General features: G+C 49.3%; 2 protein-coding genes across 4 annotated transcripts; one reads left to right on the top strand and one right to left on the bottom strand.

Moving 5' to 3' along the window:
• The first annotated feature begins 22,618 nt into the window (after nucleotides 1-22,618).
• On the top strand, nucleotides 22,619-36,628 carry TACR2 (tachykinin receptor 2). The gene is made up of 5 exons (XM_037130604.2): nucleotides 22,619-23,039; nucleotides 27,906-28,100; nucleotides 30,095-30,248; nucleotides 31,497-31,693; nucleotides 35,061-36,628. Exons 1-5 carry the CDS (start codon nucleotides 22,657-22,659, stop codon nucleotides 35,275-35,277), a joined length of 1,146 nt encoding a protein of 381 aa, XP_036986499.1. The 5' UTR covers nucleotides 22,619-22,656; the 3' UTR covers nucleotides 35,278-36,628.
• Nucleotides 36,629-37,211: 583 nt separating this feature from the next.
• HK1 (hexokinase 1) lies at nucleotides 37,212-100,957 on the bottom strand. Of its 3 annotated transcripts, none has more exons than XM_037130578.2 (18): nucleotides 100,747-100,957; nucleotides 79,184-79,346; nucleotides 67,431-67,579; nucleotides 62,903-63,022; nucleotides 59,790-59,885; nucleotides 58,794-58,893; nucleotides 58,496-58,679; nucleotides 56,925-57,080; nucleotides 53,898-54,131; nucleotides 51,740-52,044; nucleotides 49,942-50,090; nucleotides 49,500-49,619; nucleotides 48,136-48,231; nucleotides 46,043-46,142; nucleotides 43,740-43,923; nucleotides 41,808-41,963; nucleotides 39,704-39,937; nucleotides 37,212-38,098 (listed from the first exon to the last, which is right to left on the bottom strand). In XM_037130578.2, exons 1-18 carry the CDS (start codon nucleotides 100,804-100,806, stop codon nucleotides 37,954-37,956), a joined length of 2,751 nt encoding a protein of 916 aa, XP_036986473.2. In that variant the 5' UTR covers nucleotides 100,807-100,957; the 3' UTR covers nucleotides 37,212-37,953. The 3 variants fall into 3 exon arrangements, with proteins under 3 accessions (XP_036986473.2, XP_036986472.2, XP_036986474.2); XM_037130577.2 differs by lacking the exon at nucleotides 100,747-100,957 and adding an exon at nucleotides 97,167-97,410; XM_037130579.2 differs by lacking the exon at nucleotides 100,747-100,957 and adding an exon at nucleotides 86,655-86,949.
• Between the last annotated feature and the right edge of the window lie 27,320 nt (nucleotides 100,958-128,277).

Genomic DNA, 128,277 nt, shown 5'->3' with positions numbered 1-128,277 from the left:
AAAGGGACTTACCTAAGAAAAAGAAGATAAAAAATATGAACAGTGAAAGGACAGCAAACTCACAGTTATCAACAACCACACCTAAAACAAAAGCAAACTAAGAGGACAGCTAGATCAGGAGCAAACCATAGAAATGAAGATCACATGGAGGGTTAGCAACAAGGGAATGGGAGTAAGAGAAGGGGGGAGAAGCTACAGAAAATAAGTAGCATAGACAGTAGATAGAAAATAGATAGGGGAGAGGGTAAGAATAGTGTGGGAAATATAGAATCTAAAGAACTTGAGACACATCATAAACTAAAGGGGGGGAATGGTGGGAGAGGGGTGAGCAGGGTGGAGGGGAATGAAAGGGGGGAAATAGAACAACTGTAATGGTATAATCAATAAAGTATTTTTTTAATTTTTAAAAAAGAAATTGAAGGCAAATAAATAAAATAATTTACTTCAAAAAAAGAAGAAGAAGAAGAAGAAATGGAGAAGCCAAAGAACTTTTATGTGTGACCCATTACCATGAACTAAGGCATGGGGTGGGGATCCTGGGGGAGGTGCAGGGCGGAGGGGGGTAAATGGAGAAAAATGGAACAACTGTAATAGCATAATCAATAAAATACACATTAAAAAAAAACAAAATTCAACCAAGTAAATTGGAAGATGTAATTGGCTTTAATAAGTGATTCAAGAACTGGAAGAGTGCTCGGAGGAGTTGTTCAGATGGAAGTTATGCAGAAGAGGCTGGGACTCAGAAGTTAAAAGGCTGCATTACTTCGGGCAAGCACGACTCATAGGGAAGGCAGGAGGTCTTATCAATCATCACCTCACTAGCCTGGATCTGGGATTCCACAGTGATTGAATTAAAATCCCACCCCTGGAAGAGGCTAAACCTCCAATTAGGTTAGTTACTAAATTTTAGCTTGGTGATGTGGCTTAGCAAATGTGACTCTTTTTTTAATAACAAGAGGTGGAATCTATTTCTCCACCTCTTGAATCTAGGCTGGCTCTCTGACTTGCTTTCACCAATAGAATGTGACCAAAGCGAGTGTGTTTGATTTCTAAGCCCAGGAATCAAGAGGGCTTACAGCTCCTGCTTTGTGCCTTCTCGGAATGCCACTGCCTTACAGCACATCTGAGCTAGTCTGCTGGAGAGACCACCGTGGTGGAGCCAAGGCCCGTGGCCGACAGCCACCAGCTACCAGACATCTAGGGGAAACCGTCTTAGACCGTCCAGCCCATCACCCCCACAGCTGACCGCATCCACGTGAATGAGTCCAGGCACAACTAGCTGAAGGGGCCCACCTGGAGAATCATGAACGGATGTCAGTGTTGTTTTAATGCTGGAAATGCTGAGGGACTTCTTCATGGTCTTAAACGTGAGAATGGAAATTGTGTATCTCTAGGAGGAAAGGGTGCTCAGCCTTTCTCAGCTATATACAACCATATGGCTCGATTTTCCCCAACACCAGCTACTGACATCTCAAAGAACTAGTGTCCTTTGGGAAATGCTGCCTCCTGGGACCCGTTCCTAGTTTCTCTGGAGTTGAAAGTGACCTCCTCAGAACTATATGCTGTGTTAGGAAGAAAATAAAAAGCAACAGAGATTATTTCTCTGTTTGACTTTACAAAATTATAGAACTGTCTCCGCTATGATTGTCAGATAACCAGATCTATCTGTGACCATACCTTGAGGGGCTCTGCAAGGGGTGAGGAATAACACTGGTGACTCTGGGGCCCAAGAGGATTCTGGACAAGAGCCCAGGAAAAGCCAAATGCTCATTTCTCAGAGTAGCCTGGGTCACTCCAGTGGTTTTTTTATCCCTAAAGAGCTGCCTCTAAAAGGCTTGCTCCTTCTGGCCCCTCTCCCCACTCCCCTTCACCACCCCGGGGAAGGCTAACTGCCCCAGGCCCCTCTCTTTGTACCCATAGTCTTTCTCTTACCCCTGGTTGCTGGACACCCCTCCTTCCAGCCCCCACCCCCTCCCCAGACTGTTTCTGGGGCTTTCAAAACCTGGGGGGACTTCCTGCCTCCTTCCAGGCAAACAGGACTGAATCACCTGCCCTGAGGGCCCACTCTGGTCTTAGGAGGCCCACTGTGCTCTGGCCCTCCCCACCCTCTTCTTGAGACATGATCCAGGACCAGCGTTGTAAATGTGTCCTCCCACGGAGGTCAGCCCAGGCCCCCCTTCCCACTGTCCCGTGCTGCAAGGCTGCGCCTGACCAGCTGTCTAGAGCAGATGCCCTTAGCAGCTGTGGGTGTGCGTGGCGGGGGCTGGGGAAGAGATGTGTCAATAACCTAATAGACCAGTCACAAGAACTATCGCCGAATAATGACACTGCCAGGCCGTAGAGCCCTGCACAGCCACTGAAAGTGATGTGGAAAGGCACCGAGCATCGTGGGAACTGACCCTCACACACTGAGGCTGTGTCTGTTTGGGGAGGGGGGTGGGGCCTAAGTCAGGTTCCTCTAGTTCTGAGACTCCAGCAAGGCTTTCTGGGCCTCCTTTCCCACTGATGGGTTGGGGGTCAGAGGAGCGGGGTCACATGAGAGTAAAACGTATGGAGAAACTGTTCTTGTCCTTCAAAAGGAGACATCTGCCGAGTCCTGGGGAGAGTGCTGGGGACAGGTCAGACCTAGTCCAGGCTGGGGTCCCAGGGCTGGGAGTGAGGTCAGGGGCTAACAGAGCCCAGTAGGGCGCTGTTTACTGTGCCCCATGAGCCCTTTTGGGAGGGGACAGGCCCTGAAAGCACACTGCCTTCGGGTGATAGATGAATGCATGTGTTAGAGGCAGCCTGGGGGGTTTTCAGTATTGGGGTGCTGGGAACCAAGCAAGGAGGAAACAGAAGCTCTATTTCATGATATGACCGGGCAGGGGAGGGGGAGTGGAGCAGGACCCCCAATGGTAAGTTCAGTATAATCACAGACTTTTGCCAAAGTGCACTGCCTCCCCACAGTTAGGGTGCGAGGTCTCACCTACATGAAAGGAGGGCTCTGGTTCGAGAAGAAGGTGGGATGAAATGAGAAACCAGCAGATGTCCAGCCTCTTCCTGCACAACTTGGTTTCCCAGCCTTGGTATCTCCACAGTCTTTGGGACCCTTTCGTTCCTCATCAAGTGACCAAATCCTGCGGCTACACATTCCTGAGGGTTGCATGGGGTGTGGCCCTTCAGCACAGCACCTGCGGCTCTCCCAGAGGCCCTGACTGGCTGCAAATGTGAGTCTCAGCTCCAGACACGTGGACACCCGCTGTGCCCTTTCCTCGCACTTGACTTTGGGGTAATTGGAGCAAATCCTCCTCACCGTGGTCCTGCCCTGGGACCCTGGCAACGGTGGCGCACAGGCCCCTTCCTTCCTGACCTCTCACCCTCAGGAGGAGAAACAGGTGCCTGGCAAGAGCTTCCTCCCTCGTATCCCTTCTTCCTAGGGTGATCAACCACCCTGGTTTGCCCACGGCTGAGGGTGGTTGTGGCACATGGTATGTCTAAGTTCTTTTTAATCCTCACCTAAGGATGTGTTTACTGATGTTTAGAGAGAGGAAGGGGAAGAGAGAGAGAGAAACATCAGTTGATTGCCTTGCTTCCTGTAGACACCTGGCCAGGGGTTGAACCTGCAACCTAGGCATGTGTCCTGACGCCCTGGCACATAGGAATCCACCACACGAGCTTTTGGTTTACAGGATGGTGCTCCAACCAACTGGACCACACCAGCCAGGGAGGTATGTCCCATTTTCAAACTGGAAGAGTTCCTAGAAACTATAACAGTTTGCCTGGAACCGAGGGGTTTCCTGGGATGCAGAACATTTGGTGCTGAAACCAGAAAGCCCTGGACAAAGCCAAGACAGGCTGGTCCCCCTGCTTCTTTCCAGCCTTCCGACCCTCTCACGGACGTCCAGAGGGGAGCAGCCGGTGGTGGGAGAGCCTCAGGCCAGTGCCCTCGGAGGAGAAGCAAGAGGGGTGGGAGGGGAAACTCGGGGTAGGACCAGTGTCCGCAGCTCCCTGAAGGCTGCTATGAGGGAGAAGGGGAAACTCACTCCGCGGGAACCCCTTGGGACAGAGGCGGGACCACCGGGACATGCCGAAGGAGGGCTGAGCTCCCTGAAGCAGCACTAGGTTGTGAAAAACATTTCATTCAGTCAGGATGGGGGCAGGGGGCCCATGCCAGCTCCACCACATGGAAGCCATCTCTGAATGAGGACACTGGGGACACTAGTTACCCTCTCAGGACACCCGTGCCACCTATGAAATGAGACCCTTCAAGGAAGCAAATGAAGTTATGGAACACTGTACCGAGAACACAGCAGGCACTAAATAGCCGTGAGGCAGATGTGCCAACAGCTGACACACTCCTGTCCAGTCCAACAGCAAATGAACCAGAACCACCGGCCATGGCGGGGGTGACACCTGGAAGACCCCAGAGCCACCCCTGCCTCACAGCCCAGGCTCTGCCTCTGTGCCTGCCATCCACCCCTCCAAGACACATGTCCTCCCGCTGGCTTTCTCCATGAAACTTTTTACAGCCTGTCCATGCTGGTTTAGGAGGTGTTTGCACACCCCATTAGGAATGAGAAAAGAGAGAGGTGGGAGGTTTTCCCCAGGCCACTGCGGGCACTAGGAGTAACCCAGGACCAGCAGAGGCGGTTCAAGGAGTGCCGGGCTGGGCGCATCGTTAGTCGTCGTGGGTCCAAGCCCCATGCGTGGATGCATTGCTCACAGTGTGTGTTTGCATTTCATGCCCTTTTCTACATGTGTAGTATATAGCACACAAACTTTTTATCAAAATAAAAGTGTTATTTTAATTTGTATTTCCCCGATGGTTAGTGAGGTCAAGTGTATTTTTACATATGGATTAGCCACTTGTAGTTCTACAAATTTTCTGTTCGCATCCTTTGCACATTTTCCAGTAAGTCAGAGATTAAGTGGGTGATGCCAAGGCTGACAGGCCGAGAAAATGCCATTCCCACCTCTTCTCGCCACAGGGGCAGGCTGGTCCCACAGAGCAATGACAGAGGAAGGGTCATGGAGCCAGCCACTAGCAGGGGTTGGCCTTGTTGGGGTTCAGCCAGGCATTCTGGGAAAGCATCTGGGAAGACTGGCTGATGGGGCGTTGGGCCAGGCCTGCGTGACTGATTGCCAGTGGCAGGGCACCCAGGCGTCACCTGCAGCTGTAGCTTCACCTGTCACTCAGGAGGAAAGGGCAGCTGCTTCCAGAAGGTGGGGTGCTGCTGGCGGAGGAGGGAAGCCTCGGGCTCCCGGCAATCCGAGGGTGCCAAGAATGGGGGCTGGGGAACATGGAAGTCGGGCCTGGACTTGATCCTATCGCTACTGAAGAAAGGATGGGAGGCTTTCAACACTCGGAAACTCCCAGGACCCATGGGTCTGTGCCAGAAAAAGCTTGCCAGCCACAGAGCCCTGCCACGTGCTGGTTGCCATGGGACCCCAGCAGCCCCTAAGGGTGGACTTCACAGTTTACAGTTTACAAAGCACTGTCGCTCACGTGTTAAAGCACTCAGTACTCCTGGATCTACCTGGATGAACCCCCCTTCTCCACGAGATCTTCAGCACCATGAGGCAAAGACTATCTTACCACCATGGTATCCGGCTGCCTGGTGGGGTGCTGAGCACCTGCAGCTGCTCCTTAAACATGGAAGCCCTTTGCCCATGAGGGCTGACTCTGCCTGCAGCCTGTTTCATACCTCAGACTCTGGTCCTTGTCTAGGCTTCTACCAGAAGTCCAGTGACCCCGACATTTGAAGAAAAACTTGTCGGATCACCAGGAGGATCAGTTGTGTTCCCACTAACTTTCTGGCGCCTTTCTACTTCCTGTATTTTCCCTCGGGCATCTCAGCTTCCTCTTTCCTGTTGGCTGAACAACCCAGCTCAGCTTCAGCACCTACTCTCTGGCTTGCAGATCCACACCCCTCTCTGCCCTGCTCAGAAAACACAAAAGGCCTTCCATCAGCAAAATACCGGTTTCTGTTACTAACGTGTTGGCTGACCTATTTTTTCTCTCCCATGGGTCATGCGAACAGCTCTGTGTGGGAATCAAGACAGAGAGACTTGTCCCTCGCACATGAGGTGACTTGGTCTCACGGTGTGCACCGAGAGTCACACCGCCCTTCAGGACCTGTGCAGGGACCAGAACCTGGGTCTGGTTCCCACCTCCTACTCTGCCTCCTCAAGCTTCCCTCTCACACACTGGAGCAATGCTTTCTCATGGTCCCCGGAGGCAGCCCTGAGTATTTCATAACAACTGCAGAGTAACCAGCCTAGCCCGGACTTCTGGGGGCCGAGGAGAGGGGCTGGCGAAAGGCCACTGTGAGTTGATGCTACTTTTTGGTTTCTGGTAATTTAAAGTCAGCTGGAGGTGAAGGGAGTCATGGTGAGTATATTTTTAGTAAAAAGAAGAAAAAAGAAAAATTTAAAAATCAAATCCTCCTCTAATTTTACTCTCCTCTGAAGCCAAATCAGTTGCCCCCAGAACAGCCTCTAATTCAGCATTGCTCAAACATTTTATAATATTACCCAGAAATGTATTTCACATGATAGCCCAGTATACACACAAAGCACACAGCTGAGCAAAGATTGCATGAAATGAAGGCAGCCTTACCACGTGATGCATGTTTATATTTTCCATACTATCCCTTGGTTTTAACACAAGTCACAACCCACGGTTTGACATCACTCACATTGTTCAGGGTACTGACAGAACGCCTCCAGAGAAGCCTCACTACACCTGTTTTAGCGAACAAGTCACACCCAGATTTATGACATTTGCTTGTACAATACCCAAGATACTACACTAAAGCAGAACTTTTGTGAACTTGATTCAAGTGAATCTGTAACAGGGAATAAAAGCTTTGTACTGCTCTGACTTAACCCTGCAGTGGAATTAGAATAAAAGGTACTAACACCCTCATAGAAGATTTGTGTATTAGAAGTGTCCTTAGAAGTATTGTGTAGACATCAGCAGTTGCAGCTCCTGCTTAACCAAGGAACGGCCCTGACCATGACAAACTGGGCCCCAGTGACTCACGTCAGAACCAGCAGAAACACTGTCTGTACATGTCCTGTCCCAGATGTCAGCAGTGAAACTGCAGATGGAGCTGATGGAACCACATGGTGACGCGTACAGGAGATAACACTGAAACAACCAACAGCAGAGCCGAGAAACTGCCCATCACAAGAAATTCCTTAGTCCCCCTCCTCCCACGGTTCCCCTATGCAAACCAGCCAGGACTCCTGAGATGCTAAAATGGGCTTTGAGATGAGAGTCCCCCGTCTTCCAGGTTACTAGCACCCGAATAGAATCACTTTCCCTTACATCAACACCTGCCTCTCAAGTACTGGCTTTTGAAGCGGTAGGCAGCCATCCTGCATTCAGTTGCAAATCATAAAATTTCCTTGACTGAGCATTGCACATCTCCTCCCCCCTCCCCCCGCCTGCTCACTCACTCGCTGTGTAACATAACCAGGAGGCCTAGAGAGAGTAACAGAGGCCACAGAAAACCCCTGTGTCTGCAGAGCAAGGACAGGTTTGGGATCCACTCCGGGGCTAGAGTGGAAGGACCAGTGATAGGAGAGAAGGCACATCTTTCTTTTGGGACCAGGTGGAAGGAAATTGCTTGTCCCCAGAAGTGACCCTACCAATGGAACCCTAACTCTTCTTAAGGATGGGTTGCCTGCAGACTCTGTGGTCCTTGAAAAGCCTACCCCACCTAGCTGACCGCCATGGGCCTGCACTGGTGGACCGACAGATCCCAGCTGGCCAGTGAGCATCTGGGGGCAGATGGTATAAATTAGTGAATTACTGAATTTCACTGAGAAAAGTGAAAAGGCTACAATTGTCTGGTACAAAGAGCAGGTTCCTTAAAAGAGAATCAGACAAACATTAGATTTTTCATTTTCAGCTCCTGAATGTGGAAGACAGGGAAACAATAGATTATTGAGAGGAAATAACCATAATGTAAGAATCTATATCCTGCTAAGATTATCATTCACTTGAAAGACAAAAGAAAAATATTTTTGAACATGCAAATTCTTAGAGAAAATACATGCACCTAGCCATGTACCCATCTACACAAGTAGAATCCCCCAGGAAGTGCACTAACCAAATGGAAATTTAAATCGGACGGAGATCTCATGATGGCGGGAAGACAGCACAGCAGTGAGCAACAGGCACAGCTAAATCTAGACAGGTCCCGACAGCACAGCTGGGTACGTGTTTTAAAAATGACACTTTAAGTGAGAACTTTTGGAATAGAAGATCTACACTTAAAAGTAGCTCAAGACGAAAAAAGCTAAATGATCTCAACAAAACCCAGGGATTTGGGTGGAGAGAATAGAATGGGAAGACAAAGCTTTGCAGTTTTATTTATCCTGTAAAAGAGAGGGTAGGTAAAATGTCTTATTAGAGACATCTAGTTATTTAATCTTCATGCATTAATAGAGTACTAAAGATTTAATTATGGTTAATAGAAATGCCACAGCAGGTATTCTAGAAATTTGACCAATAAGAAAAAAAGTAGAGTGAAATGAACCACACAGTACTAAATAACGCATAGGTGTAAAATACAACAGAAGGGACAGAGTAGTTCACTTACAACATCAAATGTGAATGGGTTCACACTCCTATCACAAAACAGATCGTCTGGACATCACAAAAGCCTGGCTCTGAGTTGTTAACATGAAACATACCAACAGAAGTGAAAAGAAAAGGTTTTAAATAAAGGAATGAGCTGGGACATAGCAGGCACCGGCGAACAAACAGAAATCCAGAGTCACGGCGTCAGTACCCACACGATGTAAAAGACCGGAGCAGACGGCGGACAAAGTCATACAGGCTGGGACTTCAACACCCGTGGGAAAACTGCGGACCCGCGCGCACCAAACAGCGCAACAGCGAAAGCATGTACGGTAAAAATTCTTAGATCTGCAGACAAAGTTCATAAAAAAGATACAGTTGGACACCTCAGTACACTGCTTTCAAAGCTGGGTAGGTCAAGCAAGCAAATAATCTGATAGAAAAGGATTGAGTAATATAATCAAGTTTAATTTAATAGACATGTTTAGTATTTTAAATATCAGAAATAAAGAATATGCATCCTTTTCACATGTCCCTGGAAAGTTTACCAAAATTAGTCATGTACATGCCAAGTGGAAACTTTAATAAAAAGTAGTGATTTCACAAGCAACATGTGCTGATACAGGCAAATAAAATTAGAAATCAACAAGCAAAAACTCAACCCCCCAAGTTTTTGTACGTCTTGAAAATTATGAAACACTCTTCTAAGATAACTCTTTGATCAATGAGAAAATTGCAATTAAAATAAAATTTTCTAGAAAAATAATGAACTAAAACATACATCGAAACCTAGGAGTTGTGGTAAAGCTATACTCAATGAAAACATTATGACTTTAAATTTTTCTAATTTGAAATGGGAGAAGGAGAGGGTTTGACTTCCTTCAGTTTAAGAAATTAGGAACAAAACCAGCCAAATATGTCACCTCATTCAAAAAAAGCAAGAGGCAATAACAAATTTACAAATCAAAAATAGCGATGTTATTATGTTAGTAACACATATGGACATAAATCCCAGAAAAACAGCTAAAAGAATTGAAATCAGTTGCATCCGGGGGACTAGAATTGGGTTCAGGAAGTATTTCAGGGGACCACTTTTTATAGTTATATGTCTCATGATGTTAGTTGGCATCTTATACTACATAAGTGTATTACTTTAATATAATTAAATTCAAAAAATTGTAAAGAGTGAAAGGAAAGTGAGTCTGGGCACTCTGGCCCATCCTAACACAGCGAAAAGGGCTGAATTTGAATTCTGCCTCTCCTGCTTATTCGTAAGAACTTTGGTGGTGAATTCGGCTCTTAGGTCTGAGTGTCTTCCTTTGTAAAACGGGGCACTGACTTGCACAACCACGGTAGGAGGAGGAATGAGAACGGACTCCGGCTCCGGCTCCAGCTCCGGCTCCCTGCACAGTCCAGGTGTTCCCTCCCACCGCCGCCCTGCACGGGCAGGACCCCCAGCACAGACACCCAACTCGGCCCATCTGCTCCTTGGTTTCACTTCCTGTGAAAAATGGTTTGGGCTTCGTTTTTCCATAAACCATGAGAATTTTGTGTATTTTTCCATAGATTCAAAGTCCCTGTACAGATATTAGCCACAGTTTGGGAATTTCAAGCAGAAAAGAGGATTAAAAAATGGTTTTGAAAGTATTAAAAACAGACATCTCTACATGTACATCCACATTTAAAGAGGAAATTTATTTCTTTATGCTTCGATCATGATAAACAGAAAAACTATAAAAATAGAAACCTGCGACAAAATTCAAAGTCAAGAATGAGTAGCTCAGTTGGTTAGAGCATCATCCCCATACACCAAGGTTGCAGGTTCGATCCCCAGTCAGGGCACATACAAGAATCAACCAATGAATGCACATCCATGTCTATGTATCTCTCTCTCACTCTCCCTGCTTTCCTCTTTCTCTCTAAAACCAATAACAATATAATAATAAAAATAACTTTTAAAAAAGAACAATAAAATATACCTCTTCTGTTGTAAAAATCAGTTGCATTCATGTTTCCACCGTCTTTTCTCTCAGTGGGAAAGGGGGGGAGGTGTAAGCAGGGAAGGTGGACATTTGAAAAAGCAAGAACAATATGGCGTGGTGAGTGTGGAGATGGGGAGGAGCACTTGCTTGGATCTGGGTATGTGACAGAGAGGCTTCCAGGAGGCAGGCAGTGAAGTTAAAGAGAGACCTGTCAGATGAGCTGAAAGTTGCAGGGGTGAGGGGGTGTGGAAGAGGGTCTCAGAACAAGGGGAGAGTAGCTCCCATACTTAGCAGGAACCTGGACCTGCCTGGGGTCTTTAGAAAGCATTAAGGCCTGCCCCCCACCCCCATACATCCCGACTTAATTGTTCTGGGCTGTGATGTGGCATCAGGCATTTTCAAAGCTCCCCAGGTGATGCTGAAGGGCAGCAAAGTTCGGAACTGCTGGCCTACACCAGGGCTTCCCCCAAAACAGGAGAGAGTGAAGACAAATGGAAAGGTTAAGATTCAAGCTAGAGAATGAACAGGAGTAGGTGACAGTCGGGAGGGAGTGAGGAAGAAAGAAGCTGGTGGTGACATGATGCCCAGGTTCCAGGCTTGGGTAATTGAGCAGAAGTGGTCCATTTCCTGAGATGCAGAACACAGCAGGAGAAAGGGGTGTGTGGGAGAAGACCTGCTGATTAGAGATAATGCATGCTTATTACAGGATGTTTTGTTCAATAAATACCGTAGTAGTCCTGGCTGTGGTCATGGTCATCGTGGTCATCGTGGTCACCGTGGTTGAGTTATCACCGTCATCAGACTGAGTGGCTGCTTAAAGCCCTAGCAGTCAAAAGGATTAAAGCAGTGAGGTCGCCCTCTAGTGTTGCCGCCTGTGTAGCACAGGCGCTCAGGCCCCAGAAAGCACAGCTGTGTAGGCTGCGCACATGCAGCAGGTGAACTGAGCCCAGGTAGGAGCAGGGGGCTGATAATGGGAGATTAGAGATGAGTAAGAAGACATGGTCTCCCTCTTTTTTTGAGGGGCATGGAGATTCGAGAGGTGGAGGCGAAAGTGGGGTGAAGGGAGCCGTGAAAGGGGAAGGGAGAAGTTGAGGGGCGTGAGGGGTATGCAGTTGGTCTCCTTTCTTAATGCTCAGGCCAGGGTCTCCCAGGTGGGCCCCTGGATGAGCCCAACTGTAAGCGTCTCCTCTGGATGAGCTGCTCACACCAGGGAGGAAACCTGAGCAAGAAAAGGGTGCTACTGAAGGCCTGAGCACCGGGAACAGCTCTGCTGGTACTGGCTGGGTGGCCTCTGCTAAGTGCCTTGTCTGGGCATCGGTGTCCTTACCAGAACTGGGCGTGTGTCACCCAGGGCTCAGACTGTGTCTGTGTTCATGACCACAGTGGGGGGCAAGTCTGACACTCTCTGCCCTCCAGAGAAGAGACAAGGGGCAGTGCTTGTGTTTTCTAGAAGGGCCTGCCAAGTGCCAGTGAAGAACAGACAGCAGTGCCCTGGGAGGCTTCCAGGAGGAGGTGGCATTCCACCTGGGTGGGCCCTACAGGGACGAATAAATTGTGTCTGTGGCAAAAGGGCTCACCCGTGGGACGTTCTGGAAAAGCTTGTCATCAGAGCAGCCATGCCCCGTCCTGAGGTGAAAAAGGGTGTGCGCGTGGAGTCAGACCAGGCTTAGACTGTTGGCTCCTCAGACTGTGTGACCTCGGACAAGTTACCTAACCTTTATGAGCTTGTATTCCCATCTGAGAAATTGGGATGTAATAAATTAACAACAGCAGCCATGGCTGGAGTGGCTCAGTGGATTGAGCAGGGGCCTGTGAACCAGAGTCACTGGTTCAATTCCCAGTCAGGGCACAGGCCTGGGTTGTGGGCCAGGCCCCCAGCTGGGGGTGTGTGAGAGGCAACCACACATTGATGTTTCTCTCCCTTTCTTTCTCCTTCCCTTCCCATCTCTCTAAAAATAAATAAGTAAAATCTTTAAATATATATATACATATATTTTTTAATTAACAGCAAACACATATTTAGCCCTATACGCCAGGTACTATTCTAAGCAGTTTGCCTGTATAACTAGTGTAATCCTCACAACAAGCCTATGAGGTAGTACAACCAGCCCCATATTTCAGACGAGGAAAGTGAGACACAAAGAGGCTGCATAACTTGTTCGATCCCCAGACACATGGTTGGCACTCAGTAGCCACCACTGTGGCCACAGTACGGGCAGGCACCCGACTGCATGGGAACAGCTGAGCCCACTGGCAGTGCACAGTCTCCTGGGTGGGCCACAGTTAAGGAGAGAATTTCAAGAGATAGAAAGTCATGCTCTCCAGCGAACGTCGAGCACAACCATCGTGATCACATCACAACACCCTGTGGTCCCTGGGACTTCCCATAAAGGGACTCTGTGGGCAAGAAGGGGCAAAAGCTCTCAGAACTGGCGTCTTGCCACCAGTTCCACAGGGCCAGAACACAGCTGGGTTTTCAAGAAAAAAGACGTTCCCTCTCCCACCTTCCCATGCAGCTAAGAACAGTCATGTGACCTCATCTGGCCAAGAAGATGTAAGGGACATCTGCTGGGGGGGGGGGGTCCTGGGAGAGACTGTCCTCCCAGACAAAAGAGACAGGCCTGGATGGAGAGGTTCCTTCCCCCCCTGCCCCCCCCGCCTGCTCCCTTCCTGGGATGGGATGCTGCCGGGTAAGAACATGATACTTGGAACTGTTACAGCCATGAGGTGAAAGGCCATGAGAAAACTCAAAATTCTCATAGAAATTTTGATATTGTTGAACTGTTCAGCATGGGATCACCTATCTCCAGACTTCCTGTTATGTGAGAAAAATAAGCACCTATTTGTTTAAGTCGCTCTTTCTTACAGCAAAGGAGCATCCCTAATATTACATCCAAATTGCTTCAGTGTGTTCATTCACTTATCCAGTCGTTCACTTATTTCATCAGCAAGTATCACCGAGCATACACTGCGAGCCAGGGATGGTGGAGGGAAGGGAGGCCATGGCCATCGTCGAGACAGGCCCGGTTCCCGGCCTTGGGATTTCTGAGCTTGGGAGGGAAAACACACCGAGCAGGTGTGACGGATCAGTGTGTTAACGAGGAGGAAAGTGCAGGAATGCTGAGTATAGAACAAAGGTAGTTAACCTGGGCAAGCATCCAAAAAGTTCTTGGAGGCTAGTGTATTAGTATTTAGCACTAAGTGCTATAATAGAGACACCTCGAAATACGGTGCCTCGACTTCCGCCAAGATGGAGGCATAGGTGGAGATGCCGTGCTTCCTCACACAACCAAGTTTAGAGACAACTAAATATTAGCAACAGAAAACACAGTCAGAACACAGAAAATTGATCTTTTCGGAAGTCTGATAACAACAAATTCTTCAGCCTGACCAGTAAGAGGGGTGAAACCAGCAGCTGGCGGAGCGGGGTAGCACAGGAAAACTCGGTCAGACTGACTCAGGCGCACGGAATCCAGGCGCAGGGTTGGACCTGGTGGGCAACTCAGCGAGCGACCTCGGGGAAACAGCAAGGGAGCAGGGCTGCGGGTTGACTGTGGTCTCGCATCCGTGCGTGGATAGACAAGCGAGGGAGTGGGCGATTGGACGGGAGCCAGCAGGCCCCAGTGGCAATCGGCAGGGAGGGTGCCGCCATTTCCCCGCTCTGACCCCGCCTCCACATACAGCGTCACAACCCAGCTACCTGGGAGTCCAAGGCTCCGCTCCTCCTACTAAACTGGAGCGAACAGACCAAAAATGGCTCAAGAAGATCTCAAAGCCCCAGAGCCTATAAATCTAAGCCATGAAGAAATAGCAAAACTCTCAGACGCACAGTTTAAAACACTGGTCATCAGGATCCTCACAGAACTGGTTGATTATAGCCACAAATTAGACAAACATATGAAGGCGAAACTAATTGAAATGAATGGAATTACACAGGAAATCAATAGCGATGAAAAGGAAACTGGGTCTCAAATCAAGGGAGTGGACCGGAAGAAAGCAAATAATGGCCAAACAGAAAAGAGTGAAGAAGCAAGAATTCAAAAAAATGAGGAAAGTCTTAGGAACCTCCAGGACATCTTTAAATGCTCCAACATCCGAATTATAGGGGTACCAGAAGGGGGAAAGGAACAGCCACCGGTGGAAAACTTATTTGAACAAATAATAAAGGAGAATTTCCCCAATCTGGCAAGGGAAATAGACTTCCAGGAAATCCAGGAAGCTCAGAGAGTCCCAAAGAAGTTGGACCCAAGAAGAAACACACCAAGGCACATCATCATTACATTAGCCAAGATTAAAATGAAGGAGAGAATCCTAGAAGCAGCAAGAGCTAAGGGGACAGTCACCTACAAAGGAGTCCCCATCAGACTGTCAGCAGATTTCTCAAAAGAGACCTTAACAGGCAAGAAGGGTCTGGAAAGAGGTATTCCAAGTCATGAAATCCAAATACCTACAACCAAGATTGCTCTATCCAGCAAAACTTTCATTTAGAATGAAAGGACAGATAAAGTGCTTCTCAGATAAGATCAAATTCAAGGAGTTCATCACCACCAAGCCCTTATTATATGAAATGTTAAAGGGACTTATCTAAGAAAAAGAAGTTAAAAAAACATGAACAGTGAAAGGACAGCAAACTCACAGTTATTAACAACCACACCTAAAACAAAAGCAAACTAAAAGGACAGCTAGATCAGGAGTGGAAATATAGAAATGAAGATCTCAAGGAGGGTTAGCAACAGGGGAGTGGGAGGAGGAGGGGGGGGAGAAGGTACAGAAAATAAGTAGCATAGACAGTAGATAGAAAATAGATGGGGGGCAAGAATAGTATGGGAAATACAGAATCTAAAGAACTTGAGACACATGGTCATAAACTAAAGGGGGGTAATGGTGGGGATGGGGGGTAGGGTGGAGGGGAATGAAGGGGGAATAGAACTGTAATGGCATAATCAATAAAAATAAATAAATAATTTTTAAAAATACGGTGCCTCAAATAAGAGAGAAGGTCTTTTTTGTTTTGTTTTTCCTTTTCATGTAGCAACCAGAGCTCTGCCATCCTTAATGTATGACTTCCCGCTCTGGATGAAAGATAGCAGCTCCCTGCAGTGGGAAGGGGGGAGTGAATGTGATGGGCAATCAGCTCCCTCATCAAGGATGAGAACTTGAAAATATACAAATTTCTGCCCACATCCCATTGGCCATATCTTAATTGTGTGACCACATCCAACTTGGAAGGTGCAGGAAGAGCCTTGGAAATGCAGTCTTGAGCTAGGCAGCCAGGTGGCAGCCAGGTGGCAGCCAGGTGGCAGCTAACACTCAGGGATGCTCTTTTGCTAAAAGAAGGAGAAAGTGGTCCTGAGGGACAGGTAGCAGTCACTCCTGGTAAAGTACTGGGCTACTTCCCTCTCAACCCTGAGACCAATGGAGAGTCATTGAAGGGTTTTAAGCAGGAAGTGCATGGTCACATTTGTGTTTTTAAAAGGTCCCTGTGTAAGCCCTGGCCTGGTGGCTCAGTTGGTTAAGGCATTGTCCCAAAACACCAAGGCTGCGGGTTCAATCTCCAGTCAGGGTACATACAAGAATCAACCAATGAATGCATAAATAAGTGGGACAACAAATCAATGTTCTCTCTCTATCTCTCTCTCTCTCTCCACTCCCTCCCTCTCTTTCTCTCTCTCTCTCAAATCAATATATTAAAACAATCGCTGGGGCAGAGCTGGAGGACGGGTGAGGGGCGCAGACACTATTGCAGGAAATCTGATGGTAACAGTGACCTAAACTTGGTGGAAATGGGCAAAAGAGATTACAGATCTAGGCACATTTTTTTGGCTGAGTGAAAAAAGTTTTTATAACGAGGTATAATAAGGAGTAGATGGGATTTCAATGCGAGTTGAAAGCACATAACGCCTTTATTCAAACCCATTTTCCATTGATCAGGGGGTCTTCAGAATCCCCCAGCTTCTATGTCATCTTAGTGGAACTAAACTTGAGTGACCCAAGATGACATTTGTGAGGGCCCATGAGCTCTAGAGCCAGGCCTGTGATGAGGTCAGGCTCTGCTTCCCTACTACGAAGTGGGTAGGCAGACACATATTTCGCAAATCATTTTAAGTGCCCCTCGCAGGGTCACAACCAATGATCAAAAGACCAAGTGGCCCAAAGAGCTGGTGTCTCTTCAAGGAGGTGGCACCTAAGGGTCCTTGAAGGACAAGCATGGTGACAAAGTCCCAGAAAGGACACTCAAGGCTCTCCTGCCACCCCACACTCTCCCTTTTCAGCCTCATCTCTGGAGCAAAAGATGGATATTTTGATCATTTTAACATGGAAACTTAGCTTCAGTTTTTTCTACCTTTCTTCACCACCCTTAAAGGACAGAGTACCTTTATAGATAGATAGATAGATAGATAGATAGATAGATAGATAGATAGATAGATAGATAGAGATAGAGATAGATTTTTTTTTTTTTTTACTTCCTAGGAAGGCCAGATGGTTACAGGTGTCTGAGACCGTGGGAAAGCAGAGTGGTTTTCTATAGCTGGTGTTCTGGCCTTATCAAAGACACCATGGAAAAGCATAAAGGACAGTGGGGTTTGGAGGAACACGCTGTGCTTTCTAGAAGCAGGACTTCCTGGAGGAGTTGGAGGTGCGGGGGAGAGGACTGACTGTGCGGCCGGCCGGAGAAGTGAGTATTCAGCCTTTCTCCCTGGCAGGGCCTGGGAGGAATGAGCATGATGGGGAGGGGAGCTCTAGAAAGATGGACCTCTGGGACCCAATCCCCAGCTAAGCCCCCAGTTCCCAGGTCCCGCACATGTCTCAGAAACAACAGTTGCCTGACCTCAAGGACCCTGCAAAAGCAAGAAGGAGAGGCACTGGCACAGTGACCTGTGTGGATTAATAACTAGTACAGGCCCCACCCCAGATGCCTTGCTGCTGGACAGCCCCGGTTGGATTTCCCTGCAGCTCAATAAGCCGGAGACCAGAAGTCGAGACTAAGTCAACTTTCGGAGAATAGGGAAATGGGAACTTTCTTGCAACCCTGGGTTTGTGAGCTGAGACTTATACTTGCTACCCCTCCTGTCCCATTCCTGCGGAGACCCTGGGGGCCCGCCAGCCCCGTCCAACCCTTCCGTTGGGATCATTCCCATGTCCCGCTCCCATTACTTCCAGGACTCATTCAAGGGGCAGTTGGCACTCACTCCTCAAAACCCCAAAGGCCTCTCCCACCCTCCTCTGAAACTTGAAGCTCACGGTGAATTATCTCTGCTACACTGGAACTTGGCCCCCGACTTGGCCAGGAGCTTCAGGACGGTAGAGATGCAACCTTTACTCCTAACTCTGCGCTGACCGTTGGAGAACCTGCCCAGTCAGCAGACCTGCTGCAGGGTCCAGGGCTTGACTGACCCTTTTCCAACCCCCTTTTCTCCCTCATGCACGCCACACAGCTTGCTGCCACATCCGCCAGTGCCACGGGCAGACACCAAGTTCCCTCTGTCTGCACCCAGGCTGCCTCTGGGATGACCCCCAGTTATCCAATCAGCAAGGAGGTGTTGGGGTGCCTCCTCCTAGGGCAAGCCTCACCTTCTTCCCCCTCTGCCAGCCATAAATGGGCAGATTTTGCTGGAGCCTGACATTGAGAAATGAACTTGTTTCATGTTAAGAGCTCTAAGCTCTGTGTACACCAGGACCACAGCAGATGTAAACACTGGCGGCCTCTCCTTTCCAGCTAGATAAACTTCAGGCTTTCAGGGCAAGACACTGCCCCAACACAAGCGCAGTGTTTAAAAACGGTGTCAGCTGCAGCCCTTGCTCTGGGCGGGGGCCAGGGCTCCCCCTCTGCTGAAGCCCCAGATTCTGGGCCACAGATGCTCAGGCCAGGGGGGAATCAGTCCTCTAGCTTATGGACAAAGGGGGCCTGTCCCTGGGAATAAGTCCTGGAATGCTATGGAGACCTGACTGTCTTCCCAAAGTCCCCCCATCCTAGGCAGACATGTGCCTTCCGTTTAAGCTTTAGGTCCTGTGAAAATAAGAATGCTACTCCCTTCACCCCTGATAGGATATTTTAAACTTTGCTCATCACTTGTTATTCATTTATACACCTGATATTTATTGAGTATCTACTACATGCCAATATGCCAGGTGTTATACTGCTCTGCCCACTCAGAGTTGCCTAAAATCCCATCATTAAGGCTATTCCCATCAGTTCAAGGCTTTCGTATCTATATGTGTTAGATGTAAGTAGATACATAGATATATAAGTTTTCCTATCCCTCATCTCTGAGTCATCGTTTAAATTTTATTCATTGTCAGTCAACCAACATTTATAGGGCACGTGTGATGCACGGGCACTCTCCTAGACACAGGACACAAGCAGGGCACAGCCCAGGCCCTGAGGAGCAGCTGCAGGGAGGGGGCTTTGATGGGTCTCAGGACAGGGGAGCCGAGCAGAGCAGTAAAGGCTGTGGAGGACAGAGGGGAGCGAGCAGGAGTGTGGCCCCACCTCACTGACAATGGGACCTGGGCAACCTCTCTGCTCTTGGGGGCTCCCTCTCCCCTCGTCCAAATGAGGAACTAAATTGGGGCCTCTGGATCCTTGAATTTCATGGACCAATAAAATATCAAAAACCTAACAGAGGGAACCATACGGGTCACCAACTTTTTACTCCATTGAGTTAGTAATTTTAGAGAGAAAAAAAAAAAAAACCAGTCTAACTACCTTCTGCCATCACCATTATTTCATGAAAGAAAGGTCATTTTAACCCAAAAAGCAGAAAGAGCTCAGAAGGAAGACTGAGCCTTCCGAACAGATTCATTTAGCTGAACAGAAAGCTCACTGTGCTGTCCTTGTCCTCACTTTGCCCAGTCCAAGTGAACTATCTGGCGACTAGATGACCCACAGAACTTTTCAGCGCTAAGGCCCGTGAGGCTATATGGGACTCACTAAGGCCACGAGCAAGTGGCCCAGGCCAGCAGCATCCTCTCTCAGACACTGCTGAAGAAGCACCCAGTCCTGAATGCTTCCTGGAGTCCTCTGTTCTCTCCATTTACCTCCCTCATCCCTGCCACTATCCCACCTTCTCCTCCCTGAAAAAGAACAGTTCCTCTCTCAACTCCAGTCTTCGGGCCTCCAGCTCGGGAGCCATGAAACCACAAACCAATGAGGAGCACAGGTGAGCTCACACCCCGTGCACGGAGAGGCTGCTGTTCAGCCGTGGTTGACACTGACCTGGGCTTCCCCGACTCTACGGCATGCCGGGAGTGCTGTAAGCAGACCGTGTTCGGCTCTCGTCTCATTCAGCCATTGTCTCAGCTGCAAAGAGCTGCCTTGTAGAAAACTATGCACCTCCTTGGGGCAGCTTACACCCAGTGATCACTGTAGAAGTGTAAAGACTGGCCACCTTTGCCCGACACAGTGCAACTCTAAAGGGCCATTCTAGTCCAAGCAACCCATGGGGTTTTCCAAGGCCTGCTGTCTTCCACATAGCAGCTCAACTTCCTCCTCCGCCCACTGCTGCTTCCTCCTCCCTTCCCCAGGTGTGGACCCCTAATAAACACCCTGCACTCTACGCTCTGAACCAAAGTCACTTCCTAGTTTCCCAACCTGTGTGTCATCAGCTCAGCTAATCCCAGCGAGAACCAATGGCCAGCCTTTCCCCCTCCACTTGCTAGTGGAGGGGACATCCCATACACAAACCTGAATGAGTGAACCACAGTCTTCATGTGCCCATAGGAGCTAAAGGAACTCAAATATTTTTTTTCTCTTTTCCCAAAAACTAGCCTTCAAGGCCATTGTAAAGTGACAGACTCAGCAGGTCAACCCTGAGCAGCGAGGCTGATCAATAACCCCTCAGTCTGCGGTGACTCCCACCCTCTCCTTCCTTGAAGCTACAAGCACATGTCTGGAAAGCTGCAAGAGCACGCGGCTTAAGGAGGGAATCAAAACTCAGGTTTAACAGCTCCAAAATAGAGCCCCCATGACCTAGGCAATGGCAGTGGCAGGACGAAGGGGGTTGGGAGGCTTGCCCAACTGTGGACTCTACGACTGGTGAGACTCTCTCCACTGTCCCAGCCCTGCACTGTGCTTGCACCTGAAGCTCAGCAAATTCCAGCTGCCTGGGAGCAGGAAGCAGAACAGCAAAAAGAGAAAGTTGTCTTGTGCTTACATCCTATTCCACACATTGTGCCTCTGAATCCCAGCCAGGAGAGCAAGAGACTGAAACAAGCCCCAAAGCTGAGTGGATGCTGCTGCTGCCACCAAAGAAGATCAAAGGCACAGGCCCTTCGGTGAAGTACAGACATCCAAACAGAGGCTGGTGGCTCGCTCCATAGAGGCAGCAGGCCCCCAACCCGTGACCTGGCCAGGCCCAGAGCCCGCTGTGTCCAGAGCAGACTCTGGGCAGGCAGGAGTCTCAAGAGCCCCACAGTACACACACCCACGGGAGGAGTAAGGGCCAAGGAAGCAGACCCTCCCCAAGGTGCAGGGCTGGATTCCCAGGAGACCAACCACATGCTTAGCACAGCAAGGCCACCAGTGCTGGTGAACGAGAGCCCTCCTCAGCTTTAATGAGGGACACACTTTGTCCGCCTTCAGGTTTCACACACACACACAGGTGTGCACAGCCACACATGTACAGTCACTCAGGAACAGTACTGCAGCTTCACTCAGTGGCCAACACACTACCACAGTCGAAGACCAAGAGCAGATTCCTGTGCTTTTGCCCCTGGGGAGCAGCTCCATCCTGGGAGCAGCTCCATCCAGCCTTCCCGGGGCTCCCAGAAGAGGCAGTGAGCCCTGTCCTTGTCTTGTGAGAGTGGTTCTCAAAGTGAGGTCCCAGAACCAGCACCGTCAGAATCATCTAGGAACTACTTAGAAGTGCTTGCAGTTCCGTCTTCTCTGCAGAGCCCCCAGCTCTCTGGGGGGCTCCTGTGGGCCAGCCCCTGTGCTAATAAATACACTTTACACTCATCATCTGAGTTAAAACTCACAAATATAACAAGTCTTCATTTATCATTGTGGATAACTTCTGCAACTTTAAGCAAAACAACCTATAATTAAACCAACTTTATACTAAGCTAATCGATATAAACAAAAGTTAAGCTCCTACAATATCTCATCAATGTTATAATGAAATGACATTGAATGAGACATTATTCAAGGACCTGCTGTATACCAAGGGACGTACACATTTTTTTCTTTTCAGCTAAGAAAGCAGAAGTTCAATGTCTGGTGTCAGGGAAACCGACTCACAGTCAGTCCAGCTCCCAAGCACAGGGTCCTAATCACTTTCTAGATACAACTCCTGGCCCAGGGCGAGTATAAACACCCCACCAAGGACTGCGCCCTCCACGCCAGCCCCCAACCCTGCCACCCCTATGTCCCCTCGGGTCTCCCTGCCTGGCAGCCGGTCTTAAATATTTCCTCAAGAAACAAGGCTGGGCCATCCAAGCAGGGGTGGGACGAGGGGCGGGAGCCAGAGCCCCAACTCATGAGCAGGCACCACCTCTGCCAAGGCTCTCACTGGCCGGCACAGGGGAGCAGCAGGAAAGGCAGCCGCTCTGAGAGCTGGCAGCCCGGCCACACCCCAGAGCCCGGAGAGAAAGCCGGCTGCGCAGCTGACCAGTGGGATCCAAAGGCTGCTGCCTGTGTGATTGTCTGGTCCCGAGCAGTTTCTGAGTCGTATTAGGAGGGACCTGGGTTTGAGTCCTGACTTGTCACCAACTTGCTGAGTGGCCTGGGCTGGTCATATCCCTCCTTGGAATCTGTCTTTCTATTTCTGCAGTGAAGGGGTTGACTCATAATTAATAAGGATATCTCCTGCTCTGAAACCAGGTCTTGGATTCCAGATTTCCAAGTGACATTGGAGAAGTCAGGCCGGGACATGGGAATCTGAAATGCCAATGGCTGTGGAACCCACTCTGTTCAGCCTGACTCATGTCTGTTTGAGATTTGCGAGTGACCACTGGTTTCCCTGACGTGCCTGGCTTTGCACCTCCTCCTCTCTGCTCTGTACTCTCCTGCCGCAGAGGAGTCCTCTCCTGTAGCATATCCAGGCAGAGCGCCTGGGTCCAGAAGGAGCTGAGGAGCCAGACCCTCGTCCCAGACCCAGAGGCATGGGAACCTGTGCTGATACCAACATCTCATCTGACCTTGAGAGCAACACCACAGGCATCACGTCCTTCTCCATGCCCGGCTGGCAGCTGGCACTGTGGGCTGCAGCCTACCTGATCCTTGTGCTGGTGGCCGTGATGGGCAATGCAACAGTCATCTGGATCATCCTGGCCCATCGGAGGATGCGCACAGTCACCAACTACTTCATTGTCAACCTGGCCGTGGCCGACCTCTGCATGGCCGCCTTCAACGCCGTCTTCAACTTCGTCTACGCCAGCCACAACATCTGGTACTTTGGCCGCACCTTCTGCTATTTCCAGAACCTCTTCCCGGTCACAGCCATGTTCGTCAGCATCTACTCCATGACCGCCATCGCCGCAGACAGGTAGGAGGCAGTGGGGGCTGGGAGAAGCAGGTGGGAGCTGGCTCACTTTGCTGGGGCTCAGACAGGGCTGGTGACTTGCCCAAAGTTTCACTGCAAGTTATATGTGGAACCTGGGGAATTGCCTCCCAGTCCGATCATGATGCAAAACTATGCATCTGGGAGGCAGAGGCTGATGGGACTGCAGCAGGTAAGCTTAAGGTTAGACACAGAAAGAACTTTACACCAGATGGTTGTTCAATGCGGTGGGGCAAGAGTGGCAGTATTTTGGGAACTTTTTGGCGTCCTTTCCTGTGGTTGATCTTTACTATGAGGTCTTTCTTTTACTACAAGGAAATTGCTTACGTGGTTTTTCTATTCCCAGACAGGTTACACGTGGGGAAAATTCAGTATTATGTGCAGCTACCATGTAACTGCATGGGGCCAGTCATTTTCCCTGGCTGCTCTCAGGGCTGCAGATGCGACTTCAGAGAGTGGGTCGGGGAGGGGTGGAGTGATGGGTAAGCAAGTAGGGGATTCTTTTTTAAAAGTTTTTTTTTTAATTCTCACGTGAGAACATTTTTCCATTGCTTTTGGGGAGAGAGAAAGGGAGAGGGGAGAAGGGAAACCTCGATATGAGAGAGAAGCATCGGTTGGTTGCCCCCTCACATGCACCCCAACCCGGGTGTGCGCCCTGGCCAGGGATCAAACCTGAGACCTCTCAGTTCGTGTGGGACAGGACGAAGCTCCGACCAACCGAGCCACAATAGCCAGGGCATGACTCTTTTAAAAGCTGGTTGGGGCAGGCAGGTCCAGTGTGAAAGTGGAAGGGGACTGTGTGGCCCTGAGGAAGCGTGGCTGAGACAGACAGCAAACAAAAAGAAACAGAGCGAAGACGCCAGGCATGTGTGGGAGGCGTGGCGGCAGCCGGGCCCCTGAGAGATGCAAACTCTGCGTCGGGATGGTTTGATGAGGCTCGGGGTCCCCCTCCCAACCCAACTACCCCAACAACCCCTCGCCTACAGCAGCTCACTTCTCTGCGCTTGGCTGTTTTATTAATAAAGTTTCCCTGAAGATTTCAGTTGAGAAATTTATTTCCACTAATTAAAAACAAAATAAAGCCATGCCGAGCAGCTCCGTTGGTGGAGCGTTGTCCCGCACACCAGAAGGTGTGAGCTTGACCCCAGTCAGGGCCGTACCAGGGCTGCGGATTTGACCCCAGTTGGGGCGCGTAGGAGGGGCAACAGATTGACGCTTCTCTCTCACATCAGTGTCTCTCTCTCTCTTTCTCTCTCCCTCTCTCTCACAAATGAATAAACATATCCACAGGTGAGGGTTAAAAATAATAATAATAATTTTTAAGTAATAAAAAAATGAAAACAGAAAGAAAGTGTAAAAGCCATTCATCCGGGCCAACCTTCTAATTCTGCACCCAGGGAAACTGAGGCTGGAGAGATGGTCAGGGTCCCCTGAAGTCAGCCAGTGTGAGACAAGGGTGGGGCCAGGTGCCCAGAACCCAGACCCACCACACTCTCCATCGCCACGAAGAACGCCTAACACCCATGATGGGTCTGCAAGATGGATTTTCTTTCCCTTCACTTAACAAGTGCTTGAGTGTGCCCTCTATTTCAAGTGCTTCGGAAGGCACACCAATGGGAAAAATTGTCCCAGAATCACAACCTCATGAAAACTACCTTCTTAAAGGGGTTGGGGTGTGGGAATGGACTGCAGCGGGCAGGGAGGGAACCAGGAGACCAGGTGGGAGGCTGCGGAGTAGTGATCCAGGTGAGAGAGGATGGTGGTAATAGTGCAGACTTGTCCACTTATTTCTTCATTCATTCGTATGTTCCATGCCTGCTATGTACAAATACCGTTCTGGGAATCGAGGGGGAAAAACAGTGGAGGATGCCTGCCCTGGTGAGAATTTAAATAATAACCACATACATAAACATATATTGTAGTTTGAAGTCACAAGAGCTATGGGAAAGTATTGGGAAGGGGAATGGGGTCCGAGGCACTCAGGTGTGTGTGTTGGGGGCAGGGGGAGGGCAGACTGTAGTGTTAGACCAGGTGTCAGAATTGGCCTTATTTTGCGTGTGGGATTTGAGCAGACAGGAAGGGGGGGAGAGAGTGAGCCCCCTGGGCTCTGGGGAAGGAATATTCTAGGCAGAAGGCGCAGCAGCAGCAAAGGCCTGTGGCAGGAGCACACCTGGGGTGTGTGAGGAGCATCACAAGGGAGTCCGCAGCCAGGCCGGGCAGAAATGCTGCCGGCACAGAGTCAGCTGCCCCCTGCATGCCGCAGACCTCAAGCCCTTGCTCAGGGCAAGGGCTAAATAAAATATGAGGCCACGTGCTTCTGTCCTGGCCTTGTCCCAAGGTTCAGATTAATCCCAGGGAGGAAGACACAGGGGTCATCCTGGACCAAAGCTGTTTCCAGTAAATTTAAAGGACATAAATATATAGGAATAATCACACTCTCAAGTCCTGAGCCCCAGCTACCTGCGGACACTTCTCAAGCACCTTATTCACTCTGCACAGCGACCCCAATGGCACAAATCACTATGGTCCCACTTCACAGAGGAGAGACACAAACAACCCGAAGAGCTTAGGTCATGTGCCTAAGAGCCTATTTCTGGGAAGCGGCAGAGTCAGGAGGCAGAGTCAGGAAGCAGATCCAGACCAGCCTGAATCCCAAGTCTCAGGCCTGCTTCCCTAGTGACAGAACAAGAAGAAAGCTCTCCTTCCCCACCCCACCTCCCAGAACAGGAAGGACACCTGAGCCCACAGGTTGTCGCTCTGGTCTCCCGCATCATCATCTAGGGGTCGTGGGGTGCTGAAGGACCTTAGCGGCAGGGCCTACTTCTCTCGTCCTGCTGGGGTGCTCCGCCCAGGGTCAGGCCGCAGTCCAGGGAGAAGGTCAGCGCCCCAGCGTGCGGGCGGAGGGTCAACAATCATGTAGTCCCGGCATGCACCACCCGCGACCACGAGCTGTGGACAGAATTCGGAAGGGGGCCACAGTCACAGATGCAGGCAGCACAGCACGGTGTGCGGGGACTCCAGCCGCGCCTGGCACTGTCACCAATAGATATCGCGGCAGCTTCTGTTGTGCAGAAAATGCAAAGTACCACCTCCTCTCCTCCCTACTTCAAAACTTCCACAGTGTCCAGACCTGCTGCTAAATCCTGTTGTTCAGTGGGTTGATAAAGAAGTGGATATATTACTCTGTTCCAAATTTGTTTTATATTTTCATGATGGTATTGCAGTGTAATTGGTTGTCTTTGTAATTCTGTGTACTACACCTGCAGCCGGGGACAGCAGGGCTGTTCCATGGCCAGAGTGAGCCAGGTGAGGGAAGCAGCGACACAAGAGGCTGGCGAGCGCACTGGCCCTCTGCAGAGGTCACTGAATGCCGCGTTTAAAGGTCGGGCCCTGCCTGTCTGCTAATGTAATCATAGCCATATGAGGTCCATCTGGGAAAAGTCCAGACATTCCTTTTTTTTTTTTTAAGATTTCATTTTATTTTTTTTAGAGGGGAAGGGAGGGAGAGAAACATGAATGTGTGTTTGCCTCTTGTGCACCCCCTACTGGGGACCTGGCCTGCAACCCAGGCATGTGCCCTGACTGGGAATCAAACCAGCAATACCTTGCTGTGCAGGCTGGCACTCAGTCCACTGAGCCACACCAGCCAGGTCAAATCCAGCCATTCTTAATATAAGTAGAACGGTTTGTGTGACACTGGTGTAGTCTGCCAGCCTCGGAGGGTGGACTGGAATGCACATGTGTGAACAATGACAACCTCACTGTACTAGTCAGTGGGGGTGGTAGACACCGTTAAGTGAGCATGTGTACAGCGTGGCCATAGCATTCAGAATGACTGAGCAAGTAGAGCAATGAATCTGCATCAAATTTTGCATGATGCCTGAACATTCCTCCATGGAAACTATTTGGGTGATTCAGAAGGCCACAGCTCTGGGCAACTGAGGACTGGCAGCTTCATCACAACATGCCTGCTCATGCTTCACATCTGATTCAGAGTTTTTTGGTGAAACATTAAACCACCCAGGTGACTCAGCCCCCCTGCAGCCCAGATTTGGTGCCCTGCGACTTCGGGCTCTTCCCAAAACTAAAATCACCTTTGAAAAGGAAGAGATTTCAGACCATCTATGAGATTGAAGAAAATACAATGTGGCAGCTGATGGAGACTGGGAGAACTGTGTGGGGTCCCAAGGTGCCTGTTTGAAGGGGACTGAGGTGTCATCATTCTAAGTATAATGTTTCTTGTATCTTGTACCTTTGTCAATAAATGTCCCAGTTTTTCATAGTGCATGGCTGGGTACTTTCTGAACAGACCTCAAATATGCCTAAGTTCTAATTAATTAAAATTAAAATTTCGGTTCCTCAGTCATATCGGTCACGTGTGGTTAGTGGCTGTTGAACAAGACAGTGCATATGTACCATATTTTGACCACTGCAGAAAGCTGGTGGGCAGCACTGCTTTGGGCTTTGTCCCGGGGACTGCTGGGCTCTGCTGAAGTTTCTGAACCGAAGAGAGGCTGGCCCAGGGTTGAAGGGCTTGTCAGGGCGGAGCTGCAGACAGATGTCAGAGGTGGACTTCCAGTGCAGCCATGCCGCTCTCTCATGCCCATCTGAGAGCAATTCCATACTCAGAGGACGGTGGTGTAGTGGGGGCCTCGTGGGGGTCAGGACACTTCACTAGGGTGCCGTGTGGCTGTGGGATGTCACCGGCCCAGCTGGCTCTCTGCAGGTCACCAGCAGCAGTGTGGGGCCTGGGGCTAGAGGGTGTGGGCCTGTAGTGGGGGAGAAAGTGGGGGGAAAGGAGGTCAGACAGGAAGGTGCCCACTGCTCATACCGCCCTTTCTTTCCTCACAGGTACATGGCCATCGTCCACCCCTTCCAGCCCCGGCTGTCAGCCCCTGGCACCAGAGCCGTCATTGCTGGCATCTGGCTGGTGGCCCTGGCCCTCGCCTTCCCACAGTGCTTCTACTCCGCCATCATCATGGACCAGGGAGCCACTAAGTGCGTAGTGGCCTGGCCTGAAGACAGTGGTGGCAAGATACTCCTTCTGTAAGGCTGGGAAGGGAGTGGGGGAAGCATGGTGTGTGTGCGCATGTACATACACCTGGCAATGCATGTGCATGTGCGTACAGGGCATGCACGTGTGTCCGTGAGTGTACTTGGGCTTGTGTAAGTACACATACATGCTAAAAGTGACATTACTCACTAAGTATCAGGCTTGCTCTAAGCACATTACATATATGAACTCATTTAATTCCCCTAACATTAAGAGGTACGTATTATTATTATTCCCATTTTTCAGATGAGGAAACTGAGATACTAAATAACTAAGTGATGTGCCCAGGACCACACACATATAGTAAGGGCAGAAACAAGGAGTTAAATACAGGCAGTGCCATTTCACAGCCCAATCTGCTCCCCACTCCGCACTGACATCAGGATGTGTGCATTCTTACATGAGGGCACAGAGGCTTGCACATGAGCGTACGATGACACCTGTGCAGGCACACCGCACCCACTCATTTCTGTGAGTGTGTGTGTAAGTGTGCAGGTATGTTTACGGACAGGTGTGCCCACAGGTTTGTGTTCGGGAATGTGTGTGCGGGTGTGTGTTTTGCACTGTGAATGCCCAGGCCGCAAGGTCAGGGTATTCAGGCAGAAAGACAGGGCAGGTGATGGAGTCTGGGATGTTCTGGGGAAGATGCCTGGTGCCTGCCTTGCGCTGAGGTGGGCACCAAGGGATCTGGGGTGGGCGTGAAGTGAAAGAACTCAGCATGGCCCGGCCACTGTGTGACCCTGGGTAAGCCCTTTCCCTTTCTGGGCTTCATTTGCCTAGTTCTCGTGGCATGGCTCCCTGATCCTGGAGCGTGGCACGGTTGGTTAGCAGAGGATAAAGGATGGGTTACAGCTGGGGAAGACAGCCCTGCTCATTCCTGCTGGCTAGAAGACCCTTCACAGTCACTTAGCCTCTCTGACTCTTTGGCTCCTTCTCTGTCAAATGGGGCTCATTATAAAAGAAACTTGCTCCAGGGTGGTTGTGAGCACATATGAGAAAATGTACGGAAAGCCCTTAGTACCATCCTGTCACAGACCCGGGAGCAGTTTAAATGTGGCAGTTTAAATATGGGACATGAAAACAAACTTGAAGGCGGCCGATTTAGTCCAACAAGGACCCAGCTGCCCCAAGCATGAGGATGTGCAGTGCTCTGAGATAGGGGCCCCCATAGCAACACAGTCCCCACTTCCCACCTCCTTTAACACCCCTCCCCCAAGGCCACCCCTGCCTGGCCCTGTGCCTTCAGTATTGGGGAAGGCGCCATTCCTTCGAGAAGCCTGTTCCTGGCAACTGTTGAGTTTTGAGGGCAGGCCCTGCCCGGGTCTCGCCCTTACCCCGTACCCCACCTTCTCAGAAGGACTCACTGCTCCAGAGCGGCGTTGTGTAGGGAAGGGATCGGGTTTCTGGCTCAGGGAGGGCCGGAGAGCCGAATGTTTCATAACTGGCCACTGGGAGGCAGCGTTTCTCCATCTTAACACAGGCCTCCTCTTCCTGAGCTGGGGACCAGTAAGAGCTTAGGGTACCAGCTCTCCGGGGATGATGGGTGGGCAATACATATACATGCACATGATCTGAAAGAAAATATTCCGAATTGTTAATAGTGCTGGGGGTGGATAAGAAATTTTACTTCCTCCTTTGTGCTTCGTGGCATTTAAATTTTTAACCCAATGTATTACTTGGTTAACTTTCGTTCCTTTCTATTTCTTTTCTTTTTTTCCTTTTTTGTACTTGTCTATCACTTAGACGGACGCAGGGCTAACACTGGTGTCTCTTTCGAAGCAGGGAAAGCCCTATTTGGGCACGTGCGCTAGCTAATGTTGCCTTTGTTTATTTATTTTCTTTAAATCAAACTAAGGTCTCGGGAGGCCACCCACGGTGGCTCGCCAGGGGTGACTCCAGGGTGGCTCAGGGGCACCCGCGAGGTCCAGGGGACTGAGGAAGTCACCCCCACGACCGCTGGTGCCAGGGCCCTTGGCTCTCCTTCCAGGTACCATCTCGCAGTGATCGCCCTCATCTACTTCCTGCCTCTTGTGGTGATGTTCGTTGCCTACAGCGTCATAGGCCTCACGCTCTGGAGACACACGGTCCCTGGGTACTATGCACATGGTGCCAACAGGCATTACCTGCAGGCCAAGAAGAAGGTGGGCTCCGGGTCGGAGGGGCGGGGAGCGGGCCCAGAAAGGGCAGGGCTGGGGGCTTGGCCCCGCCTCCGGTGACGTTTTTCTGGGCTCAAGGCCTGCCCTCAAGGGGGCGCTGCAGGGCACAGAATCCGCTAGTAACTTGCCCAGGTCCCAAGTCCTGGGCCAGGGCCTGAATCTGTTCCTCTGGAACAGGTCTACTCGCCCTAGGTCTTTGGTCAAATACAAAGTTAATGGCACTTCCCAGAATGTCATGAAAATCACGGAATCTTAAAGCCCCTCAGAATTTCAAATACCTCCAAAAACCTCAGAATGACAGTTTTTTAAATCTTAGACTTTTTGAGTAATCCAGCATTTGAGTGAATTTAAGAAGTCCCACAGAACTACAGGAGGCTCCTTGATAGAATCACAGGAGAACTCTCAAACGCCAGAACTGCAGAACTCAGAGATTATGGAGACTCTGTCGTCTGTCTTGAATTTCCAAAAGAAGTGCTAGTGTTCCCCCCACCACTCCCTCCTCCCTGCCACTCAGGGTCCCCAAGGATCCTGATACAGTGTTTGAAGCTTATCTTTGACTTGCCCGCTTACTGTTAGGCGAGCAGGAGAGGTAATGGGTTAATCATATGTATCAGATCCAAGTCTCAACTTCTCATCTACTATTCGGAATTTTTTAGGGAGGTAGTTGGACATAGGACACAGGACACCATTTCTCTGTCCCTCATGGAGAGCTGGTCTCCGTCCACCAGCCCCGGCTTGTTTCCCATCCCTCGTGGGTACTGTGCCGAGCTCAAGCGCACCTGCTGAAATCAGCCAGGACGAGGGAAATGTCAGCTGGGCCCTGGACAGAGGCTGGGGTCCCAGGGTGGAGCCTCGCTACCTGTGGATGGAAGGGCTGTGCAGATACAGACCCCGGGTGGGGTTGGGGCTGGAGACCCACAGCTGGCACAGGGACTCCCCAAAGGAGGGGTGAGGAGAGAATGCTCATCCACCAGGAATCCAGGATTCGTTTTAGAGGAAGTGACCACTGAGTTAGGCTTTGAGGACTGAGGACTTCAAAGGAATGACAGCAGAGGGACCAGGCTGAGCAAAAACCCCAGCAGGGAGGGCTCAGGAGCATCCAGGAGACTGAGGCCATAATGGTAGACAGGACCTGCTGGTTGAGGGCTTCCTAGACTGCCCCTGCCCCTGTCCCTGCCCCAAGGGGCTTGGGGCTTCCGGGCTGAAAAGTGACCTGAGCCTCTTCTGGACCAGTTTGTGAAGACCATGGTGCTGGTGGTGGTGACATTTGCCGTCTGCTGGCTGCCCTACCACCTCTACTTCATCCTGGGCAACTTCCAGGAGGACATCTACTGCCACAAGTTCATCCAGCAGGTCTACCTGGCACTCTTCTGGCTGGCCATGAGCTCCACCATGTATAATCCCATCATCTATTGCTGCCTCAACCACAGGTGAGCCCTCGTCCTGACCCCTCCTCAGCCCTCAGGGCCCCAATCTGGACCCTGGCCCCATCTGGACCTTCCTGTGCATCTTGAGTCCATACCTTTGTGCCTCCCACCCTCACAGGGGCCATCCTAACTGTGAGACCACAGCACAATCCTCCCACTGGTGTGAGCCCCCACCCCTCGTTGCTCTCACCATTTGTCTGCTCCTGTTCTGTCTTCTGGGGGCTACATCTGAAACAAGGAGAAGAGAGAAGGTAGGGACAGAGAGATGGAGGAGGGGGGAGAGTCAGAGAGAGGCAGAAGGACAGACAGGGAGGGAGGGAGCGAGGGAGGGAGGAAGGAGCCAGGTAAAAGATATGTCCTGGCATTTTTTAAAAGGTTTTATTCATTTATTTTTAGAGAAAGGGGCAGGGAGAGAAACATTGATGCATGAGAGAAACATTGATCAGTTGCCTTTTGCATGCACCCCACTGGGGACCGAACCCACGACCCAGGCAGGTACAGTAATCAGAATGGAACTGGCGACCTTCTGCTTTGTGGGACAACGCCCAACCACCTGCGCCACGCTGGTCAGGGCCATCCTGACATTTATGAGCTTCCTGCAATGAGGAATAACTAAGGGCTTTCCTTGGGCGAGAACAGTCCCAACCCTAGCAGTATGCAGCTCTCAGTCAGGGGAGACCCAGAGCCAGCCAATCTGTCCCCGGGAAGAACGCAGTGCCTCTCCTGCTGCCCTGAAGAGGCTTTCCAGGTGGCTGGGAAGTGAGTTTGTCAGAGACAGGGAGGATGCAGCCAGGATCTCACACCTCCCTCAGATGCCACTTGGTGCTCCCTGCTTTTGTACTTCTGGGGAAGCAGGGTCCCAGGGAGGGGCTGGCCTTTGTCCTGGAACACTCGGAGAAGTGGGAGGTGCTGGGCCAGGCCGAAACCCCAGGGTCCAGGAGCCCTACTTGCAGAGCAGGCCATGCAGCCTCAGCAAACCCTGAAGAAGGTGGGGCCAGGTCAAAGGAGCTGAGGGGGACACTGAGTCCTGGCCTTACCGAGAGAGTGATATGGGCGAGGCTGGCCTCGGGCCACTTTGTGCTTGCCTTTTACCACCTCCCTGCCCACATGTCAAGGCCACTCCTGCCATTGGGGTCTTTGTGTTCAAACTTCCTACCCACCTGGGCAAGACCGGAAGGAAATGAGAAAACTGTAATTTTTTTTGAGTGTTTAATGGGTGCCAGAACCCTCCATTGTCTCCTGCAATGTAAGTAGATAATAGAGGGGGGAGGTGTTGCTCCCATTTTACAGATGTTGAAACTGAGCCTCAAAAAGGAAGACTTTCCTGAACTCAGCACACAATGGAGCCAGCATTCCCTGTCTCTGCAAGGCCTGTAACCTTATCCTCACGTCACACATCTCTCCTGCGTGCCGCTTGTAGGAGTGAGAACTTGGAGACACGGACTGTCTCATGAGGGAGGGGCCCCCAGCCCTCAGTGTCTGTGTGTGGGCCGCTCTCCTGCTACGGATGTAATTCCTGGGAGATGAACAGCACTCCAGGGCTCTATTTCTCCAAGGGACTCTCCAAGTTCCTGAAATAAGTTCTGAATCATTCCGTATTTGATGACACTAGCTCTGAAGGGGGACAAGGGACCATGGGTGCCCCACACTGTCCTGGCACTTGCGAGACAGTAGTGAACAAAAACGACGCTCCTCTCCTCAGTGAGCTGGCTGCTAGTGAGTGGGGCGGAGAGACAATAAGCAAACATAATGAGTACATGACCCACGTAGTGTCTTAGGTGGTAAGTCCTACAGAAAAACAGAAAAAAAAAACAAGAGGGAGCTGGGTGAGGGAGCACAGGAAGGGCCGGGGAAGTAGTGGGCATGGGGCACAGCTTTACAGGATGGTCAGGGCAGGTCTCATTGAGGGGTCTTTGGAGCAAAGACTTGAGGACTGAGTGGGCTCTGTCTGGGGAAGAGGTCCGGGCAGAGCCACGGACAAGGCCCCTGGGTCAAGGGAAGGACTTGGGCTGGTGCTCTGACTCGGGGAGCACTGCGGGTCTCTGAGCCTGGGGAGGCACAAGCTCCAACTTCCCTTTGAAAAGAATCATCCCTGGCTCTCGTGGCTCAACGGGTTGAACGTGGGCCTGTGAACCAAAGGGTTGCCGGTTAGATTCCCAGTCAGGGCACATGCCTGGGTTGCAGGCCAGGTCCCCAGTAGGGGGGTGTGAAAGGCAACCACAAACTGATGTTTCTCTTCCTCTTTCTCTTTCCCTTCCCTTCTCTCTAAAAATAAGTAAGATCTTTTAAAAGAGAAGAATCAGTGCAGCAGCTGTTGGAACTGGACTACAGTGAGGCAGTGGTTAGGTTACTACAGTAATCCAGGCGAGAGACGGTAGGTTTAGACGAGGGTGAGAAGTGGTCAGAATGTGCTTATTGCTGAGGTAAAGCCAACAGAATTTGATGGAGGGGTGGTGGCACTCAAGAGGAAATCAAGGTTAACTCCCAAGTTCTTGGCCTGAAACTGGAAGGACAAGGCCGTCAGCTGTCAGGAACTGAGGTGAGGAGGATGGTGAGGGAGCAACACAGGCAGGATGATGGTTAGTTCGGGCTGGGACATGCTGACTGCAGGTGTGAGGGCCAGAGGCCACTCACTAAGCTCCCATAATAAAGGCATTTGTTGGCCACACTGCGGAGTCTCAGAGCTATGAGGCAAGGAACCAAAGGCAGGCCGGTCTCCTGGAACGTGGAACCCTGCAGCCCCAGAACACACGTCTCTCCCTCGCTCGCTGTCACACAGGGTCTTGTTTATTCCTCTTCCTCTCTGACAGGCCAGTATTCCTCACTTATTTCTGTTCTGCTGATTTCTTCCGCTTCCTGTCTGCTTCCTCTTGTCTCGGTGGTGTCGTGGGGAAGTTGTTTCTTTTTTAAGCAGATGCACCAAAACTTCACAGCTCCAAGTGTGTCTCTTCCTTCAAAGCAGTCCCTTTAGGACAGCAGCCTTATTGCACCCAACTGCCAGCGCCCTATTTTTTTAAGACTCCTATGAATATTCCTGTAGAAGCCAATTAACAAGTCGAACAAGAAAATCTATTGTTTCTATATAATTTATACTTGGCTTCTTTTTGTCCGTTATTAATAACAAATGGTGTAATTCAGCTCAATCGCCCACTTTAATCACTAGGCTTAGCTCCAGATTACTTCTGGCTGTTTCCAAATATTAAACTCACTAAAGACTGTGTCTCGACAGGGACCCTGAACAGTGGGAGGTGTTGGGAGTGAGGCAGTGACTTTCCTGGAGGGGAGAGGGGCTTCTGGAGGCAGGGCAGCCCCCAACAGCCCCTGTAACTGTCTTCCCGACCCGCTGCTCAAGCTGAACTCCCGCCCCCAGGTTTCGCTCTGGATTCCGGATTGCTTTCCGTTGCTGCCCCTGGGTCACGCCAACTGAGGAGGACAAGATCGAGCTGACTCACACTCCATCCCTGACCAGGAGGGTCAACAGGTGTCACACTAAAGAGACTTTATTCATGAACGGGGATGTGGCCTCATCTGAGGCCCCCAGTGGGCAGGCTGGGGGTCCCCAACACAGGGCGCCTACTGAATCCTGAAGCCTTGGGCCTGGCTGCAGGGTGAGGCTTAGCAAGCACCCTCTGAGAAGTCCCAGACCAGATCTGGAGACCAGATCCAAAAATCTGGCCCATGCCTCACCCTTCAACACATCGATGGAAGCACAAGAAGGGGCCGGGCACTCTACGGGGGTTGCTGACTTGGGGGATCCAGCCTGCCCTCAGACAGTGCCTCAGGGGACCCAGTGAGAGGAGGGAGACGCAGTGAGCTAATGCCGGTCCAAGCCAGAAGGTGCGGGCCCAGACGCCTTCCTGGGGCACACAACGCAACGAATGAGTTGGATCCAGTAGAAAAGAAAAACTGCAACTATGATGGTAAAAGGCAACTGACTTCCGGTGTTGGGTCACAGGGAATGGTGGGGACTGTGGCAAACCCGAGGACATAGGCATCCAAAGGGAACAACAGCTGATCAGCTCTAGACAAATGCTGCCGCGTGGTAAGGGGAATTCACTGCTGCCTCATCTTCTAAGTCTTTTCCAGAGAAGCCAGAAATCCCATCTGTGAGATTTCCGGGCTTGTCCCGTTGGCTCATTTTTATAAAGGTTGGGAGCACAGAACAAAACACACCTGTGGGCAGCAGCCAACAAGACACTGATTCACTATCGGGTTCAAGACACGAGGCTTCTCTGCCTCGGCATCTAAACACTCAGATCCAGCCCAGTATCGACGGTGAGAAGTCCAAGGGATTGGGGGAAAGGTCAAAGGAAGCCTCCACTGTGCGGGGCGAGTCCCTCAGACCCGCAGCTCTTCCTCTCCCAATGGCAAGATTTGCTGTGGGGATGACAAAGAGATGCCTAAACGCTCCCAGGCCAAACACAGGTTAAGTGCTTAACAAACAGCAGCCGCCGCGGTTTTCTTAACTCCCGTGCCGGCTATGTAACACGAGTGGCTCCTGCAAGGCAGCAACACCGCTCTCTCCCTCTCTCTTTCACAGCACGAAGGCGGCAGGCAGACACCACCCACTGTCCCGACCCAGAGGAAGCTCTGGGTCTGGCCCAAGGTCGCACCTCTCCCTGCTTGCCACCTGCCCCTCCGGGCCCCAGAAGAACCATGTAACACTGCGTGTACAGCAAGAGGGTTCAATGTTATCAGGTGTTCTCCACAAAAATCACTGTGCCACAGGCACCAGTGGTGCCAAATAAAGGGGCTCTGGTCTCACCAAACCAAGCAGCCAGTCCTGGGGAAGGCCGCCCAGAGCTGGGGCCATGGCTCAGGAGACTCACGTGGCACCTGTCACAGACAGGGCACCAGAATGCAGACTGTGGTGGGATCCGCCGATGGGCTGTGGGGAGAATCCGAAATGGTGGACAGGGATGCAAGGGTCAGGTGAGGGCCACTTTCCTTCAGAAGGGGGAAGGGGAGAGTGCAGCAGTCCTTTACCCCAGGCTGCTGCAAGACTCCATCTGTGTTAGGGCGGGGGGGGGGGGTGTCTACGTCATCCGTTGTCTTGGAGTTGGCAGAGAAGGCGGCGAAGGGCAGGCCCTGCCGGCGGATGGCAGGGGAGGCCAGAGCGGCACTCACCTCTCATCAAACTCCAACAGTCCCTGGAAGCCAGGTTGACTTTGTCTTTGCTCCAACTGCAAGTGACGAGGCCAGGCTATGGGAGGACGGAGGAGGATATCTCTTTACCTTAAAGGTGCTGGGGTGAGGGCTGCAGGAGCCTCTCCCCAGAACGGGACCCTGGGGCTGGAGAAGGGCAGGTGCTGGGAGACAAGGGGGGAGGCTGGTTCTGTGACACTCTTGGGGCCAGGACAGAAGTCCTCGGGAAGTCTGAAGGAAGGCTGGGGCAGGGGAACACAATCCTCATCTCAGTTCTCCCCCTGACCCAGGAGGCCACAAAAATCCCCAGGGTTTGGTTTTTGCCCTATCCCCAGATGCCCTCCCCCATCCCCAGCCATTAAGCATCACTCAGGTCTTTGAATTGGTACAAAGTTTACTAGGTCATACGACATGGCTCACAGAAGCGATGGGACATTCCAATGAGGGCACTATTTTGTTGATTGGTTCCTTTTAGGCGAATAGAGACAAGACACTCTGCCACAGGACTGCCCACATCCCCCCCACCCAAGATAGAATGCAAGACAGTCACAATGTGGCTATGACCAGGTCCACAGACACGCAATCCAGTGGCACAGACGTGCCCGGACGGGAACCTTCAGACGCCAGACAGCAGTGGGTGCTGGGACAGGAGGGAGCGGCGAGCGCCCCTGGGAGGAGCCCCGGCAGTGTCTGCTGGTGATAATAAATTTTACACAGGGGATTCGTCCCCCAGGACGGGCTACGGACACCCTAAAGCCTGTGAGACGGTGTGACTTTTCATCTCAGGCCAATAAATAACTGTTGGACGAATGCATAAATTAGAAATGGGCGCCACGAAACTTCACATGTGGGGGCCGCATGGCCGGGCTGGAATCGAATCATGCAGAGTGGCGGGACAGGTGAGGAGGGACCCCGAGGTGAGGGAGATTATCAGCAGCACACACTCTATCTTGTGGCCTACGCTATGAGCCATTAGCTGGCCTCCGTTTCCCTCCCCGCGGTGGCAGTGCCGGGCTCTGGTGCCGGGGTCTCCCAGCACGGCCCGCTGGGAGAACAGGGGTCGCCGCTTGGAGAGATACGTAAGTGCTGGAAGGGCAGCAGGCTGGGGGCCGGGCCCCTTAGCTGCTCATGTCCTCCCGCAGCCGCACACCCACTGCCGTGATGAGGGCAGCCCCCTTGCCACTACCGTCTTCGGACAGGAGGAAGGACACATTACACTTTGGTGACAGTTCCTTCACGGTTTGGTGCATGATTCTGGAGAAGCTGAAAAAGACAAGAGCGAAACAGGTAGGTAGGGGAAGAGGAGAAGAGACGCTAGACCCACCGGAAGACACTAAACGGCCCCAATAAAAAGGAGGCAGACAAGATGGGAGGGGCTGCCTGGAAGCAGCTGTGGCTTACTGAGAGGGGCAGGGGGAAAGTGGACTCACAGGCAGGCCTACTGTCACAGTCTTCGGCTCAGCATCCCAAAACAAACTGCCCCGTACAGTTTATAAGGCCCAGGGTGTAAATAACACACATTCCGACACACCTATTCTCAAAGACACACCTGGAAGCTCCTAGGGAGCCAAACCCAAAAAGGGTGCAAAGGCCTGGGCGCGGGCCGCTGAGATGGGCCGGTTCCGCAGACTGCACGGGCACAGACGCCATCCCCACAGCTGCAGCCCGCTGAGGCCCGGCCTATCACCATCTCTACCACCCTGCGCCTGAAGCCAGCAGCGGGCGGCCCCCAGTGAAAGGGAATCTCTGAATGAGAGGTGACTCGAGGTTCTTGCGTTTTGTGCTGAAAAGGAGACAGGACCAGGCTGAGAATGGTCAGGGCAATAGGGCTCTTAGACTTAACACGGACAGCCCTTTGCTGAACACCTAGCAGGTACCCTACACTTTTCAGGCATAATTTCTGGTCCTGCCAGTGGCTACTATCCCAGGAGGAAGATGAGACTTGTCAGAGGTCGAGCAATGGAACCCAGCTTCCAAAGGGGGGTGCCAGGATTAAGTCCAAGTGTGTACAGCTCCGAAGCCTAGCTCTAACCCACGCCTGTGCACTGCCCCAGGTAAGGAAGGGCACAACTATCGAGTGGGGAGATGAAAGTGAGAATGGACCAAGATGCATGGTCCAGCCCCCGGCCATGAGGTAAGGTAATGCCTGTGATGAGTTAGTTGGGTGACGTCGCATTCAAGTAGGGTGACGTCATGGCCTGGTTTATCTGGGATGGTGCCAGCGTAATTATAAATAGCACAGTCTTCACTGGCAAAAGCATCCCAGAGTTTAGACAATAAGTAATATGGTCACTATTCATAAGAGCCAAGATTTGGGACAATGCAGTGGATCAAAGAGCAGAAGGGCCACACACCCTCCCCCAGCCTGGAGGAGGGTTGGGCACTTGAACAACAGACGTATCCCCCACCCCCTCCCTGCTACGAGCCCAGGGCCGACTGCTCCTGCCTCCCAAGCACTGACAGCAGGTGCACAAGACCCCGAGTCGTCCTCTGCCTTGTTCTCTCCCTCTCCCCACTCACCGGACACAGGCTCCTGGCCAGGCTGCACCTACCAGGCCGACGTGGGTGAGCCCGCACCCATCCCCACCTCCTTTCCTGCTCCCCACTGGGGAGTCCCACCCGGACTCTGCCTGACCCTAGTGGGGCCCAGGGGGAGCAGGGCAAGGGACATGTCATGATGCTGGCCAAGTAAAGCCCCTTCTCCGCCTCTCTCAGGGAGACTTCAGAGCAGCTCACTGCCTCATCCCAGGTCAGCCCCGCCCCTTGAGGAATTGTCCTGACGGGAATCGCATCCTCCTGTCCCATCACCACCAAAGGAACTCTCCAGCCCAGGCAGCTCTGCCCACCCCAACTGGAAGCCCCACTCACTGGGGATGAAGCTTGTAGAGTGTTCCATCCACCCCCACGGTCACGTTGAGACGGTCCAGCCCTCTGTTTTCCCGGATCTTATCCACCACGGCGGCCATGCCCGCGCCACACAGCTGCGCGGCCCTCTTGGACACCACGCCACACACGGTCTTGACGAGGATACTGTCGTCGCAGGTGCTATTCAGGCCCAGCTGCTGGAGGATGGCCCGGACCTGGAGCAGCGCTAACCGGTCACTGCGGCGGACAAAAGCCAGGAGGCAGAATGAAGCGTGACCCACCAGAGCAGCCTGGGAGCCACCTCACTGCACTTACTCACGAATGGGCTCATGGGGATTTTTCCCTTCAAAGTAATTGATTTGTTATTTGTTAAACTGGTCCCCAAAGCATTACCTGTTAAATTGTAGGAAATCAAGCAAGTCTAAAAAAATAAATATTGGAAAATTAAAACTATCCCACGATCCCAACACTAGGGGAAATGCCATTAACATTTTAATATACTTCCTTCCGATCTGTTTTTTCTGAACATCACTAAACTATCTTTGTTCTTATGATACGCAAAACGGTCTTGTCCTTGACATGTGGTTTTCTGTATTGCTTTTTCCTACTTCACACATGGGAGCAACTTCCCGCCTGCTCACCTAACAGCAGGACTGAAAACCGAGTCCTCGGCATTCCACTCTGGCCATGCGCCGTCATTTGTTTAGCCAGTGTAGAGAAATTTAAGTTGTTTGTAACCTTCTGCTGTTACAAAGTAACATTCTGATAAAGTTTCCTACTTATAAATCTTTGTGTGCAACCTCAGTTTTTCCCTTAGGACACACTTCTGGGTCAAAATGATCTGGATACAGGTCGCCAAGTGCCTTTCAGAAAGGTGTTATCGTCTGTCCCTCTGCAGCAGAGTGTCTGACTGTCCTGGTCCCCGGCGGAAAGGGTCGCTTTTTACATTTGGCAATTTGGTAAGAATGGCATCACACTGTAGTTTAATCTGCACTCTTCTCTATTAGTGAGGAAGACCTTTCTTTTTCATTTGTTTATTGGCCATATGAACTAACTATTATATAAAGACTTTTACCCTCCTAGGATATTTTGTCTCATTCAGTTCAAAGAACTGTAGGTGACTGATGACAATGACAAAATGGTGATAAGAGCAGCCAGCCTTGCTTGGGGACATACCATGTAACAGGTGCTTTACATACATTATCATATTTCCCCTTCATACCAACCAACCAACCAAGCATAATTATTCCCACTTTAAAGATGAAGAAACTGAGCCCGGGAAAGACTGAGTAACTCGCTCAAAGCCCAGAGCCGGTGAGCAGAGTGGCCTTGGGACCGGACGGGACCGCGCTCCTGCCAGCTGGGCCGAGGTCTGTATCTTGTCACAGGCAGCAAATGTTTCCTTAGTTTGTTGTTTTCTGTATAAGTTTGATTAATGATTCTCTTAAACTTACAGATGCTATTAGCAAAACTCGTTAATTTTTTCTTCCTTTTTTAAAAGACTTTATTTATTTTAGAGAGAGGGGAAGGTAGAGAGAAAGAGAGGGAGAGAAACATCGATTGGTTGCCTCTAGCACGTACCCTGGTCAGGGACCAGGCCCACAACCCAGGCATGTGACCTGACTGGAATCGAACCGGCAACCTTTTGGTTTACCGGACGCCCAGCCAGCTGAGCTACGCCAGCCAGGACTCAATTTTTTTCTCTGATTTCCTATATGCCTCATTTTAACTTTCTGTCTCTGACCCTCTCATGGACGTGGGGTCCCTGTTCATACCATTCATATGTAATTAAATCTGATTACGTCTTGTTTGTCTTACATAGATTTAATTATTAGACAAGCTGGAAGAACCTAGGAGGGCAGAGGAAAGTTTCTCCACTATATTCATTATCCCGAAATGGAGTCAATGACCTATTTATGTATACAATTTCAAAGAAATCAATATAATGACAAACATAAAGGGCAAATAAAAGGAAAGTAATTTATAATAAAATTATAGGAGGAAGAAACCTCCTCACAAATGGCCACAATGTCCCCTCGGGTGCCTGGTGACCCCTGGCCCTGCAGACCTCTAATGGGCCCCTGCAGGGAAGCCCCTCTCCACTCACCTCTCAATCTGAGAGAGATACTTGGTCTGGAAGATGCCCCGAGTCTTCAGCGGCTCAGAGATCTGCCCCCGGAAGAGGAATCCCTTCTTGGTGAAGTCGATCAAGATGTTGCGAACAATTTCACCCAGGTACATGCCACTGATCATCTTCTCAAACCTGAAATAGGAGCAGGGGCCTGGGCGTTTATGTGAAGCCTTCAGTCCCACGGTTACCGCGGGCGTCTTCCTGCCCGTCAGGGGCACCCCCAGTCCGCACCCCCTGCCCTGTGCTCCCAGAGGAGGCAAGAGAGTGAGGCCAGAAGGGACTGAGGCATCCTCAGCCCCAGCCGGGATCAGAAATGAAGTCACGTGTGTCTCAGTGCTGCACCATTTCCCTCCTCCCCTAGCTTCGGGCCTTTGTCTGAAAAGCCCCACTCCGGCTCTCAGCTCCAACGTCACTTCTCCAGAGGCCCGTCTGCCCCTCCAAGACCAGGTCTGATCCACACATCTCCGGCCCCACAACGCCCCTTCTCCCTCCCGACGCGCACAGGTCCCCGCCTCTCATCACCCGGCAGCAAGAGCCTCAGGAAGAGGAAAGGTGCCGGTCTGGTTCAGCCTAGAGTCCCAGAGCCCAGCACCACAACGCGCTGGGCTCTCCGTCAAGTGCTCAATAAATATCTACAGAATAATCAAGTGACCGGCTGAGTCTGGGAGTGACAAGAAGACAGTAAGGGGAAATTTCCTACTAGATTTCTGGAAGGTTTTGCAAAATCCCAGAGTACTTGGTCAGGCACGAGGCGGCTTGATAAAGCAATGCAGACTGGAGGATTCACACAGCCACAGCACTCCCGAGGGTCCAGTCCTGGGGGGTTTATTTCCTGCCTTCTCCCAACTCAAGGACCCCAACAAATGACCAAGTATTTAAATGCTTCCATGACCCCTGCCCAGTCCCAGTGACCCCGAGCAGGGAAGAGTCCGCTCCAGACTGCAGCTGGTGCACAGAAAAAACAAGACACGGCACTACCACCACTGCTCCCGCCCGGCCTTCTCGGCCCTTCCAGGCCGCCTTCCCAGTGTGGTGCTGATGTGGCTTTCGGCCCCTGTCAGCAAGGCCTTCGTTCAGAGCTGCTGGTAGGCAACGGTAGCTAGACCTGGATAACACTTTTTGCTGTATTGATTTTATGACTGCCATCTATTTATGGTAATTTGGGGTTTCCTGGTTTTTTTTTCTCCCTCATTAAATTTAAGAATATAAGCTGATTTATGGAAAAAAAAAACGTCAGTAACAGCACTGGTGGTATTTGGAAAAGTCAAATATCTGGAGGGTGGCTGGGGAACAACTTATATCTGAGAGGTACCACCCAGCCCTACTTTCTGCTCCTGGGGACACCACTTAGACCTACTCATCCTGGTGCTGGCAGAGGATGGCCTGAATCCTGGGGGCTACAGATGGGAGGGTCCCTGAGACCCAAGCTGTAAAGCTCCAAACAGCCCCTAGTGACCCAGGTAGTCCACTACGGGAAGGATGAATGGAGCTGAGACTCCTGCCTCAACCCTGACTAGAGCCTCCCCATGCCCCTCCCCAAACCCGCGGGCCAGATATAATTTCCCTTGCCCTTTGATATCTGCAAGTCAAGTGTGTTCTACATCCACTAAACAAGACAAAAACTACTGACCAAGAGGTTTCTATTAGTCACCCCCACTTTGTCCCCAGAAGAGGCGGCTGAGGACGACATCAACGTGCAACCTGGGCCCTCTTGCACCATGTCAGGGGCCCATCCCTCATCCCTGCTCCCCGGGGGCCAAACGCCAAGGTCAGAAGGAAATCCGAGGAAGGGACCAGAGCCTCTGTGTAAACCCACTCCTACTACTAGAAACTTCTTCGACTGTTAGCAGGCAGAACACCCTCCCCACCCTGACCCACCACTGTGTGTCTCCTCCGATAGGCAGTTACCTCTGTTTCCCAGCGTTTAGAGAATATTCATCCACCAGCTTGTCATACTGTGTTCTGATATCATCCAGACACCCGTTGTCCCCAAAAGCTCCCCACTCCATGTTGATGCACATCCGCCCCTCATTCCCCTCCAGCATCTCCACGTTCTTCATCTCTTCCATGTAGCAGGCGTTGCTGCCCGTCCCTGGAACACGCGAGGGGGGGCAATCAGACCTGCGCCTGGGCCCACGGCCCGCGGTTCCCAACAGAGGGCGTTTCTGAGATGAACAAAGTAATAGCTTCGCTTTCCTAATGTTTTCCAGAAAAATCTCCGAATATACAAAGAGAGTCAGAGTCAAACCATCCAGAGAATTTTTACCTTATACTAAGACATCAATACCAAGTGCCTCATCTGTTCACCTGCCCAGGCAGGGTTATATTTGTTTTAACAGATGTTCTTACAATAAAGAAATGTATCTTCAATAGTGGACAGTTAGACAATATTCACACTGGAAGGATATTTCTCTCTCTTGCTCTTGCTCTGTCTTACTCTCTCTCACTCTCTTCACACACACAGGGCGCACACACACACACACACACACACACACATCACACCGGGGGGCTGTCTACTATCAGACCATGGGTGTTCCTGGTCTTTTCTTACCAAAGATGGTCATGGACTATGCCTGCTCAGCAAACTCTCCAAGTGTCCCAGAACGAAGCCCACAGTTAAGACCCTGGAGGACACTGTCCTACGCTTTCCAAGGGTGCCTTTCTAAAGTGATGATTCCGCACATTCTAGTACCACAGACCTCTTTGAAAATCTGATGATTCTCCAAGGACCACCTCCCTGGGTGCACCACACACTGTGACCACTGGGTCCCAGGGCTCGGGAGCCTCTGATTTCCAACCCTGAACTCCCCCAGAGCAGGGATGCTCCACCTGTGGCCCCCCAAGGACTGGGTGGGGCCACAAACTGCCTGCTGTTCTCATCCATGGGGAGTTCAGTATAGAAATCGAGAGGGAGAGGCCTAAAGCTTTCACAGCAGTTTTAATTGCCACAATATCCAAGCTTGTGGTCACTGTCCTCATCTCGGTGAATGGACTAGAAATTTTAAAACATACCAATTAACCAAGGAGTTCTGTAAAAAAAGAGTGTAAAACTGAGCAATGGAAGTCAAAACATGAAACCCACACTTTTTGCCCATGGAAGTGCTGAGCAGCAGAGACCAACTGACAGGAAGAAATACGTGGCTTTGAATACAGTGGGAGCAGTGGGGAGCCCCGCCCTTCCCCTTCCTCTGCCTCTATGCCCCGCCCCCTACTCCTCCGGTGCCAGAAACAGCTAATTGGGCTTCCCTGACCCTCCAGGGCGGAAGGTGAGGCCTGGCCTGGAAGCGGGGAATGTGCTGTGTCACTCTGGCTTTGCATTTCACACCCAGGCCCATTCATAAGGGAAGACCGGGAGGGGCTGGTGGAGAAACAAAGCTTTGCAAAAGAAAGAAGAGACAACAGATGAGCCCCAGAGCCAGGCCCCCAAAAACCTTTCACCGGGAGCTGCTCCCTAGTTCTTTGTATTTCCCTAGGAGCCAAGTATGGTTTAACAAATGACAAGGTCTTCCTGGCACTGGCAGGGCAGCCCACTGGGGGCTTTATCCCAGACACTCCCAGAAGGGACCAGGCAGCAGCACAGCACCCTTCCCTGTCCAGGCTGGGTCCTTTCCCCAGCATCCCTGACACCAGGAGCAGGTTCCATTAGACAAAGGGTTTCCTCAACAGCCCAAATCAATATGCTTCAGGGATTATGTGCTCACAAGGCCCAAGCCCCTAAAGCGCTCGGGCTATGAGGGAACGTCGGCAAAGCCAACAGATAACCCTTCCCAACCCGCTTCGGCAACTGGGACTGCTCACAGACAGTGGCTGTTAAAGGCAAAAGAGCCCCCAAAACCCTTCTCCAGATTCCCCACCGTCAGGACAGGAGAGCTCCTCCTCCTTCCCGGCGGCAGGCCTGGCAACACCCCCTGGGGCTTCTCCACACAAGCTCAAGGGTTGCCCCGCAGGCCAGGCCACCTCCAGGTGCTCCCACCCCCTCCACCGCATCCCTGAGCCGCCTGAGACCTCATTCCTGGAGAGCTGCCTTCCTGACAGTCTGGGGGTCACATTCAGCACTGGGGGCTGGGGGGGGGAGAACCTCCCGGAGGGCTCTGCAGCCTTACACAGATACGCTGTCTCACAGAGAGGGCTGAGCTGCAGGTTCGAGGCCCCACAAAATAGGAAAACCAGCCTTCCTTGCCCTGAGGAGAGAGACCTTCTAGGACACCCACCTACGATGAGTCCGACCTCACAGGTGGGCTCCTCATAGGCACAGGTCATCATGGTGCCCACTGTGTCGTTGACTATGGCCACCACGTCCAGATCGAATTCCTTTGGAAAAAAAGAGACAAGCTTTAGCTTCCGCGGAGGGAAGAGCACTGCCTGGCTTGAATTCCACAGGTTCACGGGGCTGCACCGCAGTCGGGGCTGCCGGTGCACCAGCTGAGTTTTCTTACCAGCCTACAAAAGGCAATTAAATGCTCCTTCACTGACGAAACACCTACTATTAATGATGTGTCTCGAGTCTGAGACCTAGAGAACGAAGTATTCTACTCATTTCACAGATGGTTTTGAGTTCTAAAGAGGCAGCCTAGAGGGAACTATTGAATGGACAAAAGACTTAGCCAGAAAGCTTTCTCTTGGGACTTTAAAGCATATAGCCTTTCAGAGGGCAAAATGAGAATGCCAAGTTTATTTCTACGAATCTGTCTTTCAGAAATAGCCACACAGGAACACAAAGGCACCTGTACAAGGATATGTACTACATGACTTGCAGGAACCAGAAAGAGAAACAACCCAAAAATAGATCCAAAGGAGTTACAGAAACCACGGTTCAGACGAACGCGGGGATCCTGTACAGCCAAGAAAAAGTATGAGGTTGGTCTGCATGTTGTGACACGAGACAATGCCCGTTTCATATTAAATGAGGAACACATCCTGGCTGGTCTGGCCCAGTGGACTGAGCGTCGGCCTGCAAACCAAAAAGTTTCAGGTTCAACTCCAGTCGGGGCATGTGCCTGGATTGTGGGCCAGGCCCCCAATTGGGGGCATATAAGAGGCAACTGATCAATGTGTCTCTCATGGATTAACTCTCTCCCTCTCTTTCTCCCTCCCTTCCCCTCTCTCTAAAAGTAAAAAAAAAACAACCTTTAAAAATGAAAATAAAAAACTAATGAAAGAAGCAAGTTGTAGAATAGCACACGTGGCAGGATTCCCATTTTTAAAAACATGTGTTGTTACATGTGAAAGGACGCTAACACTAAGTGTTGTGAAATGGGCCCTGACCGATGTGGCTCAGTTGGTTGGGTGTCATCCACAAAGTGGAAGGTCACTGGTTTGATTGACTCCTGGTAGGGCACATGCCTGGGTTGCAGGTTCAGTCCCCCATCAGGGTGTGTATGAGAGGCAACCAACCCATTGACATTTCTCTCCCTCTCTTTCTCCCTCCCTTCCCCTCTCTCTAAAAATAAATAAATAAAATCTTGTTTAAAAAAAGAGTTGTGAGGTGGGCAAAAGTAGATCATCGGGTTTCTTTTCAATGACACATTACCGTTGTCTAGCACACCCTTCCAGGTGCAGCCGACCCTCTCTCAAACCCATTCCTTTCAGTCTGCCTGCCTCTGTATTAGTCTGCTCTTTTAAACTGGAAATGTTTGAGCTAATGTATTTAAACTTCTCACTGATTTCTCTAATTAATTAATGAGTGAAACAGAATCTCGGGAATCTTTCGTTTTCTGTTTTGCCAGTGTTGTCCAGCCGAAGGCCAACAGAAACAGCAGCGGGGGAACAAGGCCAGACCCCTGACGGCTGCAGCCCTGGGGCAGCTCGGAGGGTGTCAGAGGGCTGAGCACGGGCTCTGAGCCTGGGCCGTCGTTCGGGGAGGGCTCAGAGGAGTGGGGCTCTGGTCTGGGGAGGACACCCTCCGCACACGGGGCCACCCTCCGAGTGCATGCTGAGCTCTGCCGTGATGAGGGAGCACCCTCATCCTTGTCCAGTTGCAGCGTGGTCAGGGAGTGGCCACGAGGACGTCTGTGTCCCACGGGAGGACACCATGGTCTGACAGGGGTGCCAGGCTGTGCCCGGCTGTCAGGAACTGCTTTTCCCTTTTCCAATCCATAGGAGAGTTATGATTTTACCTTTTTAAACAAACTATCCCTTAACAACTCGAAACTGTTCACCTCTGTTTTATTGCTGACCGTTGGGGAAACTTTCTACCCAGGTCACGTGCTCCTGGATTGTATAACGTCTCCATGATCAGCAGTACGATTTTTATAACCCCAAAAGCACAGTAAAGATTGTTACAAACATCTTTGTAATAAGTTACCTCTCTCCTCTTGACTGCTTCCCTTAGTAAGGTGACTACGTCGTGCCCCACACAGTCGGTTGCCTTAAACCCCTTCGTCCAGGTGATCAAGATTCCCTGCAACAGGAAAGGCATTAGGAGAGCCCTGGGTAATTACCCCTCAACACAGAATCCCATTCCCTGCTGCGAACTTACAGCGAGACGATGCTGGAAGAACTGAGCCACAAACTAATCAAGTACTAACAGTCCCACGTAGGCCCAACCCCTCTGCACTAGCCTCACAGCAGTCTGGTTTATAACCCCCATTTACAGGTGGAGAAACCAAGGCACAGAAGGTTAAACGTGCTGCCCCAGATATAACCACCTAGGTCCCCTGAAGGACAGGCTGCCAACAACCTAAGTGGAGAAATGCACTGTTTAGTTAACACGGCTGCTCCCTAAAGTAAAACTGAGGGTTGCCTGGGCTGCAGGTGCACGGGAGGGAGGTGTGTAGATGAACCGCAAGAAACAAGTTCATGTGGCTCTGACTGCTGACGCCTACAAGGCCTTCAGAGGAAAACAGTCCCAAGTGCTGCATTTACTGGCTTCCAGAGGCTGGCGGCTCTACCAGCTTCCCTGGTTCTGCCAATCATATAACTCAAACCCTGACCCAAGGCCAAGTGTGATGTAACATCACCTCCAGGGCCTCCTCCCTGGCCACACATCCACCTGTGACACACAGAGGCACTGTGACTCTTCCAGCAGGACAGGCTTGGTCTTGCCTCTGTGACTGCAAAATCAGTTCCCTGTGCACAGGATATGCTCCCACCCATTGACAGCCCTTAGAGCAATGCAGCACTGCTGGTGTAGGGCTGGGACCCCCCAGACTGAGGGCCCCTGAGGACAGAAACCACAACATTCAGCTCTACCCAGCTCTCAGTGTTCAGCAGGTGTTCAAGCCCTGATCTTGGACCCTGTTGCATCCCATTTATTAAACAAACATTTATTTATCAAGTATTTCTTCTGACAGAATTCTGTGCTAGGGCATGTGGGGTCAAAGGTCCTCACTTAAGAAATATACAACAGAGCAGAAAAGACACAATCACTAACAACTGTAAAAAGTACTATGATGGGCAACATTAGAGGAACAGGGAACCCAGAGGAAGCTGAGATTCTTTCTGTCTGGAGGACAAGGCTTCCCAGAAAAGATAAAAGCTTTAAATGATTAAAGATGGGTCTTAAGACGTACTGCGGGTGTCGCATAAAGCTTGGGTCAACCCACAGTGACCTCTGAGCCATACCCGCTAAGCCGGGGAGACAATGAGGCTGCAGGAGGCCTCCAGGGCCAGCCCACATCAGCAGGGACAGTCGGCAGTGACAGTCAGGCTGCCCAGCGTCTGACTCACCTCATCCAGGCTAGTCTGCTTGCAGGGAAATGAGAATGTGAAGCCCAGAGGCATCCGGGGGCCCTTGATTCCCATGTAGTCCAGGAAGTCGGAGATGCAGGAGACGATGTGGTCAAACAGCTTTAGGAGAGAAAAAGGGATTCCATGTGCACTCTTTGGTTTTGTACTTTCGGAGCACTAGTCCAAGTGCACACGTGTGCACACACATGCATGCACAGAGACATAAAACCTGACACATGCAGAGTGAGCCCCCCTGTCCAAGACCTTTGCAGCCCCTGAACATCATAAGCCCAGCTCGGCTGAAAGTACCTGGTGCTTTCCGGCCGCAAGGACACAACCGCACAGCTACGGGCATCACGTGGCAGGCTTCAGGGACCACGGCTGCCACTCGCCGTGTGTGACACATGCACACCACAGTGGTGTCAAAGCAAAACCATCTCACCTCTTCCCCAGTGCCCTGCATGATCTCAACGGGGATGGCATAGATCTTGTTGTGCATTTCCACCGTTCTCTTCTTCCCACTGCGGATTTTCACCAGCAGGACACGGAAATTTGTGCCTCCAAGATCCAGGGCCAAGAAGTCACCGTGTTCTGTCATAGTCAAGAACACAAAGAATGTCAAAAACAGCCCTAATTGGCGTGATTCAGTTGGCTGGGCATCGTCCTGCAAAGCGAAAGGTCACTGGTTTGATTCCTCACGCACACCCTGTGTCAGGGTGCAGGCCCTGGGTTGCGGGTTCGGTCTCAGCTGGGGTGTGTGCAAGAGGCCATTGATCGATGCTTCTGTCTCATATCGATGTTTCTCTCCCTCTCTTTCTTCCTACCTTCCCTTCTCTCTAAAATAAATAAATAAAATCTTAAAAAAAATAAAAAAAGAATGTCAAAAACAGCTAACTGCCTCACGACGGCCAGTGACCCTAAGACTACAGACTTTCAAGGAGGAAACCTTCATATTAAATAAAGGACAGAAGCCGTAAGTCTCTCCTCCAGCACACAGGTCACGCTTAGAGAAGGGTGGCCACTAACTCACTGACCACGACAACCTCGGAGCCACACTGGGACAAAAGGCCCCATGGATGAACCACTTGTCTCAACACACAGACTAACTTCACCAGGTTCACTGAAGGCCTGGCAACAGCAACCCGATTACAGGGAACCGCATACAGAAACTACCACCGCGTGTCAGTGTGCAGAGCGCTTGCAAGCATGGCCACAATCACTCCCCTCCCCAACCACATGCTTCTCAGCAACAAACAGCGGAGTCTATTTCTCCTCCCCTTGGATCTGGCCCGGACTATGACTTGCTTTGGCCAACAGTGCAGCAGAGGCAAAACTGAGCCGATCCCAGTGTAGGCCTCCCAGAGGCTTGAAACTCTTCCCTCTCCCTGTGGACCCTGCTGCTGCCACGTGAACAAGCTCAGTGGCCCGCCGGAGGATGAGACACATGCCAGGTACTCCTGCACCGCAGCTGATGCCAGCCAACTGCCGGACATGTGAGGGAAGGCCCTCGGCTGACCCACCAGTGACTACAGACACGTGAACGAGTCCAGCCTTTGCCTGGCGGATGAGCAATAATAAACTGCTGCCCACACACACTTATGAGCAACAATAAATGGTTGCTGTTTTAAGGCACTAAGTTTCAGGGTGGTTTATAATGCAGTAATATTAAATAACTTATACAAAGGGCACATTCCTACCACGAACATTCATTACTCCAAGGGCCCACCAGAAAAGCCCTTTAGAGCCCCCATGGTGATCAGCACCCATGATGCCCAGCAAGGTCAGCATTAAGGGCTGGACTCTATCCTCCATCTGCCTGGGTGTGAACTCCCTAGGCCACGGCCTGCCTCATGCACACCCTGCCAGGACTTAGGAGGGGCGCACGGGTGTTTATGCTTCTGCCCGTTTACCACGTTTGTAAGTGAACATCTCAATGCTGCAGGGTTTCCAGCTTTCATTCTTTTAAGAACACTTGGTAACTGCTAGCGGGGCTGTGGTTTCAGAGATGGTGCTGCCCAGGAGACCCGGCCAGGGGAAGTCAACTGCCACAAGGCACACACGGGCAAGTCAGTGGTAACGAGAGAAAAGCGAGTTGGAGTGAGTGTCTAGCTCTTCCCCAAATCATGCAGCCCCAGAGTAACCACATCACTGGGGCAGCCAGCCTCCCCGTGGCCCCGCTGTGACTTGGTCATTGGTAACGAGAGGCAGGAGGGTATACCGCCCCCAGCAGGGGCCCTCACCAGTCCCGTCTGGAGTGCTCCGGACGAAGGAGGGCAGCATCTTGACTACGGCCTTATCGTTCGTCTGCTTCTTCAGCCCCATGTCCATCTCGGTCCGCATCCTCCTCTTCACCTCCAGCAGCATTTCCTTGGTGAGGCGGAAGTGGGCCAGGGTCTCCTCTATCTGCCGGTGCTGCTCGGCCAGGCGGTAGGCCACCGCGGTCACCATGGCTGCCCCCTTGCCACTGCCACTCTCCGACAGGAGGAAACGCACGTCGCAGTCGGGCACCAAGCGCCTCACGGTCTTGTGGAAACGCCGGGAATACCTGGGGGGAGCAGCCACAACAGCTGGACTGAGCCGACCGCCAGCAACCTCCGGGGCTCCTTTCTTCCCTTTCCACACTCATTCCATTCTCTACACTCGCTTTTCTCATTGCATAAGCCACACACATCCACTCCAAGAAAGTCAACAGATGCAGGCAAGTAAAAAAGAAAAGTAAAATCGTCCAGTCACACATAAAAAAAGAGGATTCTCGTTATTACATGGGTATTGAACACAGAAATTCAGGGTCCAAAAAGGATTCTGTCCCCCAGCATGACAAGGAGATAATAATACAGCACATGCTCAGGAGCCCAGTGTCCGAAAGTCGGGTCCGGAGACACGGGGAGTGAGCTCCACCAGCTCCACACCAGGTGACCCTGGGCCCGCGACCCAGATTGGAGTCAACGAGGGTGATGGTGTCTGGCCGACGGTGACGTGTTGGGAACTAAATGGGTTCATTAAATGCTTAGATTGGCAACTGACACTGAAGAGAAAGGGCTTAATAAATAATAATCACTCTTGTGTTTTATTTTCACTCGGCCCTTTCCTCCTGCCCCCAAGTCCGGACACTGTTTAGTGGCCAGAAGAGGACGTGAGGACGGGACCCACTGAAACTGTCCGAGAGGCTGTGGGCTGTCATTAGTGTGGACGGCCGCCTGCCTAAGGAAACGAGGAGCCCGAACCCCAAAACAGTAACATTCCAGGGGGTGGGACTAACCATGACTTCTATTCTCCACGTCATTTTTTGAATTACCTCAAGTATCTATACCAAACATGTGTTGCTTCTGAAATAAACATTTAACCGAAGTTATTTCCTTTAAATGTGGTGTGGAGACAGCATTGCGGACATGGCTGGTGTCAGCAGTTGCTCAGCAGCACGGATGCACTTAATCCTGCCGAACTGCACACTCAGGAATGGTTAGGACAGTACATTTTATATTATGTGGTTTTATCACAATTTAAAAAACATTTTAAATGCAATCTCACACATGTCTTTCTTTCTAAAACTTTGCCAGGAAATACCCCCTCCAATATAGCTAGTTTCGTTGTCAAGAATTTACAAATACTTAAAAAATGCAAAGATATAAAACTACTTCCCTGACATGCAATAGTATCTAACTTGCTCAAAGCCTATCCCCTCAGTGACACAGAGCTATTTCAGTGTAAGCCAGCCTTCACAACTGTCCCCAGGCCTGGGTGTGAAGGTACAGTCTCTATCTGCAAGGCCACTTCCCACACACATTATAGATCTAGTGGGAAAATAGCCGAGATCCTTATAAAATCACATCATAGGCAGTTACCGTTAAAACTTAGTGTACAAAGACTTAGGATTCACCTTCAGCCTTTTAAAAGGGTAAAGCCATGTCCCTTAAGTGGCTGAACTAGGCTTGTGAACCTAAGGCGTCCAAGAAGGCAGCAGGGTGATGAGGCCCTTATCGCCAGTGGGGACTGCTTACAGCTCACACACTCTCTGGCTCTCAGATGCAAAGTGTCACCAAGTGGCCCATGTGTAAAAGTAACACCCGAGGGGACTTTCATAGGAGCTCCTAAATGTGGGCGCTGCACCTGCGACCCAAGCTATACTAGGGACAAAGGTCCCTGATGAAATGAGGACAAGAAAGAGAATTGAAGACGTCTCTAATGAGACTTAGGAGATGACAGTGCAGCGCAGACACCAGTGAGAGATGGCTGAGGGCAGGGTACTTCCCGAGGGGGCAGCTCTGACCCCGCTGCCCAGACTGGGTGTGGCCTTGTCTGCCAACAAAAACCTTCACAGGTACAAAAGCCTGACCCCTGGAGAAGCTCCTTAGCCCAGGTGGGGTACTGAGTGCCAATTATAGCGAAGGGCAGACTCACTGTGGGTGCGTCTTGTAAAGAGACCCGTCGACACCAACCGTGGTCCGCAGCCTGGGGACGCCCTTGTTATCCCTAAGGCGATTCAGGATGGCACCCAGCGTTGCAGCCACCAGGTTGGCAGAGCGGAATGAGACAATGGTGCACACGTGCTGGACCGAAACACAGTCGTCGTGAGAGGGTTCCACTCCCAGGCGGGTCAGAATTTCTTTGGCATTGTGGAGGCCTTCCTTATTCCTGTGGAGTCAGAGGCCAATACCTGTGAGTTAGGGACCTCATCAGGCAGTGAAGAGCACTGAGGTCTGAAGGTCCTGGAAAGGTGAACGCCATTCACCATGTGTGGATGGCAAGGTATGAAGGCAGTCAAATACCTGAAGAGTGTGAGAAGGGTTTTCCCCCATAAAGAAGTAACAGGTAGGAGAAGGAAAAACTGTACGACGCTGGGGTACGCCGTAACCAGGAGAGGCACATGGCCTTTGAACAGACCGACAAACAGCTGCTTGCGCCCCAGGGCTCAGGGTTCAGGCAGCCTGGGGGTCGCCTGCTCTTCCAGCCGGAGTTCCCCTGGACGCTACACATTCCTCCGTGGTGTGTTACAGTCAAGTTTTCATTTTCTGCACACGTGCTTTTTATATCTATTGTTGAATTCATTCCAAGGTACTTTATAGTTTTGTTACTATTATAGATGGTGTCTTTTAAAAATACATATAGTCTCTCTTTTTCTTTAACATACCACAGTAAAATAAGATGTTCACAATGGCCCTGGCTGGTATAGCTTAGTGGATTGAGCACGGGCTGGCGAACCAGAGGATCGTGGTTCAATTCCCAGTCAGGGCACATGTCTGGGTTGCAGGCCAGTTTCCAGCAGGGGACCCATGAGAGGCAACCATACATTGATATTTCTCTCCTTCTCTCCTTCCCTTCCCCCTCTATAGATAAATAAATAAAATTAAAAAAAAAAAAAAGATGTTCACAATAGGGAAAACTGCGTGAGGGATTGCGGGACCACTCTGTAGTATCCATGCAACTTTTCTGTAAATCTGAAAGTATTTTAAAATAAAAGGTTGATTTTAAACATATGTACATATTTGCATTATTGCCAATATATAGGAATTGAATTGACTTTTGTATCTTCTCTCCAGACATCTCCCTAACCTCCCCCGTTATCCTGTTCACTTGCCCAGACTGTTTCGGTGTTTCATACAGACCTTTTACCATCTGCAAGTGGTGGCGGTTTCACCTCCTCTTTTTTCAACTTTTATGCCTGTAATTTCTTTTCCTTCATTTCTTTATTACTTTTTTAAACACTAGCCAAGACTCCAGGGCAATGTCGAACAAAAATGGTGATACTCCCACTACTGATTTTAAAGAGAAAGCTTCTAACCTCTGCCCTGGTAGAACGTTTTTGGTAGGCATTTCAGAGATAGTCTTTGTTGCCAGACACATGATTTCTTGAGCTAGAGCTCAAATGGGTTTTTGTTTCTTGGTCACCAAAGAGCCAACACCTGACACAGGCCAAGAGGAAGGCAGGCATTTCCTGGCTTTGTCAATGACTTTGAAGATAAGCCATGCGCCTCCCGCTTCCCACGCCTTCCCTCCCAGCAGTTGACCAGGGGACCTGAGAAGATGGTTGGAAGCTCGGTTGCATCTCCCTGCTCCCTGTCTCTGCACCAATCCCTCCTGGAGGACAGTGGTCCTAGGACAAACACCAGCACATCATGTGACAGAAAGCAGGTCCACCCTGGCTGGCGTAGCTCAGTGGATTGAGCACGGGCCTGTGAAGCCAAGGGTCACCGGTTCAATTCCCAGTCAGGGCACATGCCTGGGTTGCAGGCCAGGTCCCCAGTAGGGGACACATGAGAGGCAACCACACATTTAAAACACACGTTTCTATCCCATTCTTTCTCCTTCCCTTCCTCTCTCTCTAAAGATAAATAAATAAAATATTTTTTTAAAAAAAGAAAGCAGGTGCAGATAAACTCCTTCCCACTTCCATCTGCCTTCTCACCACAAAGGGGGTTGACGAGCATCTTCTCCCAGGAGCTTAGGCTCTGAAGCCACTGGCTTCTCTGAACTTCCAGGACCATGTCAGGGGCCGTGGGAATGACCCCTTAGTGCAGAGATGAAAGGGCATTACTAGCATGAAGTTGGGCCTAACTTTGAAGCAGGTGGCCCCCATGGCTACATGGAGTCTCCCGAATCAGGAATCAAATCTGGCAGCACTCGGACGCCAGCCACGAGACAGGAGTCCTTTAGACTGGGAGTTGCCTGACTACGTCAAGAGGCCACGGGATCAAGTTCACCTTCCTCCCTCTCAGGGTGAAGGCCAGTCTCAGCAGGGAAGTCTGGGTTTCTTATGTTGAGGCCACCAGGTAGCAGTCAGGTTGCTGGCTGGACTCTGTCGTTTTGGGTTTATCTGTCCTGTCTCCTCTGTCAACCAGTATTTCTCAAACCTGAGCCAGAGAACGCTTCTTCTGGCCATTTACCAAAGTGAACAGGGTTTTCTTTAATATGCTAATGACACTGTAAATCTCCAAGGGAGGATAAATATGCAGTATTTCCTAACACTGTGGGCCACAAAACCCTTTCTTCAGGGAACACCTAATTATCTTGAGTCACTAGGGTTCCCTGGAGCCTGGTCCGATGAAGGTCCCGATGTCCCGAGGAGGAATTCCAAATCCAGACCCCAGGCTCGGTCAGCAACTTGTTTCACTACTAGAATGCTCTTTAATCTCACCCTGTTGTGGGGGAAAGAAGAGGAGGGGCAGAGTGAAGGACAAGAGGCTGCTTCTGTAACTAAGTCATCCATGAAGTATACGCTGCTAACTAGAACATTCTTTAATGAGTTCACTGAGGCACTTGCAGGGAGACCAGCCCAGGAAGGCACAGTGAAGAGAGGAGAGATGGACCCAGAAAGCCCTGGCGCTCTTGAGGGAGAACCCCATCATACCAGGATTTAAGCGGTAACAAGGGACCCATTGCTCTTCTGCCCCCAGAACCCCCCAGAGAGCCTCAAGAGGTGACACCTACTTTTCAATGGCTGACACATCGCTGGTGTTGAACTTCCCTCTGGTCAGCAGCTCTGGGGTGATCCGCCCTTCAAACAAAAGGCCCTCCTTGGCCATCTTGACGAGGATCAGTCGAACCAGCTCCCCCAGGTACATGCCACTGACCATCTTCTCAAACCTGCAAGAGTTTGAGGAGGGCTTGTCAGGTCCTTCCTATGTACCCACCGCTGGGCCAGCTCGTGGGCAGTGGGGACACTCACAGAAGGCGACACCCCTCACCAGCTCACAGCCCCACTAGCAGGCAAGACCAGGCACTTGTGTGATTAAACAAGGGGGTGGTGGGGGTCACCCAGAGCCCACACCTGTGCCCAGGGCGGGCAACAGGAGAACACCCCAGGGGCAGGCAGGGAAGGCTGCCTGCAGTTGGGGGAAATGTTAGGATTTAGAAATGAGCAGAATATGATAATCTCTTACAAAACTTTATGCAGCACCTTCTAAATGAATTTCATCCCCATCGCTCTCTCAGGGAGATCACCAAGGGCTGTGGGAAGGAGGTGGCCAGGAAGCGTTCCCTCAGTTTCCCAGGTCAGAGGGTAAATGTCTTCTCAGAGGGAATGCCGAGCAGATGACGGGGCTGAAATGCAGCCATTCCCTGTGCAGGTGACCCTGTCACAGGTCACCTCCCTGGCATTCATGTTCTCCCTCTCAAGCCAAAAGGACTAAGAAGATTTGCTTTGAGGAACCCAATTCTTCCCCCACTGACCTCACCCGCAACTCCAGGGGAGGGCTCTGAATAGCTTAAAGCCAATCAGCGCATCTCACTCCCCTGGCCGCATTCAGCCACAAGCCAGTCAGAGTGAATCTGCCCTCTGGCCTCCCTGGGAGGTGTGGTGTGAGGGGTGCACTCTGTAACAGCAGCAGTCACATTGAGCCCAGTGCTGCAGGGGACAGGCTGCCACAAGCTGGGGCTCAATGCCATCCGGAGCCAGACTCAGGCTAGAGTCCTGGCTGTGCAGAGGCCAAGAGAAAGCCCTGAGCAGGGCAGATCGAAGGGGCAGGTCCACATCCGGGCGGCGGGCCTGGCCTCCGAGGGAGCCCAGTTGGCACACCCAGAGCTGGCTGTGACACAGCAAAACAATCTGTTCCATTCAGAGCCAGACCCAGGAGCCAGGGATGCTACTGGGACCTGAGCACCCGGCCCTCCCTCATCCATCAACACGAGCACAGAGAAACACAGCTCTCATTGTTTCTGCTCCTGCAGGACCAGACAGGTCCATCCCAGCCACGGCTGTGCTAAGCATCCCTGGCAGGAGAGAGCCCTTCTGAGTCCGACCTGCCCAGATGCCACCCCAAGTACCTGCTGGAACAGCCTGTGTGCAACCCTGTGCCGGAATCTCAGAGCCTGCAGGGCCCAGACTACAGGCTCCACAGCTGTGTCTCTCTCCAAAGGACTGACAGCTAATGTGAATCTGATGGGCTTTTCCCCTCGTGATCACCTGGTCTCCTGCCCCTTTGATCGCCCACCCGAAATCTTAAGTTAAGTGTCCCCTGAGCCATACGCTTGACTAGTAAGGAAAGGTGGGTGGCACTCACAGCTGTTTTCCAGGGTTCAGAGACCCCCGGTCTATCTCGCGGTCAAACTCAGTGCGGATGTCTTCCAGGGCCCCGTCGTCCCCGAAGGCCCCCCACTCGGTGTTGATGCACATCCTCCCCTCGTCGCCCTCCACCAGGTCAATGTGCCTCAGCTCCTCCATGTAGCAGGCGTTGGTGCCAGTACCTTGGAGAGAGAGAGACGAGATCAAAGTTGTAACCACACCAAGTCACAGAAAGGAGGTGGTGCCTTTTGGAGACACCACCTGCAGGGAGGGACAAAGAAAAGGGTGGAAATTACCGATGATGATGCCAACTTCACACTGCTGATCGTCATAGCCACAGGTCATCATGGTCCCTACCGTGTCATTCACCACAGCCACAATGTTGGCATCGTAATCCTGGGGACAGATAACAGGACGTCACCTCCACTCGCACGTGGGAGCAGAGATCACAACTTTACAGATAGTGGTTTTCACGGCCACCGCTGCTCCTGCAGGTGGTGCTGCTTTCATCATGGCTGGCACTCAAATTAACTGGATCAAGTGGATTGAATGATGGAAACTGCAGAGTCCCCTTCATTATCTGGCATAAGATTCTTCTCAGAGTGGCCCTGGCCAGTGTGGCTCAGTCGGTTGGAGCATCGTCCCATAGACCAAAAGGTCACAGGTTCGATTCCTGGTCAGGGCACATACCCAGGCTGTGGGTTTGATCCATCGTCAGGGTGTATACAAGAGGGCAATCAATCAATGTTTCTCTCACATCAAAGTTCCTCTCTCTCCCTTCCTTCTCTCTAAAAATGCAATAAAAAAAAATGTCTCCGGGTGATGATTGAAAAAAATAATAAAAAGATTGTATTAGAGTGGATTTTATACACAGAGCCACAGCTCTCTGCAAATCCATGTGCAGACCACCCCGGTTCCCAGTTCCAGCTGTGGCAGGCGGCACCTGACCACCTGGTTCCCTTCACGTACGTCCAGCCTTTCTCCGTCCAGCCCTCCTCTGTCAGATGAGGGCCACCCCTGCACAAGGGCTTGGCTCATTTGGGCAGCACCTCAAAGGGCTGTTTCAACCACTCCCAACCTCCTGGACTGACTACTCTTACTGCCCGCTCAACTGCCCGCTCAACTGCCTGGGCCTTCGAGACCCCCCCACACGACGCCCTCCCACGTGATGCCTCAGGCCATGCACTACTGCTGCTCCCACCTCCAAAAGGGCCTCGGTGTGTTTTAGAACACAGCTCTCCCCCAACACACCCCTACCTCCCCGACACAGCCAAAGCCTAGAGAGAAGTTACCCCACGCTTTTTGATGGCTTTTTCAAGCAGCTTCACCACATCCGCTCCCTCTACTCCACTTGCTTTAAATCGCTTTGTCCAGGTGATCAGAATGCCCTGCAAAGGAGAGCAGATGGGTGGGGTTAGAAGGATGGGAGGCCTCTAGAAGCCCCAGTCCCTTGTGGAGGACAGTCCCAAAGCAGAGGCCCAGAGGGACCAAGTGGCTGGCTCCCATCACACTGGGTGACAGGGCCAGGCTGCCCTGTTTCCTGTTCATCCACCTACACGATGGATTTCTCTGGTGGCTGCCATGGGAAGAGCCTGCAGCGTACGGCAGAGCACGGCAAGTGCCCGGCCTCTCCGGACAGTCACCTGGTGTGCAAATCCAGGTGGATGTCACCTGCTCAGCCAGACTTCATAGAAAAAGTGACCAGAGGAAATCCAGTTATTACCTGACTACAGCTCCCCACTTTGAAAACAAACCTCACTTCCACAGCCCCAAGAAAAGAGAGCCAAACTGAGAGGAAATGCTAAGATAACTCTTGGCTAAGGAGCTTCGAAGAGGCAGGTCCCGGAGATTTAAGGAAAATACAGCCCATGTGCATATATGATTTATGTCTCTTTCCCAACTGTGGAACTTAACTCCCATTTGAAAGCAGCGACTCCACTATTTCTACAATATGACCCATTTCTGTTTGTACGTCTATGGAGAAACCTCATAGATAGGCCATGGTTATTCACTTGGGAATGTAAAAGGATAGAAATTTCACTTTTTGCATTAACTTTATATTATTTCAATAGTTTTACAAATTGCTTTTGTATTTTAGAAATATTAAAGATACTAGAGAAGAAAAGTAACTGCTATACTTGAATGTGTTTCTCTGAATGGAAAAAGTCACTGTAAGTAACACAGCAGATTGGGAAGAGCGGCTGTCAGGCCATCAGCTGGGGGTTGTGTGTGACCCGGGCACGGGGCACTCACTGTGGAAGCCACACAGCCTACAGGGTGTGTGGGAAGGGCAAGTACTTGGGAGAACTCGTGGTTCTTTGCTCAGCAGCAGCCTGCAGCTAAACTGGGCATTCCAAAAGCCCCTGAACACTGTTCTCTTCCCCTCAACTCCCACGCCCCCCAAAAAACGGATTCTGAGAACATAGTGTTGTAGAAAGAACACGGGGTTGGAAAGCAAGAGGCTGGGTCCCACTCCCACGATCCTGCCCATTTCCCTGTGCGCGGTTCCCCTAACTCCTCTGAGGGTCTCTCTGCTCATCTGTGGAGTAAGGAAGCTAGTCTAGACTTGGACAATCTTGAAGGTCCCAGGAAGCCTGTAGGAGTGGGCACAGGCCCCCTGAGTTGGTAATTAGAGTCTGTGACCCACTGATTTCCTGGCAGGTAGTATACAGCCCAGTCTAGGGAAACCCCCCAAGTAGGGGGTCAAGGCCTGTGGGGGGGCCCCGACCTTGGGCTCCTTCTCTGCCCACAGTACCCCCTGCCAGGCACATCTGCTGCACCCTGTGAGGATACTGTGACCCCAAGGATGTTCCCTCCCCACTCCCACAATGCCTTGTTCCCCACAAGACTGACTGCCTTCTGAGGAACGGCCAGACCGTCTGCTCAGGGTCTCTCCTAGGGCCTAGCCCAGCCCACACAGGGATGGCGCTCAGTCAACAGCTGCTAATGAATGAGCAACATCGAGCACAGAGGCTCCATCTCCACCTCTCCTGGTGGAAGTGGGTGTCTCACAGTATCTCTGCCCAGGGAGTGTGACTATCATGTCTCAGCTCTCAAAAGCCAAGTGACATGTAGTACCTACAACAGACTTCGTGAAAGGTTTGGGGAGACACCTTGAAGGCGAAAGTGATCTGAATACCTTGGAGGTATCATAATATCGATAGAAAGAGAGAGAAAAGAGGAGACGGCAACATCTCAGAGGCCTTTAGACATGTGGGGGGAGGCGGGGTCTACTGGGTGGGAGGTGGGGCCTGAGATTCCGGTCCTCTGTGCCTTTAATAAGCCCTGTGACCTTGTTGATGAGGGGTTGGGCTGGCTGAACCCCCAGACCCCTTCTTGCTCTGACACTGTGATTGCACAAATTATGTAGACCGGAGGGTCCCAGCAGCATGAGGCAGAGCCCAGGAGATGGCACTTACCCCACTGAAAAAAAGAGGTACAAGTCTACTGCCCAGAAGCTGCCCCAGAAGGGCACCTGTACCCAAATGTGACAGTTCTGCAGAACCGTGAACTGGTTACCCACACAGGCTCTGCTGCTTCTGGCATGGATGGCCTGGGGCAGGTTCCTACCTCCTCTGAGCCTCAACTTCCTCATCTGTAAAGTGGGGATCATAAGCACTTCGCTCAGGGCTGTTTGAAGGTTATGTGTGTAACTGTAAAGGGCACACCAGAACACCGGGTGAAACTCAACAGTGCTCACTGTCAGGGCTCCTGTTATGAAGAGTCTATTCACAGGCTGCTCTGTGTGTGTGTGGCGGGTGCGGCTGTTCTGTCTCTATGTAGAAAAGGAACGAGGTGGCAACTACTCGTTTTGTGTTCCCACAGTGCTCTGTAACGCTGCCACATGGGATGCCTGAGTCCTGCCTTGCTGAGCCGGTGAAGAAAAAGGTGAAGGAAAAAGCGGCAAACAAGGTGGGCGGGTGCACCAGCCACCTGCGGGCCCAGAACCGAGGCCCACTCTGGGGCTGGAACCCTGACCAGCGGAGGTTACAGAGACTATGGAGACGTGGCCCTGGCCCCGGAGGGCACTAACCAGGGCACTCTAGTGAGGAAGGCTTCCCAGCACACACACCACATCTCACAGCCCTGACCAAGGGCTTCCCGACCTCTCCCCACCACCAAGGCCACTTTATTCCCTCACCCGCTTGCGTTTAATACACGGCTCTCTCCACCTGATGGCCGCAAATAACACAATTCATTTCCAAAACTACATAAATAACTAAAGTAATTGAAAAAACAAATATAATATCACCACCTCACATTAATTTCAACAAAGTTTCTTAAAAAGAAAAAAGACACACAAGCCATCCCATAAACAACAGGGAAAAGCAGTCAAGAATAGGGGTTCATTAGCTTTTCCACTCTGGGGCGTCTATGGAGCCCGGAAATCCCAGAGTGTCCTTACCTCGTCTATCCTGGACTGTCGACAAGGGAAAGAAAACGTGAATCCCACAGGTAATTTCTTGTCCTTGATTTTCCTTTTCTCCATGAAGTCTCCCAGGCACTCAGCGACGTGATCAAAAAGCTGGAGGAAGCACGAGAGAACAGTCAGGAGGGGACAAGCACCTCGGGAAAAATGTGAATGACACGGCACCCCTGGCCCTGCTGGCAAAGCCGCACCGAGTACGAGCGGCAGAGGAAAGTCCTGATCACAAACTGCCCGGTGGGCGGCCACAGTGCAGGGACCCTTCCGACAGAGCAGCCTCTCAGCGGTCACTGATACGTATTATCGGGGTATTGAGGACATTTAAAAATATTAAGTGCAGTTAATAATTTAAAATATTTAAAAATTTTAAAATAATAGGAATCAACTCATCAGTCCATATCACGCCGTCCCCGTCAGCCGCCCAGGTGCAGTGCCGTCTGACCCCTTCTCAGAAGGCACCATCCCCTCTCCCTTCCCCCGCAGGTGTCCCTCTCTGTCTGCCTCTATCTGCAGATTCCAGAGGCTCCGCGAGCAGAGCCACAGGTGCCAGCCCCCTTGAGCGAGCTAGTGATCTCCAGGCTATTTGTATTTTCACTTTTTCCTGAAGTGTAAGGGACATACCAAAAAAAAGTACCCACATCCTAAGTGCAGAGTCTACTGGATCCTTCTCACAAGCTCCCCCACCTGCGTCACCAGCCCCCAGATCAGGAAACACAATGCAGTCGGCCCAGACACCCCACTCGAGTCCACTCCAGTCACAACCACTGCACCCGACCCCACACGGGCAGTCGCCAGCCTGCCTGACTTCTAACGCATTCAACCGGTTCTGCCCGTCTACTGCATGTACGTGGAACAACCTCATGTGCTCTTCGATGGATGTTCTCTCTCCCTCTACATCATGTGCACGGAGTCATCTACCCTGTTTTGTGTCTCTGCAGACTGTTTGTTCTCAACGCTGCATAGTATTCTATGGGGTGGATACACTGCAATTTATTTGGTGGACTGCGATTTAAGCCTACCTGCCCCACAACACATTGCCTGGGATATACACCCACCTCTTAGGTCCTACAAGAAGCCCCGAACACTGTTCCCCTAGCCTCTGAATGAATACTGTCTATGATGGGAGGTAATCTTTTTGGATCTGACACCTCTTCTCATCTCTAAAATGTACCCAGAACTGAATATACTATTTCACATGTGTTCTGACCAGAGGAGAGCTAAGCTGGACTAGGAACTTCCCTTCTCTTTAGCTCTATGCCTCTACAGTCTAGGTACTACACCCCAGCCCCATCATTTTCACACGGCTGTCATAACACTAGACCTCCCGTATGTGTGGAATTAATAGGACTATGGAGCTTCTTGAAGCCTAAAGAAGGTGCTATTGGCAAGCAAGGTCAAGCCACACAGTCACAGGAAGCAGACCCAGCCCTGCCCCCAGACAAGGCCATCTGCCTCAAGTCTTTCCTTGCAGGGGTATCCTTGACAGGGGGCCAGATGTGTATGGCCCAGCTCCGTCCCTGACCCAGCTCTGAAGTCTGAATTTTCTGTCAGGGTAAAGGAAAACCTGTCCATTTTGATGTAGGAGCCTCTGCTGCTGAGTCACTATTAGTCAGGCTACGCCTGCAGCGGGCAGTACTGACCGGAGACACATGACCACCTTCCCTGGAGGAGCCGGCTAAGCTCCCTGCGACCTATATTTCCGAGAGCTATAAACCCACTACTAAGTCCATCAGCACACGCCACGTCATACACACTCAGAAGCTCCAGGCCCCCCCTTGGCCCTCAGGAGAGAGGCCAGGAGCAAGGCAGGCTACTGGCAGGAAGCAAGAGGGAGAACACAGCCGGGGTGCACTGACCAGCCCTGAGCCCAGCTAAACACAGCCATCCTGAAGTGCTCTGTGAAGAAGGAAATGCAGTGTTGTGGAATGTCCACAATCCAGCAGCTAAGGAGACAGGAAGCTCCCCTCAGGCCACCTATGTCTGTGACCAGCCAGGGAAGGACGTGACCCAGGCTCTCTGGACCCAAAACTTTAGAGTCCAAAAAACATTAATTTTCTTTTCCTCTGACGAGGATGGCAAACAATGACTAAAATAAAAACCTAATCACTTCTTATTCAAAATTCCCAAAATTAAAAAAGAAGTGATGTTTTAAGATGGCATTTATTCTTCCAAAATTATTAAAGCTTAAAACTGCACTGAAATGTGAGACACTGTGAGGGTGTGTGTGTGCACGTGTGTGTGTGCGTGCAGAGAGGGAAGCAAACAGTGAAGTCCGGACCGAGGGCTAGGTGGGAGTTCTTTGTGCTTATCTTAAAACTTTGCTGTTAGTTCAATATTCTTTCAAACACGTGGTTTAAAAATCGATTAAGAATTCCCACACATTTCAGGAGATCACAACCCCAAGAATTCAGCCCTGTTCATAGTCTGCGCTACTGCCCAGGGGGCATGGGGCCCTTGGTTTTCCAGAAGCCGTGTGAACAGATGAGAGGTCCCACAAAAACGGACCGCCCGGTCCTCATTTCCAACTTCACGGCGGACTTCTGCAACAGAGGTTCCTTTTTCATCCCTGTTTTTCAACTGCCAACCCTCCTTCAGACCCTGGACCTTCCTCCTTGCCTACGGCCCTCACATTGCCTCGCTGCCAAAATAAATTTTAATAAATAAAAACAATCAAGACAAAGACAAAACCCAGACTAAGAGAGTTCCATGTTGGTAGAACTGTAACATCTGGACCCAGAGTGCCTGGGTTCAAAAATCCCAGCTCCATCGCTTATGAGCTATGAGACCCAAGCGGCTGGTCACTTAACATCTGAGCCTAAATTTTCTCATCTGTGAAATGGGAATAATAATAATATCTACTGAAAAGCATTGTTGGGATGATTAAATGAGTTCATCCATATGAAGTACTTCCATCAGTACCTCACATAGGACAAACGCCATGTATTTACTATAATAAATACATCATTATAATCATTGTCATCCTCATTTTTTCTTTGCAGACTGATTTGCGGGAGCAGAGGAACAACCGAACAGGAGACAAAGTGTTCCTGGGGCTGAGAAAATGGGGACAGAGGCTGGGACAGCCGAGGCCCCAGAGGGGCCGTGGAAGTGAACGTAGGAAGTCTGTACCTGCACCAGACGTTCCCTGAACTTACGAACCCTGCCAGAGCCCCCGGAATGTCCACAGCACAAAGGTGAAGGCCGCAGGCGGAGGCAGCTCAACCCAAAGACCATGGGAAGAGAGTGCCACAGGTCGGTGCTTGTTGCCAAATGGAGGGAGCAGGAGGCCACCCCACGGCTGCCGGCCACCCACAAGGAGGGGCGATGCAGCGACCCCTGGGCAGGATCGGAGCCCTAGCCGCTGGCAGCCTTCGCACACACGGTACGTGGCTGGGCCAGTTCCTACAGCCGTGGAACCGAGGGACAGGCAGGGAAACAAACCTCCAGGCAGAGCCATTGATCGGTGATACACCCGTTTCACTGGCTGACTGAACAGTGAGTCATCCTCCTAATGACAGTGTCAGGGTGTGAAAAGCTCTTAACCCGCCCCCCAGAAGCAGGTTCAAGGCCAGGCCGGAACCAGCCCTTTCCTTGAAAAGGCAGAGCATTTGCTCCAGGTCCCACTCCCCGTAGTGAAGTTAACAGGGGTAACTGCTGGGCCCCATCTCAAAGTCTAACCTGGAGCAAATGGGTTTTCTGGAGAACTTAGTCATGGACCCTGCCGCGAACACACCCTTCTAACGCAAATATTGGCGATCTCTGGATACCCATCCTGGACGGCAGCCACAACCCAGGAGGCGAGGCACAAACTGGAGGAGCTAGAACATCTACAGGAGTACAGGCTTCCAAGACGCAGATAGGACCGAAAACCTGAGCGGGGGCCATTACAGGGCCCTCAGCGAGCTGGGGACACAGCACTCACTGCAACCAGATAGGCAGGAGTGGGTGGACAGCTCCCACCCCTCACCCCTCGGCCAGCAAAGGCGGTGGGTGGGGCTCAGGTACCAAGTGAGAGGAGGGGGCAGTGCTTTCCCAATCAAAGCCCTGCCCTATTTGCTTTCATGGCTGACAACCAACTACTCACAGGAGGCTATTAAACTGGATGGCCGGGATCCCTCGATTAACCCTGGGGCTGCAAAACTAAAATTCCCACTGCCCCACAGGTGACAGCCACTCTCTAGGAGGCCTGGGCTTTGGGTGAGGTGAGTGAGGAGGCCAATGACTTAGAAGTTTTGAGCCAAGAGCTCTGCTGAATCTGTACTGAGGAGCAAACCCCAGGGTCCTTATGGAACGGAGGCCTTCATCCAACAGCTGCCGGGCCACCCCCTTCTCCCCCCCACTTCCCCAGCAAGCATCCCTGCAGCCCTCCCATCCACCAGTTTACCAGGCAGTAGGGTCTCTTCAGGAGTCCACACCCTTCCACCCAGGAGTACACCTGTGACCACACGTTCCTGGGCTCGGGACACCAGTGCCTTGGGACTCGGTTTCTGGAGGGGGCAGGACCCACCTGACTTCCACTGCCGTGCATGATGTTCTCCGGGGTGCCGTATACCTCAGACTCCATGTGAACATTCTGTTTTTTATCGTGATTCACTTGCACCCGCAGAATTCGAAAGAAAGACCCACCAAGATCCAGGGCAATGAAATCTCCCTTTTCTGTTTAAGGAGACAACAGGTATTGCATCAGATTCAAGTTTTACAAGAACTTTACACTCTGCAGCTTCTCCCAGCGTCCAGCCACCCGCCTCCCCCTGTGGACAGCCCTGCAGGCCAGGAAGCAGGAGCCACGCAGACCTCACTGGTGCCCCCAGCCCACGACACCTTCCAGCAGTCACTCTCACTCCTGGCAACAGGGGACTGAAAGTACTGACTCAAGTACCAAGTCCCACCTCTTCTTTCTCGAATTCCTTACCCTTGTCAAAAACAGCACTGCTATCTATATATTAAAAATAAAAATAACCTGGCTGGTGTAGCTCAATGGATTGAGTGCAAGCCTTCGAACCAAAGGATCACGGTTTGATTCCCAGTCAGGGCACATGCCCGGGTTGCAGGCCAGTTCCCGGCAGAGGACACACGAGAGGCAACCATACATTGATATTTCTCTCCCTCTCTCCTTCCCTTCCCCTCTAAAGATAAATAAATAAAATCTTTAAAAACAATAAAAATAAAAACAGCACTACACCCCAGAGAAACCCTACCTCTCAGGGCATCCTGTAACTTGGGTTCCCTCCATGGCAGCTCAGGTACCAATTAACAGTGAGGCCAGAACTCTGTTTATTCCCCTGGGGACTTTTCTTTTCATTGTGGTAAAATATACATAAAACTTACCATTATAAACGTTTGTAAGCGTCCAGTTCAGTGGCATTAAGTGCACTCCCAATGCTCTGCAATCATCAACATTATCTATCTCCAAAACTGTTTATCACCCCAAACAGAAACTCTATAACCACTCAGCGATGATTCCCGCTCCCCCTCCCTCTAGGCCCCCCTGCCTGGTCACCTCTATTTTACTTTCTGTCTCCATGAATTTGCCTATTCTTGATATCTCATACAAGTGAAATCATACATTATTTGTCCTCTGGTGTCTAGCTTAGTTAATTTTGTATAAAATCTCAAAGGTTCGGGTGAAAAAGATGAAGGGATTAAGCAAAACTACAAATAAAATAAAATCTCCACGGTTCGCGCATGCCGGCACAGAGCACGTGTCGGCATTGTTTGGGGCTGAGCGATTCTTCGCTGTGCGTGCACAGCACATGCTGCGTATCCATTCCCGTCGGTGGGCAACTCTGGTTGTTTTCCACCAAGGAATGTCTTAAACAGACGTCCCTCTCGATCACGAGAGCGAACTGGCCTGATACCGTCTTGTGCCTCGGGACCGAGTGTGCAGTAGTAGCTGGGGCGGGCCCCCACAGGGCAGAGGAAGATGATGGGACTGCAGCGGAGACCACCACATAGCACCCGCGGGGTGGCCGTAGGCAGGGCTCCAAACCATTAAGCTGCCATCAAACATTACCCCATTTCTCATTAGTCATCCCCACACATGCTCCCCCACACATCAGTTAAAATCTGTTCATTTTACTTCTGATGCTATCGTGACACTCCCGCTGTCCCAATGCACATCAAGCCAGAGGTGACAGGCATTCCTCCCATGCTGAGCCCCAGTGGTCCTCTAAGCCCTCAATCCTAAAGCAGTAAACACAGGCCTGCTTGAGACATCTTGTTTTCCCAGGAAAACATCTTTTTTGTGACATTATTGAGATATAATTCACACACCATACAATTCACCCACTTAAAGTGTACAGTTCACTGGTGTTTAGTGTATCCAGTTATGCAACCATTACCACACACCAGTTTTAGAACATTTTCACCACCTCGAAAAGCAATCCTGCGCCTTCTATCACTTCTCAAGTCCCTTATCCCCCATGGTCCTAGGTAGCTACAAAATTGTCACCATTGATTTGCTACTCTGGACATTTCGTATAAATGGGATCACATAATATGTGGCCTTTTGTGACAAAGTTCTTACACTTAGCAAAATATAAAATATATTTTTTTAGGAAATATTTTTAAGGTTCATCATATCATAGCATGTATCAGTACTTCATTCTTTTTATGGCCAAATAATATTCCACTGTATGAATACACTTCATTTCATTTACCCATCCATCTGTTGATGGACATCGAGAATGTTTACACCTTTTGACTATGATGACTAATGCTGCTATGAATGTTTATGCACAAGCTCTCGTGTGGATGTTTATTTTCATTTCCCTCGGGCACACAACTGGAGCAGAACTGCTGTGTGGAGTGTTTTCCGTCTCACCGTCTTACATCCACCAGTAACATGTGGAGGCTGCACTTCCCTCACACCCTCCACACTCGGTATTATCTGCATCATTTTGATTTTGTATTTCTCTGACTAATGACAGTGAGCGCCTTTTCGTGTGCTTACTGCCCACTCATGTACATTCTTTAAAGAAATGTCTATTCAGATCCCTGGTTTATTTTAGAAATTAGGCTGTCTTTTCAGTGTTACGTTGTATGAGTTGTGCATGTTCTATTCCAGATACAGGCCCCTATCAGACGCACGACTTGCAAATATTTTCTCTCTTTCTGAGTTGTCTTTTCACTTTCTTGATGGTGACTTTTAAGGCACACAAGTTTTTCATTTTGGTTATTTTCTTTTGTTGTTTGTACTTTTGGTGTCATTATCTAAGAATCTATTGCCAAATCCAAGGTCACAAAGATTCATACCTAGGCTTCCTTCTAGAATTTTACAGCTTTAGGTCTTACATTTAGGTATATAATTCATTTTAAGTTAAATTTTGTATACGATATAAGGTAGAGGCCCAACCCCATTGTTTTGCCCGTCGACAGCTATCCCAGCATCATTTTCTGAAAAGACTATCCTTCCCCTCACTGTAGTCTGTCACCCTTGTCCAAAATCCAGTGACCATAACCCTGACTGGTGTGGTTAAGTTGGTTGGGCGTCTTCCCACAAACTGAAAAGTCGCCAGTTCGATGCCTGGTCAGGGCACATGCCTGGGTTGTGAGTTCAGTCCCCCATTGGGGTGCTTGCAAGAGGGAACTGATCAATGTTTCTCTCTCAGTGATGTTTCTCTCCCTTTCTTTCTCCCTCCCTTACCCTTACCCTCTCTCTAATAATAAATACAAAGAATCTTTAAAAAGAAACCAAGTGACCACAAGTGTGTGGATTTACTTCTGAACTAAACTGACAGCCTGCACGGCCAGCCCCAACCCGCTGATCTCCGCCTCCCCGCCTGCCGCACCACCGCCGGGACCGGCACCACCGCCGGGACCGGCACCACCGCCGGGACCGGCACCACCGCCGGGACCGGCACCACCGTCGGGACTACCGTGGCTCTGCAGGAAATTCTGAAAATGGGAAGCAAGGTTCCTCCAACTGTTTTCTTCTTTTTGAAGATTATTTTGGCTCTTCTGGATCCCTTAAGCTCTTTCATTATTATTATTTTTAAAGTAACAACCGATTTAAAAAAAAAACAACAAAGCATTCTCTCTTAGAAAGCCAGTACATCTTTGTATTTGACCCCACCGAGCTGTAATCTCTGACGCACTGCTCCGTGTCTGGAACTCAAAGTGGTGTTTGGCACACAGTAAGAGCTACACGAATACTTGAACTAACAAGGGTGTAAAGGAATAACTAAACAAGACAAAGAACTCTTACACTGATTATCACTGTTCTGGTCCTCTCTCTCAAGTTCCTCGAGGGGAAGGCAACTTAGGGTTCTTTACACCTGCCTCTGACTCCCCGGACAGCTCAATAAATGCTTGGAGGCTGCTTGACGACAGGGGTTGGGGTTCATTCATTCACTCAGTTCTGGTACCCCTGCTCGTTGCTCATTAAGCAGAAAGCAGTTATGCCCCAGATAGGTTGGGTTTTTTTTTAAATAAACACTTTATTGAGAAATAATTCACATATCACAAAATTCACCCCTTTGAAAGTGTACAGTTTAATGGGTTTCAGTATGTATTTAGAGTTGTGCAACTATCACCACTAATTTCAGAAAACTTTCACCCACCCAACCAAGAAACCCCACACTTGTTCGCAGTCACTCTCATTTCCTCCCAACCCCGTTACCCGGCAACAGCCACTAATCTGCTGTCTGTCCGCGCAGACCTCCCTGTTCTGGGCACTCGGTCAACAGACTCACACCACACGCGGTCCACCATGGCTGGCTCCCCCTGCCTACGGTATTTTCAAGGTTTGTCTATGTCACAGCACGGATCAGTCCCTCATTCTTTGTTATGGCTGAGATGCATTCCACTGTTGATGGATGCTGCTGGTTTTCAGTTGCTTCTATGGTCCAGATGAAAGGGGCCGAGGGAGACTGCTGGGAAGCAGGTGCCACAGATCTGTAGGAAATACTACCACCAGGTAAAAAAGAAAAACTGAATCCGGTATGAGGAGGCCCGCCTCGGGAGGGTGTACTACTACGATATCAGACACACTTTACGGTACCATCTGCTGGCATTCAGTGAGCCTTTCTATATTCCAGTCATTAAATGCCTCAGTCGCGTCAAATGATGCGTCTGTCTCTCTCAACCCTATGAAGTAGAATCCCCATGTAGAACCCTATGTAGAATCCCCATTTTACAGATGTGCAAATACAGGCTGGAAGGACTTGGGTAACTTAGCATACAACCAGCAAGCAGCCAAGCCAGAATTCAAATCCAAAGCCCAAATCCATAACCAATGGATAAATCTGCCTCCTGGACAGACCATGGGGACACGGATCCCAAGGATGGCACATCAGGAATGGCTACATTCCTTTTTGGGGATATTCAACACCCATGCCTCCTTGCAACTTTTGGTTTTGTTTTGCTTTGTCCTTCAAGTGAAGATAATTAAAACTCAGTCCGGTAAACAGCTATAAACCACTTGTGCACAGGGAAATACCGGAACACCTGCTCGAAGGTGTCAGTGTTGACACAGCAGGTAAGAGTTTCTGGCCCCTTGTGCAGGAAGGGGTCAGGTTTCAGGCAGCACCTTTACAGGACCCAGGCCAAAAGTTTTTCAAGCAGGATAAGTGAAAATGACCTTGGCTGCCTATGACCCGGGAGGAACCTGGCCTTAGGGTGCCTGGGGCAAGGCCCATGCTTTTGCAGCTCTGCAAAGACCCCTGCCTCGTCCCCACCTCCTGCCATGGACTGTCCACCCCAGCTCTCTGCTGCTGCTTTTTTAAACAAGCACAGGTCGATGGGGCCCTAAGGAGTAAGAGTCAGAAAAGGCAACCAGAAAAGGTGGCCTTGAGACGTCAGGAGAATGCTAAACACTGGGCACTGCACACACCAGGAAGCGGAGTGTGAGATGCGGGGCCTCTCCCTGAAGGCAGTTTACAGAGGGTCAGCGCCCAGCCCAGCGCAGCGCCCGATCCTTCCCTGACAGGTGACCCTCATTCCAAGGTGTTTGTGCTAAAAGAAATGGCAGTTGGCACCTCTTCTATATGTGATTACATTTGCAGTTCGGGAAACAGGGGACAAACATTAACTCGCTTTCTCAGTTTATGGATTAGGAGGCTCCAGCCCAACCAGCTGAATGACCTGCTCACGGTCACGCCTGCGGCAAGGCCAGGGCCCCTCCCTTTTCTTAGTCACTTGTAATTCTCACAAACCCTGTAATGCTTGTTATTTTCTATGGGTATATGTCCTGTTTTCCTCCATTGGATAATATGCAACTTGAAAGAGGCAACCTGACACGCTTACCTCCCTCCCGCCAGCACCAAGTCCCGCACACAGTGGCCACCAGTTCGGGTTTGCTGCCAGTGCAGTGAGAACAGCCCGGGTCAGGGTGGGGTCTGCTCGGCCCTATTCTCCGCCACCCAAACAAGGAATGACGTCGTGTAAGGGCAGCAAGTGACCTGGAAAATTTTGTTGGCTGTCTAGCATCTCTAGAAAACTACCCTCCTGTTTTATCTTTGAGGTTGGGGGTGGGGCTGACCCCTGGTCTAGTTCCAGGGGACTGATGTGTGACCCAGGAGCCACCCATCTTGGAACTAGGATGGATGGGTTCAGAATGGGCACTCGACCCATGTCAGACAATCATCACTGTCTCCAAGACAATGGGATCACCAGCTCTGAGGGGAGGTGGCAGCGAGGGCTGCTGGGCCATCGCCACCAGGAGAGGTGGCCCCCGAAAGAAGCCAACAAAGAGGCCGAAAGACAGGACACAGGTTCTGACTCCTGGTCACAACTAGCTTTCCCAGTTACATGAACCTGGAATTTGGACCTCTTTTGCTTATACAAATTGGAGTTAGATTTCTTTCTGCTATAACCAGAAAACTCCCAAGTTCAATATTCTTCATTAGAGAATGAGTCCCCCAAATACTTGCCCTCATAACAAAGGGGGTCTATCATCCCATTTTACCTCTTGTTGGTTCCCCAACTCAGAGCTGCAGGGCGGATGGCACATCCGCCGGCTACACAGGCATCAGAGCTACCAACCACGGGATCACCCAGTTTGTCGGGTACCAGGGTAGGGATGAGACAGCCTGTCTTTGCTTCTCCCATTATCTGCCGCACCCTGCCCATAATATCACAGGCATGATGGTGAATTCTGAAAAATTCGGAATCTTTCCTCCAGGGTGAGATGTACATACTTAGGCCTGATGGGTGGGGGTCCTCTCACTGGCCCCATCGGTTGGGAAGGGCCAACCCAAAGAATTCTTACACAGTCAGCTATTAAATTACAAAGATGGAGAGGAGGGCATGGCCCACTGTAACTCCACGGTGATGTGCAGTTTCCAAAGCACTGTCACCTGCTCCCCTGGACAGCCTGAGGCAGGCAGTGCAAGGGTCACTGCGCCCATTTCACAGAGGAGGATATGGAGGCTTAGAAAAGAGAGGCGACTTCTACAAGGTCATACAGACAGTGAGCAGCAGAGCCAGAGACTGACCCAGTGTTCTGAGCTTTTATTTATTTATTTTTTCATTTCAGCCTCTTTTTGTAGCCGTGGGCGTCCCTCCAACCTCCTCTTCAAATCTCTGGCCTCAACCTTCCTCTCTGCTGCTGGTGCCTCCTACTTGCGACTTCTTTCCACATGTCCCGTTTCACTGCAGCCAGGAGAATGGCTCTTCCAGAGAAGGCTCATTAAACAAAGCATCTGAAGGGCCCCTGGCAACTCTCCACTTTCTAATGACAGCCATTATTACCCGCAAATAATAGAAAACAAACATGGGGACAGATGTCTCTCTTGAGTCCAGGCCTGCGCTGGAATACGGGGCAAACAAAACCCCACCTGAGTGAAATGCCTACCTTTGCCTTGCTCAATGGATTAATTCTGCACATGAGATATGAAGGCTCTCCCTCCTGCCTGCAATCCAGATACTTGATGAGTAAAAAAACAAAACTAGAACACTAGCCATTCAGGAGATTTCACAGATGGAAAGAACTTCGAGGTAATCCCACCATCTCTCCAGACAAGGAAACAGAGAAAGATAAGCGACCAGCCCAAATGTTGTGGGCACATAAAGGAAATACTTTCCTCCCTTTTGTTGGAAAGTAGCCCTATAGACTTTGAGGGCTCAAAAAATTACAGGTGACCACACCACAAATCAAATATTTTTAAACTTACTACCCTTTTGGATAGAGTGTGCTAGGGACCACGAAGCAGAAACAAAGAAATAATTCAACTCGATTTGCCCTTAAAAGCTTACAATATAATTGGTATTTGCAATATTCATCTTTTTAAAAGATTTTATTTTATTTTATTTATTTAGAGAGAAGGAAAGGAAAAGAAAAAGAAAAAGAGAGGGAGAGAAACATCAGTGTGTGGTTGCTTCTTACACATTCCCAACTGGGGACCTGGCCCGCAACCCAGGCATGTGCCCTAACCGGGAATAGAACCAGTGACCTTTTGGTTCACAGGCCAGCACTCAATCCACTGAGCCACACCAGCCAGGGAACAATATCCTTAAGGATAAACTAGAAGAGAGGGAGAAAAAGAAGAGGTTTTACAAATCAAACAGAGATACCAGGGTCTTCAAAAGAACACTGGGCAGCTTTGAAAAGAGACGTCTGTTCAGCCCAGTCACCAGAGTGAAAGGCTTTAATATCTTCCTCTTTTATTTATTACCCATTCCCTTCCTATTCCAAAAAGGGTAATGCAGCAGCTAAAAGCCACTTTAGAGTTTAAAATATTTAATATATGGATTACTGAAGAGCAATTAAAAAAAAAAACACTACCCATAAAAAATGTCCGAAGGCAAAAAAATGAGTAAAATGGCCTGACACATTTACAGAAAATCAGCAGATGTTCAATCCACAGGTACAGGTCAGCAGGAAAAGAAAGGTTCGTTTCTCCCTTTGACTTGGCCTCACCTCACCACTTAGGGGCGGGAACAGGTCCCCCTGGGGCAAGCCCCACTTCTCCTTCAGTGGTTTGGGATTACCACCAATTCTACTGCTGACTAATTACAGAGTTGAAGCAGTAATTAACGTCTCAAAAAGGGAGCAGCGCTGGGGTTTACTATGAAGGAGACTGCATTCTGACTACTCCAAGGGACCGCCTGGTTCCTGGCTGACAGTAACACAGGGGAGGTGAAGGTTGGAGGTACTTTGGTCACACAGGGGCAGGGGCTGGACTTGGGTCGGACATCAGAGGCCTTGGCTTCAATGTCAGTGTCAGTGGGGGGCTGCAGGGACCATTCCAAGAAGAGTGCGGGCTCCGGGGTACCTGAACGGAATGCACCCATGAATGAACCAACCGGTGGAAATCAGGAACGGCCATAGGGGAAAAGGCTATCGGGTGTGTTATAGTTGCTTTGTGTCCCCCAAAAAGATATGTGGCAGTCCGAACCCTCGGCACCTATAAATGTGACCTTATGTGGAAAGAGGGTCTTTGCAGATGCAATCAAGTTACGATGAGGTCATTAGTGCGCGTCTTAATCCAACTGGTACCCTTCTAAGAGGAAAATGTCATGTGAAGACAGAGGCATGTGGGGAGAACACCACGTCCTGACAGAGGCAACCTGTGGAGATGCGGGGCACATCGAGAAACACCGAATCCACCACCACAAGCTAAAGAAGCAAGGAGGAGTATCTCAGACGGAGCATGGCCCTGCTGACACCCTGGACTTCCATCTTCCAAAACTGTGAAACAGTGCATTCGTATTACTTAAAGCCACCAGTTTGTGGTGCTTTCTACGGCAGCCTTGGACACTAACACAAGGGTGGAAAAAACACTCAGTGGGGTGAAGGGAGGGCTGAGCAGGTGGGGGTGATAGGGGAAGAGCACTGGGTGCAGGCGAGCAGACCCAGGCCCGCACACCGGAGGGCGGGGCCGCGAACTTCAGAACTCCAGTTTCACTTCCTCCTTCTCCCTCTGCCCTCAACACCGCTCTGATCCTAAGAGGCCAGAGACATCCAGTCCCATCCACACCAGAGAAGACAGAGACTCAGAAGAAGACACGGGGCCCAGGCTCCTGGCTCCCGCCCCGTAACCGCAGGACAGTGACCGCCAGCCCGGCGCAGTGGCACATCTGTCATCACACCTCAGATACAACTGACTGTGAGACACATCATTATGTTACATAAGACAAATGCTGCCAATAATAATTATAACATGTGATTACTGTACAATCCACTGCTGATTCCAGAGATATTCAAATAAAAAAATTACCTTGAAATAGATAAAATATGGGGGAAAAGATCAAACAGGTTCGGAGCACGGCAGGTAAGCCAGGTTAAACATGCTCCTTCCCTGTGGGACTGGCACAGCCTATACTGGTCAGTGTCTGTCACGAATCCCTTCGGCAGGGCTGCAGAAATGCTGATTTTCCCAGGGAGTCTGAGTTCTGAGCCTTGTTTGGAAGAGTAGTTGACTAGTGTAGTTGGATCACACTCTGAGCCCCTCAAACCTGGAAACAGTTTGGGAAGAGTAAGGAATAGCATCCGCTGAGGACATCCGGTCCTAGGTGGGGAGCTGGCTGAAGCAGGGTCAGGAGGAAATAGATGCATTAGCCCTAGGCAGTCACACAGAATCAGGTGCCCTCAAAATATCAGGTACCCTTCTGAGCTCTTCCAAGTAAAGGGGGGACACGCCCCCCCTTCCTCCTCTCTCAGCTGGCAGCAGGCACAGCCACGCCTTCCCTACAGAATGCAAGACTCCACTAGCTAATGCTGGTTGTGTGTGCCATCCAGGGCTGGGAAAAAGCCAGAGTGAGCTGCAAAGCCAGCAACATCAGAACAAAACCCAGGGCACACTACAGTCCGGTCACTCCGATGGCCAGAATCTCTTCAGTAGTTATTAAAACATGAAACTGCTGGTAACCAAGACCTTAAGGAAAACCAAAGGACGGAGGTGAGGTAGATAGTTAAGAACCATCAGAGATACAAATGCCAATGTGCGTGCACCAAGTACAGCCCACCAGTGGCCACAGAGCAAACACAGCACATGCCCGTCCTTAGCATCTGAATCTTCCAGGACTCATCAAGGCTGGCTGCAGGCACAGCAGGACTTTCTCGCAAGCCCTGCCCTCTCCCGTCTTCCCTGCACATCAGCTGCATCAGCTGCAGACTTCCTGACATCCATTTCGCAGGCTGCATACCAGATGCCCAAAATCTGAGCTTTACTCAAGCCTCCAGAGCATGGAGCGAGGGCCATCCTCTCAGGGTGCATATTCACAACCCCAGGAGAAACTTTTCTCCCTCTCTCACATACAGCAGAACCACAGCGGAGAGCACAGAACACGGCTCAGAGCGGGTCCCTGCCCAAGCTGGGGCGGGCACAGCACCTACCCTGCAAACTACTAACTGTGGGGTGGCTGGACGAACAGCCTCCTCCGAGCAGGCTACTCAGCCTCCACTCTGCCAAGTGCAGGGACTGAGCCCCCAACTCCCCACTGTGGGGCAGAGCATTTGCCACACAGACACACACCAACAGGGTAATTTTTTTTCTTCAGTTCTATCTCCCCTTGCCATTTCTCTGCTTCGGGAGCTGCCTAGATTTAGCATCTATGAAATTTGTTCAGATGTGGACTCGAATCTCCCCTCTGAGGCCGAGACCCACCTGGTCACTAGGATTGCTACTTTTTTTGTAGGGAGGCCTTGATGCCCTGATGGTGAGACTCTCCTGAAATGAACTCTTCGTTGTTCACTATTCACGTTCTGGGGACTTAAGCATCTCTAAGATCTTGCACAGCATCTGCAAGATCCATAAATACTACCCTTTCCTTTAAAAAAAAAAAAAAGATTTTATTTTTTCATTTTTAGAGAGAGGGGAAGGGAGGGAAAAGAGAAGGAGAAAAATATTGATGTGCGAGAGAAACATAAGTTGGTTGCCTCTCATATGTCCCCAGCCAGAGACCTGGCCCACAACCCAGGCATGTGCCCTGACCGGGAATCAAACCAGCAATCTTTCTGTTTGTGGGACAATGCCCAACCCACTGAGCCACAGCAGTCAGGGCAATATTACCCCTTCTTATCACAAGCCACTAGACAGGACAATAAGGACAGGTCAGCCTTGTCTAACCACGGTATCCCTAGTGCCTGGCACATAGTAGATGCTCAGTAGACCTACAATGGATGAATGAATTGATAATGGATCAATGATAAATTGAGGATGGATGGATGGATGAAAGAATGAACAGGAGAAAAGATGGATGAAATGGTAAGTGAATGAATGAATGAGTGGATGAATGAGTGAAGGAATGAATGAAAGTTGGAAGGATGTCTCCACAGAGCATTCAGTCCTTGGAGCCATCTCTGGATGAGAGACTCACCTGAACCATCAGGAATGGACCTCACAAATGTTGGCAACATCTTGACTGTGGCTGTCGGGTTAAAATCCCGGGAAAGACCGTTCTTCATCTCCTTCTGGAAACGAGTCATTATATCTATCAGAGTTTCATCGGAGAGCCGCATGGCGTAGAGATACTTGTCAATCTGGGGGAAGGATGAGAAGGGAAGAAAGGAGTATGAATAGGAGGAAGGTCATTTCAGTTCAAGTTCAGCTGGGGAAGGACAGAGCACATGAGGTTCCCACTTGCCTAAGACCATCTGGCTCCAGCAGGCACTTGACCACCTATGCTGGCACGTCCCAAGATGGGAAGCCACGCACATGCCATCAACCATGTCACTCAGAGCACACTTGCAAATGCTCTGAGCCCTAATTTCTCCCCTGTAAAATGAACCCAGTATCTCCAAGGTCCCTTTCAAGCCTCGAATATTACACGGAAGCTGCCCTTTGATCCCCAAGGACATGCCAGAGACACCTTAAGCTTCCACACAACTCCTTCCCTCTATGACAAGTGGCTGGCTCACCCTCACATGAATGGCAGCGCTACAGAGGTTAAGAAGGAGAGCTCCAGGGTCAGCAACCTGGGGTTCAAATCCCAGCCCCATCACTTAACAGGTATGTAAACTTCAGCTTCCTAAACTGAAAAACCGAGATGATTAATAGGACCTAACTCATGGAAAGCTGTAACATTAAATGCAGTGGAAAAGTGCTAAGGACACAGAAAGTGCTTGATAGACATCAGCCTACTAACGGGAGACAGCGGGCTGATGGGTTTCCTTGGGTGTGATTTCTAGGTATGTAGAAATAGTAGCCATATGGCTAGAGCCCTTCAGAACATGGGGCAACAGGACTAGAGCAGAGACCTTAACTTCACCACCCCCAGAAGGTTTGGAGACAGCCCCTCAAGCTCCCACACCCGTGTACCAGGGCGGATATGACTACACTTCCAAGTCACACAATGTACTGACCTAACCTGCTCCTCCTCCTGGGACCCCCTTTCCCCTCAGGGTTCCCAGTCTCCTAACCTCAGGCCCCCTGGGTTGTCATGGGTTGTTCTTCCATCACAGTGTCTTCCCATTCATTCTCCCACAAAGGATTTATTGGGCACGTACTATGAGACTGGCTTTGGGCTATACGCCTGTCCTCACGGTGCCTGTCCACTCGGAGCTCACCAGAACTCATTTTCGGGCACTATTCCTTCTTGGTGCCACTCCTCAACTTAGGAAGCCCTGATAACCACATGCGTGGATTGCTGATTTCTGATTACTCATTCATGCACTGGAATAGTTTTCCATCCTCAGTCCCTCAACCTTCCAACCAATCCTCTTCCACCACTTCCACACTTGCCTTCCTAAACTGTAACCCCTGTTCAAAGCCTTGTAGTGCCTTCCCGTGTTTGAGACACCTGTACTCCGTAGGTGTGGCTCCATGCCGAACCTCCTCTACCTCTCCTGATAAGGGCTGGGCTTTCCCACTAAAATAAAATGCCCTTCCTTCTCTCCCCAGATACCCAAACCTTACCTACCCTTCCATGTGCAGATCAAATGCCACCTCCGCCTGCGGATGTCTGAGTCCAGCTAGACAACCCCTCCCCTCAGCACTGATGTCTCCCCAAGGTCTAGCTTGGATCACAGCTTTCGGCATCTGTCACCTTGACAGTGTCTGCTCCGTTCACCTTGACCTACCTCCCAGTGCCTCGCATGCAGCCTTGCACACAGAAGGCTCCTGGTGGAGAGAGAGACGGATTTATGACCCTCGGAGCCTAAAAAGACCTTGACACCAGTTCGCTTCTAGGAATGCAATCTCACACTCACTTTTCAGGGTGGCTGGCAACGTCCTGGCTCAAGGACACAGAGTCCCCAGTCCTAGGTCATTTCTGCATATTTTGCTCCTTGGCAGCCCTCTTGCTTTGCTCTCCAAGCCTCGTGCTCCCCCAGGCCCTGCCTCCTCTGCCTCACTGACAATCAAGGCATTGGCCGGAGTCCCCCAGCGTCCTCTGTGGCCAGAGACAATCCTGCTCCCACCGCTGATCGCTTCTGCAACCACCTTTTCCTTTCCCCTTAGTGGCAAAACAAAGAAGAGCAATCAGAAACCGCTAAGAGCTCAGGTAGAAAATGCCAGAATTATGACCCTACGAGGAGACATGCTCTGTTCTACCCCCAAGGTTGGCAGCGCTGGATCAGCAGTCCCAGCCCCCACTGCACCCACAGTCTGAGGAGGGCGAGGTGGTCAAGATACAAGTGTGTGTGAGTGGCCACAGGAGCAGCCGGGGGTCTGCTGCCCGCAAGCCAGAGAAGAGTGCATCCAGGCACAAGCAAGAGCATGTGTGAAGGCCAAAGGCAAGGGAAGGTGGTCTGCGCAATGAACAGAAATAAATTCCATACGGATCAGGCACACAGTGTGAGACAACGGGAAAGACTTTCAAGAGCCAGACCCGTGCAGCCACGTAAACAAACCCAGATTGATTCCGCAGCACAGCGAGCCTTGGGATGTCTCTAACGAGCATTCCCAAACAAGAGCTGTGTTCCGAAAAGATCAAGCTGTAAACTGGGTAGGGAGTGGGCAAGCAAGAGCAAGTCCGTGCAGTTACAGTCACATTGCTACTCCAGCACTTTGGACGTGTTTCGACTGCCACGCTCCTCACCCTGCATTACAGTTATCTGTTCACATTTCCATCTCCTCTGATAACATGTGAGTCCCCAGGGAAAGGAAACATGTCGAATAGACCTTTGGAACTCACCCAGTTGCCTGGTACAAAATAGAAAGTCAACTGATGCTGGATGCTGAATAATACTTTATCATTATATCATGGTTTACAAATGATTTCACATCCAGTATGTCATTTAACTTTCAAAGCGACCCTGTCAAGGAGACATTCTTAATCCCCATTTTACAGATGCAGAAACTAAGTGGTTAGTTCGAAGCACACAGCGGGGAATTGGGTCTCATACCTGCAAGTCTAATGCTGCCCTTATAGTCATCCCCGTCCCTGGGGGAGCCCATGCCACTGCTCTGTGGAGGACAGGGAGAAGCTTCTAGAAAGGCAGGGCTCTCCATTACTCCGCCCCCATCCTGCCTCCTAACTCAAGGCACTGCTCACCACAGGGACACTGATTTGAAACTCCCGATGTTTTTGGACGGCCAAGCCACACCCAAATAGAGCCTAGCAGGCTGGAGACAGAGAAAAACCTGCCCCTGAGTGTCTGGGGGAGGGCGTACCTCCTCTGCCTCAGGTTCGTGAATTATCTTCATGTGGTACAACCCCTGTGAAAAGAGATGGGACCGAAAAGAGGATGCAAGCTGGGGGAGAGCTGGTGTTGAACTTGAGGCATCCTGGATCTCCCACGAATAAGGATAAGCTGAAGGGAGCCCTTTCCGCTGCTCCCTGGGAGGTCAGGGGGAGCCTCTGAGTCAGTAGAGAGCCTGGGGCCTGGGCTGCCCAGGTATCCACCGACACTCTGCGCGCCTTGCTGAACAAGGGGCCTCTTTCCCCTCATTCAAACCAGCATCAGGCTGGCTGCCTCTGTCCGCCTGGGAAGGGGCCTGAAAATGGGTGGTGGTGGAAGGAGGTAGGAAAGGAGAGCGTTAGGGAAACCACTCTTGCCTGCTTATCCAGATCTCAGTGTGGCTGTGCCCCATGAAAAACCTAGTAACAGCACTGCTCTTTCTTACAGAAGGTGTGGCCAGAAGCCCAGGATGGGTGAGGTGACAGAGGGTGCAGACCTAGAAAAGGACAACTTCTGGTCTTTGGAGGTTGGGCAAAGTCTGCAGTCCTTTCAGCCTTTCTATTTCCATTCGTTCTTCACTGCACGTCCAGATCTCCTTCTCTCCCCACTTCTCACACTTCCACTTCTGCACTCCATCCTCTTCTGTCAGGATGCGCCTTCCAACCACTCTGGCCAAACACTGGGCCCAAACAATCCCTCCTGTGCCCCCAACCCCCAGCCTACATTTTGGTGACCAGAGGGCACAGCACAGAACCTCTTCTAGCGGCTTCAAGCTGCAAGCCCCAGACTAATGGAACATCTGTCACAGGCCAGCTGTCATTGCACACAACCCGCCGGACTCTGGTTGGGCTGGGAAGCACGTGGGGAGGTGCCAGGACCCCAGACACCACAAACTAAGCAGAGTCCTGAAGACCCTTGGCTGAGACTGACAAGGACCCCGGCCCAGCCTCCAGGGCATCTTTCACCTGAAGGGAAGAGCCCTTCTCAAGAGGGCGAGAGACAGGGCAGCTGCATGGGGGGGGGGGGGGGGGGGGGGGGGCAGTTTTGCCCAAATATTGGGTTGGCAAAAAAGTTCATTCATTTTTTTTCCCATAAGATGTCTCTAGTAGCACTAAGGTGTCTTGAACTTCATTTGAAACAATTTTGTTAGACTGTACTGTGACAGCTGCCATATCAGTATGCATTTAAAAAAACTTATCAAAATTGGTGACTGTTGTGTAACCATTTTAATTCTGAAGATAGAAGAAAAGATGCAACATTTTTGGAATATTATGCCTTATTATTTCAAGAAAGGTAAAAATGCAACTGAAAATTTAAAAAAGAAAGATCTGTATAGTGCATGGAGAAGGTGTTGTGGCTGACGGAACAGGTCAAAAGTGGTTTGTGAAGTTTCGTGCTGGAGATTTCTCGCTGGACGATGCTCCAAGGTCGGGTAGACCAGCTGAACTTGATAGCGATCAAACAGAGACATTAATTGAGAACAATCAATGTTATACCACATGGGAGATAGCCAACACACTCAGAATATCCAAATCAATAAAGTTATTGGTGAAAATGAAAAAATGTGTCTTTTATTTTATGAAAAAAACTAATGGACTTTCTGGCCAAACCCATACTATGAAGTCCTTGTCCTGGTTTGTCCTTCTTGCGGACCAAGAGAGCCTGGGAGCCAGAGGCGGGATCACAGCAGAGGCAGCTCTGGATACGTCAGAAGGGAGAACACGGCCTCACCGAGGCCCCTGGCCCAGAGCCGTCAGCTAATGAACAAACCCAGTGGCCATGCACTGTGCTAAACTCAAACATCTCTGTGTCAACCTCAGAGCCCCTTCTGCGCCCAAGAGAACATGCACAGAAAATCAGTTCAAGACCAGACATGCCCAGGTGAACAGGCCCGTCTCGGCAGGAGGTGTAACCGCTGGTGACCCAGGCATGCTGACCCGCTGTGGAAGGGGGCATGGCCATGGAAAATTTTCACTACCTCTCTCGTCCTCTCTGCGAGGATCAAGAATGAAGCAGAGCCACAGGGGTGGCCGAAGGTACCTGGTGCAGGCTTTCAAAGTGAAGTTCCTGAAAAGGAAATCGGGGAGCTGGCAGTGAAGGGTTCAGAAGGCCTCTTGCTCAAGGGCAGGGCAGAGGTTTCAACATCGGATTCACTTCTCTTTCTTAGACTGACTCAGGTCAGAACAGGTTCTGGGTGATTAGTATTATTCTAATAATGGTCGCATCTGCAGAGGGCTTTTTCGTTTATACACAGGACTTTCACCCATATTTGCCCATCTGGATGTCAGAAAGAGATGCGATGAGCTCACAGGTGCCAGGTGCCGGGCATGGAACAGGTGCTTCATACGTTAGCTCCCTCTCTCCCAGCACAACGCCCAGGTGAGTAGGCAGCAAAGACACTGTCAACGTTTTACAGCAAAGGAAACTGAGACTCGGGACTCAGAAAAAGTCACAGGGTATGTCCACGGCGGCCCTCTAATTTGGGGCTCCCCCTTACATGCTTCTATTCTTTCTCATGTGGAGGGAAGAACACACAGCCCTGGGCAGAGAGAGCTGGGTTTGAATCCAAGACCTGCCATTTATTAAATAGCTGTGTGACTTTGGACAAGTCACATAACGTCTCTGAGTTTTGCTTTCTTCACTCCTAAGATGAGCTTTCACCTCTGACAGCTTCTGGGAGAATTTTAATGATGTTCCCAGAACAAAGTCGGCATCAAGTAACCCTTCCCACCTGCCATCCGACAATCACAAGGGAGACCGTCCCCCTCCCTCGCCTGTCTGACTGACAGAAACACATGTCCCTAACTCCTCCTACCTAAACACGGACAAAAATGCACTGGTTTCCAGATGTTATCGACCCATTTTGTAGAACAGAAAACTAAAAGTAGGCAACACTATGCCCCAAACCATCGCAAATGAAAGATTCTGGCAAAAGTTGCAATGTTTCACTAATTTTTAAAAACAATGAATATTAAGTTATAGTAAGAACAGTAATACACGTTTACTTTCAAAGGATATCCAAACAACACAGAAATGCATAAAAGTCAAAAGTATGAGTTCTCTCCCCAGTCTTCCAAGGGATAGACAGCCCTGCTAATTGCTTCATGTCCTGCCTCGGTTTTCCTGCATAAACACTTACCCATACAGAACTCGGTTTGTCTCATTTTTCAAAAACAGATTTTTTCATAAACACTCTCTCTTTGCAAACCTTAACTCTACCTTCCTACTTCCTCTGGGAACTGCTTCTAACAGCCAAACCTAGACATCCCCGGGGCCCTGCCTGCCTCCGTGACGGGGCACAAGCGAGACAATGCACACACCATGTCTGACTCCGGCTTTGTCACCCCGTAGGAGCCGCAGTCGTTCCGTCCACAATGTGGGTGTGTTCGTGACTCTGACCAATAAAGGGCTCTCTGCTTCGCACAGCACATTCACATGGTGGCCCTTCAACCATCCTGTCCAGACAAGTAGGGCAGGTGTCATCAGTGGGAACACCCCAAGGAAAAGCCAGGGGCCAGAGAGGTTCTCCAGCTGACCAAGATGACTCATTGGTCAGCAAGAGAAGCGGGGTGGACACGGGTTCTCCGATACCTGGTCCTGTGCTCCTTCCTCTGTGCCTTTCTCGCTCAGCCCAGGGAGGACACCCAGGCCAGGGGTTCCTGGAGCAGACATATGGGAATACTGGTGGCATTAATGCCACAGCTCTTTCCATTCCAGCTTCCCTGCCTTGCAAAAGAACGCCACAGCACTGTGAGATTTAGCAAGCCTTGTTCGCCTCACACCAGCTCCAAGCTGCCTGATCTGATCGTTTCCCCTGTCACACAATCCAGGGAAGGAAGTACAGAAACTGCGGCGATTCCAAACATCCTGGCCCAAAGAGACCCTCTGCTGTGGTGTGTGCCACTTACCCCCCCTGGCCTGCCCCTCAGCAGACGTCCAGCCCCTTTTTCTGCTGCCTATGGCTACCTGGGCTGCAGCTAGTGGCCGCCACCTGGTCACAGGGAGGGAGCTGGCCACAAAGGGAGGCACTGGGCCCTGCGGTTTCGAACAGAAGCCAGCTACTCCCAGCTCACCGCTGCCCTCCCTCAGGCAGCCAGGGCCTGACAGTGGTCCTTCACCCCCGAAGGTCCTTTCTCACAGACCCAGTGTCCACTCTGCTTGTTTGGCCTGTCCACGGCTTCTCCATGGCCCGCTCCTTCTTTCTCCAAAGCCGAAGTCCACACTCACCTCCAAAGGGCATGCCATGATGCACCCCGCCCAACAGCGGCTGCTCCCCTGCTCAGCATCCCCTCGGCCGCTGGTGTCACTACGTGGGAATTAATTTGCCCTGGTGGATGCGCTGCCGAGTAAGAGTCTTTCCCGGGCACTGAAGCAACACATGCATGGTCTGTGCCTGCAGCTAGACCCCAAATGCCAGGTGGGTAGGGGCCATGCCTTCCAGGGCCTCTGTGTCCTAGAGCCCTCGGCGTGGCTTCTCTGCTGAACTGGGTGGCTTGTTCTGCTGGGCGGGAAGGCCCCTGGTGACGCCTAGCCCGAGAATTCAGAAGGGTTTGCTGGCTCAGATAAGGCCGGAGGCTCCTCTTCCCTGAATGGCCCAGCCCTTCGCTAGCACCAGCCCCTCACTTTGGCCTCATGGTGACCTACGTGGGGCCAACAGCCTCTCTCTGAGGAACAGGGTGTTCCAGGCCGTGTCTAACCCCCCTCCCTCCCACAACATCTGTATCTCAAGGCGGAGGCCCTGAGAGACACAGAGCCCTCTGAGGACTCTCAGTATGCTAAAGCCTCCCAGAGACTGTCGAGGACCCGAATGTCACCCGAAGAAATGTGCAACAACAAATTCCACTTTAGAGGCTCTACAGTGAAAGATGTGTGTGCAAACAACACCAAAGTAGAAGGGTCCCTCTGGCAAGTTCAAACAAGGTGAGGGGCCCCCAATTTCTTTTTCAAGGTCCAGACATGGCTCTCAGCAGCTTCTCCCTTATTTAATTTATGCTTCTGAACTGCTAGTTCTGTGTCACTATTAAGCACCAGGAATTGCTTGTACAACACTTTTTTACTCAGGAAAAAAAAAAAAAAAAAACAGGCAGAATAAAGGGATTCCCATCCTTGATGCAAATCTGAGGTTCCAGGAACCAAGATGTAACGGTTAGTTTACCAGGCCTGGCTGGGCATACCAACCGCCCTGATCCAATCTGCACACTCGAGGGCTGGGCATTATTGGCCCCGTATCACAGGAGGAACCTGTGGCCACAAAGTCAAGTGAAAGTCCCCAAGCACCCAGCAACCAGGGCAGCTCTAGCTGAAGAATCCAAACTAATTCGTCCTTCCCTTATCCAGACTGCTCTTGCCAGGAGGACCATGGGAGGCCTTGAGGTCATGCCGAAGGTCCTCCTAGTGACCTTGGCATCCACTAATAGGTGTTTCCTGGCTGCAGAGAGAGACCAAGCTGCTGCCCAACACCAAAGCTGTCATATTGAACTAGCTAAAAATAAAGGAGGCACCCAGTCCCTCAAGGAGAACAAACAGCCCCGGAATGCGGCAGGGCAGGAACAGCAGGTTTTACTCTGGGCCTTGATGGCTGGGGCAGAGCCGGCCTCCAGACTCACAGTCCCCAACTCCCAGGTACCAAGAGGGAAGGGAGGATCTGAAGAGTGGACAGTTTTGCTTTCAATAGAGACAACCAGACCCTAATGCTATGAGCTGAAAACCGCACTGCAGGGGTGGAAACAGGCCTGGCTAGAAATCAGAAGACCTCAGGCCTCCTCCTGCTATAGTTTCCCTCTCCAGCCCTGAGCAAGCCACTTCCATCTCTGTTTTCCCATCAGTAAACAGCAGGAAGAAAAACTACCCTCTCACCCTCACCTATGGCTCGGGAGCTCCATGGCACTGATTCCTCAGAACACAGGCTTTCCAGAAGCTCATGGGGGTTGAGGCAGAACTGGACCCAGGATCACTACCCCTGCTCGGGGCCCTAGCCGCCTAAGCTGTTGTTGGGAAAGCTGTACTTCCCACCATGCCTCTCCAGGCGCCTACGGGTGTGTTCTGGGGGAACCACCGTGGTGCCGCCTGGCATTTGTGCAGTTCTGTCCACTCTCCAAGTGCTTCTCCATCCATTCTCCAATTTGATAAATGGGCCGATAGTACAGCAGGACTCATTCACCCCATCTGGCAAGTAAGTAAACTGAGGCACAGAGAGTTTTAAGCGAACAACACTGCTCGAGCTTAGAGGGATCCTTTGGAGGTAATTGCTTCTAGCATCCTGGTTGTACGAAAGAGGAAACTGAGGCCCAAGCATCCCAGGAGCCCACTGCTCTAAATGCAGAGGGCTGCTGTCCAAACTTCTGGGCCATAAAACCCTCGGTCCAGTAGAGCACTGTCCAACAGGAAAAATGCAAAGCATGTGTGCAATTTCAAATTTTCTAGTAGCCACATTTTTAAAAACAGGCGAAATTAATTTTAACATTTAACCCATCATACCCAAAATATTATTCCTACGTATGATCAGTATTTTAAAATTTATTAATGAGCTATTTTATATCTTTTTGTCATACAAAGTCTTTGAAATCCTGTGTATATTTTATATTTAACAGCATGTCTCAAACCAGACTGTCAATATTTCACGCGTTCCACAGCCACCCGTGGCTGCTGACTATAGTTCCAGACAGTACAGCTCGCTGTCACTCCAGTCACCTTATCATCATGGGAGCCTTGGGGATGGTTTCTACTGGGAGATCACTGTGATACACTGCTTTGCAAGTCCGAAGCCCTGCCCAGCCAGCAGCCCTGGTTCTGCAGGCTGGTGAGAGCTGCTCCACTAGTGTCACACTGCCCTGTGTCCCCATCCCAGCCCGACTGCTCTCTGGGCCTCAAGATCACGTCAGTCCCACTTCCTGAAGTTCACCTGCCCCACATGTCTGATGCAGGAGGAAATACCTACATCCAAGCTTGCTGTAAGGACTCGACTAAATCAAGCATGTGAAAAGGTTTTGTGAATGGAAGGGAACTCTGCAAAAGTGAGATGGTGTCTTCATTACAGTGATGGCCAGGTTCCCCTACTCCACTCACCCCACCCACCAGACGGGGTCCCAGGAGGCACCAGGGAACATCAGAGAAATGAATCAGATTGAATAAAGGCTGAAAGCAAACGCCATGGGTCAATCAAACAAGGAAATCAACTGCTTACAACGTGTCTAGGCAGAGGCTGGAAGAGAGTGTTAGGAGTGGGCATTATGGAGAGTAGTAGGCAGTCCTCCTGCCGGTTAAGCAGTGCCCTCCCTGGGGATCCTCTTTTAAATGCAAACGAGGATGGGGAAGTGAACAAATGGAAAGGGTAAAGGGAGAAATCCTACCATTTAACTGTAAATGACTCTACTGGGCCAACTTCCCTCCCAAGCAGAGGAAGCTGGTCAACACCCAGCAGCTGAGTGGAGGAGGGGTGAGAGGGTGGAGACTGAGAGCCGGGAGCCAGTGTGCTGGGGTTGCAGATGTCGGGGAGGAAGGGCCCTAGAGGGTCCTGCACCAGCTCTGCCCCTCCCCCCAGCTCTGTCCCTTCTTAGATCTGTTTTCCTAAACCACAAAATGAGAGTAGGTTTCTGAGTCAGGGGACCTAGTTGTCTTCCTGTTACTACCACTTATGAGCTGACAAGCTCACTGACAAGTCACTTCACCAAGTGGGGGCCTCAGTCTCCTCATTTCTAAATGGAGACGATGCCTTCCACAAGGTAGATAAAAGCAGGGCTCTCCCAGCAACTCCACTTCTAAGTATACCCCCAAGAAAAGGAAAGCGTATGTCCACACAGAAAACTGGTGTCCACAAAGGTTCACAGCAGCCTTATTCACAACAGCCCCAAAGCGGAAACAACACAAATGTCCACCAGCTGACAAATGCGTAAGCTAAATGTGGTACAATGATACAACTGAGTATTATTCAGCAGTAAAAAAGAATGATGTGGTCACACATGCTACAGCATGGAAGAACCCTGAAAACACACATAGGGAAAGGAACCCAATACAAAGGCCACATGTTGTATGATTCCATTTATATGAAGTGTCCAGAAGAGGTGAATCCATTTTTAAAAGGTGGGGGAGGTGAGCAGACTAGGAGATGCCAGGGGCTGGATGGAGGGAGGAATGGGGGAGTGACTGCTCAACGGGTTTCTTTAGGGGTGATGAAAAAATTCTGGAATTAGATGGTGGTCATAGCTGCACCATCTCGTAAATGTACTAAACACCACTGAACTGTACACTTTATAATGGCCACTTTCATGGTGTATGAATTATATCTCGATTAAAAGATGAAAGCCGGGATTCTGCCATCAGACCTGGGTCTGAATGCTGGTTGGTTTTGCTGTGTTTCCCCAGTCCCCGACCAAAAGCAGAGATCACAATAGCGCCCACCTCACAGGGGCGCTGTGGGGATACGATGCCTTCAGCATAAACCTCACAGTAAATGTGGCGAGTATTACATGGGGGCTTCGATTAGTGTTATACTACTAATGATTAAATAAGGCCCATGACAGGAAAAAAATCAGGCCTGTAGCGGGCACTCGGCGCTCCCTTTCATCCGAGGTGCCCTCCAGGTCCCAGCGTCTGCAAGCCTGTAATCGGGCTTGGAACCAGACGAACACGATCCGACATTTTCTGCCTCGTGCAGAAACGGACCTCTCCCTGGGCTTCTGTTTTGCAAAGGGCCGAGCTGCAGACTTCACATGTCGATTTCCTCCGCTGCGGGGGCACGGCCACCCTCTCCTTTTATGGAGGACAGTCTGGGAGGCTGCCGGCTTGAGTTTTCTCTAACAGAGCTGGGCACACAGACGGGACTGATAAACCCAGCCAGCCCTGCCTGGGTCGGGTCCACCCAGGAAGGAAGAGGGCGCCTGGGCAAACGCACACGTGTATGTATTAATTCCCAGAAAAACTTAAACAGATTCATGCCAGATCGCAAGGGACACAGAGAGTCCGCACAAGCCTCTCCCTGCATCTACTCCGCCTCCTCGGTAAGCCTCTCCCTGCATCTGCTCCGCCTCCGCGGTACCGTGCAAACATTGCAGCAACAGCAGCGGCTATCAGTGGGGCTGCCCACAGTAAGACCTGTCAACTTCATTCAGCAATACTTTGCAAGAAGGGCTCTGCTTGATAAGGTAAGCTAAGAAATGGCTAATTTTAAATTAAGCCTGAATGCTGTAATGTGAATGGAAATAACTGAGAAGAGAGTCTTTAAAAATTATCAAACATCTTTCAAGGTGTGCCTGTCCCAAGGGTTGGTGTGGAGTAATAGGAACCTGTACAAAGCTCTGACGGGAATGTGACCACAGAGGATGGCCACCTGGCAAAATCCGCCAAGAGGGAAGGTGCACACACTCCTCTACCTGCAGTTTCAACCCTAGAAAAACAGCCTAGAGCCTAGAGAAATGTGCGGGTGTACTGAAGATGTGCAAGAAACCATAGCTTGAAAAATTAAAATCCTGCCCTGGCCAGGTAGCTCAGTTGGTTGGAGCTTCATCCCAATTTGCCAAGGTTGCCGGTGTGATCCCTAGTTAGAACACACATGAGAGTCAACCAGTGAGTGCATAAATAAATGTGGAACAACAAATCCATGTCTCTCTCCCTACCCCCTCTCCCCTTCCTCTCTTTCTAAAAATCAATCAATAAATTAATTACTTAAAAAATTAAATTAAAAACCCCAAAGGCCACCAGAAGAACAGATACACTCATCGTGGTGTATTCACACAACGTAAGAGCACACAGCACTGAAATCAATGAACCAGAGCTATCTGGATCAACCTGGGAAAATCCCAAATATATACAGTTGAGCCAACAAAAGCATGCTGTAGAAGGATACATCAGTATAGCACTGTTTACAAAAGGTCAAAAGCATTTCTAGTAACACTGCATACTGCTTGTGGATTCAGGATATGTAATAAAGTATAAAATCTTGCATGGAAATGACAGACACCGAAGTCAGGACAGAGGTCACCTCTGGACAGAGAAAGAAAAGGGATTGAAGAGGGGCACAGGGGTGCTTCAGCTGTGCCTGTGATGTAATCATGGTGCCCTTAGTTCTCAAATAAGGAGCAGGTAGGTACACAGGCGTTTGTTATGTTAACCCCAATATTTTTTATGCACCGCGACTATTCCATAATAAAAAAATTAACTCATGTGTTATACATATTAATACATATTCCAACGTAAATCATTAAAAGCGACAAAGGTGAGCCTTTCTAGAGGAAAGAAACAGAGGGAGCGAGAACAGCCCTCTGGACGCCATTCCAGATTTTCTTCAGACCTTGAGAAAGTCACTCATCTGCTCTGGAACTGCAGTCCCTGTTTCTTAATGGGGAACAGAATCTCTGCCTTCTGTCTGCAGTAAGGGGGACACCGGCCCTGGGACGCACGGCTGATGCTTCCGGTCCTGACACACGAATGTTCACACACACACACAAGCCCATGTACACAGTCTGATAAGACACCCATGAAGTGTTTCTGGATGCTCAAACCATTAAAAAGAGAGAAAGAAAAACCACATTTTGGTAACTATCCACTTGACTCTCCCTCACAAAGTTTCTAAGTATTTTCTTTTATACATCTAGAGCCTGGCTTTAAGCAATTTCTAAGCTAGTGGTTTCCCACCGAAGATCTGACCACTGGCCCCTATCTGCCCTCCTGGCCTTCTATGCTTTGCACTTATCATAAGACACCAAATAATTGATATTCCATGAGAATAGCGACCATTTCTACCAAGTTCATAGCTGTCTCCTGCCTCCCACCAAGCACAGTACTCTGCACGTAATAAAGGACTTAAACATTTTCCGAAGAAACCATTGAATTCCCACGATCGAATTTGATTGTAAAGGTCCTCAAATTAACAAGCAGGTGCCAGCAGGGCATTGCCAGCGGCTTCCTGCACACGGAGGTGTGTGGCTGCCTCTTCATCCAGTACCTCCCCTGGGGCCTCCACGGGCATCCTCAGAGCTGACTCCAGCGACTAATTCTATCAGGCAGGAGTCCCTGACTGCAGACACACGTGCAGATGGTACTACTTGTGCCAAATCAGTCTTTTCAGGAGAAAGCTGCCCATGCCTTCTCAGCAAACAGCAGGAGCGTGGGCAGACAGCACGGCATGGCCAGATGTGCCAGTCCCTCAGACCTTCCCACTTTCTCAGTTTATTCCCTCACGACAGTCCCAAATTATCAAACCAAATGAAGTGTTAGGGCTTTTCTTGGGGGGAGAACTCCTAGGAACATCTAAGTTACAGAGGACAGAGATTATTATAAAATGAATGTTCACAAAGACGTGAGGGGTTCTTCCTGAGTATTTGTATAACACCATACCAGAAGGTGCACGAAGCCCTGGCTAGTGTGGCTCAGTGGACTGACCACTCACCTATAGACCAGGTGAGGGGTCATGGGTTTGATTTCCCATCAGGGCACATGCATCTGGTGGGTCAGACCCGTTGGGGGTGTGCAAGAGGCAACCTATCAAAAGGTGCATGAGACCTTTTTCATAACTTTCTAACACTCATCTCTCTCACCCCTGAGCAATAAGGGGCATTTTTTTTTAAATGTTTGTTTTAGCAGCTGGGACACAGGCCTTTGAGGAAATAGACCTTGGGTGGCCCTTTAACTGCTAAGCATCCTTGGCCAAGCACTCTGAAGAGTCCTGGATTTTGGCCTTTGGGACTAATCACACATGCAAAGGGGACTGCTTATGGCCAGGGGAATCCCGCCCAGAGAAAATCCACTGGCATTTGCTTGCAATTCTGACAACCCTGGAGAAAAGAAAGTCTACTCCTTAGAGGCCAAGTTGCTAACCTTGATGGATTCACCTTCATTTCCTAAATAAGCAGAGGACTATGCAATACTTCACCCTCCTGCAGGCTCCTAATGGCTAAACCAAGTGGAAGAAGCTGGTGAGATGACAGGCACATTGAAAGTTACTTGCAGGTTAAAGGACCCAGTCTATGGCTGCAGAATTAGCAGATGTCTGGGATTCTGATGAATGGAATCTTTTACAAGCACACATGTGCCTCCTTTTCCTCTTTAAAGCACTAGAAGAGTGAAAGGAAAATATGTTTTGTGCTTAGTTCAGTCTACTGCCAGGATACCCTTTCCACAGGACTCCATTAATCATTATGCAGCCAGCCTATAAAACGGAGCTCCATGCCAGGAAGCCAGACATTTGGCCTGTTTCAAACCAGGATAGATTTAGGAAGTTGAATTACTGACGTCTCATAGGCAATGAGTAGAGAAATAATATCCTTTTCGTGATCACTTTTATGTCCTGAACAATCTCCTGGCATCACCCCCATCTTCCCTCCTCCTATCTCTAGGCCAGAGGGTGAGAAGATGGGTGAGGGTTAGGAGGGGATGCCAGAGCCATCTCTGGAGCCCCAGAGGCTATCTAGGGCTGAAGGGCTGAATCATCATGGCTGCCCAGGCTTGCAGATTTATGGGGGGACTGTCTTACTAGGTCCCTGTCAGGTGGTAGGTAGGACCCAGCTCCCACAGGAAGAGCAGGGATTGGAGTCGTGCATCCCCACACAGCTTTCCCCCACTGTCTGTGGTGGGTAGGAGGGGCTGGTCTCTAATAAGTCCTGAGCCCCAAGAAAGCAGATGCAGTTCCCCCAGCATCTGCACAGGTGGGAGAGGGGAAAGCTGACTAGGCCCTTGAAACAAGTGCCTGCCATGTGCTCAGGAGGCCCAGGCAGCTTCTCAGGGATCACACCCAGGTATGGCAGTGTCACACGGCCCATAATGCAAGCCAAGGTGATCAGCCCCCTGGCAGGAATCCATACTCCCGCCACAGAAAGCAGCTTAAGAAGTTGAGGGTGCAAGAAAGCCATGTTGTTTTCAAGAATCTCTTCTACCAGATATTATCTGGTAGAACTTTGGCCTCAGGCCCTCCAGAAAGGTTCTGAGGGCAAGAAGGGAATGTCAGAATTCCAGTCTCAAAGGGGGAAGGGTTTGAAGATCAGTTGATTCAGAAGTCACATACTCAGGTATGTACAGGAGTCTGGGGGATAGAATGTTGAGTAGGGCCATCATGGGGAGTGGAGAGTTCTGGGGCCACACTAGACAATGTGTCCTTGATAAAACAGGTCTCACTGAGTGCAGTCCAAACCTCAATCCAGCTCAGCCCTGGAGGCCACACAAGTGGTGGTGGGCGTGGATGCCGCTGGCTTACAAGATCATCTGAGTTCCCACCCCAGGGATCTGCTATGCTGAGCTACACAGGGCAGTACACGCAGGCAGAGAGCAGTGAGATCCTCCAGGCCTTAACTCTCATTGTGAAATAGGAAGAATGTCTCTAACATACAACTCATGAAATGCACGTGTTGGCACGCACAGTTCCTGAGCTCAGTGTCACTTACAGCAGGAGAGAATATGGCAGGTTCCCAGGCCTGTCTCCTTACTACCCCACTCTGATCCCCACTCAGCACTAGATCCAGGATCCAAGCAGCAACACCCCCCCTCCCAGCCTTTGTCTCAGCACCTCCCCCTCAGCTCATTTCCAGGTGAAGCTGGTCAAGTTCCCGGTGGCGATGAAGAGGCGGAGACCTGGGTCACACCCTGGCTCTGCCTCTCACTGTGTGACCTTGATGAGGTCACCCCCATCAGGCCTGTTTTCTATTGTGCCAGAGGAAGAGGTTATCTTAGGTGGATAGGAAGAGACTGAACATTCTGAGGCTTGAGGAGAAAAAAAATCCAGGCTTGTCACTCCTGCCTCTCACCTGTAGGTAGCACTCCGATTTGAACTCTAAAGTGAGGCTAACTTTGCTAGTCTATCCCGGCTTTCCCCAGCAACAATGCCACTCGTTCAGGGTGTGAGTGGGTCAGTAGGCCTTGCTAGGCCTGACACTGATAAAATGGACCTTTCCCTACAGCCCAGACTGTTTCTTGAAAACACCTGTTTCTTGCTGGCAAAGCTGGCATAGAGGAGGGATATACATCTTTAAGACCTGCCAGCAGGCAGTATTTTATGTTAGATGTCAGAAGTAACAACAAACTGGAAGACGCAACCACGTGCAAGTGCACACATGTCACAGCATACATGTCAACGCCTCCATCCAACTCAAAAGACCAGTCTCTTATTTGAGCTCCCTGAACTGGAAATTACAGCTTTAAGAGGGCGGTCACGTAGAGGAGTAAAAAAATTCCATTCAGACATGCCGCTCCAGTCCTGAGGCCTATGAGCAAAGTTTCCGGTGGCTTCTGAGCCCCTCAGCGTTCCGGAAAGCCAGGCTGGCCACTCCGTCCTCAGATTAAGGAGCAGCAGCAACAGCTGGGAGAGCAGGCGTGACAGCTTCTCCTGAGTACCCGATGCCATCCGCCGAAACCCAAAATACAGGATGTCTGGCCTCGAGCCAGCACCAGGCCTGCTGTGCGCTCACCTCCCCAGCATCTGTGTGATCACTCCTCCGCCCACTGGGCTCAGACTCTTCCAAACAGGCTACCTCCCCTCATAGCCTGTGGCCCCATCTGACATCCACAATCCATTTCAAGGACACTGCAGCAAGCAGCCCAGTTTCAGGGGTCTCCCCCCGCCCCCGAACAGACACACGCAAACGGAGACAATCCCTGGGAGAATCAAAGAGCGAAGCCTTTCCCCATTGCCTGCAGTCCAACCAATGCGGGCCTGGGGAAGGCCGGGCGCGGGAGGATGGAGGCTGCGGCGGAAAGCGGATGCCGGAATGCAACGCCGGGGCCAGAGCTCTGGGCCGCCGCGCGGGCGGGGCTCACCTTTTTGACTTGGTCATCCTTCAGCTCGGTGAAGTAATAGGCCAGGAGCTGAGCGGCAATCATGCTGGCGATCGGGGGAGCGGGGAAGCAGGCTTGGGGCCGGCGTCTGATCTCCTTAGCCTAGGCGAGCAGTGGTCCTCCGGCTGCTTTTTGACGACTCCTCCCCCAACTCCCGAGGCTCCTCCCCCAAGGCCTAGGGCGCGGTGGCGGCCGCTCGCGCGCTCCTACTCCGCGCTCCCGTCTCCCAGGAGGTTGACAGCCGCCAGCAGTCCCACCTCCTCGATGCCTATTGGCTGCCACCCGCTCTTCAGCGCCGGGAGGTGGCGTCCAGGCCAAGGAGGAGGTGGGCTGGGGGGGGCGGGGAGGGGTGGGGGGGGGTGCTCAGCTGCCACTCCCTCCGGCGCCGGAAAGGGGATGGGCAACGCGGTGAAATCCCCCCTCCCTGGCACTACATCACCTCGCACGTCTCCCACGTAGAGAGCCGGCGCGGGGCGGAAGACACTCTGGGGCTCGTACAGTCACGCGTGGCGGCAGTGTGGTCGGGAGGGATGCCGTGGAGAAGCACAGGGTGTGGGGGAGGCACCCCCAGGCTCTGCACGGGCGAGCAGCCGCCGGGGGCTTGCTGCGAGATGAGGCAGCCCAGTGGGGCGTTCCCGTTTCTCGGAAATAGGGCTCGCCCCAGGAGCTCTGTGTTTGGGAGACGCCGAGAAAGGGCTGGTAGAAGTAGGTGTGGAAAGCGATCAGGGCCTGTGCCGGCGGAAGCGGGAGTCCGAAACTTTGCGGTCCTGGCGCTCAATTTCGCACCAGCCAGCCCTCGTGGGCCCAAAGGGCAAAGCGCATAGCCCCACCAGGGTTCCCACGCGCAGAGCATAACGCGGTCTCACCCCGCCTGCTGGTTCTAAGGAGCCTCTGGCCAGCGCTGCCTAAGATCCTGCTGGTGGCTTTGTACTGCTAAAAGGAGAACTACTTGCCACCCCCCCCCACACACACACACACACACAGTCACCGTTTGCATCCCCGAGGGTACAGGCCTGCTGGGCGGGGCTTGGGCCGCAGGTCTTGGCCTGTCCCCATCCTCCAGGCCTCCACTTCCTCTTGGGCACCCGGGCTCGCTGAGGTCAGAGGGACAGTGACCCTTCCTAGGTGCCATCTTTTTTATTTCCTCAGAGGAAGTTAGCTAGTCTCAAATGGGGGAGGGGAGATGATGAGCTGAGTCAGGTGTTTATGCTGTTACTAGGACTGATAGCAATCTTTGGGTTCTTGGAGTGTTTCTGTATTCAGGACACCACCAGGATCGCTGCTGCCTTAGAAGAGGACATGTAATAAACTCAAAATACAACGTGGTTACCACCCTGATTCAACAGCTTAGAAATATGAGGCTCAGGAGACCATGCATCTAGTGGGACTTCACACAAGCAGGAAGTTGTAGATCTGGGATTAGACCTTGGGTCTGTTTTCACAGTGGTGCTCACCCTTGGGGTTTGCAGTCCTCCCAGTATGTGGCTCTCTGCCTGTATCAGCCAACAATCCTGGGACCAAGGCTGTACCATGTGGTGCCCTGAGATGGCTAGAGGTCACTAGATGGCACCCCCTACCTCTATACCCCATCCACAGGTCCTGAGGGCCTCTGGCCAAGCCTGGGAAAGATAAAATGGCACCTGGGGTAGACAGCCCAGGTCTAGGACAGCCCTCAGGAACCTCAGGGGCTTGACCTCTGCCATTACAGACTAAAGAGGACATAAGATGAGACCCTTGAGGCCAGATCCCTCAGTCCAGAGCACAGCCCCACCCCCTGCTTTATGACTGACCCCGAGTCATCTCTCTGAGCCGGCATCCTCAAGCATGAGACAGGGATACTAATGCTCGCTGCCCCACCGGTTGTTGTGGAATGCCATGAATTAAATACACACTTATATATTTGATAAATGATAGGTATTACAATGATAGACTAGGGAGCTGATGAGGTTTAAATTTCAGGGCTTCCCACTTGCATCTCCCCCATTCTAGGCCCCCTGAGAGGGCCTAGCAATTTTATACTTGTAGTTTCAAGTTATTGTTCAAAGCGGCTCCCTGAAATTGTTTAAGCTTTAAGCTCCACAAAACCTGGACTTGCCCCTTGATAGTATCGTTATACAGCAGGAACAGAGAGGTTTTCTGGCATCCATTAGAAGATACTCACACTGCCTACGTGACCAGAAAGCAAAGGTGGATGAATGAGAACAACTTGGTTGTTCCCGAGGGCCATTTGAGTCCTGCAAATATGACTCCGACAGACTCACAAGGCTGGAATCCCCTTGAGGGTCAAGAACTGTGCTTTGCTAATTCTCCTGTGGATGGAAAAACATGGGGCAGGGGGGGTCTACGGAAAGTAACCTCACCGGGTGATTTGATATGAATTTCTAATAGGGCTGCTCAGGGTACGTAGTCATGCCCAAGCCTATAGCTTCTTTAGCGAAAGGTTTAAACCAGCCCTGTCCATTGTTCTTGTGCATCTAGGTTAACGCACCTTTGAAATAACAGAAGTAATAACCCCGCAAGGGCGTATTAACCCTCAAGAGAGCACATAATCTTACTATTCTCTGAACCACCCTTCCCCTCGCCTTGCTTTCTCCAATCCCCTCCTTAATTTTAAATGCGTAAAAGAAGCTCAAAGCTGCTTTCTCGGAGAGCATTTTAGATCTTGCTCCCAGCATATGTTGTCAGTTTGGCTCAAATAAACTCAAAATTTTTCTACAGGTTTGATTGTTCTTATGTAGACACTCTGCTCCCAAACCTAACCATAGGGCCTGGCACTTAATATGGAATGAGCCCAGCCCAAGCCCAGTCAGTAATCCAGAGCATACTACCCCTTAACCCAGCCCCTGCTGGCATCACCACAGTGCCCCCTTTACAACTCAGGCCCCTCAGCTAGGCTGGAATGAAGTGCACCCTCCCAAAGGCCAAGCTGCCTGACATGTTCTGTTTGCAGGCAGGGAGGCTGCCAAAGCTTGTTCTTCCCTGGCCTTTGAGAGAAAAACTACTCAAGGTGACTCACTCCTCCTCACCCCTTGAATGCAGCATGGCCCCAAGGACTATCAGTATGTCCTGAGAAATATCTCCAGGCCTGGCCCACTGCCTCCTTCCAACCCCCTAGTCCTCATCACCCTAGGCCAGAAATATTACAAGAGTCTTCTAGCTGCCCTTCCTGGTTCCTGGCTTCCCGCCATCCAAGTCACTCTGGGGGCCAGGCCGCATCATTCCTGCTAAAAGGCAGCCTAATCACATCACAACCCAGCCCCAGGTCCCTTGGCGGCCCCCTCCTTCCTGATGGAGCCAATTTAAACATCTCTGCCTGGTGTCTGAGGCCTTCTGTAATCTGACTCCACTCTTCTCCACCTATCTCTTCCTTCACTGCTGGTCACAGCAAGGTCACTTCACGCTGTGCTCAGCTTCCCCTGTGTCCATTCCATTTGAGCCCTTGCTCATATTTTCTTACTTGCCCTCCCTGCTCCATTCACTTCTGCCTGACCAAGTGTCTGCCTTGCATCAGCCCAGCTCACCCACCCTCCCCATAAAGCCTTTCCTGACCATGACTACTCACCCCAGACTCCCCGACCTCAGCACCTCTGTAGGGCAAACTCGGACAGTAATCACAGTCCATATAGATCCAGACCAAGACTCTTCTTTACAGATGAGGAGCTTCAGACACAGCCGGTGGGCCATCTTGCCCAGTGTCAGGTTGTGGTAGAATTTGAAGCTGGGACTCAAACCCAGTTCTGATGCCCAGCTGGTGCTCTGTCCATCCTTCCCACCACCTTACTGCAGCCTGGGGGGCCTCAGATAAGTAACACTGAGTAGTGACAAACTGCCCGATATCGTTGACTGTCTCCTTGGGAGCCAGCCTTATCTGCCAAAGCCCATGCTGCACTGCTGCGCACCACGCTGTGCTCAGAGCTGGGCCTGTGTGCCCTCTATCACCTCATGCCTTTCTTATCCGGCCTCTTATTGCTGTCACACAGCTCTTAGACCCCAGCTAAGCCCCCCTTGCTGATTACTGTCTGGGCTCTTAGGAAGAGCAGCAAATACCTCATCCGTGTCTTTTTTCTGTATGTCTCCTTCCCTCGCCTTCCTTCCCCTCTCCCTGAGGTCTCCTAAGTATCTCTGTTCATTTACTGTGCTTCCTCTTATAGAAGTTAGGGCAGTGGGGTGGGGTCGGACAATGCCAGGCTGCCACCCCGCAAAATGTGCCTGCTGGTAGGAGGATATAGGCTGCAGCTAAGTCGGTGTGCCCACTCCCCTCTCACCCCTGGCACTAGGAATGTTACTCAGAAATTCTCCCCAGTGGATCAAAGCTGTACCCCAGCATCTGGGAGCACACTGGTAACAACAACATTTACGTAATATTGACAGTTTACAAAGCAGTTTCTTATTTATTCCCTCATTTCTCCTGATAACAGACTGGTAAGGTTAGAAGGACAAATAACACTATCCCCACCTAATCAGTCATTGAGGGTTATGAAGGTTACAAAGCTTGTTCAAAGTCTCAAAGAGAAAGTGAAAAAAGAAAAATTAGCCCTGGCTGGTATAGCTCAGTGGATTGAGCATGGGCCTGCAAACTAAAGGGTCCCAAGTTTGATTCCCAGTCAGGGTACATGCCTGGGTCACAGGCTAGATCCCAAGCACGAGGCATGTGAGAGGCAACCACACACTGATGTTTCTCTCCCTTTCTCCTTCCCTTTCCCTCTCTCTAAAAATAAAAAAGTAAAAATCTTTAAAAAAAAAAAAAAAAGGCCTGGCCAGATAGCTCAGTTGGTTAGGGCATCATCCCAAATTGCCAAGGTTGTGGGTTCAATCCCCAGTCAGAACCATATAACAGGCAACCAATGAATGTATAAATAAGTGCAACAGCAAACTGATGTTTCTCTCTCTCCCTCTCAAATAAATTTTTTAAAAAATGAAGAAGAAGAAAGGGTTAACCAGACTGCTGAGACCTGCCTGGCTTCAGCCCTGCTTCTTAGGCCCACTTCTTCCCCAACGGAAGCCCATGTCTTGTGGAGCAACACGATCTCCAATCACTCTCAGATCCCCCTGCTGGCCACCCCAGGTTTCCAAGGACAGTTCTCCCCAGTGCCCACACACGACCGCCATCATGGGGCAACGAGAGGTCTCTAGTCCTGCCCCTTAGAATTACCACCCAAATACGGAGGGGATTGCTCGTGACAGCACCCACTCAGGTCCCAGCCATGGGGTTTCGTAGCCAAGCAAATTAAAGATACAAACAAGCAAAAGTGAGGTACTGACCTTCTATTTTGCTATGAAAGGATATTTTTTAAAAGCCATATTTCCATCTCCTACCATCATAAGTTTCTAAAGGAAAAGAAGTTTTAACCCAGAAAAGTAAAAATAAGGACTGTTTTTGAAACTAAATACATTTAGCCCTGGCTGGTGTGGCTCAGTGGATTGAGTGCTGGCCTGCAAATCAAAGAGTCACTGGTTCAAGTCCCAGACAGTGCACATGCCTAGGTTGCAAGCCAGGCCCCCAGTAGGGAGTGTGCAAGAAGCAACCACACACTGATGTGTCTCTCTCCCTCCCTACCCTTCCTTCTAAAAATAAACAAATAAAATCTAAAAATAAATAAAAATAAAGAGAATCTTTAAAAAAAATAAATACATTTGGCTTTTAAATAATAATAGCTAATGCTTAGGTAGAACTTACTACCTACCAGGTATTATTCTAAATTCTCACTTATACCAATAACTTATTTGACTCTCAGAACAATCCACTGAGGTAGACACTAGTTATACCTCCATTTATAGATGAGAATACTGAGTCACAAGGAGGTTAAGTGACTTTTCCAAGGTCACATGGCTCCTGCATGGAAGAACCAGGCTCCAGATCACCCTGCCGCTCTAACAAGGTGAAATATTCACCTGACCATATTGTCCTTATTTCTCTTCTGCCAGCCAGGCCCAATGCTGCCTCAGTCATAGATGGGTTCAAGGACCCATGTTACAGAGCCTTTTCCCTAGGGTACCAAATTGTTCTTGGTTAGGTTTGTAACCATGGCACGTGGAGCCTGGCCCTGCACAGCCCTGTTACAATGGGCATTCTCAAACCAAGCAATGAGTGACACAGGTCCACATGACCAGAGGGGGCTGTAGGAAGTTAGGGAAGCAACTGCCGCTCCCAGGGAGGTGCGGTGGGGGCATCTGGTTAGCTGAGTGTGCTTTCCTCTCTCACTGTCCTCTGTGGGTCCCGCCCAACGTGTCCTACCAAACAAATCACTCTTGTCAAGAGCTCCTGGCCACTCTCTCCCCCCCAAGCTCCATACCCACATTGCCAGCTGCCTGTGACTGACAACTTGTAGATATCCCATAGGCCCCCGAGACTCAATATGGCTCCTATCACAGTCATCTTCTTTATCTTAACCTTACTCTCTCCTCCCAATTTCCTGCCTTATCACTTAGTCACTAAACAAATATTTGTGAAGCACCTAATCTATTCTGCACTGCCTAGTCACTCAAAACCCTCTGGTGAGCAAGACGGAGTCCCTGTTCACATTCTGGAGGGCAGAGCGAGACAGGAAACAAATCACAAATTAAATATATAGTAGGTCAGGTGCTAGGAGGAAAAATAAAGCATGGCGTAGCCCATTCAGCTATATCCTACAATTTCCATTTCCCCTTTGTTCTAACTAGTGAATACTCCAAATTTTAGCTGAATTCAGACACCCCACCCCCACCCCCAGATAAAGACTACATTTTTAGCCTTGCCTGCAACTGGGTGTGGCCATGTGACCAAAGTTGGCTAAAAAGAGGAGAGTGTCTTATGGTAATTTCCAGGAATCTGCCTCGGGACACAGTGATGGGGCAGCTTTCCTCTGCCGGCCTTCCTTCCTCCTTCCTGCTGGCTCAGATACACCCGGGCTGACTGGAGATCCAGAAACCATCTGGGATTATGAGCTAACCTTGGAAGTGGCAGCCATACAAAACAAAGTAACAAAATAAAGCAGATAGAGCTTGTATCCCTGTCACCAAGGTGACCTCACCGACACCTCCAGATTTCTAGAACTTGAGAGAAAAATAAAATTCCAATGAGTTCTCCCAAGTGCTATTTGGGGGTTTTCTGTTACCAGCAGCCAAATCTAATTCCCAGGCTGAACATGTAGAGGGTGGAAGCATCATTTTAGGATAGTTTAGGGAAGGCCTCTGAGGATGGGACATTTAAACAGAAACCAGATAAAATGAGGGTGCATGCCCTGTCAGCATCTGGGAAAAGAGTGTTCCGGGCAGAACCATCTCCCTGTCACCCAAGCGGGGAACCTGGACATTGTCCTTGAGCTTTTTTCCCTCTCAAGTGTCCACATCTAACCTCCCACCAAACCCTAAAAGTCTACCTATAAATGTATCTCAGGAACAAACTCAGCAAACCTAAGAACTCTTTTGTATCCATCCGCTGCTCCCCATTCAATCTGCTAAAATGGGCCTGTAGTGGTTTGAATGGCGCCCCTGCCCACCCGCTGCCGCCAACATGTTCTAACCCCCTCAACCTCACTTTTGAGAGGTCTTTGTGTACATAATTAAGTCAAGGATCTCAAGATAAAATGATCCTGAATTACTGGTGAGCCCTAAATCCACTGACCGTCCTGATAAAAGGCAAAAGAGAAGACGTAGGGAGAAAAAGAAGAATCCCGTGTGAAAAGGGAGGCGGAGAGTGGTGAGAGCTCTGTAGTCACAAGCCAGGGGTCATCTGGAGCCACCGGAAGTGGACGAGGCAAGGAAGGATTCTCCTCTAGAGCCGATGGAGGGAGCAGGCCCTGCTGACATCTTGACTTTAGACGTGTGGGTGAGACAGTAAATTTCGGATATTTTACACCACCAGCTGTGTGGGAAGTTGTTATTGCAGCCCTGGAAAACTAATACAAAGCCCTTAACAGCAGCAACTCTCTCCAAGCCCCAGGCTATGGAATTCGTTCAAAAAACACTCTAATAAAAATCATGTATCTCAATAATATGTACAGTAGTACCTCGGTACTCGTCAGTTTCAGGACCTGTCAAACCTTGTACTCATCACATGTTGATGAGAAAATAAAATGTTCCAGCACTCCATGCTTGCTCCGGACCCTTCACACTTGCTAGAGCTCGTGAGTCCTGCTGCTGCCCCACAAGAGAAAATGCCTCATCACTCACTCGATTGAAACGGAGGTTGACGCATCAGTCTCACGGTAGCTCACGAACAGTACAGAACCCCCACGTACTCATCGCTGCTGTCTCGTATGTTCTGCATTTTAAGTGCTAATTATGGGTCACAAAAAGTGAAGAGGGACAACACTGCCCTGACTGGTGTGGCTCAGTGGATTGAGCGCTGGCCTGCAAACTGAAGAGTGATGCCACTACACCTAAAAGGCAGCTAACAAGAACGACAGTCAAAAAGAAAACAGGGATCATAGCTCAGTGTGAGAGTAGTGTAGGTGTAACTGATAATGCTCTTACGTTCAAGATGGCGAGAAGGACGATCTCAAGAATAGTGAGAAATAAGGAAGCAATTAAGGCAGCGAGTGTTGCTCAAGGTGTAAAGTCTGTGAGTAAGCAACGTTCGCAGACATTGGAAGAAGTTGAAAAATTGCTTTACATCTGGATTAATGAAAAACAGTTAGCAGGTGGTAGCACTTCTGAGGCAATGCTCTGCGAGAAAGCCAGGCAATTGCATGCTGGTCTGTTAAAAGCCAAGCTTGGAACAAGGGGGAGAGCACCGAAGTGTCTAAAGCCAGCCATGGAAGAGACCTGGCCTACACCGTGTGGTGAGGCACAGAGAGGCAGCCAGTGCCAACAAAGGAGGTGCTGAAAGCTGCGGCAGTGAGTTCGGGGACTGTGTAGAGAATGAGGGTTTCATCCCCCGACAAGTGTCAACAAGTGTTTGACTGAGATGAGACTGGTCTGTTGTGAAAGAAAATGCCTAACAGAAGCCACCTCGCTCAAGGGGAGGAGGTGTCGCCAGGGCCCAAGCCGATGAAGGACAAGCTAACTGTTGTTGAGGGGGAATGCTAGTGGGGATTTAAAGCTGAAGCCTCTGCTAGTGCATCACAATGAAAACCCATGAGTTTTCAGGAGACAGAATGTGATAAAAACCAAGGTAAGTGTGATGTGGGGGCCCAGAACTAAAGGCTGGGTGACAAGGCAGTTCTTCATAGAGTGGATGAATGAAGTTTTTGGTCCCAGTGTGAAAAAAACAGCTGCAGGAAAACGAACTGCCTCTGAGGGCTTCCTTTTAACTCCGGACAGCGCTCCTGCTCACCCCCCAGGCTGGGAGGACGACTTACTGGAGGAGGCCAGCATCAGAACCGTGAAGTCCTCGCCCCTAACACGGCTCCTCTGCTCCAGCCCCCAAACCTGCCATTTCCAACTTCAGAAAACTCTATGTGAAGCTCCTTTTCCTCCAGAGGTTGTTTTGAAGTAATCTTGGATACACATTTGACACTCAGCAAGTTCTGGAAGGGCCATTTTCATATTCTCCACTGTGTCACTCTCATAGATGAGGCCTGGTGTGAGGTCCCTTGCAAGACCATGAACTCTGCCTGGAGGAGATTGTGACCAGAGCTGTAATTTCAAGGGACTTTGAAGGCTCTGAGGACGATCCTGGCAGCCCGATAGTGGAGCATATTGTGCCTCTGTGGGCTGGGGGTCAGTGACGAAGACGTGGAAGAGTTAGTGGTGGGATGCAGAGCTCACCACTGAGCAGTGGCAGGAACTTCTACAGGAGCAGCAACGGAGAGGGGCTCAGGGAGTTTCTTCAGGGGAGCAGGAGGGAAGGGAGGAACCGTCCACTGCACAGATGAAAGAAAGACGTGGCAAATGGTTCAAAACTGTGAGAAAGTACCACAGACGGAGTTCTAGCAAGCCGAAATGCGGACCTGTTCGATGGACAGGGCCACACTTTAGAAACGTTTTGAAACATAGACAGAAACAAGTTTCCCTTGTTAGATTTTTAGTGAAACTCCCTCAGTCTGAGGGTCCAACAGCGTTCAGTGAAGCCAAGAGACAAAAAACAGAAGGAACCTCTGAGAAATCGCCTGTGCTTGCCCGGGAAGAGGACTCCTCCTCCAGCAGCTCCCTGCCTCGCCGCCGTGGGCTGTGCCAGGAGCTCCTTCAGTGCAGGTAAAGCGAAGTCAAAGTATTTTATTTTATTTTTTAATTTTATTTATTTTATTTATTTTTTAATTTTATTAATTTTATTTTATTTTATTTTACACAGTTAATTGCTTTTTTATCCTTGTCTGTTTAGTTTTAAGGTTCTGTATTACCAAACAACCTTGTTACTTATATTAGCCCAGTAAAATGTGAACGTTCTTGGGAACTTGCATGAATTACTTCTAATTACGTTACTTCTTATGGGAAAAACTTGTTCGGTCCTTGTCGGTTTCAGCATTCGTCCTGAGTTCCAGGACGAATGAACGATGAGTACGGAGGTACCATTGTATATTGATTTACAACGGTAAAAGCATACTACAGTACTAATATACTATCTGTGGTATAGAACCACCTAACACATAGCCATGAGCATGGACAAGACAGATGGGAATGTGAAATGACACCCCTACTTTGGAACACTGGGCTGTTTCTAACAAAGTTCAATGTACGCCTACCTCGTGACCTACCAAGTCCATTTCTGGGTATCTACACAGGAGAAATGAAATCATATGTCCACACAGAGGTTGTATACAAATGTTCAAAACTAGAATCAGTCCAAATGTCCACAAACAGGTGTGTGGATAAACAAACTATGGTATATCCATACATACTTCATACTTCTAAGCTATAAAAAAAGAAAGGCTTTCTTGGGGTGGGGGGCTGACAGTTTCATTGACATATAATTCACATACTATATAACTCACCCATTTAAATAAAATATACAATTCAATAATTTTAATATAATCCCAGAGTTGTGAGACCATCACCACAATCAATTTTAGACCATTTTCATCACCCCCAAAAAGAAACCCCGTGCCCATTCGCCGTCACTTTCCAAGCCCTCATGCTCACAAGCCCTGGGCAACCACTCATCTACTTTTAGTCTCTGCAGATTTGTCTATTCTGGACATTTCATATAAATGGAATCATAAAGTATGTGATCTTTGGTGACTGGCTTTTTCATTTAGCATGTTTTTAAGGTTCCTCCATGTTGTAGCAGATATCGAAACATCATTATTTTTTATTTCTGAGTAATATTTCATCATTTGTTTATCCATTCATTAGTTGATGGACATTTGGTGGTTTCCACTTTAGGGGTGACAAGGGCTGCCATATAAAATACCACAGTCTGAGTGGCTTAAACAACAGAAATTCGTTTTCTCACAGTTCCGGAGGTGGGAAGTCCAAGATCCAGGTGTCCGCAGGTTTGGTTTCTTCTGAGGCCCCTCTCCTTGGCCTGCAGATGGCTGCCCTCTTCACAGGGTCTCCTCTCTGAGTTCACATCTCCCTGAAGTCTCTCTTTGTATGTCCAAATTTCATCTTCTTAGAAGGATACCCATCAGACTGGATTAGGGCCCATCCTAAGATCTCATTTTAACTGAATTACATTGTTAAAGGCCTAATCTCCAAATATGATTACATTCCAGTGTACTTCGTCAAGTTACGATTTCAACATATGCATTTGGGGGGTACACAATTCAGCTGATAACAGATGTCATATTAAGAAATCATTGTTAAATCCAAGGTCACAAAGACTCACACCTATGTTTTCCTCTAAGAGTTTTATAATTTTAGCTATTGCATTCAAATTTTTCATCTATTTTGAATTAATTTTTGTATATGGTATGAGGTAGGGGTTCTATTTCATTCTTTTGCATGTGGATATCCAGTTGTCCTGGTACTGTCTGTTGAAGAGGCTAATCTTTGAATTGATTGTTTTTTGGACTCTCAATTCTATTCCATTGATACATATGTCTGTCCTTAAGCCATTATCACATTGTCTTGATTACTATAGCTTTATAAGTTATGAAAACAGGAAATTTGAGTTCTCCAACTTTCTTCTTAAGCAGTATGTTTGGCTATTCTGAATCTTTTCCATTTCTATATGAATTTTAGGAATAGCTTGTCAATTTCTGCAAAAAAAAACCAGTTAGGATATTGATAGGGATTGTGTTGAATCTGTAGATCAATTTGGGAAGTATTGCCATCTTAACAATATTAAATCTTTCAATCTATAACATGGGATGTCTTTCCATTTACATAAATCTTTAATTTCTCTCACCAATGTTTTATAGTTTTCAGAGTATAAATCTTGCATCTTTAAGTTTAGTCCTATTTTGTTCTTTCTGATGTTATTGTAAATACAATTTTCTTAACTTTATCTTTGGATTGTTCATTGCAAATGTAGAGACATACAATTGGTTTTAATAATTGATTTTGTATCCTGCAACCTTGCTGAATGGGTTTATTAGTTCTAATCATTTAAGAGGGGTCTGTATGAATACCTTAGGATTTTCTATATACAAGATCATGTGAGAATGAATGCTTGATTCATGCAGCAATTAAAAACAAAGCCAGGTACAAAGAGTACATGCATACGATTATATTTACATGAGGTTCAAGAACAGGAAAACTAAACTATGGTGATAGAAGTCACAACAGCCCTGGCTGGTGTGGCTCAATGGATTGAACACTGAACTGAGGAACTACAAGGGTCACTGGTTCAATTTCCAGTCAGGGCACATGCCTGGGTTGCAGGCTAGGTTCCCTGGTGTCGGGCACTCGAGAGACAACCACACATTGATGTTTTTCTCCCTCTCATTCTCCCTCCCTTCCTCCCTCTAAAAATAAATAAGTAAAATCTTTAAAAAAAAGAGAAGTCACAACAGTTACAGCCTCATGACAGCAGATGGGGAAGCAGTAACTAGAAAGAAGCATGAGGAGGTTTTCAGAGAGTGATGAGAATGTTCTGTGCCTTGAACTGGGTGATGATTACATGGGTGTACACAGTCAACAATGGACCACATATAAACAGTAATACCATAAGATTATAATGGAGCTAAGAATTCCTGTCACCTAGTGGCATTGCAGCCATCATAACATCCTACCACAACCCATCACTCATGCATTTGTTGTGATGCTGGTGTAAACATGCCCATGGTACCTACCCACCAATCACATTAAATCACATACAGTTACAGTAATAGGCTATCCCATCTAGGTTTGTATAAGCACACCCTCGGATGTTCACACAACAAAGTCACATAATGATGCATTTTTCAGACTGTCCATCACCAAATGGTGTGTGTCTGTAGATGTGTTCAAACTTAGGCTGACACTTAGAATGTATTTTACTGCTAGTAAGTTATACTTTAATAAAAATAAAGAGATAACAATGAAATAAACTATTTTGAAATCTGGCGGGCTAATAGTATCATTAGCTAATTCTCTCAAGGCCCTCTGTATGTGTACATAGGGATTATCTCATCATTAGCGGTACACAAAGTAAAGCCAGAATTCAAATAGCCCGATTCATTTAAAATTTTTTTGGCTTATTCCATATTGTATCTGATCAGATCTTTATTTTTTTCTTAACCCCAAGATGTGGCTGATGAATAGCTTGCACCATGGATAGAAAAGATTTTTAGTGCTCTTATTTTCTCATGGTCCATTAGCTTCGATCTACAGTTTTTACGCAGATATCTTTCCAAGCCACTTGCCTATTTTGTAAAGGTCAGTTTAGTTATAGCCAGATCACATGATACATAAAACTACTTTAACCAGACAGTCATAAAGTGGGTAATACCTTTATTTTTTAAAGTGCTAAAAATGACCCAGAAAAAAAGGAGGGGGGTGTCGTTAGCTCCTTCTCATTGTGTGAGACCCTAGGTACAGGGTGACGCAGGTAACCACAGGAAAGGCTGACTAAGCAAGGCGACCAGTGTTGGTGGGTCTTCAAAACTGGCAACGCCTGTTGCAATACCTTCCTCCCGCTCCCAGGTGGGTCGCCTTGCACTCACACCTTTCTGGAGAGCTCTCTACACGTATCCCTACTGCTCCCTGTCTGGTTTCCTGGATGCTCATGTTCTTTGTCGCTGCCAGTCAGAAAACAGTTAATCACATGACTCCTCAGCCTAGAAGATCCTACAGGTCCCGATGGATTCCTTTCCTGGGTATCCAACGACGCCAGCCCCTCCAGCCTTCCTCGCCAGCACCACACCAGTCAGCCTCTCCAGGCTTCTTTCCCTCCTTCGCAGGCTCTGCTATTGCACTCGCTGTTCTCTCTGATTGGAATGTCCTTCCCAGCCTTGCAAATTCCTTCTCCCGCTTCCAGATCCTCTGCAAATCTCACTACCTCTATCCCACCTGCCTTATCCCCACAAGACAGGGCTGATCCCTCAACTCATCTGGCTCTTGTCACCCTAAGCCACACGTCACCCTATGTTGTAACTTTTTTTTCATGTTGAGTTTCACTTCTCAGCCATAAGTCCTTGGAGGCTAGAGACTGTGCCTTATTCATTTTTGAAAGAATGAGAACATAGCTGCTCAATCGTTGTAATGAAGAGTAGGGTAGAAGTGACTATAAATGTAGACCCAGCCTTGGGCCTCACCTGGGACAAGGTAATGGACTCAGATACAAGAGGAATTGAGAGTTCCTTTACTTTTTCCAGCAAGTAGGATCTTAAACACTATCTCACCATATTCACATGAAGCAACCCATGTCAGATTCACTCTATTGTCATTTTAAATGTGCCAGTTTGAGGAATGGGAGGGAGCTGGGGGGACTATCACCATTACCACAGAAAATATCTAAAACTTGTCCATGTTCAAGTGCAGATGGGTGGATGGCAAGTTTCTTGCACCCCCGATTCTGTACATTGGAAATGAGAAGGGAGAGACCCTTCCATTATTTCCCCCAGAGTCTCTCCCAGTCAGGCTGCCATGCAGCTCCGAGGCAGGAGGGCCCTGTGTTTAGCTCTGATATCTAGCATTTTGTTAGGCAAGCAAGGACTAAGAAGGAAGCCTAGTGACCAAGACGCCCTCAAAAAGCATTTTCCCTGTAGAGTAGGCTGGGCCCGGTAGGGAACAGGTTACAGGTGAGCGCTCTTCCTCACCGTGGGGCACGGGGCAGCTCAGCTCACTAAAACCATGATCAGAATTCCCAAACAGAACCGCCACACCATACCTCTCTTTTACAGAAAATGTGATGGGAGAAATGAAAAGACCATTGAGGTTTCTTACCTTACTTTCACTAACGCGGGGCTCGATTGATTTTTGACATCCCATCTCCTTTAAGAAAGACAGGACAAGGTAAAGTATTACAAAGGCATCTTAGAAACTTGATCACAGCATACTGATGCTTATAACTAATGAACCATACTCAGGAGGCAAACGTAATTACAAGTAACCTTGAAATAGCTAAGCAAATTCTAACACAATTAATGGTTCTCTGGATGAACTGCAGCAGAGCTCAGAAATGTCCAGTTCATGAATTTATTCACATAAACATTTATTCGGTGCTTACATATGTGCCAGGCACTGTTCTAGGAGAAGGAAGTTCAAAGATAAAAAACAGCAGTGACTCTGCTCTCAGGGCCCACAGTCCACCAGAGGAGACAGATGTATCAACAGCCAAAGCACTGTGCTGGCCTAGGTGCTACAGAGGAGGGCAGGGAAGTTTGGGAAATAGGCCCTGTCCCTGCTGAATTATTGGCACCTACGCCTCCCCAAGGTGGCAGCACGCAATGCTCCCCAGATGAGCATGGAAAGAAGAAGCCTATCAAGTACAGACCAGCCCTTGGTCTGGGAAGGGGTGTCAGCATTCTGTCCTTTCATCGCTGTCTCACAGATTCAGAAGCCGCTGTCCATCAGGAGAGAGGCCCATGTGGACTTCCTTGTGACGGCAGCTGGAGGGATGAGCAGGGTGTAGGACAGTGTGTGTAAAAAACAGCCACTGCAATTCTCCTCCCTGAACCTATGCTCTCACCCGGTCCTGAACCACAGTCATCCCGGGACTGGCCGTGAGGGCCGCTTTGGAGGAGGTGCGAACAACGCTGTTTGCCCTCACTTGCTGCTTTGGGATTCCTGCAGCCACCACCCTGGTGAGTGAGAGAGGATGAAACCAGAACCACAGAGCACAAGAGGCAATCCTCCTTGGCAAGGAAGAAGATGAGTTTCCTAAAAGGCTGCCTAGCAATCCACAGATGCGCCGAGTGTGCCTGTGAAAATCAGAGGTAGCCCACGTACCCTCCCTGGAAGGCAGAGGCCATCTTTTCAGCACTTCTGGTTGCCCTGCCTCACACAGGGCAGGTGCTCGATAAATGTTTTTGTTCATGAACTGAAAAGCCATGCCCTCTCCTGAGTGGGCCCCAAAGCAAAGAAGCTTTGTAGAAACTGTGGTCCCAGGGAAGCTGGCAAAAGCATCCCAGACAGCCTGAGTGACCAGGACAATCTAAGCTCATTCTCCACGTGCCCAAGGCCCACACAGTCCAGGCCTTACACCGACATTCCCATGAGAACCAACTTCCTGTGAAAGGGTTCTAATGAAGTTTTGCAGACACTGATAGGCCTACATCAGAATTAAATGTAAGGCAGCAGTGAAAATCACTACCAGGGGCTTGGAGTAGCCAGGGAACCAGGGAGAGAGAAACTGAATGGACCACACAATTTGGGGCCCTTCCTTGGATTAAGAGCAAGGATCAATATCCAGAGTACAACATTTCTAAGCTTGGGACAACTCCAAATATAACTGTCTTTAGGAGGTTATGATTGAAGCAGCGTGCCTCACCTTCAGGCTCGGCTTTGCTGTAGAGGGAAGAAGAGTTCAGGTTTAGAATCAGGGAGGCCTGAGTTTATGCCTTGGATCTGCCGCTGATCAGCCACGCAAACATGGGCAAGTAATGTAATTTCTCTAAGCCTCAGCTTCCCTACCTGTAAAATGGGAATGATACCTACTCTGTTGGGCTGTTGTGAAAGTTAAAGGAGCCTCTGTATAGTGGAGTGGCTGGCACAGAGTAGTTGTTTATTAAATGGCAGTAGCAATGGTAAATATCATGGATTTATAGAGGTACAGGGCTACTTAAGGGGTCAAAGCAATTTCCAACTCATGGGTTTCCATCTTGTGTCTGAGACCCAAGAGCCTACGTTCTTCTCTCTGGAACCCCAAGTACCAGCCCTGGACCCATAGGTTGACACTAACCTCCGAGTGCCAGTGCCCACGCCTACTGACTGCTGCATGGTGCCTGTGACACTGGCTGCTTTGTGCCACCTCTCCAAGGCTGGCCTGACCTGCTTTAAACTCTCAGTGGCATTCTGCCCGGGGCTGGCAAAGCTAGGCAGGGGCAGGCAGAGGCCCAAGAAGAGGGCAGGGGAGACCATGAGAGGTAGCAATGACATCTCAAACAAACCTCCTGGTTCGGAGGTGCTCTTCATTTCCAGGGCAAGCAAAACTTTTCACCCTGGTGAGTAAAGGAGAAGAGAAGGAAGAGGAGAAGGAGGTCCAGGGGCCATGGAGAGTCTTCCAGTTAATGTATTTAGTGGCCTCTCCTCTCTACTGTAACCCAAACGGGAGCCTTGGATTCTGCAAATGAAACCAGACTGGGCTGCCATGTGGGCGTTAGAAATGGTATGGAATGCAATTCTGTCCAAGCCACGGGCAGAAGAAAGGATGTGGAGCTGGCTGTGCAAAGCCTTTCTAAGACAGGATGAAGGGGGCATTTTTCAACCATCCTTGCAGGCCTGGGGGAAAGTCACCTGCTGCTCTGGGCTTGCCCAGACTCCTGGCCTGCTGGTGACAGCAGCTGCCTGAGCTTGCATTCCTCCTGCTGCTTTCAGATGCTAACTGGGGAAAAAACAGTCACCCAGAAGCTGAGAGGAGAGAAAGTCCTCACAAGGCTAACAGGCCAGGCCATGGCAGTGACTGAGACCTTTCCCTGAGTTCTGTCCCCAGAGCACCCTATAAATCCTGGCCCTGTGTTTTGTCATTGGCTTAAACTACATCATGTCTCAGTTTCCCAAACTGTAAAAAGGGAGCACCTGTAGCTTTAACTCCAGATGGATGGTCCATCAGCCACATAGGTTAATTTAAAACGGGCCAACTACTCAGAACATAACTTGTCCTATAAACGTTTTCCAGGGTTTGTTCAACATCCAGGGCAGAAGCATAGCTCTGCTTTTCCCTGGCAACAGAAAATTTGGGAAGGGAAGGCTTCTCTTAGAAATGGCCACACTCCTGAGTTCAGCACACATTCGTGACTTCATGGTATAATCAGCTAAGAAGTGAGTGATTCCTCGGTTGGTCAGGGCCTACCTGGCCTATCTGAGCACCTGCACAGAGAGCTAGAGACCTGATTTGAGGGCTTCCATCTTGCCCCATAACATGTCCCTGCTGCGTTCTCGGCCTGAGTTTCCCTAAAACCCCAATATAACACCTGGCCAGAAAGGGTGCCTGGGAGGGCCATGGTGCCTGTGACCATATGAAGTCAGAGAAAAGCTGGGGGAGATCTTACGCATGCTCGCTGGCAGGTCTGCCCCATGGTTGGAGGACACCTGCTGTCCCTGGGTCCTTTCTTCTCTTCTGCTCTCAGCAGCAGGGGCTGGGACACCTGGAGAAAAGCAAAGTCCAAAGGCAGTGTCAGGGTTCATCCGTCTCATCCAAACCCTCACCAGGTGGGACCCTGAACACTGGATACAGAAGACTGTGGACAGAGTGGAGGTCCTGTGCCCAGAAAAATCTGTAACCCCAAGTAATACCCAGAAATAAGGTTTCTGGCAGGATATTATTCCGGAAGAAATTCCTTGGAGCCTGTCTGCAGGTGGTGTCTCCTGTGCTGAAGGTGAGGTTTAATAAGGGGCTGTGCTTTGGGGAAGAAATCAAATAGAAATGGAAATTAAGGGGTCTGATTAGAAATTCCTAACTGGGCAGGTCATGGTGGGTAGTCAGGTCCCAGGCCTACAACTTCCGTAGTGAAATGTTTTAAGCTGCTGTCCATTGTTTTTATGCATCTAGGTTAAAGCACCTTTGAAATACCAGAATAATACCCCTGGGGGGAAGGGTATTACCGTATTTTTTGGACCATAAGATGCACCTAGGTTTTAGAGGAGGAAAATAGAAAAAAAGGTTTGAAGCCAAAAATGTGGTAAAATATTTAATAATATAAATAACATAATATTTCACCTATGTAAATGTAAACGGAACTCAACAGCAGCATTAACAACCATTATTCCTCCCAAATTTGGGGGAGGGGGGAAGTGCATTATATAATCTGAAAAATATGGTAGCCCTCCAGAGAGCACCTAATCTTGTGAACTGTCCTGTAATCCAGTCCTCACTTTACCTTCTCCAATCTTCCCAACATCTTCTCCCTCCTTAATTTCAAATGCATAAAAGAAGCTCCAAAACTATTATTCTCTGCAGTATATAAGATCTTGCTCCCTGACATATGTCATCAGTTTGGCTCAGATAAACTCTCATTTAAAAAAAAATTTTTTTGAGACTTCCGCCAAGATGGAGGCATAGGTGGATGTGCCGTGCCTTCTCACACAACCAAGTTTAGAGACAACTAAATATTAGCAACAGAAAACACAGCCAGAACACGGAAAATTGAACTTTTCGGAAGTCCGTTAACAAATTCTTCAGCCTGACCGGTAAGGGGCGAAACCAGCGGCTGGTAAAGCAGGATTGCACAGGAGGTCTTGGTCAGCCGGACTCAGGCGCGGAATCCACATGCGCGGAATCCAGGCGCAGGGTTGGACCTAGTGAGCGACCGAGCGAGCCACCAGGCGAGCAACCGCGGGGGAGACAGCGGGGGAGCGGTGCAGCGTGTTGACTGTGGTCGCGCATTTGTGCGCGGGCGGACAGGCGAGGGAGTGGGCAGTTGGACCGGGGCCCGGGGCCCGCGGCAAGCAGCAGTGGAGGGTGCTGCCATTTCCCCGCTCTGACCCCACCTCCACATACAGCGTCATAACCCAGCGACTCTGAGTGGCCCGGCCCAGGTGAACCACCTAAGGCGCTGATTCTCACCCAGCTGTGAGAAACAGCAGAGGGGGTCGCCATTTCCCCGCTCTGACCACACCCTCACATACAGCGTCACAACCCAGCGACCTGGGAGTCCAAGGCGCCACTTCTCACACTTAAAGGGCCAGAACAGACCAAAAATGTCACAAGAAGATCTCAAAGTCCCAGAGCCCATAGATCTAAGCAATGAAGAAATAGCAAAACTCTCAGACGCGCAGTTTAAAACACTGGTCATCAGGATACTCACAGAACTGGTTGATTATACCGACAAATTAGACAAATATATGAAGGCGAAACTAATTGAAATGAATGGAATTGCACAGGACACCAATAGCAATGAAAAGGAAACTGGGACTCAAATCAATGGAGTGGACCAGAAGAAAGCAAATAATGGCCAAACAGAAAAGAGTCAAGAAGCAAGAATTCAAAGAAATGAGGAGAGTCTTAGGAACCTCCAGGACATCTTTAAACGCTCCAACATCCGAATTATAGGGGTACCAGAAGGGGGAAAGGCACAGCCACCAGTGGAAAACTTATTTGAACAAATAATAAAGGAGAATTTCCCCAATCTGGCAAAGGAAATAGACTTCCAGGAAATCCAGGAAGCTCAGAGAGTCCCAAAGAAGTTGGACCCAAGAAGGAACACACCAAGGCACATCATCATTACATTAGCCAAGATTAAAATGAAGGAGAGAATCCTAGAAGCAGCAAGAGCTAAGGGGACAGTCACCTACAAAGGAGTCCCCATCAGACTGTCAGCGGATTTCTCAGAAGAGACCTTACAGGCAAGAAGGGGCTGGAAAGAAGTATTCCAAGTCATGAAATCCAAAGACCTATAACCAAGATTGCTCTATCCAGCAAAACTTTCATTTAGAATGGAAGGAAGGACAGATAAGGTGCTTCTCAGATAAGATCAAATTCAAGGAGTTCATCATCACCAAGCCCTCATTATATGAAATGTTAAAGGGATTTATCTAAGAAAAAGAAGTTAAAGAAACATGAACAGTGAAAGGACAACAAACTCACAGTTATTAACAACCACACCTAAAACAAAAGCAAACTAAAAGGACAGCTAGATCAGGAGTGGAAACATAGAAATGAAGATCTCAAGGAGGGTTAGCAACAGGGGAGTGGGAGGAGGAGAAGGGGGAGAAGGTACAGAAAATAAGTAGCATAGACAGTAGATAGAAAATAGATGGGGGGCAAGAATAGCATGGGAAATATAGAATCTAAAGGAATTGAGACACATGGTCATAAACTAAAGGGGGGGTAATGGTGGGGATGGGGGTAGGGTGGAGGGGAATGAAGGGGGAATAGAACTGTAACAGCATAATCAATAAAAAAATTTAAAAAAAATTTTTTAAAGGAAGTTAGCCAAAACAGCTTCAAAAGGCCAAAATTTCAGAAGTGTGATCTTCATCACGGTGTTGTTTTCTTACCCCGTCTGACTGAAAGAGGGTAGGAAGGATCTCTAGGTAAACATTACTTTTCTAATTATAACAGCAATGCAAACTCATCACCATAATAGTTGGAAAATACAGGCAAGTAGTTTAAAAATGAAAATCACCTCTACTCCTGTAGAAAAATTCTATTCACATTTTGGTATATATCCTTCCTGATATTTTTCTCTGAAAAACTACATAGCAATAACTATACAAAAAGAGAATTGTGCCCCTTTTTAAATCTACTTTTTCAAAATCTCTTTTTAATCTATTCTTCCCTCTATAGAATAATATATTATCAAAATTTTTTCATGTCAATAAATATAAATCCTATTAATTTCATTGGTTAAACTGGGTAGAGATTTGATAGTTCATATGTAGAAAGACTAACTCAAGAGTCCCTATTCATAAGTGTCAGATATCATAAGTCAAAATTCCTTGCACTTTTTTTAAGTCTCTGCCATATTCTGAGCAGTTTATTGATGTTAATGTGATTTGCCTAACAATTAGCCTGTTGCTACAAATCCCAAAACCTCCCTGCTATTTAAGGCCTTTTCAGCTCTAAGAGAGTAAGCAAAGAGTTCAGCATTCTTATACTGGCATAACCCTGGGCACCCAGCCACTGAAACCCAGCAGCTCAGGGCTGGTGATTCCAGCCAGAGTTGGTCTTGGCAGGATACTGTCACCCCTAACGTTCCAAACTCTCCTTAGCCCAATTCAAAGGCATAAAACACAATTTGATTTAAAGCTCATACTTAATCCCTTCATCCCAAAGGGTTCTGGAAGAGGGAAGACACAGAAGTTGGCTGATATATATTCTTCAGAGAACTACAGTTACTGGTACTAGTCTTTTATTTACTTGATAATCACACGCCCTTCTCAATTAGAGGAAAAGCTCCCAGGTACAGGAACACAGTACGTAATGAACGCAGCCTAGAAGTTGACACAGGCATCAAAGGCAGCCTTGGGCTTGATTGAAAGCCAATGCAGCCATGTAACACCTTTGACTCTGAAAAAGTTACATAACACACCTAAAATTCTGTTTTCTGAATTGTAAAATGGGGATAATGACAGTAATATTAGAGCCACACAGGGTTGTAAGGTGTGTGTATGTAAACAGAGGATTTAGAACAATGCTTGGCACCTAGTGATGTTACTCAATATGTTACTTCACGAGAACTGTTGTTTAGCAATTTTACTGAAACTCAAAACAGTTATGAAAGTACAAAGGGCTCTAAGGGCCATAATGGCTTATAACTGGAGGTGTAGCCTGTTCAGTTCAGAGGTGCTTTAAAACAGTGGGTTCACAGGAGAGTTGTAGTCAAAGTGACGGAGTAGGTAAATGTGATACTTGCATTCTCCCACAACCACATCAAAGTTACAACTAAACAACAGAAGAACCATCATTCACAACCCATTGAACTCTAGCTGAGCAGAACTTCTATAACTAAGGATATACAGAAGAAGCCACATTGAGAATGATAGGAGGGGCGGAAACAAAGAACAGGTTGGCCCCACACCCATGTTGTGGTGATTAAAACTCAAGAGGGATATCTCAGCTGTGGAGGTGCCTCCTGAAGAGCAAGAGGTCCCAGCTTTACACCAGGCTTCCTAGTCCAGGGTTCCAGTGCCAGAAAGAGATTTCCCCATAACTTCTGGCTGTAAAAACCAGCCAAGCAGAAACTGTGGCTAAGTGAGACAGACAGTTCTGAAGTTCTGGGCTGTTCCTCTTAAAGGGCTCATGCATGGACTTATTTGGACTCATGTCCTCTGAGTCCAGTGCTAGAACAGCAGCTTGAAAGGCACCAGGGACATACAGAGGGGGACTGACATCAGGATGAGAAATGCAGGGCAGCTTTCTCCTAGACAGAAATGCCGTCAGAAGCCATTGTTCCTTTTCTAAGCCCTCCCCTCACAGAGTCAGCAGACAGTCTCCACATCTGAGTCTCCACCAACCTAACACTGTTTACCCCATTCTTGTGATTCCCCAAGACATTGCCCTACCCAACCTGTGGGTCTACCTAATCTGTTTCCTGTGGCTTTTCCATAAAAATGGTCTGTCTTGGCTCATGCTGCAGACTTCCCTAAAATCTCTCAAACAAGTAGCACCTGGCCTCGGTGTACCCTGTACCTCTTGCTAAGTGACCCAGGCCTGGCACTAATGGTAGCCAGCCTTGGTCCTAAGCTGGACCTCTCCTGGGCACTCCTAAGCCCAGCATAAGTAGCAGCCATCTACAGATTCCTTTGTAGCTCATGCCAGTGGCCCTAGGCTGGGCATAGGCAGCAGGAGGTTCCAGAGCCAGAGCACCCAATGGACAGCTTCAGAGCATGCCAGAGCACTACCCAACCACCTCCATGAATGATACACTCAAGGGATGAACTCAGCAGGCACCAGAGCCCTGCTAAAGTGAGTCCTGCTCAGTGGGGTGGGCACAGAGGATCCTCCATGGTGGCTGGGGGAAGTCTTCACAGGTGACTGGCCTGAGAGTAAATCCTTTCCACTGACGTGCCAATAGCAATCAAGGCTCAAGTAAAACATGAGAGTACACACAGGGGTAGGGGAACATGCAACTGGAGTGCCCAGATAGGATTACAAGGAGGATACGCCACTGGGCCTACAGAACACCTACTACCCAAGGCCACTCTACCAGGCCCGAAAGATATAGCAGCTCTACCTAATACATAGAAACAAACACAGGGAGGCTGCCAAAATGAGGAGACAAAGAAACATGTCCGAAATGAAAGAACAGAACAAAACTCCAGGAGAAGAACTAAACAAAATGGAGACAAGCAATCTACTAGACACAGAGTTCAAAACACTAGTTATAAGGATGCTCGATGAACTTAGAGAAAGAGTAGACAAACTTAGTGAAACTTCAATAAAGAAATAGGAAACATAAAAATGGGATAGAAAACATTAAAAACAAATAGTCAGAAATGAAAAATGCAATAACCGAAATCAAGAATACATTAAGGGAATCAACAGTAGAGTAGATGAAGCAGAGGATCAACTAGCAATTTGAAAGATAAGGAAGAAGAAAACACCCAATCAAAACAGAAAAAAAAGAACTCCCCCAAAACTGAGGATAGTATAAGGAGCCACTGGGACAACTTCAAGCATTCCAACATTCACATCACACAGGTGTTGAAAGAAGAGAGAGAGCAAAGAAATGACCTAGCGAAGGAAATACACATATAAGTCCAGGAAGTTCAGAGAGCCCCAAACAGATGAACCCCAAGAGGCCCAAGATACATCATAACTAATGCTAAGGGTAAAAAACAAAGAAAATTTTAAAAGCAGCAAGAGAAAAGTGGTTAGTTAACTACAATGGAGCTCCTGTAAGACAGTCAGCTGATTTCTCAACAGAAACTTTGCAGGCAAGAAGACTGGAATGAAATTATGATATATTCAAAGTGATGAAAAGCAAGAACCTATGATTAAGATTACTTTACCCACTGACTTCCAGCCAAGATGGAGGCATAGGTAGACACACTGTACCTCCTCACACAACCAAAACAAGGACAACAACCAATTTGAAAACAAAAAACAACCAGAACTGACAGAAAAATCGAACTATATGGAAGTCCAACAACCAAGGAGTTAAAGAAGACACATTCATCCAGACTGGCGGGAGGGGCAGAGACAGGAAGCTGGATAGAGAGGACTCGCAGAAAGGCAGCAGCTGGAAAACCAGGCAAGGTGGCAGCTGGTGGACTGGGTCCCACATTTGCATGCAGATAAACCAGAAGAAACAACTGGGGAGCAAGATAGACCGCGCAACCCAGGGTCCCAGCATGGAGAAATAAAGCCTCAGAACACCAATTGAAAACACCTGTGGGGGTTGAGGCAGCAGTGGGAGGAACTTCCAGCATCACAGGAGAGTTCATTGGTGAGACCCACAGGGTCCTAGAACATACACAAACCCACCCACATGGAAATCAGCACCAGAAGGGCCCAGTTTGCTTGTGGGTAGTGGGGGAAGGAACTGAAAGCTGGCAGAGAGCAGAGAGCTAGTGCCTGTTCCCTCTCAGACCCCTTTCCTACATACAGCATCACAGTGCAGTGACGTGGGTTGCCCCCACCCTAGTGAACGACTAAGGCTCTGCCCCTTACTACATAATAGGCATACCGAGATGAAAAAAAAAAAAATGGCCCAAATGAAAGAACAGATTGATGCTCCAGAAAAAAATACATTAAGCGATGAAGAGATAGCCAACCTATCAGATACACAGTTCAAAACACTGGTTATCAGGATGCTCCAGAAACTCACTGGGTACTTCAGCAGCATAAAAAAGACCCAGGCAACAATAAAGGTTGCATTATGTGAAATGAAGAAAAATATACAGGGAACTAATAGTGATAGGAAGAAAACCAGGACTCAAATTAAATAGTTTGGAGCAGAAAGAAGAAAGAAACATTGAACCAGAACAGAATGAAGAAATAAGAACTCAAAAATGAGGAGAGGCTTAGGAACCTCCAGGACATCTTTAAACATTCCAACATCCGAATCTTAGGGGTGCCAGAAGGAGAAGAGGAAGACCAAGAAATTGAAGACTTATTTGGACAAGTAATGAAGAAGAACATCCCCAATCTGTAAAGAAAATAGATTTTCAGGAAGTCCGGGAAGCTCAGAGAGTCCCAAAGAAGTTGGACCCAAGGAGTATCACACTAAGGCACATCACAATTACATTACCCAAGATTAAAGATAAGGAGAGAATATTAAAAGCAGCAAGAGAAAAGGAGAGAGTTACCTACAAAGGAATGTCTGCTGATTTCTCAAAAGAAACCTTGCAGGCAAGAAGGCGCTGGAAAGAAGTATTCCAAGTCATGAAAGTCAAGGACCTACCTACATCCAAGATTACTCTATCCAGCAAAGCTAGCATTTAGAAGGGCAGATAAAATGCTTCCCAGATAAGGTCAAGTTAAAGAAGTTCATCATCACCGAGCCCTTATTATATGAAATATTAAAGGGACTTATCTAAGAAAACAAAGATAAAAAATATGAACACTAAAATGACAACAAACTCATAGCTATTAACAAGTCAACCTAAAAAAAAAAAACAAACTAAGCAAACAACTAGAACAGGAACAGAATCACAGAAATGGAGATCACATGGAGGGTTATCAGGGTGAGAGTAGGAGAGGGGGGAAGGTACAGAATAAGTAGCATAAATGGTAGGTAGAAAATAGACAGGGCAGGTTAAGAATAGTATAGGAAATGTATAAGCCAAAGAACCTATATGTACATCCTATGAACATGAACTAAAAGGGGAGAATGTGGGTGGGAGGGGGTGTGCCGGGCAGAGGGGAATAAGGGGGGAAAATAGACAACTGTAATAGCATAATCAATAAAATATATTTTTAAAAACATTAAAAAAGATTACCCAGCAAAGCTATCACTTATTTTTTGAAAGTGTTTTTTAAAGATTTTACTTACTTATTTTTAGAGGGGAAGGGAGGCAGAGAAACATCTATGTATGGTTGCCTCTCAAGCACCCCCTACTGGGGACCTGGCCTGCAACCCAGGCATGTGCCTTGCCTGGGAATCAAACCAGCAGCTCCTTGCTCCTGGCAGACCAGCATTCAATCCACTGAGCCACACCAGCCAGGGCTATTTTTAAAAGTTATTTAGGGGTTTTATTTTCATCATGCATTATATAAAATCTTTTTATAACCTTGGGTTTTGGGAGAACTTTCTAAGCATGACAGACATATCAGAACAAAAAGACTATGTATAGAAGTTACTATATAATAACTTTAAAAGTCAGAAAAAGGCAAAAAAAAAAAAAAGGTTTGCCACACATATAACGAAGAGTTATTATCAGTAGTCTGCAAAAATCTTGTCTAATTAACAAGAAAAAGATATATATGTCAACAGAACTTTTTTAAAAGAAGAAATAGAGGTAATTTGATATGCATAAAATGGTATTCAAACCACTAATAATCAAATCAAAACCTTTTATAGTTTGAAAGGCTCGGTTGGTGGGTGTGTTGGGGTTAGCAAAGTTATCATTTAGAATTGAAGGGCAGATAAAGAGCTTCCCAGACAAGAAAAAGTGAAAGGAGTTCATCACCATCAAACCAGTGTTACAAGAAATAAAGAGTCTTCTTAAAGAGTCTTCTTTAAGAAGAAGATGAAAAAATATGAATAATAAAATGGCATTAAATACATATCTATCAAGTTACTTTAAATGCAAATGGATGAAAACCTCCAATCAAAGAACATATGGTGACTGAACTGTTAGCGAAACAAGTCCCTTACATATGCTGCAACAAGAAACTCACTTAAAGTCTAAAGACACATGTAAACTGAAACTAAGGGGATAAAAAAAGAGATATTTCATGAACATAGAAACAAACAACAACAAAAAGCTGGGATAGCAATGCTTATATCAGGCAAAATAGACTTTAAAGCAAAGTCAATAATAAGAGATAAAGAAGTCCCCAGCAAATCCACTTCTGGGTATTTATCAAAAGAAACCCAAAACAATAAATCTTAAAGACATACATATCCTTATGTTCATTGCAGCATTATTTACAATAGCCACAGTATGGAAGCAACTTAAGCATCCATGAATAGATTAATGAATCAAGAAGATGTGGTACATATATACAACAGGATACTTCTCAGCCATAACAAAGAACGAAATCTTGCCCCCTACAACAGCATGGGTGGACCCGAAGGGGACTGTGATGAGTGAAGTAAGTCAGACAGAGAAAGACAAGTGTCATATGATTTCACTTACATGTGGAATTAAAAAACAAAATAAATGAACATGCAGGACAGAAACGGATTCATAGATAGAGAACATTTTGATAGTTGTCAGAGGGGAGAAGGTTGGGGGGATGGTGAAAAATATAAAGGGATATAGAAGTACAAATCGGTAGGAACAGAATCGTCATGGGGATGTGAAGTTCAGCACAGGGAATGTAGTCAACTATATTGTAATGACTATGCATGGTGTCAGCTGGCTACTAAGATTTAGCAAGGTAATCACTTTAAGTTATATAAATGTCTAATCACTGGGTTGTACGCCTGAAACTAATATATCAACTATAATTGAAAAATTAAAAATTATTTTTTAAATAAACAAATAATAAAATAAAACAATGGGTCTATAGAAAGCATTCAAAACATTTTGTTGAAGGAAAACAACATCAGAAGTTTTATTGATGACTTTTTAAATTTGCACCCTGTAAGTTTTTAGGCTATTCTTTATAATGTACACATCATTTTAGTACATTACTAAATGTATATATATTTTTGAGATATAATTCCCATCCTCAGAAACGTCGCCTTTTAAAGTGTGTAAGTAATTCAGTGGTTTTTAATACATTTGCAAGGCTGGGCAACCATCCCCACTGGCTACTTCCAAACATTTTCACTGCCTGCCAAAGACACCCATCAGCGGTCACTCCCTACTCACCCCTCCTGCTACCCCCAATCTACTTTCTCTCTGGATTTGCCTAGTCTGGACATTCCATGCATCTGGAATCATAAATGTTTATACATGATCTCAAAATAATAATGGGGAGTATACCTGCAAAAAATATCTTACTGACATGATAGAGTGAATGACTGAGAAGGTTTGCAGGGCCCTGGCTGAGAGTGTACAGCCTCTCGGTTTGGTCTCCACCTCCGCTGTGAGCTTGCCCTGCAGGCCCGATGAAGGCGGCAGGTTCCGTCACCCTGTGCGTATGAAAGAAACTCCAATAGCTGGCACAGTCCCAAGCGGAATGTGATCTAAACATAATTTATGTTTTGCTTTGTATTTATGGTTTAACTTGGTTTTTATAAAAAGATGTTCTTCTAATGATGCTGGATAGGCTAACAGTTAAAATAGCAATGCAGCCTGGGACTTGGATTCTAATTCTTCCCCTGCCATTTAATGAACTTCTCTAAGACTATGTTTTTGTTTTGTTTTGTTTGCAGACCCGGGGTCACAGTAGGTAAGAATTAGTCATCTTCTCCCCTTTTGCATTAGAATTTGTCCTTAGGTTAACTCTCTTGTTCTGTTTCCCTGGTCAAATGTATTACTGAGCAATAATTCTTAAGATAAAAATGATCCCTGGTTGGTAGACAGCTTCTGTGTTGGAAGAACTACAAATACGAGATGGAATGCCATAGCTCTGGGTTTCTCTGAGTGAAGCGACTCTTGTCTTGTCTCCTGCAGGGACCCTGGAAGGTGTCCCTGTGGAGTTGTTACAAGAGAATTTGGCTCCCATGGGGCAGGAGGCTTTAAAGCCAAGAGGAATCCTGCACTTGCCCAGTGAGATCTTGTCTCTCCCATCTGAGCTGCTGGGTGTGTGGGCTGTTCCAGACGTGGCCCAGTGCGGAACTGTGGCTCCTGTCTCAGCGCCTTGCGGACTGGGGCCCGGGGTGGCCTACAGCAGTGTTTGAATCTGGAGGGTGAGTAGCGTCTGGGAACGCTCTGACTGGTGCTGCAGATCGGGAATACAGATTAAGAGCCTGGCGTACAGTAAGTACTTAAAAAGTGATAACTGTAAGTACTAAATAAATAGCTATTATTATTATTATTATAGTTATTTTGTTTTGCTTTATCTACATTAATCATTTGATGGTGAGCAAGAGACGATTCTAACCCCAAGAAGCCCAGGTGAAGATATCAGGCTGCCAAATATGACCCCCTTATAAAAAAAAATCTAAAAAATCCCCTCTAATTCTTGAAAGAGAAATTAAATAAATGTCCATTTATTTGCCACCAACTGCACGCCAGTCTCAGTACTGGATGTTAGGAGCATAATAGGGGATAAGATGGACGTGAACTCTGTCATCGCAGAGCTTGTAACAATTAAAGAGTAACGTTTTTAAAAATTTTATGTATTGACTTTTTAGGGAGAAAGAGGAAGGCAGAAAGAGACAGAGAAAGATTGATTTGTTGTTCCGCTTATTTACACATTCACTGGTTGCTCCTGACCAAGGATCGAACCCACGGCCTTGGTGTATTGGGAGGATGCTCCAACCATCTAAGCTACGTGGCCTGGGCAAGAGCCAATATAGGGCATTATGATGACAGAAGAGTAGGGAACTATATTTTGAATTATATATATTTGGGAATCCAAGAAGGCTCCCCAAGTAAGAACACCAACATTGGCTCATGACCCAGAAGCCCAGACTGGACAAAGATTGGAGCCCTGGCAGTCACCTTCTCCCCTGCTCACTGTGGGCGTGGTGGACGGTTGCAATCAGGGATATGCCTCTGGACCCATCCCACACACAATGACCTAGGCTTCACCAATGACTTGCTTTGGCCAACTGGACAAAAGCAAATGTGTCACAAGAAAAAAACTTTTAAAAAATGCTTATGCCCGAGGAGCTTACTCTCTCTTGTTGCTCTTAGGACCCCTGCCACGGCTGCTGTGGGCAGAAGCTCCAGCTAGCCTGCAGGTGGTACAATGGGGCAGAAACAAGCTATCTCAGCTGAGCATCCTAGGCCAGCCAGCCCCCAACTAACCAGGGAGCTGACTGAGATGCAGGAGTGAGCCTGCCTGAGACCAGCCACACCTGGTTCAGATCTGCAGAACCACTACATGCTGTAATTTATAAAAAAATATATATATTTGTTCTTTGTCCCCGTTCCTGGTACACAGCTCCTAAAACCATTGTGATTTCTTAAGTGATAAGAACAATGGGAGAATCTTCTGTTATAATAAATATTATATTACCATTGTCATATATTTATA

The sequence above is a fragment of the Artibeus jamaicensis genome, unplaced genomic scaffold, assembly GCF_021234435.1.
Source record: "Artibeus jamaicensis isolate MK-2021 breed Jamaican fruit bat unplaced genomic scaffold, CSHL_Jam_final contig_332, whole genome shotgun sequence".
NCBI classification, from domain to species: domain Eukaryota; kingdom Metazoa; phylum Chordata; class Mammalia; order Chiroptera; family Phyllostomidae; genus Artibeus; species Artibeus jamaicensis.
This window is presented reverse-complemented; position numbering and strand designations above follow the sequence as displayed.

Excerpts from the sequence above, each read along its gene's own strand:
- TACR2 (XM_037130604.2), top strand. The coding sequence starts at position 22,657 with ATGGGAACCTGTGCTGATACCAACATCTCATCTGACCTTGAGAGCAAC. Across the intron at positions 23,040-27,905 it reads ACCGCCATCGCCGCAGACAG|GTACATGGCCATCGTCCACC; the intron begins GTAGGAGGCAGT and ends CTTTCCTCACAG. Across the intron at positions 31,694-35,060 it reads TATTGCTGCCTCAACCACAG|GTTTCGCTCTGGATTCCGGA; the intron begins GTGAGCCCTCGT and ends TCCCGCCCCCAG.
- HK1 (XM_037130577.2), bottom strand. The coding sequence starts at position 97,229 with ATGATTGCCGCTCAGCTCCTGGCCTATTACTTCACCGAGCTGAAGGAT. Across the intron at positions 49,620-49,941 it reads TGCAGGGCACTGGGGAAGAG|CTGTTTGACCACATCGTCTC; the intron begins GTGAGATGGTTT and ends TCTCTCCTAAAG. Across the intron at positions 38,099-39,703 it reads CTCTACAAGCTTCATCCCCA|CTTCTCCAGAATCATGCACC; the intron begins GTGAGTGGGGCT and ends TGTCTTTTTCAG.